Source organism: Brachycentrus maculatus, unplaced genomic scaffold (genome assembly GCF_059751285.1).
Source record: "Brachycentrus maculatus isolate JH-2025_06_01 unplaced genomic scaffold, ASM5975128v1 h1tg000194l, whole genome shotgun sequence".
Taxonomy (NCBI): domain Eukaryota; kingdom Metazoa; phylum Arthropoda; class Insecta; order Trichoptera; family Brachycentridae; genus Brachycentrus; species Brachycentrus maculatus.
The window spans coordinates 71,608-209,217 of NW_028280945.1; the positions used below are offsets into that span (position 1 = coordinate 71,608).

The 137,610-nt window shown below is 30.1% G+C and overlaps 2 protein-coding genes across 3 annotated transcripts; one reads left to right on the top strand and one right to left on the bottom strand.

Moving 5' to 3' along the window:
- The first annotated feature begins 2,027 nt into the window (after positions 1-2,027).
- LOC148307699 (uncharacterized) lies at positions 2,028-99,972 on the top strand. Its single transcript, XM_088262944.1, has 12 exons — positions 2,028-2,336; positions 42,955-43,128; positions 49,052-49,150; positions 63,778-63,876; positions 75,814-76,200; positions 77,832-78,029; positions 79,034-79,132; positions 81,943-82,041; positions 83,885-84,139; positions 93,162-93,267; positions 95,363-95,497; positions 99,668-99,972. Exons 2-12 carry the CDS (start codon positions 42,958-42,960, stop codon positions 99,874-99,876), a joined length of 1,857 nt encoding a protein of 618 aa, XP_088119070.1. The 5' UTR covers positions 2,028-2,336; positions 42,955-42,957; the 3' UTR covers positions 99,877-99,972.
- Positions 99,973-105,528: 5,556 nt separating this feature from the next.
- Hrb27C (Heterogeneous nuclear ribonucleoprotein at 27C) lies at positions 105,529-136,885 on the bottom strand. Of its 2 annotated transcripts, XM_088262945.1 has the most exons (8): positions 136,729-136,885; positions 133,036-133,239; positions 127,615-127,805; positions 125,453-125,535; positions 124,411-124,616; positions 122,640-122,815; positions 119,918-120,084; positions 116,028-118,829 (listed from the first exon to the last, which is right to left on the bottom strand). In XM_088262945.1, the coding sequence occupies exons 1-8, from the start codon at positions 136,764-136,766 to the stop codon at positions 118,665-118,667; spliced, it is 1,230 nt and encodes a 409-aa protein (XP_088119071.1). In that variant the 5' UTR covers positions 136,767-136,885; the 3' UTR covers positions 116,028-118,664. The 2 variants fall into 2 exon arrangements, with proteins under 2 accessions (XP_088119072.1, XP_088119071.1); XM_088262946.1 differs by lacking the exons at positions 116,028-118,829; positions 119,918-120,084 and adding an exon at positions 105,529-110,194.
- Between the last annotated feature and the right edge of the window lie 725 nt (positions 136,886-137,610).

Consider the following 137,610-nt stretch of genomic DNA (forward strand, 5'->3'; position numbering starts at 1 on the left):
GGGGGTGCATATAAATATTTATGATTTTTTCACTGTAATATTTATTCAATATTACCCTTGACTGGTACCTGAAGCGAAGGGCTGATCACCTTTCCTTCATGTGTTAATGATCAAGATAACATTCCGTTTATATGATGCGGTGCTCTATGCACCATTGAGGTGCGGATAATAGTTTAAATGAAAAAATCGAATCGAAAATACTTTTAAAAAAATAATTATAGAATTAACTTAGATAATGCGTTGAATTGAACAAAACAATTTTTTTTTAATCTACTTCTCTCCGTACTTAACTTGACTACCAACGGCTGACAAAAGTAACGAATGAGAGGCAAAAAATGTGAATCTCTGCAATGGAGAATCTCCCGTGTTTCATTTGTTCCTGCGGAAAGCTTCGTATTTATTTAAACACACTCTGTATTCATAAATGTGTAAACGACATCCAATGAGGTTATACTCATAAACTCGGGCAAAGTATTGTCCGCTAAAAAATAAAAATGATTCATTCATCTTTATACCACAAAGGGTAGTATAAAATAATTTAAAATACATAAATAATTATTTCGTGGAATTTTGTATAAAAATGCGAATGTACTTCTGTTTTTAATAAAAAAAAATATCATATTCGAGTAACGGATTTAAACGAAAACTGCTTTTGGAATAATGATTTAGTCGTGTTAAATCACTTTAAAATAACGATAACTCAATTATTATTTAACTAATCTTACATTTAAGATAGGGTTTTTTATAAACCTAGCACGATTAATTAAAATTTATCACTTGTTCAATTAAAATTGAAATATATTAATAAATTAAAATACACCGTAAATTTGTATGTTATAATTCATTTCAATTTCAAATATACATAAAAAATTCCAAGAATTTGAGTAGTGTGTATAGTGATCACTTACACCAGCATATGTCGTAAGCCACGTAAATGCCCAAACTTCTATTTTCTTCTTCATCTATGTTGAGATGACAAAAAATAATATGATACTTTTCAGATATTTTATCTCAAATTTGGTGTTTTTCATCTTCACACAATTTTTTCTATTACCTATGTCTTTTTTACCACTGAGACGATGTGTATATTGATGTTTTTGGGATAGGTCGCGAGGCCTGACATCTCGTTGGTATAAACTACAGCGTTACAGCCCTAACTTCTCAATGTATGGGAAAATTTATCAGGGCGGTCGACTCAGGGGGCTTAATCAAGGGACTCGTACATTGTCCTACTAACACAAGCTTTTTCGACAAATATTATGTAACCATGAGATCCCAAGGCATTGCTGTTATTCTTTTATTCCTATATATTTTTTGTCCTCCATTTTCTTAAAACATTTATTTTCTTTAACCTTAACTCTTACATGTAACTGATAAAATCATCAGGAGTACAACATTATATATATATATATATATATATATATATATATATATATATATATATATATATATATATATATATATATATATATATATATATATATATATATATTTATATGTATATATATATATATATATATATATATATATATATATATATTTATTTATATATATATATATATATATATATATATATATATATATATATATATATATATATATATATATATATATATATATATATATATATATATATATATATATATATATATTTATTTATATATATATATATATATATATATATATATATATATATATATATATATATATATATATATATATATATATATATATATATATATATATATATATATATATATATATATATATATATATATATATATATATATATAAATATATATATAAATATATAAACAACATCCAAAATGAATAATACATACATTGAAACATTTAATTATTTCGTAAATTCACCATCTTTCCCTTACAAGCATTATTTGATGTTGTTAACGACTTATAAATAAACTTTTCCGTGGTTCATATCATATTTAATACCCTCGAGGCTTTGCCACCCCTGTATGGAAGGCTCTGATAAGGCTGTACCCGACCATATTGCCGCTCTACGTTTCAGTCGCTTTCAGGTGCTGAATCCTGAAACACTCGTTCCAGCTTCGGGAGCCTCGCGATACCGAATACTTCGGAGCTTTTAAGCTTTCAAATAATAACACGGTTGGAAGTTTGCGTTTGTTTTGTCAAATAACGTAGCTTAGAAAAATACGTCTCATTAGGAGGAACTTAAGCATTTTTGTGGCTTTTGTGGTCTGAATTTTACTTATTCAACTGAAAACATCTGTGATGATTTTTTAAAAACGTTGTTTTTTTATAATGAAGCTGTTATTTTTCTGAAAGTGACGTGATCATTCATCGTATTTTGCAAGGTAAGTTATTTTGACAATTTGTAGCTAAATAAATATTAAACACAAATTTGGTAATATTTTTGTTACTTCTTTCGGTAAATCAATTTACTGAAATATTATAATAGACTAGTTTTATTTTAGTATTATTATTTCAAATAGATGAAAGTATTATTTTTTTTTAATAATGAAACTGTTATTTTTCTGAAAGTGATGCGATCATTCATCGTTATTTACAAGGTGAGTTTTTCTGATAATTTGTAACTAAACAAAATAATTAAACATAATTCTGGTAATATGTTTCGTTACTTCTTTTGTTAAATCAACTAACTGAAATATTATTATGGACTTTTTTTATTTGAGTTTTATTATTAAAATAAGTTTGGTAAATAATAATAAAATAATAGAATAAGTTTGGTTGTTCACCGGTCTATTGATCTGTCATTGGCTGGTTTACATGAACACATTATTAACTGTGTAATATTCAATATTTTACCCATGATTAATTACTTCTCAAATTTCCAAAGTTGTATTTATTATTTAATTGAAAACCTTTTTCGTTTGCCACATCTTTGACAATGTCTTTTGTTGTTGGTTTTTTATAATAGCAGAAATTACATAAAAATGATAAAAATCACTCAATAAATATAAATAATATTCTTCACAGATTAAATCTAGAGTAATCTTCATTGTAGATATAAATTTGAAATAATATAGGTTGTTCTTATCCAGCATTAGTGAATTGAAATCAAGCTACACTTAAAATTTTGTGAAAATACATTTAATTATTTTTTTCTGTTATATTTTTTCAACTTTCTAAATTCTTCATTAACGTTATCACTTAGTGACCTCTTTTAAAAATAACGCTTTGTAAGATATTTTATAAAAAAATATAAGCACAATAGAAATATTTTAAACATATTTTCGTTTCATGTTATCGTTATGTATAAAAAAATCCAAAAACATATTATTCACCATTATGAAGGTTATTTACGATAAATCGTTAAACTAAGAAGGCAAATAAGATTTTTGTTATTTTTTTAGAGCTGATGTTAGGTTTATTGGGCCCTTGGAAAACAATTGGGGTCCTTTTATTAAACGTACTTACTGTATTTTATTTTGATTCTTAAAGTGAAAAAAATTCGCTTTGATTTTTAAACCTTATTTCTCAATTGTTTATTTGAATAATAAATAATAGAAAATATTGAGAAATAAACCTTTTTCTAAAGATATTATTTTTCAATCCCGTATTGCAATGATTTTGTTAGTGAGTTTGTAAACCTATCGACAATACAATTGAGTACTAATAAGATCAAGGTTATATTAACGGAGTTACATTTGACAAATATTTTCAACTTGAATGAAATTAACTCACATCAAAAAATATTATTTTTAATGTTTTCTTTATCGATGTTTTAAAAAGCATTCAATCTCTATCAATGTGAGTTTTTAGGTTATAAAAAATAATAAATAAAAAATTGTACAACGGTTTATAATAACAACATTTTGAGTATGTCCAAATGCTTGTTAAAAAATGTGGATTTCCTCTTTATAAGTTATTTTTACATTTTGACATCTCAATGAATGAAGAAAAATATAGATTTCTGGCTATTCACAGGGCTTATAACCTGCCATACGCTGGTTCAGTCAATCCAACATATGTAGATGGCTGTTGTGAACTCATATGTACTGTGTTATAAGATTAATCAAGATATCTAGTAGTTCAAAAATGTGGGTCCCTGGTTGTCAATAATGGGTAGAATGGTGAATATTTCACGTGTTTAAAATGATCACTTAACCAACCTTTGACAAGTCATAAGCCCTGTAATACTCTGCCTTCATCTACAATTGACCTTTATAAAAGGTAATTCTTTTTCAATTCTTACCCAAGACAACTATTATTCAAAACGTTAACGTTTTTATTCAAAATTTAGGTATTTTAATCGCTTTATTTAAAACGTATTAATTGGAGAGTACTTATACAACTTGACGTCATTATTTGAAGGACCGTTCGTGCCGAGTTTACGATCTGAAGTAACCCTTAAAGCCTTTATTATGTAGCCTATTCGGAAAGATCCATATATTTGATATAATATGTATATATTATGAACCATGGAGTTGCGGTAAGTTTCTGAATGTGGTTAAGTGGTAAAGGTAATCTATAAACGAAGCAGGTTCGGCTTTGCTTTCAACTAAAATAAGGTATAGTTGAACTCGGAAAAGGGGTCCTGTAAAACTTCCTTGTAACTCCTTGTACTATTTTTATGTAGTGATAATATGTTTTTTTTATAAATATAATCTTATTAATAGTTATCAGAGGGAGAAAACTCTTTTTGTAATTTTAAATTTACTTTCACATTTTAAACATCTAACGTCAAAGTAAAAATAAATACTTATAATAAAAATATAAAGTCAATCCATGTCTGGTCGTAAGCTGAGCCGTAATCTTATGTAATGAAAGACAAGCGGCCTTTTTGTTGATGTTTTTTTTTAATTTTTATTATTCCGTAGACTTTAATATCAATGAAAATTTGTACAATAGTAGTATAATTTTTTTCACATAAGTCTTTTACTCGCTCTGGTGATCTGGTTGTTATTGCGATCATATAACCGAGTTAAACTGTAATTGTATTATCTTACATGAGTTATCTTTGCTGCTGATTTGGAAGTTTCTCAGTATTCATCAAAACAAGATTATTACCTATTACAGTATCTAATATAATATCTTTAGTGTCTATAAGTTCAAATACAGAGACCAACAAACAAAATACTCGACTTTTTCAATCCAGCAGCCGGCCCCATAGTCGGTTATAATTATTACTGTTCTACTTTTCACTACCACAAGTACATTTGACTCGATGACCTTGATCTACAACCCAAAAAAAGAGTTAAGTACTGAATCTTTATTAGATATCTTATTCATCTTCAAACCATCATTTATTACTGTATTATCTTTAAATATTCCATTTTACTAATTTAATTTTATATTTAGTCATTTTTCTTTATGGAAAATCTTGACATGTAGATCACTAGCAAAAATGAAATTTATAAAACCTGTGTGCGAACCCATTGACATATCGCTTACTAATTTCAACAACGTTATATATCAAAAATCGTCAATTTTCAGTTGTGAATGTTTTCGGAATGCCCAGAAAATGTACTATATCTCAGAAAAAGTGGCATATTTTTAACTTAATATTTACCCGCTACAAGGCAGTAAGGTTTTGAACTTAGAAAACGATCTCCTGAAAAAAAAATATTTATGATGTTTTTGAAAGGAGTGAGCGATATGGTATCGAATGTACAGTTTTGACCTATAACATAAATAATAAATATAAGACTCTAAGATCATAACTGGCGAGAGTCTACGATATAGAATAGGGAAACCAGGATAAGAGAAATACGCGAGATCGAAATGTCGTTAGGTGGGGAGCGCAATGAAGAAGACAATGGTATACCCATTTGAGGAGAATGAAACCATCTATACTCTCTCATATTGCATTGCACGGCCACCTTCAAGGTAGATGACTTCCGGTCGGACCACCAAAGAGGTGTATTGACAGCTGGGAATCGACATTGCAGGACATAATTCCCACTTAAAAACAGACCACAAGGCCTACACCAAGACAAAGAAGAAGAAGAAATAGAATTGCATTAACTGAAAGCTACGTAGATGAACACAAAGTCATAATGTGTCACAAAATTTCATATTTCCTTTATAAATTTTACAGAACGCACTTTAAACATACGAATGTACCTAAAGGTTCTATCATAACGACATAACGAGACACAAATTCAAACTAACACCTCTACATACCTCTTCGAAAATAGTTTTTGCTGATGAACGATGGTAACGGGTGTTATCACGTTATATTGATCACTAGTAACATTAGTGTAATTGGTGATCAATCTTCACTCGCCAGACGAGAGAAGCACGTCTAATTGTGAAACCTAAGGTGGAAACTACGTATGTGTGTGCTGTATGATGCAACGAGTTATCATTCGATATCTTAAGGATTTTTTTAACAGCATATTTTTCTTATTACACACTCATTCAAATAAATATAGTTCATATTATTCACATTTAAAACAATGATAAAATTCAAGAAAAACTTTTAATACGAGAAAATATTATCACCCACAAATATCACATAAAAATATTGGTATTATTTTTTGACATCTCATCAAAGATGAAGAAGAATATGGAAGTCTGGGCATTTACTGGGCTTACGACCGTCATAGGCTAGTGAAGTTTTAGTGATTCATGAACAAGGTTTCTAAATTGGTTCATATATATAGAGCTTCCAAGAATTTGAGTAGTGTGGTTGTCAATAATGGGTAGAATTGGTGAATGTTACACGTGTGTAAAGTGATCACTCAAACCAGCCTATGACGGTCGTAAGCCCCGTAAATTCCCAGACTTCCATATTCTTCTTCATCTTTGATGAGATGTCAAAAAATAATATGAAAATAACTCCTGTAATTGGAGATAATCCAGATTTTGTGAACAAGTATTTGGACACACTCAAAATGTTGTAAAAATATTGGCATTATGAGTTATTGAAAAGAAAAAAAAGAAGTGTACGAGTATATTCATATGTACATATGTTTGTAAATTGTATGTGTTTTAAAAGAAGGCATCTGAAGGTAATTTATATCTAATAACACAATATTTTCATTCAATTGAATCTGGAAATAATTGTAAAACAGTATAAAAATATATCTGTTCGTATCACTCTAGTATAAAATTATTGATATTTAACAGAGAACAAAGAAATTCTTTTTTAAAATTAACAATCACAAAAAAGCTCAGACAAATAAATGAAAAGAGTTTTTTTAATCCTTTTCCAAATGAAAAATACTCTTTTTACATGCTCAAAATTCAATCAAAAGTAAAATGTCCCTTGTTTTTAATCACGTTTTTAAATTTTAATTTAATATTTGAACCTACGTACTCTGGAAAAACAGAAAATTTCAAAACGGCTCTATAAATCATGTACTTTATTCAAATATTACTTATCTTTTATTCATATTACTTCGTTTTATTTTTCTGTGAAAAATAAAACAGTGAACAAATACTTTTTTTCCTGCGAAACCATTTAAAGATGCTTTAAGGAGTGTTTTCATTGCAATCATTCATATTTTCACTTCTAATGACTAACCACTTTCAGACAATACATTAGTTAGATTAAAGGAATTAATTTGAGTCAAATTTAATTTAATCCAATGTATTGTAGATACATAAAACCCACATATTTCAAGTCAACAGTAGCAAAAAAATATTTTGTTGTTTCAAGTTTCACTTGCAAAATATCACTATTAACAGAAAAAGTGTTATTTATTAAGTAATACTTAAATTAAAAATACAATAGATAGACATACGCAGGGCTTTTTTCCATGTAATGCGATGGAATAGCGTTCCGGCGCCTTTTTTGACGGATAAATTTAACTTATGTATTAATTTTAAATCAAACACAGATTTTTTGAGTCTACTAAGTTGTATTTTATTAACAAAAAACACATAAAAAATTGAATGTCTAAGGCATTATCAAACATTCGTTTGATAATGCCCTAACAAGGCGAAACAATTGTCACAGTATAATTTTTTATGTATTTTTTGTTAATAAAATACAACTTAGTAGACTCAAAAAATCTGTGTTTGATTTAAAATTAATACATAAATTAAAATGGAGTTCTACAAATTAAACGCCAAGTCAATAAATAAATAAAAATAGATAAATTTAACTTTTGCTTAATTTTAAGAATCATTTAGATGAAACAATGTTTGCACAAAAGTAATTACAATCTTTATCGTGAAAATTATACAATATTGTATTGTAATAAATATTTAAATGATATTTGAATCTTTATTTTTTTAGTAAAAAGCTTGACATGATGTGAGTTCCGGGGTCTTGGTCCGGGGATTGAAATAAAATTAAATAAAAAATTGGATTCAATACTACCATAAAATCACTGCCAAATCAATAAATGAAAAAACATTTTTGTATATTAGGAAAATGTGGTTATGTCAGCAATAAAAAATGCATTGTAAAAATAAAATAACATTAATTTTTAATAATATCAAAATTAAATACTATATTTTGTATTTACAACCCTTTTTTATTATCATGTTAATAAACTATGGTCTGAGAATTTTCGACATATCTATCTTTTCCTGGCAAATTATTAAGAACCATTAGAAATATATCGTATCATTAAAGTTAATCAGAACAAAATTAAATACACCATGGACAATTCAAATTCGCTCTTGAATTACTGTACACCATATGTAAACTGATTGACATTTTTTGCAGAATGCAGATTCAATTACAGAAAATGATCTTTACCCAAAAGTCTTAATATAGGTAACAAGAAAAACTTAAATTAAAAAGGCTCAGTTTCAATATTTCTGACGTGCGTTAACTGAAGTGATTTTTAATTGATTTTGTAATTCAATCACCAATGCTTGTTAATGAGAAAACATCCATTAAAAACTACTGTTTCATCCGATAGCAAGACCGATCCAATTACTAATGGAAATATCCTTGAACACGTACTTCATATTGAATTTTTACTACGCCATTTTTAAAAGTTAATCGTAATATGATAATTAAAACATTATAAAAACATAACACACTCCGTATCTTTTATCTTTCATTTTGTATATTACATATTCACTTTTTGTATCCTGATGATTGATAAGTAGTGTGTTATTTTACCATGCCACAAAGTAAACAATCCTTTTAATAAACAAAATATATAATAATTAAATATTAAAATTTGTTTTTAGGTATATATGTAAAAAAAACCTTATTCGCACCCAATGGTGCATAGGGCACTGCGTCATATAAACGCAGTGTTATCTTGATCGTTTACACATGAAGGAAAGGTGATCAGCCTTCCGCTTCAGGTACCAGTCCAGGGTAATATTGAATAAATATTACAGTGAAAAAATCACTTATATTTATTTTACCCCCCTTGGGAATCGAACCCGGGACCTCCAGAACGGTAGCCGAGCGTGCTGATCATTACACTACGGGGGCGGATATATGTAAAGTAAATAGAAACACTCCCAATAGATTTTAAGAAAATGTGGTATTTACGTAGGGTAATTTTAATTTAAAATTGAGTTATGCTGGCAGTAAATTATTAACTAAATACTTGTTTTTTACATCTTGAGTTTTATATTTTTAAACGACTAGTTTTGGAAGCTACAAATACTTCTATCTATGGATTTGAATATAAACTAAAAAAATTATTATAAAAAACAAGTGTTTTATTTATGATTTGATTCAATTTTGATTATGTCTTACCACAAAGTGAATGCCGAAACAATTAATAACAACCTGGCAGTACACAATGGAGTCCTAGTTCTAACCCCTATGCATGAAAGTGAACTATGTAGTGTTAAAAAAAGATGAGGTAGACTAAAAACAGTCGAAATGCGATCCCTAAGACGAATGTGCGCCAAAACGATTTATGATAGATGCTCTAACGGTGAAATAAGAAAAGAAAGCAAAACTGAGACAAGCATGATCCATAAAATTAAAAAAAAGGTGTGTTGAAATGGATTGGACACGTGAAATGAATAAGTGAGGAAAGAACGGTAAAACAAATTAATAATACAAATGTAATTAGAAAAAGTAACAGAGGAAGACTAAGGAAAACTTGCAATGATCAGGTATGTCAAATAGTTGATAGAGGTCAGCTCACGAGTCGAAATAATCGGCGGGTATGTGTGAGGAGATGCATGCATGTGGAAGATGCGAGTGGTGTGGCGTTCTATTATCTCTACGGCGTACTAACTAACTAACCATGCCCAGTTATGGCTCAGACAGTTAGTTGGTCAAATTAAATAATATTTATCATCACGAGTTACTGGAGTACTAAATCTCAAAAACTATTAAGAAATATTAAAAGACTAAAAATTGTGAACAAAAATTATGTAACACGTCAAACTGTTCCGACTCTTCAATTAAACTTTTACAATATACTCTTATAGAACTTATGCTTTTCCGATAAGAACCTTTATAACTTTACCCTTCGTACTCAGAGTAGTTAAGAACTCAGGTTAAATATTATATTATAATACAAATTGCATGGCTTATCTGGTTCAAACTAAGTCCTGAAGATTTGTTACGAGAAACAGTTTAATAATTTAATATGTAACCGACAAATTTATATCAGTCACATAAAAAAATTATTTCAATTTATATCTTTATTTCGGTAGTGTAAAGGCAAAGGGGTAAATCTGTCTCAGACCAAATTTTACAGGAGAGCAAAAACAAACTTGTGAAATTAAATAACTCATTTGTTTTATGTATTTTAATATGTACATATCTTAATAAAACTAAATAAGTATTGCAACTACAGCTTTATTTTTTTCCCAGATTATGGAATACACTATTTTAGACATTTTGTGGAACAAACATAGAAAATGAAAAATTTTACAGAATAACCCCTTTGGCATTACACTACCGATTTAATATTATAAGTACGAAAACATCCTGAATTAAATAGAATTTCAATGGATCTTTATTTTAATTTAAACTACAAAAAAATATTATTAAAGGTTTCATTTGCAGTATACATAATCGTTTCATAAATATTTTTACATCATAAAATCCAACAAAAAAATTACTAAAAAATCCAAAGATTGAAAGTATATGATCCAACCATTACATGTATTGTATGCAGATTTTTTTTTTGAATTTATGATTTCAATTCAAACAGTATTTAATGCAATATTTTGAGTGTATCCTTAGTCTTATAGTATGAATAATAAATCGGGAATAATCTTACATACATTTCATAAGTGTCTGTTTAAAAAAAAGCTCATTCAATACAACCATAAACGGTGCTGAAAACTTTCATGTGAAAGAACGTGTATTTTTCAAAATTTTATTTTTATACAAACGTCAAATTGTAATTTTACTGACCTGATGCTGGAATGATTTTCCGAAACCGGTAGTTACGAATAAATAAAAGTGGTATTATACAAAGTGAACATTGGATGACAAGGAGAGGGTTTCATTACCATACCACAAAGTTATCAATGCTTTTAATTTACAAAAAAAAGGATATAAAAAAGTTTAAAATTTAAAATTTAATTTTAAGTAAAAAATTTAAGTAGTGTTGTCAATCAAGGGTGTTTAAAATAACCACTTACACCAGCCTGTAACAAGTATTTACGGGGTTTACGACCGTCATAAAGTGGTTTAAGTTATCACTTTTCACACGTGTGATATTCACCAATTTTACCCATTATCGACAACCACACTACTCAAATTCTTAGAAGCTCTATATATATATGATCCAATTTCGAAACATTGTCATTGAATCACTAGAATTTCACTAGAGACATCTATTGATGAGATTCTTTTGCGTCTATGTTGAGTCGTCAAATTGAGCGTTTAATAATTTAAAGGAATCTCACAAATGCTTTCACCTCGAACTCGGTAATTAAATCGAAATTATTCATAAAGCGCTGCGTTGGTATTTTTTCAAGCTGTTTCATTTCGTTAATGACTTAATTGACCTGACAACTGACCTTCGTCACTGCTAACAAACACGTTTTAAGTAAATTGTACAAAATAAACTCGAACCGAATGTTTACAATGTACAACACTTTCAATATCTTAGTTAAAAGGTAAATATTTATCTTGTCTTAGTAAAATTATGTACTATTACCATTTAGTACAATATTTTCAATATCTTGGTTAAAAGGTAAAAAATTTTTCGTGTCTTAGTAAAATCAAATACTATTACCATTTTGACGATGGTATTTTAGTAATCCAATTTTTTTACACAAGATGGCTAAAAACCTCGTTGATTTTTCAAAAAAGTATTTGAGACGCATTGTAATGAAGTATTTCTTGTCGTTGATGAGGTGTGGGCAGAAGACAGATATCCTGGCTTCGGAATATACGAGATTTAATGGGGATCAGAACCGTCGAAGCGCCGCACTGTTCAGAGCTGTCCAAGACAAGGATAATTATTCTCAAGTTGACGTCAGGGAACCCGATACAAACATGCACAAAAGAAGTAATGAAGTATTTTCAAAGATTTTTTTCAAAACTTTTTACATATGAATGATTTATTAATAAATTTATAAATTAATTATGAAAAAAAAACATTTTCATATTTCTTTATACTGGAACTATAAGTCATGGATATTTTCTTTTTTACAAATGGCAAGCATCTTACACTAACGAAATTTGATTCACTTAATATATTGTGTAATTTATATTTCGTTGGTAAACAGTTCATTATAACATAAACATGTGACAATACTATGCTAAGAGGATTTAATGATTATTTTATGAAGCTAAAAAGTAAACAAAAGTATTGTACATAACGTCATTGATCTATTTACGTTAATTTGAAAATTATACTGAGAATTCCATGGAGTTAAAATCTTCAAAGAAAAAGTCTTTGTAGAATCCCTTTTTTCCATGACTCACAATAACAATTTATGAGAAGGTTGGAATGATTGGTTAATTAGTGTTTGTGGGAAAGATTGTAGTTTTTTATAGTGAAATAGAGATTGATAAAAGTTAAAATTTACATCGGTTAGGCTATAAAAAATAATTTCACCAATTTTAAAAGATAAAAGAAATCTGCTTATTTGTTCTTTAGTGCGTAACGATTCGTACCTAATCTGACGCAGAAGATATAAATACATACGATATTTGGTAACCGGGAACTTTAGAATGGATAGACGTTGTTTATTTATAAAACATGCAAATAGCTTTGATCTCACTTGTTCTTTGTTCTCAATTCTGATGATTTACACAATAAACTTTGCGCGAAGTGAAAATGAATTTAACAGAATTTTCCATCTTATAAATGTATTTATATTTCAGAAATTATTTATTCAGTAGCAACTTCTAATAAGCACTTAGAAACATTCTTACGATAAAAGATATACATGAAGTTTTACCAAACTAAATTTGGGTCTACTGAGGAATATTTGTGAAAGCTCTAACGATAATTGTTGTTTTACTTTTCTTACATCCTAAGTGGTGCAATGCCTTTTACAAACGAGTATATCGTCTTCATACAGGAGAAAATGACGAAATGCATTTTTTATAAAACGTGATTATTGACTAATTGACATCTCACTAGCTTAATATTGACCTGGGAAAAATCCCAAAGCGATTTTAAGCTTGGAAGTATAATTTATTGACTTATTAAAAATGACTAACTGTATTGATAACAAGAGTGTAATAACGGTTAAATGGCCCTCCTGAACATTTTACGTTTTGTTAGCTAGTCACTTTCTCTTGTACGACTACGATATGACTTAATAATATGTATTACCTACGTAATATTTTATGCAAATGGAAAGATTCCACTTCACATCTCATCTTTTGGTGAAATTTCTCTGAAAAGACATTACGAGGTTTCAATGCTTGGATGTTTCTGTAAAGACAAAAAAAAGGTCTAGGTTTGACGGTAGCTCCAAGCTAAAAGCGTTCACTTTAACTTTAACTTCACAAATTCATTAAGAGAGAATCAACTATAAATTTATGGTATTAATTCAGTCTGACTTGTTTAATTTCATCATGAACAAGGTGTGGTGACTTGGGTAGGTCCTTAAACGGACAGCGGACCTGTCAAACAGTCAAGTTGGCAACATTGATATATCGAGAACAGCGACGTAGCGGAATATATAAAAGCCCTTTTTTTCTATAAAACACCATGTGCAACCCATCTCTTTTTACCTGCCCACTCAACCAACTGCATACAGAGCCAAGACCTTCGCGCTGCAAGATTATTGTCAACTTAATTCAGGTATTTTAAAATTTATATTATTTAATATTCCTTGATTTTTAACTAAATTTTTAATTGTATTTTTAAGCAAGTAAGTACGACTATGATTGCCAAACAATCATCTGATGGATACAAAGAGCGAAGTAATCATGCATCATCATATAATACCCTTACCTCAATGGAACATCCATGTTATTGGTTGACAATCTAATATAGGAGATAATTTAATGCAAGGTAATATAATATAAAGAATATCAATAGAATTAAGAAAGGTGTATTTCGATGGTATATAATTATCAGGTAAATTCAGTTGGAAATAGAAGCAGAGGAAACCGAATAAAACTTACTATATGCTGTATATTTCTCGCACTATTATGATGAAAAAATCCAAAAGTGATCATGTTTTAAAGAACCGTGTCCGCCGATGGTTGCTGCTCGTTGGTAGGGACAAGGTGGAAACAGACTCAACTAGAGTCCAGGCGTAATACTTGTGATTATTTTACTTTGTAACTTTTTGATGTTATATATAATATGGTAATGTATAAAATCTGGTAATTAAACAAAACAAATAAAAACTCTATACTGTATTAACTATGTATATTGTAAACCCTATATTGTATTAACATGTAAGTATTTGGGCTCAACGCCGGCTACGCCTCATAAAACTTATAATTAATAAAATATTAAAAATATATCTATGTAGGTACCTAAAATAATAACAATAAAAAATTGTGAATTTATTTTTAAAATTAAAAAAATATATATTGTGTCTGAATTTCATTCACTTTAAAACTAAAAATTATTTAAGTTTTTTTTTTTAAATTGGTATCTTAAAACATGAAGGAGAATATGATAAGAAGAAAAGAACTAATTTTTGTTAATAGGAAGGTTTAGGTAGGTACCATTGAAATAATTTGATAAATAAACATTAAACAAACGAATCGCATTTGGCGTTTAAGGCTAATAAATTAAGATTCAAAAGGATTAAACAATTACGTCTGACTCAAAGCCGCGTGAAACGTTTTTGTGGTAGATTTTTATATATTTTTTTAGCTTTTAAGTTTCATTATTTAGGATTCACTCGGGTGTTGCCATTTTCCCCGCCAATTCGCTCGCTATAAATAACAGTGATGGGGCAAATTTAAGCGGAAGACTTCATTCGATTACTCCTGATTCGCTGCGATTCATCAATTATTCATATCAATTTTTTGACATTTGAATCAGTAGAGAATTTCCCATTTTAGCGGAACTTTCAGGAGGGAATTATCGTAATTGAAATCTATGAAAAAGTGATAATTAATGTTTTATTTTCTTTTCTATCCTAAAGAAAACGCCATATTTAACCACTTTTGTCACTTAAAAAACCGGCTTTCTCCAAAAATTGTATTGCAATATTTTTATATTGGAAAAAAATCTAAATAAATATGCATATCATTATTATTTTCATCAGAACCTTCCATATATGAAGGAGTGGAAAAACCACGAAGGTATTTAATGTGATGTGATATACGGTAAAGATTTTATGTATACATCGTTAAAAAATATAAATAAAACATTAAATTTTAGGGAAAGATAATGAATTTACTGTGAATTCGAAATAATTTAATGTTTGCGGCATTCGTTATACACGTAATATATATATATATATATATATATATATATATATATATATATATATATATATATATATATATATATATATATATATATATATATATATATATATATATATATATATATATATATATATATATATATATATATATATATATATATATATATATATATATATATATATATATATATATATATATATATATATATATATATATATATATATATATATATATATATATATATATATGTATATATATATATATATATAAGTATATATATATTTATATATATATATATATATATATATATATATATATATATATATATATATATATATATATATATATATATATATATATGTATATATATATATATATATATATATATATATATATATATATATATATATATATATATATATATATATATATATATATATATATATATATATATATAAATATATTTATAACTATTTATATATATATATATATATATATATATATATATATATATATATATATATATATATATATAAATATATATATACTTATATATATATATATATATATACATATATATATATATATATATATATATATATATATATATATATATATATATATATATATATATATATATATATATACATATATATATATATATATATATATATATATATATATATATATATATATATTTATTTATATAAATATACTTCCATAGTAAATTTTGCTACAATAGTAAGTAACTAGAAGGAGTTTGTATTTGATAATTTTTTTTTTCGATAATTGTGGTAGTTGTTAGACTATTTGATTGATTATTTAATAGATAATGTTATTAAAACCTATTTTGATTTAATTGAAATAAAGGCATTAAGGCTGATTGTAATATTAAAATGATTTCTACATTATTATTTTATGTAATAAGACTATTATGAGTAGAATTATATGATTACTTCCGCAATCATATCAAAGGACCACGTGATATATTCCGTATCTGCGAATGCTAAAAATCCTCTGAGATCCTTTTCTAAATCCTCTTTAAATGAGAACGTTGCGAATTATGAAAAAGAACATTAAAAGTATTCTACAGAGCGGCAAGATTTATTATTCCTCGAGTGAGTAAACATCGAGATTATTTTTAAGAATTCAACGGATCTGAAAGACGAACCGTAAGGCAAAAGGTTCCTTAAAAAATACCTGTTCCCGCATTCTTCTTTTGGAAAAACATTAATTTAAACATTACATTTTCGAGTAAGGACTCGAAAGAAATTTGAATTTACAGTAATGACAAAAAGATAATATTATTCTCATTATTATTAATATTTAAAGCATTTACTTTGTGGTTAGTCATTTTTACTTATTTATTTTTTAAAATAAATAAGTAAAAGATAATATGTTTATTTATTTTTCAAAACGTATTATAAACACAAGTCATATATATAATATTCCCCATGAGTAATTTATATTTCTCGTTTTGGGACATGGGAATAAGGTTAACAAGACTTGAACACAAATAATAATATTACAAAAAAGATTTTTTTTAAATAACCAAAACTAATACATGGCAAATTATTAAAACAATAAATAGGTATAATAAATACGTATAAGAAGCATATTTAAAGGGAATAAATAAGAAAAACATAAGGTTAGAATCATGTTTAAAATAAATAAATGAGAAAATATAACAAATGAGAAAATATAAAACACATAAGGTAAAAATTAAATAAGAAAATATGAATATATTATTAGATTAAAACCAATATTTTTAGCTTTCCCACTTTATTTTTATTTGACCAGCGACCGGATTTCGTCGTTACCGACATCATCAGGCTGGACCAGTCTGATATTGGTTTTAATCTAATAATATATTTAAATGCAATCCCATCACGAAGTGTCAGTGGATAATATAAATCTATTAAGAAAATATGACTAATCACTACATATATATCTTTCTATAATAAAGTATTTTTCCGATCATTTATTTTGGATCCCCGAATGGGTTCTATTTTATATGTCAGGCAGCTGGTTAATTTGGTTGGTATAAAAATATTGTTATTTTGATATTTTAAAATAAAGACAGGGCTTACAACCTGTCATAGGCTGGTTTAAGTTTACACGTGTAACATTCACCATTCGAACCATGATTGACAACCACACTAATTAAATATCGAAAGTAGTATTTATCCTTCATATGAATCCTACTTTTACAGGTGAATTTTCGGCACAATCTATGGTTGAGTTTAGTATTTCTTTTATTATTTTTTAGTAGAGGCCTTTAAAAAAATGCATGTAAGATCCTTCGCATTTCAAAAAGGTTACGCTTCTAGTCGAAATAATATTACTCACATGACAAAAAAAAACTCACGAAAACAAAATACTGAATGATGAACAAAATATCTGCTATTTGTTGTATAATATATTTAATCAATTAATCCGATTGGATATGATGTTTATATATTCCATTAAATATTAATGCAATTTTTTTTCTAGTTGTAATTTTATTTATAATTCAAAATAATATACAGTGTTCTTTGAGTATTTGTCCGCCTCCATGGTGTAATGGTAAGCCTGTTTATCTACCGTATTGGAGGTACTGGGTTCGATTCACAGGTGAAAATAAATATTGTTGATTTTTCACTATAATAATTATTTAATATTACCTTGGACTGGTTAGAAGCGCACAAGTGTTTACCTTGGATTCGTGTATGAAACGATCAAGAAGCACTGTGTCAATACGATGCAGTGCCATATGCACCATTGGGCTAGAAGGGTTAGAAGAAGAAAATGATCCTTAAGCTAGTAAGTACAACTTTCATTGCTAGACAAAGAACGAGGTATTCAAGCACCAAAGCGCAGATGGATGAAGGCTGGTTGAAAGAAGTTTATGTTTTAAAATATAATAATACACAACTAATTTATCCTTAAAAGGGAGCTCGCCATAAATATGCGATCTGCAGCAATAGAAGCCGGCCGTTAACTTTCTGCACGATTTAAAAAAAATACATACTTATGTATTTTTTTGTTAAGAATACATCTGAATTGTATTTTCGCATTCTTTTTTAACTCCTTACTTATCAAAATCTCTTTAGTTTTGAAACCATGTATTTATTTCAAAGAAAAACTTATTTTTTAAATACAAAAACAATGTTTAATTTTTTTTAAATAATTACGCCAAATATTAACTGGTTTTAAGGAAAATTAAGTTGCGATTTATCGTATATTGGGCCTTAATTGAAACTATGTTATAACTACGAAATTAGGACGTATAAAAAATATACTAATAAATTAAATAGAACGGTTGTGCGGAAAATTATGTGAATATAGGTTGTATATATGCATATATCATTTATCATTAACCCTAACCGCAAGATCGAACAAGCAAGTTAGCAAGTACCTACTTGTAGCTTGTCTAAACTTCAGAATCGACAAGTTTGTAACTTGCGAACATTATTTATCTCGGGTAAACTCCGAACTGTTCAGCGCTACGTTTTAAATAAATAGTGAAGGAAAGTTATTTGACACTGGTTAAAAATTTATTACACTCGTTCCTGGAAACTTTATAGTTTATTGGTTTATAGAATGGTTTTATTTTATTTTCACAGTATAGCGAATTTCACTTAACTTCCATCTTTTGAATCCCTGTTTTTGGACTGTAAATACAACTCTAATTAAAACTGTTGTTCCTTTAATTTATATATATATATAACGTGGTAATATTTTCTTGTAAAGATTTTATTTGAATTTATTTGTAAAGATTAATTAAGAATAAACTTTTACTGTCGTTTTATAACGTGATAATATTTTCCTTTTAAAAATTAAGTGTAAATAATATGTAAAGTGATGTGTATAATAATAAAATAAACAATGTGTTGCTTTGTAATTAAAGAAACGACAATAAAAGTTTATTCTTAATTAATCTTTACAATAATTTTTATATCTATCTGATTCTGACAGTTAACAATATTATCGGAAGTCTTTTGTTTTATTCTGAGCGACGCATGCGACATCTGGTGGTAGAACTGTTTTATGTAGGTACTATTTGTAAGTACTTAATAAAATGTATAGGTAGGTACCTAGGTATTTTATTACATATATTGTATGAAACTCTATAATCTATATAAAAAAAACAACTTACTAACCAGTACACCGCTTCTCCGCAGAGGCAGGCAGAGAGGATAGATCTGTCTTTGCACGCAATGTTCGCCACATGCATACATTTTCTCATACGTATTAAATGGGAAATATAGAAAATATAATAGAAAACTACTTATATACGCTGTCCGCCATGAGCAATGTTTCGTTTTACGTATATTCCTGTTATGTTTAACAGATGACTTTGCCATTAGGGCACATTTACAGTCACAGGTAAAACATCAGTTACAAGTTTTAAAACATTTAATTTTTTTATAAAATATAAAGATAAAAACATGCGAGTATCCAAATAATAAGTTCTATCTGAAATTCAATGCAACCGGTGATTAGCGTTGGGAGATTAACCAACATTTATTTATAGTTGACAGTAAAAGACTTACAATAATCGACACTTAAGGGTTTTTTTAAATTTAGTTTTTTCCATTTTTTTTTAAACAATTTCTATACATTTATACATATGGCAAACTTGTAATTTTTATTTTGCTGTGCCTCTCCAAAAAAGAGACTGATCTCTTGTGCTTGGAGAGGATCTTACACTCATGGTTTATTGTTTATTCGATCAATGGCATAATACTCTTTTTCTTTTCTTTTATTTACTTTTTTTAGATTTACATGTAATGGCATTAATTATTTCCTCAAGAATTTTTATATCTCCTAATTTTTTTTCATTTATTTAGGGAGTTTGTTGAAGTATTTATTTCCTTAATATTTGAAATTTTGTTGAAATTGTCAAGTATTACATTTTGGAGTCGCAAAATTTAGGACAATTACATTGTGATTTGTTTCACTGTACTATGCGCTGGGGGCATTCCTGTATCCAGGTTGAACATTTCAGAAATCTGGTATTTCAGAAATCTACCTATGTAGTACCTATATTATGCATTTTTTTTAAATATCTTCAAATTTAATTGAAGCTCAGATTTAACTAAATAAAAGCATGTTTTATTTTGAAATGTTAATGTGAGGAACATATTATCTAGTATCCTGCGGGTTATTTCCAGATAAATGTTATTGTTTCTACCTCGCCACAGATGGCGTAATTAGGGAAGGTCTAATTAGAGAAATATTATTACGCCAGAACGCTGACTAAAGAACGTTCTTATAAGGAACTTTATTAACATTATAAGGCGTCTTTTTAAGGACCGTGCAGAGTCGGAATATTAGGATCTTGACAAAAATAGAAAATTCGACGACGTCAGCGAATAAAAATATTTTTTATAGCGTCATCTAAAAGCAATGAGGGAAAATGTCAATTTTTTAGACCAGCATTAAATTAATAGATGCTGGTGCTGACATATACATTTAATTGGTGATACGCTAGCTAAACATTAAAACGGATTTCCAAAAAAATTCAGTTCTTAAAATATGACTGAGATCTCGAACGTTTAACAACGGACGACCGCGCTAAGGGCTGAACGTGTTTCGGCGTGCAATTTTTTTTGTATTGGTATTTGACTTTTTTAAAGAATACCCATATATTAAAAGAAAATTGAAAAATTTAACTCCTTACACATTAACATTATTATTGGCGTTTAAATAACGATATTCCTTCCCTGTATTGTGCGACTAAAGTTTTTTCTCTCATTCTTAAAGAAGACTGCACAAAGAGGTTTAAAATAAATAAGATTAGCATTTTAGAAAGGTACTGTTTGGCTCGGTGAATTGACCTTTAAACTCCATAATTTTATTTACTAACGGTTAGATTTTTTGTTCATTGTTTTTAATATTTTCAGAATCATAAACCAACTTGTCGAAATAAGAATAAAATTAATATAATGTAAAATAATATGAAAGTTAGTATTTAGATTTTACATGTAAAATATAAACCGCAAGCTATATTATATTTAAACCAAACAGTCTCCTATTAAGTAAGGTATAACGCAATATTTAAACCAAACAGTCTCCTATTAAGTAAGGTATAACGCAATATTTAAACCAAATTGTCTCCTATTTAGTAAGGTTTTACGAAATATTTAAACTAAACAGTCTCCTATTTAGTAAGGTATAACGCAATATTTAAACCAAACAGTGTCCTATTTAGTAAGGTATAGCGCAATATTTAAACCAAGCAGTCTCCTATTTAGTAAGGTATAACGCCTTGAAAAAATATTCAATTATATTAGGTACGGAGTTTTGTTTTTAATGATATAACGAGGAGATATAAATTGGTTGGTACGCGTGATTAAATAAATAAGTTCAAAAAAGAAATTTCGTTGAGAAATATATAAATTCTGAAAGCAATGTACGGAGGTCCTTTTTGGGTGCTTTACAAATGGTTGCGTAGTATGGGTGGACCTTATTAGGACGGGATGAAATAACTTTTTATCCCTCGGCTGTTGGGTTGGTTTTGCGGTCTTGTCACTTGATGCGGGTTTATGTAAAAACTTTGAAACGCGCCGTGATATATTTCAAACTTGATGCAAAACTGGTGTCGTGGGTTCAATTCCCGCAAGTCAACAAAATATATAAAATAAATGCATTTTTAATCGGTATCGTTCGTAGTTTAATTGACCGAGTTCGTAATGTAAAGATTAACTACATTTTGAGTGTGTCCAAATACTTGTTCACAAATCTGGATTATCTCCAATTATAGGAGGATTTTTCATTTTATTTTTTGACATCTCATCAAAGATTAAAAGAATATGGAAATCTGGGCATTTACGGGGCTGACGACCGTCATAGGCTGGTTTAAGTGATCACTTTACACACGTGTAACATTCACCAATTCCACCCATTATTGACAACAACACTACTCAAATTCTTGGAAGTTCTATATATATGCCCAGACTTCCAAATTCTTCTTCATCTTTGATGAGATGTCAAAAAATAATAAAGATTAACCAGTTGCCTGATATAAAATAGAACTCAGTCAGGGATCCAAAATGAATTAACTGAAAAAATACTTTATGGAAGGATATTTGTGTTAGTGACTAGTTATATTTTCTCGCTTCTTTCCTCATTTTTATGTACCTTTTTAATGTATCGTTTATTGTTTTATATTTTACAATTGCACTATAAATGTATTCCGATTTCAATCGGCTGTATAAGGTTCAAACTTTGACCTGTTTCACTGAATCATTTTTGGTTGGTTGAAAGATATTACTTCTTAGCAATAACCACACCCATTTAAATATGTTCTTTATAAAAAGTTGAATAAATTAGGAAACAAATTATACAATTTTTTTAATTATATTATTTGAATAAATCCTAGGAAAAAATATCACCAGAAGTAAACCTTGTAGTTTTTTTAAAGTATTTTTTTAATACTGTATAATGAAAAAATGCTAAATTTAATATGTATATATTTTATCCGCCTCCGTAATGTAATGGTCAGTACGCTCGGCTACCGTACTGGAGGTCCCGGGATCGATTCCCAGGGAGGGTCAAATAAATATAAGTGATTTTCTAACTTTTATCTTTATTCAATATTACCCTGGACTGGTACCGGAAGAGGAGGGCTGATCACCTTTCCTTCATGTGTTAACGATCAAAATAACAGTGCGTTTATATGATGCAGTGCCCTATTCACCATTGGAGTGCGGATAAGGGTTTGAATGAATGAATTTATTCATATGTACCTTTATTATATTATTTGTTACTATTTTTCATACATTTGATATGCAATATGCAAACTTCCCGTATAGTAGTGAGTATGAGCAAGGTAGGGCTCAGATTCCGCTCATTATACAACTTTCCCCATTTGCATGAAACTGCATACTGCATATAACATATGTAATTAAAGCCCACGTGTTACGGTGCGCAAATCGATAAAGTTTATAATGATGACATATAAGGTGAGTTTACATAGATGACTGATATGACGCATCGTTAAATTATTCAGGGGTAGTAAGTATTTCGATGGTAAATATGTATATGAAAATTTTTATGTTAATTTTAAACGTTTTATTAAATACAAAATTTTACGTTCTCTCTTCTAAAAAATCACTTATTATTCACAAGTATTTATTCAATATTACCCTGGACTGGTACCTGAAGCAGAGGGCTGATCACCTTTCCTTCACGTGTAAACCATCAAGATAACACTGCGTTTATATGACGCAGTGCCCTATGCACCATTGGGGTGCAGATAAGAGTTTTATTATTTTTATTATTACTTCTAAGAAATATATGTGATCGAATCCTGAAAGAATATCGCCTATGTCCAATGAAAGAAAGATGTGTACTTTATAAATATTATACTTATAACGACTCTTTTTTTATTTTTTGTAACTTTTACTTAAAACAACTCTTTATTTTTTGTAACTTAAATTTTTCATTGTAAAAGCCCTCTGGGCGTGTGTGTGAATAAGTAAATAAATACTTTTAAAAAATCTCAACTTTTGGCTGGTAGCACTGTTAGCCAAAAATATCCAAATCTATCGAAATTACGACTAACATCCAACAATGGTGCATATCTACATCTTTTAAAAATTGATGCCATTTGTATGTAAATCTACATCTTTTAATGGGGTATATTTACATCTTTTAAAAATAAATGCCATATGGATGTTGAATATGGTTACTTAAGTAAGTTAAGTCGATGGTTACTTAACATTGGAAGGGACAAGGTGGAAAGTGAATTAATTAAAGTCCAGGTGTAATTATCACACTAAAAAACCTTAAAACATAAATTATTTTTGTATCTCCTGTATGTTATGTTTATAATCTAATCATTAAAAAAAATATATGTATATTAAAAATTTTAAAAAAATATATATAAACTTGTATTACCATGTTAGTATTCGGCTCAACACAGGCCATGCCTAAAGAGCCGTAATACGTATAATAAATGTGTATATGAAATGAATATGTATATTGAATGTATCTATGTATTATGAAAATAAATAAATAAATAAATATATAATTTGCAGAATGGTGAACTAAAAATCAGAATGGCGAACAAAAGGAATCATAAAATGATCACATAAGCTAGCCAAATGCCAGGTCGTAAGCTCTGAAATTCGCAGATTATCACTTTTTTTCTTATAAAAACGACAGATGTCTCATATCACTTGACACACCTGTAAGATAAATTGATTTTATTGTAGATTATATTCTTCCACCGGAATAACATATATGTTCTTCTTCAAATATTATGACAGAAGAGTATGGCGTTCCATCCTCTCTGCCTACACCTGTAAGGAAATGGCGTGATGGTAGTAGTAGTAATAGTAACAGTTTGTATTTAAACCTATTGACGAGAACATCCGCAGTTCTCGAAACATCACATTTCATGTTTGGGTATTTTATTTTTTGACATCTCAGCATAGATGAAGAAGAATATGGAGGTCTGGACATTTACGGGGCTTATGACCGTCATAGGCTGGTTTAAATGATCACTCTACACACGTAAAGTGATCACTTAAACCAGCCAATGACGGTCGTAAGCCCCGTAAATGCCCAGACTTCCATATTCTTCTTCATCTATGTTGAGATGTCAAAAATAATGTGAAAAAAAACTCCTATGATCGGAGATAATCCAGATTTGTGAACAGTATTTGGACACACTCAAAATGTTATCGTGTTTACATTAATAAACTTAAAGAATAGTCATTTTTGAAATCACATTTTCATATTTTTTGGTATCGTAAGGGAAGGGTAATTATCTATAGCCTAACTATGAGTATTTCAATGTTTTAGAATTAGTACATAAACCCTGATGATGACAAGGTTCTTGTCAAAACCGGTTGGAAAAAGTGTACCAATAAAAAGTGGTTAAAACAAAGTTGTTTTATTTTATAAAGTTTAAAGAATAGTTTTTTACAATTGTTTAATATTTTATATTTAAATGACGGTAGCAAAAAAAAATTGCATTTTTTTCTCATAAATTCGAAAGCTCATAAATTCCCCCAGATGACTAACTCATAACCGTAGCATATATTTCACAATATTGAATTGTACGATTTCCCTTACATTATCTCTTACGAATTGGAAATTTATTGATGGATCATAAAAGGAACATCCCGTCTCGTAACTTTTCTCCCGCTCTGAAGAAAATAATAAAATAACGGAATAACTCAGCCAAAGGAATCAGATTGAATTCGTCTCCACCCGACGTGGGTAACTTTTACGAGTACTGCTTCCACACACATTTTATTTATACCGACTCTAACGCGTGCTGTTGAACCGGACATCAATATTAAATCCATCATAACCTTCAATTATTTTTATTTCTACTCACTGTTTTGCTGTGATTGATTTCATAAATTTTTATGTCAGATTGGATGTAATTTTTCAAAATGAGTACAAGTCGTAATATCTATCAATCCTATTTATTTTATAGCATTTTTAAGAGAATCGACTATATTCGGGAAATTTAACGGTGTTTAAGGTAATATTTAGCCCATTTTGCTTGTGTACATAAGGTCCCAAGTTCCACAGCCGGTGATATAGCGTTGAATTTATCAAGTTACTTGATTCTATTTATATTCATTAGCACTGCAATTATCCAGTTCCTCTTGAATGATTGAGTTATATATGTGTCTAAAAAAATAAGAATAATGGTATCATTTTTTTTCTATTTAACTAGTATTTTACCCGCTCATGCATTGCTGCGGCTCAGTCTACATACTAAAAAAAGCAAGAAATATGCGAGTTTAATCAATATTTTTCTCATTTATTTCTTTTAAATATGCTTCTTATGCCTTTTTATTATACCTGTTTATTGTTTTTATATTTTGCCATGTATTAGTTTTGGTTATTTTTTTAAAATCTTTTTTGTACCTTTATTATTTGTGTTCCAGTCTTGTTAACCTTAATCCCATGTCCCAAAATGAGAAATAAAAATTACTCATCGAGAATATTATATATATGACTTATGTATGTAATTTGTTTTGAAAAATAAATAAATCAATTAATAAATAAATTACCGAAGATGTAAAATTTCACAGTACTTTTGGGTATACATTATTTTTGTTTAGCATGTTTAGCATTGCGTCTGTTGCTGTAACGTTCATCGAATGGCGCAACCATTGCGAATTAAATCAAATGACCTCTCACGTGTTTATAAAAACACGTGCTTATTTGATGAAGTCAATTTTTTATTTATATAGATTCACAAAATAAAAATAGTAATCAACCTTTTTATTGTAACTGCAGACAGTTGGTAGAATTTCAAATTGAATTGTTGGGTAATATATCCAAAATTAAAAACGGTTAGTGGATTGAATTATACTTTTATTGACATATACTCGTATATGATAATATTTGACGCGTTTTGTCTTATTAAGATATTATCCAACACTCAGTGTTTGATAATGTCTTAATAAGACGAAACACGTCACATATTGTTATATATATGTAAATAAAAGTAGAATTCAATCCAATAACCGTGTTCAATTTTAGATATATCACCCATCAAGTAAACAATTTACCATGGATTTTATTCAGTTTTTTTAAAACACGAAACACCAAGTTGGTTTCTTATTTGTAATTTACTATACACAATATACTATTGCAACCAAAAATTTAAATGAAATCTTTATAAATGAAATATATCTAGTATTGATAATGAAAATAACGTTCTTGTTAGATAGAAAATGTAAAAACCATCTTACCTTAATCTAACCTGACTCTCTAATTCAGCGTAATTATAATTAATTCATCCGCATACCATACTTGCTAATATTCCTTCACAAAATAATCTTACAATCCCGAAATTAAAGAGGTAAGCCAAATGTGTCTTAGGAATTCCCCACTAAAATGTCAGGAGTTTGTCATATTATGTTCCTCAAATTCGCAGATTAGCTCTCGGGCTCGAGTCCTGATTACCCGAGGCATTATGTTAAATAAATTAGCCTTATTATGTCACTCCCTGTATTACGTTTCACGGTTAACATATAACGAATGTAACCTGAAATTAATGTCAATGAAATTCCAACATAATTAGCGGGATGATTCTGAAATTCTGCCCCCTTAAATTCTGTATAATCAAATACCGCCTGAAATTAAGATTTGCTATTTAAAGCATTTAAATATTTAATAATATCGAAGATATTTTCATTCATTCGGTGTTTGAAAATGATGTGGAATGCATCGAAACACGTATCACAGTAGATTTTAAGAAGGAGTGGTATAAAAACACTCTCCTTATCATCCATTGTTTACTTTGTGTAATATCACTTTTTTAAACACTTATTTGTGACTAAGCGGAGGGATTATGACCTCTGTTCATATGTCAATAATCAAGATTACACTGCGTTTTTATATAATGCGGTGCCCTATGCACTATCAGGTATGATTAAGGGTTTCAAAATAAAAAGCAATGCACGCGATAGCTAGAATGTACCCTTTTTATAAATTTTCTCTCCACCTTCTGATATATTTACCTCCCAGATAACCTATTTTAGGGCGTTATTATTTCATCGGCACCATCCTTTTAACCGTTATCTATTATTCAATTTTCATAATTCGCGTTATTAACGGTAATGGTTGAAAATTGAAACCTATTATTTCTACCATAATCGATTATTCGAAGTATGCTTAGCGAACCAATTAGCCTGTTATTTGTATCCGCTACATCAATGGTTTTGCTAACATCATAAACATGACAAAAATAACGAAAGGTCCAATTTATGTTACATACATGTGTGTACTCGATCGTATATCTGCTATGGCGTATCATAGGCCAGTATGTTGGTTATGATCTCTATAGAAAATGGTGGAAAATGAGGGAACTATGACACAGTGGCATGTTTATTCATCTGAGAAAAATATGTATGTGTCTTTCACAAATCTTTCAGTGGTATTTCCGAGCAGGATTTTTCAGGTCTAAAATTTTGGGGTCGAAATATTAAGGTCCCCGATTTGACCTGACATAGATTTTTAGTGCTAAATTTCGTGGACGTTCTGAATTATTAAAGACTGATTGATAACACGAAAAAAAAATATATTTATAAATATATATATATATATATATATATATATATATATATATATATATATATATATATATATATATATATATATATATATATATATATATATATATATATATATATATATATATATATATATATATTTATATAAATATATATATATATATATATATATATATATATATATATATATATATATATATATATATATATATATATATATATAATTTAAAAATATTGTTGGACGTTCATTTCCCCAGTTCAGTATGGCATGTATCAAATAAAACGTAGTATTAATTTCATGACAATAAACATATAAGTTCACACGAGCCATCTATGTTAGATTAAGAAAGCTTTTATTTAGCAAGCACCTCTTTATTTGAAAAAAAAAATCTTTGCGAAGAAGTAATTGGACACACTAAAATTTTTGTGAATTAATCCAATAATGTTAATATCCGTATTACTTTCGTTTGAAATCACCATTTATCGTGTAATGACAGCGTCGACTGGCTTCGAAGCTATCACCTTCATTCTTAAGACTAGTAATTAGTCTTGCTTCAAAACCGGTCGACGTTTCAGTTAAGTTATAATAATATTTACAGTGATTTTAATGAAAAATTATTTTTCAGAAATCAAATGGAAAACCACAAAGTCAATATAATCTTCAAGTAGCTTATTATATCAACAACAACAAAAATAATTAGATTTAAATAAGATTTTGTAAAAATAAGTACGTTTTTCACAATTTAATATGTACTCAACTCAAATCTGTTTAATTAATTACAAAATATTAGTTTATACGAGTATGCTGGTTCTGTCGCATAATATTTATAGTGAAATTAAGAGAATGAGACTCTTTCTTGTGGACAAAATTTGTTTAATTCGACTCAATTGCGATACATTTGGAATTTACTGTGTGTCTGCGTTTTCATTGAATAAAAACTACCAGACTTAAAATTTTAGAATAAAGGGGAATTCCAGTTATCTAGCAAATCCTTGATAAGGCAGTTTTTACAGCGCCTCACCGTTTCTTAGCAGGGGTAGGCTGAGAGGATGGAAAACCACACTCTTCAGTCCTAAGATATACACCTAGCCTCCTTCACATCCATACATCAAGTCATACATGCCCTCCGATTACGCAGACTTTTAACACCGCCAGATTTTAGGTTCTGATTGATCTGATTTTGCCACGTCTTTTCGTGCTCACATTCGCCAAATATACTTTCTTATTCATTTTCTCGCTATCCATTCGCTCCACATGTCTAGACCACCTAAAGAACTTTTTTTAAAGTTATTATTTTAATGTGTTTTAAAATTGTCTTACTTAAAAGTATTTTCTATTATTTTGTTGCAACAATTCTTTGATGTACTTTTTTTACTATAAACAATTGTGTCTTTAGTCAAATTTAAATAAGAAATCATTAATTTTTTAATTGAACAATTATCTTTCTTCGAATCATGATTGAGGCTGATATTATTTTAAAATAATAATGACAAAACAAAATACTTCTGAATTTTAATTAAACAACTACATTTTCATCTTCTTCTACTGTCTCGTCTAATCTTTATTTATATCACGATCATTAAATGCCTTCTCGAATCCTTTTTAATAGCCTAAATACCCCCTCCATTATCATCCTTCCATATCGTTTACTACAGTTACTATAAACATGAAAACCTATCTACGCATTTATCTTGGTGTTAAGTAGTATTAGATGTCGTTAAAATGAAAAATTATTTGTCTTAAGCTTTTAATAAAGTGACTTCTTTGACTATGAATGCCAATTTTTTTTAAAAAAGATTTTGAAAACACGTTTTATGATATGAAACAAATTGCCTTTTTTCTCTATTAATTATTATGACGCATTACTGTATTTTTCATCATTTTCGACTTAAAACTACCACCCTTAAATATATGTGAACTTTCACGTAAACTGATTAACAATGATACTGTAAGTTTTAAAAATACTTTTAATTATTGAAAAAAATACAATCGCTCACAAATAAAAATCAAGTCACTGAAAAAAAACTTCTTTCTCGAAAGAAAACAACGACTTATTCTGTTTTTTATGATTAAGGTTCTTGACGGACACGGTGAACTCCATTTTCAATGTTGAAAAATTGATAGTCACGGAAATTAAGTGATTTTTTTGTGTTTTTGAATGAAAGTGTTATGATATTTTATTTATTGTTTCGGCATTAACTTTGTGGTAAGACATGTTACAATAGTTAAAGAAAACACTTTGTTTTTTACCACTTGAGTTTTATTAAAGACTACATGTTTCAGAAGTTAAACTTCCATCATTCAGGTCTGTATAATAGTTATTATACAGACCTGAATGATGGAAGTTTAACTTCTGAAACATGTAGTCTTTAATAAAACTCAAGTGGTAAAAAACAAAGTGTTTTCTTTAATTATTGTAAAGTGTTATGATTCTTTTTTCAGACGATTTAAAGTAATTTCAAATAATTTTTTTCTCAAAATCTGTTCACATTTTAAATATAAAAAATTTAGGTTTTATAAATTGTATGCAAAATTTAAAAATCTCAAAATGAAAATTAATAATTGCAATTTATTTCATGAGCAATATTTTTACGCCTATAAAGTCATAAAAAAATAAATAAAGATAAAACGTGATAAAAAAACATATTGATAATTTTATTACCACCATTTCTTTTTAATAAATCATGTCAAAAGCACAGCTCTAGTGTACATTAAATAAGTTAAATAAATATAGTATCATCTATTGCAGTAAAAGTTATATAAAAACATAATTAAAAGATTTTTATTGATATTTCTACATAGTTAAACTAGTCAATGATAGGTCGAAAGCCTTGTAAATGCCCAGGCTTCTATATTTCCATCTCAATAGACTTCTACATTGTCGTTGAGATTTTAATAAAAACAAATGAATAACTACGTTGCGGATCAAATCCAATATTTTAAACAAGAATTTCAGATACGTTTAAAATATTGTAAAAAATAATTCATCAGACCACAGAACAGTTTGTATTGCTAGTCGAGAGAAATCACGTACATTTTTTTTAAACCCTTATTTCGATACCAAAAATCTAGTTTTTGAACGAAAATAAAATTATAAAATACTGATTTCAAATCAAGATATATACTTAATTGTAATCTACGAAAATATTAAAAACTTCGAAATATAAAATAAAATTTAAATTTTCTTATATTGTATGGAATATGAAAGTTTTTTATTACCTACCAAAAGAGGAATAAAAAGGCGAAAACGTGAAATTTATTATAAACGAGTATGTAAACAGTTCGTTTGAGGTTTAATTTCAAAACTTTAGCTAACCGAAATGCTTTTTTCAAACCTCAAACTTTCTTCCTTTTTAATAATAAGTAGGACCTTATTAAATAAGTACTCTGATTCTCTAAAAATAGCTGGTTTTTGTTTAAAAGCCTCTCCATGCTATCATATATGTACTTATAAAGGTTTATTTGTTACACGAATGGTGTTTTTATTATGCTAACGTTTTAATACTGCTTTTAACGATCAAACTTTGCCAACCCACAATTATGATTGGCTTTTTGGTTTCTTTTAGTTCAAAGACTCGTAAAAACGACATGCATTCTTGGAGTATAAAATATGTGCATATATATACGTAACATGCATACGTTTTAATAAACTATTTTAAAATGAATGTCACTTAAATTATTGTTTACTGTTTTATAAAAACAAATTTGTACGTGATAAAAATAAAACTGGTTTAAATGATACTGGTTTAAAGTATAAATCTGATTCTGCAATACAAAGTTTGTTTAAATCCTTTTTTCCGTTGAGGGAGTAAAAATTTTCCAACGAATTTTATGAAATTAGAGGGTTTATATTAAATACATATAAGTTATCGATAAACGAGCACGGAATGTAACGAAATTAGTCCGAGGTTTAATATTGCAAGTCACCTACGCAAAATGTGAACATCAGTATCAAAATTAATATCTGATGTAAAATGTTCGCGTTAATTAATCAAATATGTAGGTACATTATTTTTTCAGAAAAATCAGTACCAATCAGTTTTCTTTTTACGTATAGGTACATTTTAGCGTTATTAATGGTTTTACGATGATTTTTAAGCTAGTAAATACTAGCTAATAAATATGCAGTGTAATCAACAGTTACCTTTTTGTGAAATATACATATACTTACTATAGTCGATTATCTGCTAAAGGTAGAGGAAGCCACGGAAGAAAGATATTTTTTAATAGTTGGGGCTCCAAGTGTTAGTTATAATGTTTTAGATAAAGCTTGAAAGTCATCAGAAATGGTGTAATTTTCACATTAAGGGGTAATTTAACCCTTGTGTGGACAGAAAATTAAATAATGAAGAATGATGTGCTATGACGAGGAGCGGAAAGAGTTCTTTTACCTGCATGACTTCTTTCCATTGACTTCGATTTAAGTAATAAACTTGTTCATTTAAAAAATAAATTACACTTTAATTACACTTGAAAAAATAAGCACAGATCGAGATTTGATTGCCGGCCATAAGAAAGAGATCAAAACAGATCATAATATTCATCATACTGACTTGCCTATGGTCTTTCTCATAAAAAAATATTGTAAACTATGTGCCTTATAGAAGCCATGATTTATATCATGTTTTGCTGTACGTCATTACGTCTTAAGCTATATTACAATATTTTAATTTCGAAGAATTTTTTTGAGTATGACACCACGCTGGAAATATGATACTTTAAAAAAGACAGTTGGAATATTTTTGTATTATAAAATATAAAATACTTCTTTATTATGTATTGTATTTTTTGCAACTCTTTCAAGAGATTTGTAAAAGGTTCTGCGTAAAATATTAGCATATAAAAACAACAGTTGTATGAATACACCAACCATCTCTTATCTTTGGTAGTCACAGAAACCACCCTAAAAGGAATAGGGTGTTTATATTAAAATATATATGCTTTGTTGGAGGTCGACCTTTCATTTTCTAACAAACATTATTTAATGTGAAACATTATCAACATCTTGATATTAATATTCACATGTCGCTCACTCCTTTCAAAAACGTCATAAATCAAAATTCGTAAATTTTTTAGTTCTGCATGTTTTCGGAATGCCCAGAAAATGAACTATATCCCAGCAAAAGAGGCATGTTTTAAACTTAATATTTACCCGCTACAGTGCAGAAAATGTTGCTTTTGCATTTTTAAGAAAAGGTGTTGTGTAATTATTTTTTAAATAAACTAAATATTTTTCAAATGGAGAAAAAATCTTCAGGTTTTACTTAAAAAGATCTGTTGCACAGTAAAAAGTTCAATAAGTGCCTTGATATTTATTTTTGATATATTGTGTCATATTTTTAAACTTTGAAAACGTTCTCCTGAAAAATCAAGTTTTTTTTATTTATGACGTTCTTAAAAGGAGTGAGCGATGTGTAATATATTTCGATATTGATTTTCTTTTTTTTTTTAATTATATATCATTTTATATTCTTAATACCAAATAATATAAGACGTAAATCATAAGGGTTACAATAGTAATTTTTTAATAAACATATTTAAATAAAAAATAAATTAAATAAATAGTATATAAGACATCTTAACTCTTTTTTTTCTCACATATCATTGGCCTATCAAACTTTGGTGTAACATTCAATCGAATGGATTTTACAAGTCTTTATAACCCTGAACTATGAAGTAAACTGGAAAATACCAACGTTAGTGGTATTCGGCGTCTGGCATATACCGATTTTCAAAATAGACTCACATGTTTGTCATACATTTCGTTCAATTATTTTTAGCAACATTTAAATGTATTTAGAATTACGAAGAAGTATATGGAAATCTGGGTATTCAAAGGGCTTATGACCTGTTTTAAACTGGTAAAGTGATCACTTTACTTACGAGCAACATTCACCGTTCTACCTATGATTGGCAACTCATCTTATGCCATTTCATATGAACCATGCCTTCTATAAAGCACATAGTTAGAACATTTTTTGTGAAAAAGACAATAGGCATATCAGTGTGATAATTAAAATTAGTTTTGATCTTTTTCTTAGGGCCGGCTATCAAATCTACATCAGTGCACATAATTTTTTTATGGTGTCATTTATTTCTTATTTCTAAGGATTTTTTCTTTTTCGTTTTCTACCACTTTTTTATACGGTTGGGTAGATGATACTTGTTAGAAAAGTATTGAATTGTTGGGACGTCTATAATTTATACACATTAATAATATTATTTGCTTCTGAGACGTCAGCGAACGCTGCATACCGGTTGAGGGTTAAGATTAGAGGGTCATAATAATTCATTTAAGGGTGCGGGCGCTTTGAAGAAATCTTCTTCTTGCTTATGTCAAAGCAAGTTCCGCACATAAGCAGCCCTGTAGTGTTTAATGTCCAAGGTTGCTTTTTTATGTGGACTACAAAAAACAGTGTCAGCAACTGAACTCACCAACTTTTTCCTACGTATACCATAAGCAAAAAAAAATACTGAAATTCAGATTTTGTATCTCTAAAGCTTTGTTAACTTTGTGGTATGGTAGTTTAACAGTCAACTTATCATTCATCGTTCACTTTGTTTAATACCACTTAAAAGTAATAATACACACTTTAATGTGATATTACAGAATGTTAACGATGAATGATAAGCAGAGTATTACTAATGTTTACATTTTTAATTTTATAACACATCACGTTTCATAGAATGGTTTTATGATTAGTGCTCTGAACCACCTTGAATATCCTTGGAAAGATTTTATGTTTTTTTATGGCTTTGAAACTATAAATGTAGAATTTCTTGAGATCAACGACATTTTTTTTCTTTTTAAGTACGAGTAAATTTCTACTTGCTTTGACAGTTAGAAATATTACATAAAAGTGTGTGTGTATAAATATATTCAAACCCACATTTCATAAATTGGGAAAACTTGAAGGAAAAATAATAATTAGAATTTGTGTTATCGGGTAGTTCTGTAAATATAGTACGAATCCAAAAAAAACTGCTTTAAGGATTATTCATGAAATATTTTCCTTGATTCAGATAGGAAATGTGTTGGTTTTTCGCATTAAATCTTATCAAGAAAAACTAAAAATAGACGCTTTTCGAGTTGTTTGAAAATGATAAAATATAACGTTTGATCTTTTAAACGGATTTTGGTCGGTTTCTAGTATCAAGTTCAAGTAAAGCCTGAGGTTAGATCCCCACATCACCGCAACCTAAATTTGTTAGATTTTCATGGCCGTTTAAATGCTATTAACTCTCTTATGAAATCAGTGCCGAACAGAGTTAGAAATTATTACATAAAAAAATTATAAATAATCTTGGTGCAAGTGTTTTACACAATTAGCAGCTGGTTTGATCCAATATTGAAATAAACGTTATCAGAGATTTTTTTAGTTACATTATAACGTTAAAGATAGCTGTTCCCGCAAAAGTTTTGCTAATATTTGTTTATATTTTCAGAAGAACTTAATTCTCACTTACTTATGTTTCATCGCTCGATGTTTTCGATTATGTCTTATAAAAATAACGCTTACAATACAATTTTGTGATTTTGTATTACAAATTATTGTATAAAAAGAACGAATTGATGAATTGCGTTAATCTAGTTTATAAGTATCAAACTTAGCAGCTGTCTAAATCCGATATTAGGATAATCTATATCAGAGGTTTTTACTTACATTATAACGTAAAGGATATCTGTTTCCGCAAACATTTTGTTGAATACTTTTAAAACTCGTAACTTACTCGTAATTTATACTCTTTCTTATGTTTCACCATCCGACAATTTCAATTATGTCCTCAAAAACAACGCTTATGACAAATAACGTGTCGTAATTTTGTACTACAAATTATTAAAATAAAATATAGCATTGATGAATGTCGTTAAATATAATTTTAAATATTGCGAAAACCACTACGTATAATGACAATAATTAAACCCATGACTAAAATGCACACACATAAACATTATTATAGAATAATGTCGACATTAAAAGTGTGAAGTTAGCAAGGCAAATTTGAGCAAAAGAGGCACTGCATTCGAAGTCGTAGAATAAATAGAGTACTAGCAACATTATCATCGAAAAATTCATTAAAATTAATTTGATTGTTCATATTAACATATCTAAGCACTTACTACGTAGCTAAGCACTTTGGTGTCGACATATATGGAATGCTCGCCACTGTCTATGATAGGTTAGGTCGCGTGTGTGGAAGGCACTTCGTCAATATTCTGGGTTACATTACGGCGTCTATCATCAGGGCTGATATTACACGCCTTATTTGAAAACTTAAAATCAAGAAGAGTTACATAAAACGTGTTTCACAAAATGCCTTTATATAAAAAATCACCTCAAGAAAGGGAAGTTTTATGATCAATTATTTAATAAGTTCAATTTATTATGTTAATTTTAGCTGCGTATCCCTATTTATCGAAAAAATACATGTTCTTCAAATTATTAAAATTAACAGTTTACCTAACCCAAGTAGTCAAGCAATGTAATCTAAACAATGTGTTACAATAAATAAAAACCAAAAACAAGAAATTCTGAAGAAAATATCGTTGTGTATACGTCGCTCTTCTCTACATTCGTGGTGTCGAAAGGTAAAGCTGCCTTTCTTCTTCTCTCTACGTAATTTCTTTATTCTATATCATGTCGTCAACGAAATCTGCCTAAAAACGTGACGCGCCCTTGAATGTTTACTCTCAATTCTCTAGAAGTTGCACTCCAATATAAAACATACCGTAGTCGTACACGAGAAAGTGACTAACTTACAAAACGTAAAATGTTCAGGAGGGCCATTTAAGTCACTTTTGCTTGGCAAGAAAATAAACATCAGTGCAGTTAGTCATTTTTAGCCAGTCAATATATTATACTTCCAAGTTTACAATCGCTTTGGGATTTTTTCAGGGCAATATTAAGCTAGTAAGATATCAAATAGTCAATGTACACGTTTTTGTAAAAAATACACTTGGTCACTTTCTTCTGTATGACTACGATACTATTTTTTATCCTTAGCATATTAGAAGTTAAATTATTTCAAGTATAGAACAAAAACAATAAGGTTAAGGATTTGTATGCAAAAAACCAATATGTACTTGGGATGAGAAAATACTACATAATGTAAAGTACAGGTTACGGGAATGACTGCCTCGCACTCTGATGGCGGAAACTGGATAAAATATTTAAAATGGACTCGTTCTTGCTGCTACTAGGGACGTGCATTTCAGAACAGGAACCTATTCCGATCATTCGGACACGGGCATCACTAGATCACTATCGTTAACCTTTATTACTGTATTTTTGTTGGCAGAACAAACAACTCTAATTATTGGTATAGTGAGGACGGGGTGCGATGGGACATGAGAGTCGTGAAATAGCATTATAGTTTACTTTAAATACTTACTTTATTATATTTTAATATAAAATATAAATTTGAAAATAAATAATTGAGTTTGATTGTTTTCTAACTTTAGGTAAACATTGCCTTAGAAGGACTTTTCAAAAGCTTCATGTTTTGGAAAATTTTAAAACTTTTTCGGTTTCATATTTTTTTTTTGTTTTTAAATATTAATATACTACATTGCTGAAATGTTTATTTGGTAGATAAGCATATGAATAACTGGAGCTAATTGTGAGTCAATCATTTCTCATTAAATATGTCATTACATACTTTAACCCTCAACATTCCATAATTTTACAAAACTATGTTTTTTTGTTTGTTTTACAATATCAGACATAAATCAATTTCCTGTGCATGTATGTGTGTGTATGTGCGTTTCTGTGTGTGTATGTGTGTGTGTGTGTATGTTTGTGTGTCTGTGTGTGTCTACCTACGTGTGCGCGCGTTATTAGTATTCTTTAATCGAAATGAGACAATTATTAAATATCGAACTAATGAAGATGTATGTATACTTTGGATAGATTTAGAGTTATAAATTAAAATACTTTTTAAAAAAATGTTTTTTTGTTGTGGCTTCATAACAGGGAATCAGAATAGCACAGTTTACCTGGCAGGGAGTGTTTGATTAAAACAGGAACGTTGCTTTTATTGTTCCTACTCTCCTACTTCCATATTCCGACATGCCCTTGTTTGGATACTGTTGTACGTACTAAAATAGGACAATCGAGACATTCATTGTCGTTTTTGTGTTGAGAGCACTCTACCGTCCTTAGGACTAATAATTTATTTACAAATGCCCAGAAGCCCTAACAACTCTTTAATTACATTTTTTATGATATCTGTTTAAAATTCATTTCATGTTTAAATAGCTTGTTATACAACTATGTATGTAGGTCCTTATTGTGTAGTATATTCTTTTTATTGTTTATCAAGGAAAAAGTAGTATGGAATTAATTTTTTTAATATTTTTTTACGTTATGTGCAATCCAAAATGCAACATTTGAAACCCCTTTTATTTAATATCTAAAAAATATATATTTTTCATACATCAACGGCCCATTCCAATATATGTTCAGTATTGTAACAAAAACATTCGATTATGAATATTTTGTTAGGTAAATAGTTTTCCCCTTGGTGACACGGGTGAGAATTATTTTTTAAAAAAAATCTTCACGTATTAAAGGATAACATGAAAACTCAGTGAAAATGCAGAATTTTTCAACTATATTAAATATTTTAATAGTGTGAAAAAAAGCCGATTATTTTTTTTTTTCATTTCAGTTTCCATTTCTTTACAATGATAGAAATAGAAAAGGATTTGAATATATCTCTATTTTGGCAAATGTAATCTAGATATTTCACAATAATTACTCTATTTATTCGAAGGATAATAAAATATTTTAATTGATATTGATATTATTAATCACAGATAATACGTTATTATTTCAAGTTTATAAAAGGAGTGTAAACCAGGAAAGTTGGATTAAAACAAGTAAAATAAATAATTGATAATCCATCAATTGGATGAATGGTACGAAAAAGGTATTGATAAAACCAACAATGGGTAATTGAAGTACAGACTTCTATTGACTGAAAAGGTTTTCATTTGTATTTAGTAAATATAAATCCTGAAAACAACCCTTAATTCAATTATTCAATCTTAATAAATCTTCGTTCTCCTCCGGCCTGATATATATTATCAGTGGTTTCGATCCCATTACCAGCCGCACAGAGGAAATTTAAAGTCCAATTACCTAGAAGCCTCTATCAACTGCGGCGAACGCTTCCGTTTCTTTATCAATTAGGCGATTTATTCAATGATTTTATGTGATTTGATTGACGAATTGGAGTAATTCGTTATTCAACTAACTAGAGTTATTACTGTGGTCGACATAAAAAAATCGCGTAGAATGAATATTAAGTACTTACTCCGAAAGTAGTTCAGGCGAAATCGTTGATGAGCGTTTATTTATTTTTACGGGGTGCATTTGCCCTATCAAACAAATTATCGTAAATGTATTGTTTTTAGCCGCGGTGGGCGTTTTTATGTACAAAAAAAATCGTGATTTATTCAATGAGTTACTGTAATTTTTTTGATAGAGTCAATGCGAAACATAAAAATACCCAAAAATATTCAATATAAAATTACCAATACCCATCAATCTCGGGGACCACTAAACTCCTTGAACGGCTCGTCTGTACAGTCATTAAACCAATTTCACAACATTGTGAGTATGCCCAAGTCCTTGTTCACAAGCAACAATTCGTTGAGTACAAGGATTCGGACATTTGAATAAAATAACTGGTCAAATATAAGCTTCTCATAAATTGAAAATCATGTTTTCAAGTGTGTCTTAGTATGTGAAATAATTTGGGAAGATTATATTGCATAAAAAAGGGTCTCTGCAAATTTTATATAATTTAAACATATTACGTTCATAAGTCACATATGTAATATTTCCGAATAGTAATTTACATTACTCATTTTGGGAAACAAATGAAGAGCTTACTCAACTCAACCATAGAAGCTGCCTAGAACTCACATATACAGGGGTAGAATGGTGTGCTATGATAAGCCCTGTTAATACCCAGACTTCCTTACACTTAAAAAATGTATGGTGAGATATCAATACTAACTTAATTCATACAGTGATGGAAAGGTCTGTCTCTCACGGGGCATGCAACTAAGATAGTGGACCTTTATATTTATTTAATATATTACTTACAAAATTGTTTTTTTTTTATGTCTACCATTGACGACTAAAAAAGATTTAAAATTATATTTTTTATTGATTCGGCACTAACCTTGTGGAATGACATGATTATTTTAATAAAAATTAAGCACTTGAATAATCCACTTAATTGAGTTTTATTTTTATTTACGACTAGTTTCGAAAACGAAAATTGTTTTCATCTTCTTGTACAAATTAAAACAAACGAATAAAAATATATTTAGGTGTATATATAGGTTAATAAATATAGGTAGGGGGGTTAAGGAACAACATTTTTTGTAAAAGGAAACATTGATAATAATGGTGACGTATTTTGAAACAGTATATTATTAATTATTGTTTTATCTGAATTAAAAATTTTATGTATTTCTAAATTTTCTAAATTATTCATGAATTGACCCTTATTTGTAACAGAGTGTAATAATTTAAGTGTATGAGAGTCAAATGAGTAGTTAGTTTCCATGATACGATTTGCAAATTCCGAAAAATTATTACTTGTTAGTCCACGACGATGTTCTCTAATTCTAATTCTTAGACTTCTCGCAGTTTGGCCAGTATATTTCTTATCGCAGTCACCGCAAGAAATTTCAAAAATACCGCTTCTATCTAATATGTTTACTTTTGATTTTGAGTATCCAAGAATTTGACCCAAGTTGTTACTCGTATAATACGCAGGTTGAATATGAGAGGGTAATAGTTTAGAAACTTGTTTAGTTATGAATCCAGTATAGAGGATTTTGTACCAATATTTATTTTACTAGTCGTAAGTAAAAATAAAACTCAATTAAGTGGATTGTTCAAGTGTTTAATTTTTATTAAAATAAAGATTTAAAATTCATGCTGCGCCTCTCTAAAAACGTCTAGTTCGTTGTTCATTGATAAAGGGGAATCTCTAACTTGCGTTGCGGCCGTCATTTGTTAGGAATCACACCTTTAGGGGTATAATTAATTAATTTAATACTAGAAGGTAGATATCTGTTAACATTACCCCTGTAATACAATCTTTGGGAAATTTAAATCGAATATTCTGAATGGTTAATTCGTTTAAACAGGGCAGGTAATTTTACTAACTCTTCCGTTAACCTTCTCTTTTGGAAATATTATATGATACTGGTGACGTTATTAGGTTAAGATGTTTTAATTTTCCGAGTAATTGAACAAACATAAATGTTTATATAACACTTATAATTTTACTTCAATTTTCTATCTTTTTCAATATTTATTTCTCTCTCTACGTAATATATGTATAACGTGGTAATATTTTACTTTTGTAAATTGGGTGTAAATAATATGTAAAGTGGGTGTATAGTAATAAAATAAACAATGTGTTGCTTTGTAATTAAAGAAACGACAATAAAAGTTTATTCTCAATTAATCTTTACAATAATTTTTATATCTATCTGATTCTGACAGTTAATAATATTATATTTTTTCTATCGGATCTCTTTTGTTTAATTCTGTGCGACGCATGCGACATCTGGTGGTAGAACTGTTTTATGTAGGTACTATTTGTAAGTACTTAATAAAATGTATAGGTAGGTACCTAGGTATTTTATTACATATGTATACACATTTGTGTGTGTGTGTGTGTGTGTGTGTATTTGTAGACCTATTTCTAGATATACATTTTTTTTATCCAACAATTTGATTTCTTTATAATTATTAAAATTTAAGGACTTGTTTCTATGTTCCAACATCGTCTTTATTAAAACATGTCATAAATAAGGGCAAATCAAAAAATACCAGTTTTATTTTACGTTTTTTTAAACATATCACTTCCAGAAATTAAGCACGAAAAAGAATACGATAAAAATGGGACGCCGAAATATCGAATAAATTTATTTTAAAGAAATATATGTTTAATAAATATATAAGTTTAAATTTGAAAATAAAATACTAACGACTGTATTTTCAACCTTTAGATGAGAACATTTGTATTTCTTAAAATAAGTTGTATTTACAATTAAAGTCAAAAGTGATAATATACAAATGTTTTATTTTTTACACACAAATCATCATGTTACAAGTTAGAGCTATTTTTTTTACTAACTTTTAGAGAAGGAGATATTTATTTATTAATTATTTTGTTCACAGATCATGGCTCTCTCTCCCAGTAGACCTACTCCTTCTCCATCCCCTAAGAGTCAGGGTCTGCAAGCTAAGATCATGAAAAATGACCTCCTTCTACATGAAGCAGTTATCAAGAATGATCCTGATGAAGTCAAGAGAATCCTCACCGAGCCGTGCGACGTTAATTCAAGGAATAATGTGAGTATCCTTATTTTTAACTATCCAATAACTGTCGAGATTTTGCTAAGTAAATTCGGAAATCTTTTCCGTGGCATTTACAGGGTAAACAACTTTTCATTGTTGTTAACCCTGTAAATTTGTTTACGGCGTGTGAAGTGATAATTTTTCACCTATTAATCATTGTGGCAAGAATGAATATTCAACAACTGTTTCGATTCTGATTTTTAAATTTTACACATAGTGTTCATTGTCCGCCTCCGTAGTGTAATGTTCAGTTCGCTCGGCTACCGTTCTGGAGGTCCCGTGTTCGATTTCCAGGGGGGGGTTAAATAAATATATAATTTTATCACTCTAATATTTATTCAATATACCCTGGACTGGTACCTGAAACGGAGGGCTGATCACCTTTCTTTCGTGTGTTAACGATCAAGATAATACTGTGTTCATATGATGCAGTGCCCTATGCACCATTGGGATGCGGATAAAGGTTTGAAGAGAGATGACAAGAAACTAATTCTAACCTTCTTTTATACAAGTTTAGACCTAATAATTAAACGAGGTTAACTCTAAATTGGTCGAAATTGAGTTTTACTTGTTACCATTCTATTCAACCGTCTATTGCTTAAACTAGTAATCAGTTAGAAAAATAGGTTTCAACTGTAACATATTCTGTATTCTCACTTGATAATAAATTAAATTAGAATTTATTACTACAAGGGTGTGCTTTTAAATACACAATTTATGCAGAATGACCGGCCGCATTAGAAGCCACACGTGTTGTCAAAAAAAATTCGTCCACAAATATTTTTTAAAAATATTATAATTTTTTGAACTCCTAACCTTTAATAACTCTTTTCTCTTCAAAACCATTCACGTATTTATTTCAAAGAAAAACTTGTTTTTTCGATACAATGTTTTAAGGAAAAAAATCAATTACGTTTAATGTTACCTTTGATTTAAAGTAAGTTAAGTTGCGGGCTGTCTGGTACCGTTCTGTAGGTCCCGGGATCGATTCCCAGGGGGGTTCAAATAAATATAAGTGATTTTCCACTGTAATATTTATTCAATATTACCCTAGACTGGTACCTGAAGCGGAGGGCTGATCACCTTTCCTTCATGTGTAAAAACGATCAAGATAACACTGCGTTATATGACGCAGTGCCCTATGCACCATTTGGGTGCGGATAAGGGTTTTATTATTATAAGTTGCGGGCTAACGATTATCTCGCCCTAATACAAGTGATTTGCAAAACAACCTTTTGGAAAAGAATATTTAACATCTCACAAACTTTAATCCGTCGCTCAATAAGTAGCAGTATTTTTTTTCAGATATACAATACGTTTGCTGCGTGCCGCACAGTACGTTTGCTGCGTGACAAAATAAAAATAGACACGGTAAAGGATTCAGGAAACGTCCTTAGCGATAATTGGCAACTTGGCCAAAGTAAAGTACCAAAAGTACTTTACGGTCATAGATTGAGGTTCTTGTTACTTTTTTTGGAAGTCTCGCGTCGAATATTACAACAATTTGAAACTTATATAAAAGCCGTGAAAAAATTTGGTTTGGCTTTTACGAAAATTTTGGATGTAACTTTTTAACTCACTTTTCTGTTTTTAGAATATGATTAGGTAAATTTCATTGATAAAGGTTTTTTTTTTAAATATCCTATGAATGCAAATTTTTTACATACTAGCTGTATCCGGCAACACAAAGCTGTGGCTCAGTGTAACCAAATAGAAAAGAAAGAAAATAGAAAACACACATTTTTACGTGATTAATTTAACGTATGGAGATATTAAAAATCGAAAAAATAATTAAATCAAGATATCCATCATAAGATTTTTTTGACATTTGTGTGTTTTTGTTACATTCAACAGATGGCGCTGCCATTGCGATAAAAAAAATTGAAATCATATGTTTAACTGCCACAGGTTTTTTTAAAAACACGCGCGCTGAATCGAATGCAGTGTTGTGTCTTAATTTCGAAAAAATCTATAGTAAAATTCAGATTTAAATAAACATTTTTTTTAACATTTATAAAAATGATTTAATCGGTCAGTTTTTTTTTTAATATCTATCTATCGCCAATAATTTAACAATAAAATAAACTACAGTTAAATAACAAACAAAATTTGTTCTATTGTGTTAGCTACATTGTACATATATATGAGAAATAACAATAGATTATGGAGATAAATCGTTTTATTTGATATTAGCATGTGACGAGAGTGCCATTATTGACTATTGGACTGCTTAATGACGCTCGATTCACAATACGAATCACATCGCCATGACGTCATTACGGTAAAATCATGTGTGATGCACGTAGCGGCATTGCTGCCTTTATAGTTGCTTAGAACCAATCTGTTCGAGAGTATGTACATTTATTTGAAAGGAATTGGATAACGTTGAACATTTTTCGTCAAAATTCATCGAACTTAGAGGTAAAACAAAGAGGTAAAACAAAGATAGAAATGAAAATAAGGATGCTAAACATATCCCTACGTGACCTCACATACTATACAGTGACCTAACACACAACTATGGACACAAGAAGAAGGCTGAAGTAAGTATGTAAGTGTAAGATCACTTACATCGTATTGACGCAGTGTTACTTACAAGAAGGCAATGTGATCACTCCTGCGCTTCGGTGACCAGCCCAGGGTAATATAAAAATATTATAGTGTAATTATAAATAATAATAATAATAAACCCATATCCGCACCCCAATGGTGCATAGGGCACTGCGTCATGTAAATCGTTTACACATGAAGGAAAGGTGATCAGCTCTCCGCTTCAGGTACCAGTCCAGGGTAATAATATTGAATAAATATTACAGTGAAAAAAATTGCTTATATTTATTTTACCCCCCTTGGGAATCGAACCCGGGACCTCCAGAACGGTAGCCAAGCATGCTGACCATTACACTACGGAGGCGGACAAGTTATAGTGTAAAATTATAGTGTAAAATCACCAATATTTATTTTACCCCCCCCCTGGTAATCGAACCTGGGACCTCCAGAACGGTAGCCGAGCATGCTGACCATTACACTACGGAGGCGGACAAATTATAGTGTAAAATTATAGTGTAAAATCACCAATATTTATTTTCTACCCCCCCCCTGGTAATCGAACCCGGGACCTCCAGCACGGTAGCTAAACACGATAACCATTACACCAGGGAGGCGGACTGAATCATACTGTAGCATAAAATGTACATGTACGTGTTTAAATATAAATACCGCCAAGTGCAACAATAATAATTTCACAACATTTTAAATATGTCAATTCTTTATTCACAAATTCTCGGTTGTACCCCACCTACGAGATTTATTCCAAAATTTATTTAATATTTTCTTCTTACCCTTATTCACATCTTATGGTGTATTGGGCACTTCATTATATTTAAGTACTATTATCTTGAACGTTACATTCATAAAGGTAAAGTAATCAGCCCCGCGCTTCAGGTAGCAGTCTACGGTATTATTAAATAACATCTTAATCATTCATCGTTCACTTTGTGAAATACCACTATTTAAAAATCCAAAAATTTTTGTATTGGTACTACATATAATGAACGATGAATGACAAGGAGAGTGTTATATTACCATACCAAAAAGTTAATAATGCTTTTATACAAAATATAATATAATATAAAATAATTTTAAGGGTGAAAAATCACTTTTGTTTATTATAACTACTGCGGGAATCGAACCACCAGCACGGTAGCCAAACTCTCTGACCACTACACTACAAAGGCGGACAAATTAATTTGGTTGAACCAGGATGTAAGGAAACTTAAGGGATAGGAATGTTTTATTCTCATAAAGAAATCTAAATTATATCCATGCCTTTTTTAAAGAAGGGTAAAATTATGGGACCTTCGGCCAACTCTCTTTTTAACAGGTTTCACTAATATCTAGGTCTTTAAATGACGTGTTTATCAATCATAGGTACATTGTTCAATGTTACACGGGGTATAAAGTGATCACAGTCGTAAGTCTTGTCAATAACCATATTACCATATTACCAACTCAATACACGTCTTTACCGATGCTGAAATACAAAATTTCATGCTAATAAATCAATTAATATTGTACTCACCCTCACACCAAGCTCGAAAATTCTCAAATTCTGCTGAAGATGATCTTTAGAATAAACTCTTAGCTTCTCACTACACATGAACTTTGAAATCAACACTTTCATTAATTTATTTACTTTAAACGGCACTTTTCTTCAGTCATTAACTTTTAACACTTAATTTCACTTATTTTATTATTTTAAATAACACTTTCCTTCAATTCATCACTTTAAAACAACACTTTTATATGAGACCCTACGACAATCCAAAAAATATTGAAAATTGTATGCACTTACATATATTTCTTGAATTCTCACATTTTGCTTTGTGGAACAAATATACAAAATCACTAAAAACAAATGTATTTTTAAGCAAATAATACCACGGAAACTTATTTGAACTGAACTTAGAAGATAAAACTGTCGTATTTGATCTTTACCGATAATTATTATTACATCATTGTATGTAATTTGTCACTATCGATAATTATTATTGCGTAATAATGTTCTAAAAAATATGTTAAACGTATGGCGGACATTCACGTGCGTAATAAATGAAACGTAAATACTTACTGAGGCGTCATACTAAGGGGTAACAATAATTTAATTTCAATAAGGAATATGTATATTGCCTTTTGTGATTATTGTTCCAAATTCCAAATTCCAAAAATAATTCCTTTCCTTTTACAAGCTTAAAAAATGGGATAGGTTTTATTCTTTAAAAAAAAAACGTTTTTTATATAGTTTAATTTGTCTTTATAAATAAAAAATCTGAAATCTTTACAGTTAATCTCAGATTGCTTGAAATTTTATCACAATATTTTATTCGAATAAGCGCGTGTTTTTATATACCTACACCTGTGATAGGTAAATACATGTTTTTAACAGATTTTTTACTAAAATGGCAGCACCGTATAAGTGTACCACAAAGACGTATAGTGTAGCGTTCTTTTTCCCCTGAAGAGAAGCGGCATAATGGTATGCTAGTTTTTTTTTTACAATTAGTATGATTTTTAGTAACGAATATTTTAGGTAATACTGTGCCTATGTAAATTTTTTTGATTGTGCAATAGAATATCAGCCGTTCTCGATATTAATTCATTCGGCACAAATCACTTTGTGGTAAAATCCATTCATTTTTAATTAATGTTTTACTTGGTAAATACCAGTATGTCTTAAAATCTAATATGATACCAAGGGCAAAGTTTAGACTAAGCATCAAAAACTGTGTGAAAATGACGTGGAATACATCTACCATAAACACGTGTCACAATAGATTTTAAGAAATTGTGATATTTACCAAGTGAAACTTTTTCATATTAATTTTTTCGGCGTTCACTTTATGCTAAGACGTGATTAAATTATAAATAAAACATTTTTTTACCACTTAAGTATAATATTGGTATTTATAGATTTGTTTCATTTATAGAACTCCATTTTAATTTTATGTTTTTCACGTTAAATCAAACACAGATTGTTTGAGTGTAGTATGTTGTAATTTTGTTGTTAAAAAATTTCATGAAAACTATTTTTTGTCAATTGGTTTGCCTAGGTATGGCATTTTCAAACAAATGTCTCTGATAATTTGTTTGAAAATGCCATATCTAGGCGAAACAATTGTCACAATTTTGATTTTTTTGTTGGTTTTTAACAATAAAATATAACTTAGTAGACTAAAAAAATCTGTGTTTGATTTAACATTTAATACATAAATTATATTGTAACGTTAGTTTTGGAAACTTCAGATGCTTCTTTGTGCATGTGTTTTTATTTAAACCTGGATTTATTAAAACCTTACATGGAAGTATCTGTATGGAAGTATTTCTCAAAATTAAAAAAGGTGTTTCTCCATTTTTGCAGTACGGCAGGGCTCCGATCCACTGGGCTGCCAGCAGAGGAAACACGGACTTAATCCAGATGCTAATCAACGCCAAATGTGACATAGAAGCTAGGGACAAGGTAAGGGCTTACTAATGCCTTATTATCCGACTGTCTGACGACATCTGAGAAGCGACGTCACCAGTGGGATTATGCTTTAAATTAATTAAAATCGTTCCACTATTTTTTTACGTATATATATATATATATATATATATATATATATATATATATATATATATATATATATATATATATATATATATATATATATATATATATATATATATATATATATATATATATATATATATATATATATATATATATATATATATATATATATATATATATATATATATATATATATATATATATATATATATATATATATATATATATATATATATATATATATATATATATATATATATATATATATATATATATATATATATATATATATATATATATATATAATCCATAAGTACCATAAAGCAAATTGCGGCTTTCCTAAACCATTGTTTTAATACTTTACCACATTCATTATCAATGGTACTAATTAATATAGATAAAAAAATCGAAGTCAGATATGAGAATTAAAGTAGCAATAAAGTAGCAATATTCATACGAATTTTTCACTGTTCTACTGTATACATTATATATTTTAAACAAAGAAAATACATTTATTTTTGTATGTATATATATATATATATATATATATATATATATATATATATATATATATATATATATATATATATATATATATATATATATATATATATATATATATATATATATATATATATATATATATTATATATATATATAAATATATATATATATATATATATATATATATATATATATATATATATATATATAAAAAAATTAAATGCCCAGACTTCCATATTCTTCTTCATCTTTGATGAAATGTCAAAAAATAATATGAAAATAACTCCTGTAATTGGAGATAATCCAGATTTTGTGAACAAGTATTTGGACACACTCAAAATGTTGTAAATAAATTATCTGGTCAAATTATAAGCTTAATAATAAAAATGAAAATGGTATTTTCTGGCGTTTCTCATGTGTGTGATTATAATCCGGGATTCGGATCTCACATACTAATATAAGAGTTTCTGCTTAATAAAAAAGCTTCTTTACATCTCACCAATAGATGTCTCTAGTGAAGTTCTAGTGATTCAAGAACAAAGTTTCTAAATTGGTTCATATATATATAGAACTTCGAAGAATTTGAGTAGTGTGGTTGTCAATAATGGGTAGAATTGGTGAATGTTACACGTGTGTAAAGTGATCACTCAAACCAGCCTATGACGGTCGTAAGCCCCGTAAATGCCCAGACTTCCATATTCTTCTTCATCTTTGATGAAATGTCAAAAAATAATATGAAAATAACTCCTGTAATTGGAGATAATCCAGATTTTGTGAACAAGTATTTGGACACACTCAAAATGTTGTAAATAAATTATCTGGTCAAATTATAAGCTTAATAATAAAAATGAAAATGGTATTTTCTGGCGTTTCTCATGTGTGTGATTATAATCCGGGATTCGGATCTCACATACTAATATAAGAGTTTCTGCTTAATAAAAAAGCTTCTTTACATCTCACCAATAGATGTCTCTAGTGAAGTTCTAGTGATTCAAGAACAAAGTTTCTAAATTGGTTCATATATATATAGAACTTCGAAGAATTTGAGTAGTGTGGTTGTCAATAATGGGTAGAATTGGTGAATGTTACACGTGTGTAAAGTGATCACTCAAACCAGCCTATGACGGTCGTAAGCCCCGTAAATGCCCAGACTTCCATATTCTTCTTCATCTTTGATGAAATGTCAAAAAATATATATATATATATATATATATATATATATATATATAGTACGTAATGCTCACATTTTATGAAAGATAATATGTTTTTTAAGTTTCCAAACCAAAGTTGTTTTCTGCTTTCTCAATCCAAAGTAGATGGCACTAGTAAATTCACATGTACAGTGTCATGAAATAATTTATTTATGTAGGAATCCCAAAAATCCCAAAATACCCATGGATAGAATGGTGAATGTTGCACTTTGTAAAGTGATCGCTTAACCAGCCTATGATAGGTCATAAGCCCTGTAAATATATCTTCCATATTCTTCTTCAAATTTGACAAGATGTCAAAAATGTAAAAAATATTCCTTTGTGATTAAATCCAGATTTGTGAACAAGTATTTGGACACAGTCAAAAAGTTATGATTTTTTTACTCTTTCTGAATACTGATAGACGTAAGTTCATAGAGAAAATTCTTGTCGACAAACAAGAAACGATTTGAGGAGTTATCTCTTATCTGACAGCCTTAGAAAAAGAATAAAAAACAGTAAATTGTCTTCTTTCCTGACTTTATGATGGGTTAATCAGATCAGCTTATTATAAACGGTCAATTATGATGTATATGAGGGTTGTGAAAGATACGTAGGGATAGTAAGTGAAGTTTCAGACTGTCAAAGTCCCCAAAATCAGACCAAAAGCTAACTAAATTAGCAAGTCTGTAGGGCCTATTAAAATATCCTTTATTAAAATAACTTTCAACTCGGCAGTTAACCTGCCAACTGTTTTCATTTATGTACTTTATTTATCTCTAAACAAACTCTCCGTCCCTTATAAATCAAGACCTCGGTGAAATTTAATAATTAGACCCAAACATTAAAAATTTAACTTTTTCACTCGCTTTTCTGCTGTCTGCAAGCGGATGTTTTGGCAGAGATAAATTTTACGTAAGATAAATTTACGGATTATTTCGTGGAAGTGTTATATACTATAATACATTCTTAAATAAACGTAAATCCACCTCTCCAAAATTATTCTTCTTCTTACATATTTTTCGTCTCTTTACGCCTTAGTAATAATTATTCACGTTATTAAAATAAACTTCAGTATTAACATGAACTTTGGTATAAACAAAATTAAGTACAAACAATACAGTTGCTATTTTTTTCAAAATTAAATCAATAATTAATATTTTTTTTTTATTATATTTAAATACGTCAATCTTTTTTACTCGGATGGCCATAAGAAAAACATTCCTTTTAATCAAAAACTAAGTAAAATTTCCATATGGTCTACTTTTGATTTGACAATATTCGTTTATTAAGCAAGAATTGCCACCATCCACATAAGACCCTGCCCACTATTTTCAACCTTTATAATCATGACATTTAAAAAAATATATATATCTTTAGTATATGTTTGACTTTATCCTTAAGTGCATGTTATTCTGCAATTTTTAGTACATGTTTTTCGTAGGGTGGAACAAAAATTGCATGTCATTAATATTTAACAGTAAAATGGTAGTGACGTGCGGTATTGTTTCAATACTGGTGTAGATATTGTCCTTGTCGAAGAGACGGGTACGACTCAAAACCGGTTGACTAAATTTCAATTATACGCTCAAATTCCATACATTTGTGTAATAAAATAACCATTATTTCTTAAAATCTGTTGTGACACGTATTTTAATGCATTTATTATCAAATATTGTATAAAAACTTAACATAAATTTGAGAGAAATTGGATGAATTAGATACCACAAAGTGATTGCTGAATCAATAATGAAGAAAAAATATTTAAATATTTATATATTAATCCCAAATTTCCTACTGTCTTAAATTTTTTAAATGATGCTTAAAATATATTAATTCGAACCCTTATCCGCACCCCAATAGTGCATAGGACACTGCATCATATCAACGCGGTGTTATCTTGATCGTTAACACACGAAAGAAAGGTGATCAGCCCTCCGCTTAAGGTACCATTCCAGGGTAATATTGAATAAATATAAGAGTTAAAAAAATCATTTTATATTTATTAGACCTCCCTCTGGGAATCGAACCCGGGACCTCCAGAACGGTAGCCAAGCGCCCTGACCATTACACTACGGAGGCGGACAGAAATATTAATATATATATATTTAAGAAATTTCATAATAAAAAATATTTCATAATAAATTATATGTATTTAAGAAATTTCATTTTCTTTAGATTAAATTATGAAATTTTTCCCTGAGATAGACTTTATTGGCAAAGACTCAAAAAAAGGAAGCAAAGTTTGATTATAGTACTATCTCAATATAATTTTTAATATCCAGTATTGTGTACGTTATAATATAATAAAATATAAACATACTCAAAAGTTTGATACTAAATTTAATTAAAATTTTAGATTCAATCAAATTTTGTAGTATGAGCACGAATTAATTTACTTTCTTAAACTACACTCAAATATATCGGGTAGGTACCTAATACTGTGTAATTCGTCCGCCTCCGTGGTGTAATGGTTAGCGTGTTTAGCTACCGTGCTGGAAGTCCCGGGTTCGATTCCCAGGGGGGGTAAAAATAAATATTAGTGATTTTACACTGTTATATTTATTAAATATTACCCTGGATTGGTTTCTGAAGCGCATGAGTGATCACCTTGCCTTCGTGTAAGTAATGATCAAGATAACACTGCGTCAATTCGATGCAGTGCCCTATGCACCGTTGGGTGCTGATAAGGGTTATAAGTAAGTAAGTAAACCTAATACTTAAATTAATATAATCAAGTACCTTATTGATAAAGGAAAATCAACATCGTTTGAGTCGTATTTTAATTTTAAAAAGAAGTACTTAGAGAAAAAAAATTCAAATAAAATATTGATAATCTCAATGTATGCAGAATGAATTTTTATTTTACATCATAATTTAAATATGCGTTATTAATTTCACCGGTATCAATTAATTGCGTCGTACATTATTCGTTTTAATGTATTGTTTTCCCTATGAAACACGCAGCCATCCCATTCTTCTTATTATCAAAGATTTTTCCAAATTTATTTTTTAATCCCATTATCACCTATATGGGATTTCTACACACAAACGTGCATGATCTTAGAAAATTCGAGTAGGTGCGTGTTAAGAATTTACTTTTTCATTCCGTGTTCAAAAACCATTAATCTCCTACGATATGTTTTGTACTTAACATATACTGTCGTTCCTTCAATATCCGCCCCAAGTGCGTGAAATATTATGTATTATTATAATAACAACAGTCTTGCGTGAAATGGCATGTTTTTTATGTTGACAGTGACCTTTCCAACGTAAAGAGGCTATTATCGCCATTTACATTTCCAGGGCTTAAATATTTTCAAATCTGAAACCATTTCCATGCGAAGACAGATTTTTGTAGAACCTATTTATTATTTTTCCCATTTCTTGAGTATTTTATACACGTATGTACCGTTTAAGTTGTGTTATTTTTTTTGACACGTACATTTATATTTTTTTATTTATGTTACACTTGGTAACTTGGTACTTCCTTTGCCCTCCTTATTATCGTCTTTTGTTAGTTTATGTTTCTTTTTAAATGTCAATTTGTAATTTATGTTTTTTTAAATGTTCAAGTACTATCTGTCCACTGATTGCAAACGGCTATATATGGTATCAAACGTTTTGATCAATATCACTAGTCCGTCTTTGGTCGGTTGGAAGATATTGCTTTTTATCAATAAGCCCGCCAATGTACTTTTTATTTTCTGTACATGAAGTTTAAATAAAATAAAATAAAATAAAATAAATAAATAAATAAATACCACTATTTCTTAAAATCTATTGTAATACGTGTTCGATGCGTTCTGCATTATTTTCATATATCGTATTCGGAAAAATGATGCGGAATTTATTAAAACACGTGTCACAATTTTTTTAAGAAAAAGTGGTATTTACCAAGTAAAACTTTAAATAAAAAATTTATGAATATTACCACAAAGTGACTGCCGAATCATTTTATAAAAACCTTTTTTTATTTGTAAACTAAGGTATAAGTTACGCTTCAGTCGCGTTATGTTGTCGGAAGTTCAAACGACGTGCCTAACTCAATTGTATTTTTCCCAGTAATTGATGCACAGTTACTATATAGTAACGTTGTAATATTTGCCTGTATAATAAGAATACAAATATTTGTCTTTTTATAAATTACAAAGAACTATATAACACGGTTTAGAATTGACCTATGTGCTTACTTTAGTTACTAGCTATAGTCAGTTATCGATAAATTTTCCATCGTATTTTTTACTGAAAAATTTAAAATAACACAAAAGTAGAAATTTTTAGTGCAAATATTATCTCACATTATTTTAGATCATCTTTAATCGATCAACCTAGTAAGTGTATCTTTTTTAGTAAATTGACGTAAATATCAACACGAATTTGTTGATCACTTGGAGACTAAATCCTTAACAAAACTGTTAAAATTTTCTTGATGCAAGTAATTTTTTGTAGAAATCAATATTTAAGTTTTTCGACAGACAGAGCCGAAGAAATTTACAGTTGAATTGTATGTACACATAAACATCCCATTTTGTCCTGTTTGTCCCTTTCAATAATTCATATTTCCAGTGAGGATGTATGCTTTCACATTGAATGAATAATACACAAAAGCGCGATATCATTAAAATGTTTACGTCGACAGATACATGATATTTCTGAAAGTTCTCAGTACACCCTCGAGTATTACCCCGCACGACAAATAACAAATATTGATGTTCATCCCTCGACTGAAACCTTCCCTTCCTGAAAACTGAAAGATCTTAAGCCTTCGTAAGATATTGAAGCATCTTCTTAGTTTACACAAAACCATTTCACATCCAAGTCCGTATTTGGCGTAGAATTCTTGGAAAGTTTAACTAGAACGAGAACATCGAACCTCTGGGGAAAACTGACTGATTTCGTTATTACACTCAAGTTTACCAACTTTATTACTCAATTTGCCTACCTACAATAACATTTTCTTTTTGAATAACCACTTATGATGTTTCAGGTGATTTATTTTGATTGAGCACTTTTTTAATGATATATGTAAAAAATCTTAATAATGTGTAATATATAATATTGAAAGAAAAAAATATATTTCATTAATTTAATCGGCAGTCACTTTTTGTTAACTTCCATCGTTTTTTTAATATAAGTTTTACTAAGTTGATCCACTTTTTTCTTAAAATCTATTAAGACGCATGTTTCGATGTATTCCGCATCATTTTCAAACAGACGCGAAATGCATCAAAACACGTGTCACAATAGATTTTAAGAAATAATGGTATTTACTAAGTAAAACTTTATATGAACAAATAATATTGTATGTAACCACCCACCGAGATTTTTATATCTACCGGTTTCGAGACATACTCGTCTCTTCGTTAAACATGCACTTAAACCTCGGCTCGTAATGCATGTCTGTGCTGAACCCTTTAGTGCATGTTGGTCTTCGGGTCAACCAAAAATCGCATGTGTTAAACATTTTTTGTCGTTTTGAGTGTGTGAATGGTGCTATGGTGGTGAAGGGTGGTATTGTTTGCATGCTGTGGTAGTGATTGTCCTGACGAAGAGACGGGTACGTCTCAAAACCGGTTAGCATAAAAATCTCGGTGAACGGATATATACTAATATTATTATTGACATAAATAAAAATGACTAACCACAAAGTAAATGCTTAATATTGAGAAGAAAATTATAATGAATTAAACTAATTGCAACTTAATGCTTATAAAGAAAATTCATAAAAAACATGGATTTCAAGAATCCTTATCCCCTGTATAATACCTTTATACAGGGGATAAGGATTCAACCTTTTTTATAATCATTTATTGAAGTTAAATACTCCACTATATTGTTCTTAAACAAATATTCACACGCATCCTTATTCGTTTTGTTTATTTAAATTCCCAATTACGATAAGTACAAAATTATTTACGATAAACTCGTTTTTAATTATTTTTTAATTTGATACATCCATCCCCTCGTTTGTAAAAAATGTCAATTCTACATTTAAATACAATTAGTTCAAAACGAAAATCTATCTATTCAAGAATTATTTTTAAACTTGTTTTTATGTTCTCTTCGCAACGATATACCTATCGATATTTCAACATTTGAAATACAATGGGATTGTAATAGCTAAGTTATTTTCTTTAATAATCATTTTTCACAATACAGTTTTTTAATAAAATTTATATGTACACGTTTCTTGTTTATATTTTTGTCAAAATGTTTAGTTCAAAATATTCCAGTTCTTCAAATTGTAAAACGGAATAAAACATGACATTTTTGCACGACAAACATTGTATGTAGCCCAGAAATGTAAGAAGTATAATAAGAATTCAAATATCAATATAGTTTGTCATATTTTCAATAACCATAACAAGTAAAATTTGTTTCTTAATAATTCAAAATACTTCGTAGAAATATTTCGCCAGCATCAATAATTATTCTCACTAGTGATCAGCGAATGTTCTCATATATATTTTGTGCTTGTATATTTATATACCTTGTTAAAAGTACCTACTCTCCGATGAATTGGAAGTCAATTTAATTGCCCTGAATTGGAGTTTCATCTAAATTCGCTGTAAAGTACGCATTAATTACACTTCTTGAGAGTTGTTGGCCACCCTCGTGAAATATTCTATTTCCTGAATATGATACTATCGCTATTATTATTTGCTCTTTCAAACTTCCTCGGAGATCCTGTATTATGGAGAATTGACTTGTTGTGACATAAATACATACTAGTTATTCGTATTTAGTTATTAGACTTAATATTTAGTCATGATACATCTACAACTTTATAAACATAAATTAGCAGCTACATATCGTTCACTCCTTTCAACAACGACATATATCAAAAAACTTGATTTTTCACGAGATCGTTTTTAAAGTTTCAAAATAAAATACAATGTATTAAAAATAAATATCAAACCACTTATTGAACTTTTTACTTTGCAACAGATCTTTTTAGGTAAAACCTGAATGTTTTTTCTCAATTTGAAAAATATTTAGTTTATTTAAAAAAATAATTAAACAATACCTTTTCTTCAAAATGCAAAAACAACACTTTCTTCCCTATAGCGGGTAAATATTAGGTTAAAAATATGCCGCTTTTGCTGGGATATAGTACATTTTCTGGACATTCCGAAAACATGCACAACTGAAAATTGCCGATTTTTGATTTATGACGTTGTTGAAAAGAGTAAGCTTGCTATGCACAAGCACTGCCAATGTATATTTATTTGGTAAAAAGTGTTTCATAATTAAATAAACATAATAACATAATACAAGAAAGGAAAACTTGTTAAGAAACACGTTCGTAAGGTAAGAATTCGTAAAACTAAAACAGTATAAGACCTTCATATGTAACAGTTAATGATATGGAAAATGGAACACAGTTGTTCTTTCGTGTCCAATTAAACAAGGCTCAAAATCCCTTAACAGTAATTCACGATTATGTACATATACGCGAGGTTAATGATGTCATTAAACCACTTTTACCGACGAAACAGGGTGAACGCCCCCTTAGAGTTAGTATCTACTACTACTACTACTACTACAATCACGCCGTTTTGCTATAGGGGTAGGCTGAGAAGATGGACGCTACACTTGTCTATTCTCACATGTACTTTAAGCTCCTTCTACAAATATACATCTAGTCATTCATGCCCTCCGATTGCTTGCCACCAAAACGTAAAATGTTCAGGAGGGCCATTTAAAGTCACTTTTGCTTGGCAAGAAAATAAACACCAATGCAGTTAGTCATTTTTTTTAGTCAATATATTATACTTTTATATATATATATATATATATATATATATATATATATATATATATATATATATATATATATATATATATATATATATTTATATATATATATATATATATATATATATATATATATATATATATATATATATATATATATATATATATATATATATATATATATAAATATTATGAACATATTATGTTTTTTGTATAATACCTACCTGAATTATTTTGTATTTATGTATCAATATTGAAATACTAAGCTTGTAACTGAGTCCTTAAATAATTTCTGACGAGAATTATATCTTAATTTATTTAAATGATATACAATAGGTTAAACATCGTTATATGCGTGGGTTAGATACATACAAATAATTTATGTTAACAACAATAAGTAACTAACAACCCTTGTATTATATAATAATAATATTACTCCATCACAAAAGCTTTCCATGTACGATATTATTATATCTGGAATAATTTATAGGTTTTGTTATTTTACAAACTAGCTCCTGTTTAATTCTAGAACATCAGACAAAGGGGTAGACCTTTGTGCTTGTATATGTATAAATATTTACAGACTTCATGAACAATTCAGTTGAGAAATTCCCTCAGTTTACTTTTCTTTAACGTTAATAACGTTAATTCGCAATGAATTTAACATCCGGCTGTAATCATTCGGATGCATAAACTTTGTTCTACATTACAATAGGTCCACATTACTTTGTTTAACATAGTAATACTTAATGTATTAAATGTTAAAATCAAACACTGATTTTTTGAGTCTACAAAACTATTTTTATTATTAAAATCACATAAAAATCAATTTTTGATAATTGTTGCGCCTTGTTATGGCATTTTCAAACGAATATATCGTAAAACTTAATACCGGGATTTCTCGTGCTGAACACATGTTTTATGATAAGTTTGTAAAAAGTATATCATTTTCTTTGCTTTCAATTTTTTTAGTCAAAAATAAAGTACCAGAGGGGGATATATTTTATTAGCACCTATCTAGATTATCTATATTTTATTTAGAAAATTTAGAAATCCAAAAATCCTTATTTCTAATAATAGTTTATTAAATAATATATTATTTCAAAATTATTCACCTTTGCTTTCCATTTTTCCTTAGTTTTCAAACTCCGCCCCTTGACTAACCCCCTCCCCCTAACTTTCCCCTCTCCTTATTTATAGAATGATTTTATATTTTATATTTTAGTTATTATTCAGACCTGACTAGAAACTAGTAGTAGCCTTTAATAAAACTCAAAGTGGGATAAAAACAAGTGTTTTCTTTAATCATTATCCATATTTTCATTAAAAATATTTTTATGTCATCTTGGAGTTACTTTTTACATCTCTTTTGACCCGAAGTCAGATGGTGCATAATGTACTGCATCATATTTTGTAGGATACCCTGTTTATTATTTGCAAGAACCACAATACTCGATTTATTTTTTTTTTTAAATACGCGATCGTCACCTCTCGCTCTGAATTAAAATTGCTTCAGTTTGAGCAGCACATTAACTTACGATCTTTTATAATCCATACTCTCATATGAGTATACTTTTAGATAATTATAAGATAATGCTCTAATTCAATAAGCCCCATATGTATACACCCTTTTAAAAATAATTTAAATTAATAAAATCCTGAAATAATCATGTCGGCATTTAGAAATATAATTTTAAATGCGAATAATAATTTTATTTATTATTTCGATATTCACTTTGTGGTAAGACATGAAGTAAATGTAAAAAAAACGCTTGTTTTTTACCACTTGAATTTATTTGTTTTTAAAATATAAATAATTTTCTGCTCTACAAATAAGGAGGGGGGGTAAGTTAGGGGGAGGGGGAGTTAGTCAAGGGGTGAAGTTTAAAAATAAAAGAAAAATGGAATATTAATATTTTTAACTTACATATTTGAATGATTTTCGATCTTCTATTTTTTTCTTGCTCTATGTAATATATTTTACTAAATTATATTTCACTTAAAACCTAATATGTGTACTTGGGACATTGTTTCTGTAAGTCACGTTTATGTAGGTATATAATAATCTTTTTGGTAGGGTTCAGACCTTGCCTAAGGCGTATAACTTTGAAAATGTACGGCAAATTAAACATCTGAAATAATTAAACACGACAACTTTTAATTGTAATATTCAATATGTTAGCTTTATCCTTGTGTGAATTTATACTGGTATGATATTTAATATTTGATTAGCCTTTTAATTATTTACTTACCTTTTACCTTAACTGTTAATGTTTGCCAGAATAAATCAATATTAGAACATTCTAACTTTTGATAAAAAAATATATTAATACATAACATATAATTTGATTTATTTTACGTCCTTTACATAAGAAAATTATAAGAGAGTCAAAATATGCAGAGGAAAAAAAAGTAAGGTTTTTTTCGGTCATAATATGGATTACTGATAAGTAAAAATGCAAATTCCAAAATTATGTTTCTTGTTTCAAAAATTGTTCTGTAAGGCGTCGAAATAAAAGTATTGTATTATATACTAAAAAGAACGTCCTTTAGAATCGATATTATTCTTGTTACGAATTTTAAAACATGCATTTCTCATTCCTTCATTCAATGAACAGTCGCAGTCCTCATTTTATAAATAAACTTTGTAAAATATACATATCATTCAAGATACAAATTAACCGATTATAGATATCCCAACATACCCAAATTCTAATGACCTCTCGCGAATCTTTACGTACCATATTTTGTATTTACTAGGTGAAATTTAAATTGAAAAAATATGGATTTTACAACTAACTGACTGCGAATCAATTGATGTATTTTATTTGATTTATTCATGTTACTTATATGCAACATTTTGAGTGTATCCAAATACTTGCTTGACGATGCTAAACATCGTCAAAGCCTATGACGGTCGTCAGCCCCGTAAATGCACAGACTTCCATATTCTTCTTCATCTTTGTTGAGATGTCAAAAATAATACGAAAATAACTCCTGTAATTGGATATAATCCAGATTTGTGAAGTATTTGGACACACTCAAAATGTTGTAAATAAAATAACTGGTCAAATTATAAACTTAAAATAATAAAAATGTAAATGATATTTTCTAGCGTTTCTCATGTATGTGATTATTATCCAGTATTCGGACCTCACATACTGATAAAAGAGTTTCTGCTCAATAAAAAGCTTCTTTTCATCTCATTAATAGATGTCTGTGGTGAAGTTCTAGTGATTCAATAACAACGTTTCGAAATTGGTTCATACATATATAATATATAGAACTTCCAAGAATTTGAGTAGTGTGGTTGTCAATAATGGGTAGAATTGGTGAATGTTATACGTGGGTAAAGTGATCACTTTAAACCAGCCTATGAAGGTCGTCAGCCCGTAAATGCCCAGACTTACTTATAAAAATGTATTAACATAATTACACTTGCCTCAAATGATAGGCCATTATTTCACATTATCATGTTAGAAATTAATGGTATTTTTCATCCCTAGAATTGTAAGAAATGTACCAGGAAGTGATGGTAAAATTTTTAATTAAATTAAATCTTCGTACGAGAATATCTCAATAGCTTTCTTTGTTCGATATCTTTCGTTTAAAGTACTCAACGTCCGAGAGGTTCGTGTTGAAAAACGTAACGGCATGCTTAGGACCGTTAAGGAGTGCTTTTATTTTAGTACTCTGCCTCGAACTCAATTTCAACAAGCGAGAAATGCCTTGAACAACGAAAAGTGGTTTCAATAAGAAAAGTGGTTTCCTTGTAATGATCTTGAATCCATTTCTTGATATTATATTGTATAACAGTGTTCGGGAAACTTTAAGACATGATTTTAGTATTTTTTTCTTTTTTATGACCTTTTCGTGTTAAATTACGTGGAACAAGTCATTACGCCGAAAGCCAACCTCACTAGACACGTGTTTCTACCTGAAATTTTAATTTTGATCCCAGAGTTGAATTGGAGCTTGATTTTAAATTTCTTAAACTACCTCCAAATGTCATTTTAAAAGTATTTATAATGTTTTCAGCTTACAATATTAATCCATCCCTATTCCGATGAAAGATGCACCCTCTTTGCGGATGATACTATTATATGTACTGTACCTTTTTGATATTGTATAAATTTGTACATATAAAAATGTTTTCTGAATAAAACTATTCCAGATAGGATGGTTTCTAAATTTATACATTACATTAGAAAGAGATATTATTTAAAACATTTATTTAAATGTAAAGTTATCACAACATTTCAATGGGAAAAGGTATCAATGAGTTTCTGTGGGAAATAACGTTGAACAAGATCATCTTACACGTAAATTTTCAAATAAAACTCAAAACTGCATGATGGTGTCGTTGCGATAAAATCGTGCGTGAATTCGACGAATATCATCACCTTGTACGATTTCTATGAATCCCAATACTAACGCGTAATACTGAAACAGTCAAGTAGGGTCTATTAATTATAGTGATTTTAAAACAAATTTATGTTTAATTATAAAATGGAAACAAAATTATTGCTTCAAATATAAATTGAATAAAATTTTTGCTTCTTTAAAATTGGCTGTCTTTGAGATTTTCTATTCTTTTTTTAGAATGCCAATTATGGTATCAAAAACACAAGTTTTTTCACAATTGATTCTAGACATGGCATTTTTCCGCTCAAATAAAATAAAATTAATTAAATGTTATTTAATTAATTAATTTCATTAATTAAATTCAATTCAATTAATTAAATTAGTCATTATTTTACGTTAAAAATTTAATACCGAATAATTAAGTAACCATCTATGAGTAACATAGTAATGTGTATTATCACATTTTGACATCTCGAAATATGAAGATGAAGAAGAATATGGAAGTGTGGGTATGTACAGGGCTTATAGCCTGTCATAGGTTAGTTAAGTAATCACTGTACATACGTGTAACATTCACCATTTTACCCATGACTGACAACCACCAAACACAATAATAAAATAAAAAAACTCTTTTGGGGACTAGCCCAGATTTGTGAACAAGGTTTTGAAAATGCCAAAATTTTATGTGTTTTCATCGTCTTTGTTTGATTTCAGTACGGAATGCGGCCTTTACTAATGACAGCGTGGCATGGCCACAATGATGCGATGAAGTTACTTCTCGATTCCGGAGCCTGCGTCAATTCCATCAATAAGGTAAGTGTAAATTTCTTACGTTCTTCTACCTGGCCTTATCCATACCAAAGTGGTGCATAAGGCATCCCATCGAATCACCCCTTTTTTATATGCCTGCAATATAATATCTTCAAATTGTACTTATTTTCATTCCAATTAACGCTTTATTAAGGTTGTACTCTCAAATATACAACTCAGTACGCAGCCGGCTGTGCTAAAGACTATACGTGTTGTCAGCGCACATTTAAAAAATATATATATATTGAATAAAAAAAATTACCCTTTACCTTTAAATACATAACAATTTTTTCTTCAGTACCCAAAAAACCTCAAAAAAAAACACATAAAACCAAATATTTATTTCGAAGAAAAACTATTTTTTTTCACTACAAAGATAGTGTTATATATATTTTTTTAATAATTACGTTAAAATTACCTGCGTTTAAATAAAATTGAGTTACGGGCTATCGATTATCTCACCTTATCGAGTAATATGAAGAACTTACAAAATTATACTGTAAAATACAACAAACAAAAAAAAAACATAATCGCATTTTTAAAATTCATTCACATGCTACATTTCAAAATCTATCATTTTATGGGCATATATAACTTTTGAAAGGTTATCTACGTTTCAAAACCTATCATTTTATGTACAATAAAAAACTCAAATTTTGAAAAAGATACATTCTTGGAATGTTTTTTTATGACACTTTTTTTAATAACAGAGTATTATAGGACCTTTCAAAAGTTATGAATGGGCATATATAACTTTTGAAAGGTTATCTACGTTTCAAAACCTATCATTTTATGTACAATAAAAAACTCAAATTTTGAAAAAGACACATTCTTGGAATGTTTTTTTATGACACTTTTTTAATAACAGAGTATTATAGGACCTTTCAAAAGTTATGTATGCCCCTAAGTAGTTTTTAATACATCAGCGAGGTTCGTCTCAAAAATCAATTTTGCGAACGCATAAATTATCTTGTGATCAAAGGAACTAATTTATGCAAAAACTGTCAGCATTCTACAAATTTATGATTTGATCTAAGACCCATCATGGATGAAGGAATATTCGGAACATATTGTGAAGAATTAGAAATAAGTTGAAAATTGAACAAATCGTGTATTTTTGTTTGCATTAACTATTTAACAGATATTTAAAAACGTAAGTCTTGTTTGTTTATTTTTTAAAATAAACAAACAAGACTGTTTTATCAACAACGAAAATCTCTGCTTTATTATACCACGAAAAATTATTGAGTATTTTTACGTTTAAAATTTGTTTTTGTCATAAATTAATATCTTTTAATCAACCAAATGCAGACTAGTAATTCAAGTTAAATTTTGTACCTTATATAGTTGTTCGAATTAAATATACCCATAGTGCATGTATACTTAATTTGTGAATGGTTTAATAATTACAATATTTTTTATTCATAATACTGTACAATTATGAAAAAATATAGAAATTGGGATCAGGTAAAGAGTTAAAGAGAAAAATAGGAGAGATCCATGAAAGGTATAATTTGATGGATAATTAGAGTTCTAACGGTCGAAGTAATGTTTCAGCCGTTTCAATTGATTAATAATTAAATAACGGTTTATATTTATCTCTAATTATAAACATAATTCTAGGAGTCTCTCCTTATTTTCTTTCATCCATCTCTCTAATTTATTACGTTTACATAGTTTCGTACTCGAGGGGTGATTCTTATAAGGCTTTTAACGTACAATGTTTCTGCAAACCCTTAAACTTATGGTAGGCTATAAAAGATCTCGGTTTTAGGGCGCAGAAAATAGGGGATGAACTTACATAACTTCTTGTGATGCATGTTTTTATGAGTTTTTTAACATGCAAAAAAACATAATTTAATTAAGATTGGAAATATTTAATCAGCTATTCTCTTGAAAACTTACATTATAGGTGCATTTTTCATTGTTCAACTGCAATAATAATGATGTTACTATTGGAACTTATTTTTAAAGCTGATTTTTAAAAAAGATTAATTCGTATTTTTTCTAACCAATGCTAACAGCACAAACACTGCAGTTCTTAACTTTTTCACTGAATTTGATTTTCACGTAAAAAAATTATCTTCTGACGAAAGACCACATACTTAAAGTGATTACAAGTAGTCACTAACTTTGTCTTATCTTCATCATTTTAAAATAATGATTTTCTACTAATCTACCGTTATTCACTGCCCTGTGTGCCTAAAATCGATATGCATACAATCCAATTCGTTACGTTTTATAAAAAATCAATGATAATAAGTTGAAATATACCATAGATGAACTGTATAACTAGTGCACATTCTCCATACTCCCATCAGTTTGTAAACATCAGTATCAGTATGACTTTTATTTCATTACTTTTATTTACTTTTTTCCATTACTGATCAATATTAAAAGATTAATATCGTTTTATTATCTTAAAATATCAAACACATGCGAAGAACATGGTTTTTAAGAGAAAATAAAAATACGAAGTAATTACTTTTTTTAATTCTTATTTTTACCCTACAACGTAGAAAAAATTGATAACATCACTTTTACAATGTCGAATAATACATCCACTGTGTTACAAAACATTATAAAATTAGCTATTAACTACAAGGTTTTATACTACAGTCTTGGGCTATTCAACATTTTAACGGCAATGCAATAAAGAATTGTTGCAAGATTACACGATGGAATAAAATTGTTATCAAAATCGCTTCTAAATAGTAAATTTTCAAACATGTCGCTCACTCCTTGCAACAACGTCATATATCAAAAATCGTCAATTTTCAGTTGTGCATGCCCAGAAACTGTACTATATCCCAGCAAAAGCAGCATATTTATAACTTAATATTTACCCGCTACAGGGAAGAAAGAATTGTTTTTGCATTTTGAAGAAAAGGTATCGTTCAATTTTTTTTTAAATAGACTAAATATTTTTCAAATGGTGAATAAACATTCAGGTCATGATAATCACGTTTAGTACTAGAATTTGAGACAATGCCGTCTAGCTCGTAGACAGGCCCTAGTCGGAGCAACAATAATACTGTTAATCACATCGCTCACTCCTTTCAACAACGTCAAATATCAAAATTCGAAAATTTACAATTGTGCATGTTTTCGGAATGCCCAGAAAATGTACGGTATCCAAGTAAAAGCGGCATACTTTTAACTTAATATTTACCCGCTACAGGGCAGAAAGTTTTGTTTTTGCATTTTGTAGAAAAGGTATTGTTTAATTATTTTTTTTAAATACCAAATATTTTTCAAATAGAGAAATAACATTCAGGTTTTACCTAAAAAGATCTGTTATACAGCAAAAAGTTCAATGAGAGGCTTGATATTTATTTTTAATACATTTTATTATATTTTTAAACTTTAAAAACGATCTCCTGAAAAATCAAGTTTTTTGAAATGTGACGTTGTTGAAAGGAGTGATTGATAGTATTAACATTTTATTTTCTGTAAATCAAAATGTATGACATTTCGCTCAAAATGATACAATTGGTTTGTATATTGGACTATTTGTAAACTACGACGCAGTATACAAATGAATGTATTGGTCCATTAACAGTATTAGTCACGGTAAAATGATTTTCATGTAAGGATTATCTATTGTAACTCGAAACAATGTTCTCAATGCATGCACAATATTCATGAAATTTCAGCACCACTAGCTTTATTGAATCAATTTCGATGTTTACTTCAATTTCAATACTTAGTGGAAAATTATTATTAATATTTTGATTCAGATTAAAATCAAATGCACATCATTTTGTGTAACTTCGTTTTTGAGAATCACGTTTATATTTTTTACGTTTTCTTTATTAAATGATTTAATATGATTTTTATATATCTGAAGCCATTTTCATAAAACAATTAACATATTTTCATAAAAAATAAAAATTTATGTGAAATTGAAAGTATTTTAAGCAAAAAGCTTGACATAAAGTGAGTTCTGGGACCATATAAAAAAAACCCTGCCTATATGAATAAAATATGGAATGATGACGAGAAAAATATGTACTTAGGGGCTAAATAAATAAATGTAATAAAAGCAGACATTTTGATAAGTTCTCAAATTCGTGATTCGTAAAAATAGTATTTTTTGGTTACATAAAAAAAAAGCTTTGCATATATCGCTCACTCCTTTCAAGAACGTCATAAATCAAAAAACTTGATTTTTCGGGCGAACGTTTTTAAAGTTTAAAAATATAATACAATGTATTAATAATAAATATCAAGCCACTTATTGAAATTTTTTCTGTGCAACAGATCTTTTTAGGTAAAATCTGAAGATTTTTTCTCCATTTGAAAAATATTTAGTAAATTTTAAAAAATAATTAAACAATACCGTTTCTTCAAAATGCAAAAACAACACTTTCTGCTCTCTAGCGGGTAAATATTAAGTTTAAAATATGCCTCTTTTGCTGGGATATAGAACATTTTCTGGGCATTCTGAAAACATGCATAACTAAAAATTGTCAATTTTCAATTTATGACGTTCTAAAAAGGAGTGAGCGATATGTAGGCATATTAAACATAGTACATATATGTGGTTTAGCTCTATCTAATACCCAACATTAAAAATAAATATATTTTCATTTGTCTTCACTATTTTAAAATGATTTAGCTTTTTTTTTCTTTTTACGCCTTAACCATCATCAGTATTTTTGATTTTATCCAGCGCTAGAAAAAATATTATACTAATGTAATATACATATACAATAAAAAAAACTCAAAATATTTCCGTCAATCATAAAATTACATTTGTAGTGCATATGACAATAGTTTCTCCTTTGAAATCCTCGCAATATACAGACAAATTAAATTGAGTCACTTCACCTAGTTTAATTATAAAATATTTCCGTTAGCGAGCGCCCAACAACCGCCGCTTGTTAAATGCGACCGGAACAAATGAGTCTACAAGGAAGTACGGAAGTGTAGCCTGATGCAATTAGGCGGGTATATACTACCCACTTTGTACGGCGCGGCATATCCATTATCATCTCTACCGGAAATGCAATTCGCCCTCTCTTGCAACTCCCGCCATTTTCACCCTGTAAAGTCTTGTGCTAGTATAAAACCTTAACTAAAATAAAACTTTAATTGATTTGGCAGACACTTTGTGGTTAAATTTTTCCATTTTTAATTTGAGTTTTTTTAGAACATACCAATATTTCTTGAAATCTATTGTGACACGTGTTTTGATACAATCTGCATCATTTTCAAACACCGTAGGAGAAATTAATTCTTAATTTTGGAGTTGGGTCCTAGGGACGTTGAAGGTTGAAAAGGGGGTAGGAGTTTTTTTTTAATTCTTATCAGTGGGAACAATTATAATTGGGGGAGGTTTTAGTCATTGTCATATTGTTAATTATTGGTTTATTATTATTTATATTTTTATGATTTTCTATTGTTTCAAAATGTTGCAGTTTATCAATTTTTGTGTTTAATAAATAGTGGTATTTATTAAGTAAAACTTAAATTTAAAAAAAAACTTGCTATTGCTTGATTTTAGAATGCTGGATATATGTTTCAATAAAAATCGGAAAAATCTTATATTCAATTCATAAAGTCTCTGCTTCTCAATAAACTTGCTTAAACAAACCGTAGATGGTGCCGAAAACTATCATGTGAAAGAATGTATAACTTGATGCATAAATTGAAATATTGGTGTGAAATTGTGAAATTGAATAAGTTTGTTTTTTTTTAGATGGGAGTTGTATTTATTATTTACCTTGCTTATTAAGTACAAGATGTATAGATCATAAAATGGATTTTTGTTTCTTTTAGCTAAAAAAACATGTAACTTTGTAAAAATCACAATCCATATTGTATTATTAGTTAATTATAATGTCTACCGGTTTCAAAGCTAACCGCTTCTTTATCAAGACTGATTAATACTATTAATCAGTCTTAATTATGTCCGCCTCCGTAGTGTAATGGTCAGCACGCTCGGCTACCGTTCTGGATGTCCCGGGTTCGATTCCCAAGGGGGGTAAAATAAATATAATTGATTTTTTCACTGTAATATTTATTCAATATTACCTTGGACTGGTACCTGAAGCGGAGGGCTGATCACCTTTCCTTCATGTGTAAACGATCAAGATAACACGACGTTTATATGACGCAGTGCCCTGTGCACCATTGGGTGCGGATAAGGGTTTATTAATTATCAGTCAATCATCAAGTTATCAATTATCAATTTATCAATTAATCAAGTTTTAATTATCAAGTATTAATCAGTCTTGATAAAGAAGCGGTTAGCTTCAAAACCGGTTGACATTATAACTAAGTTATAATAAAATATTTATAGTGATTTTAAAACAATGTTACATTTTAATTTTAAAATGGAAAACCACAAAGTTAGTGCTTCAAATACAAATTATTTAAAAAAAAAAACATGTTTTATTTTAATCTGAGTTGGGAACAGGGGGGTTTAACTAACGTGGGTTAATTAGGAATTTCTCCGCCTGAATTGTTGCTGTAAGGAAACCATGTAAAACTCCTCAGGAAAAGTCAAACCGTTGATTGTTGGCAAAGGCCTTCAGGTTCTCCAGAAAAGGGTTTATGTCAGGATTAGTTTGGTTCTCAATAAAAGTTAGAATAGTAATTATAACACGTTTATAAAGTAATTACTTAAACCAACCTATAACATCTTCTTTATTTTTCTTCATGTATATTGAGAAACCGTCATACATTTATTTTGTATAAGTATATCATACGTAATTGAAAAACTGAGAAGGTCAAATGAAGTTCCATCACAATAAAAAAAATAGTAAAATTTTCCATATTTATATAGCCGAAAATATACCTGCATTCACTGTCTTTTTAAAACCATGGAAAATAATTTTCAAGTGTAAAAAATAAAATAAGCTGAAAGTCGTTCAATTGGAAAATTATTTTACCATACATCCAAGTGACTCTAGAGTTTGCTGTGCTCAATGTTATTTTCAACTGTATTTTATAACCCTAATTTATCCGTCAATGCATTTTTAATTGAATCGTCACACAAAATGCCATGTGCAATGTTTTCAGTAATGAACAGTAAATTAACGCAATTACTTATTCTATTAGTAGAAAATATTGCAACTAAAACGTTTTTCATTGTTCTCATTTATAAAGCCCTTTGCTTGCCGCGTAGCCGGGTACAGCTAGTTGAAATATAAGAATAAAACACTTGTTTTAATTGGTTTAAAGGAAGCTTGTTTCGAGAACATCTGTTGTTATCGAAACTAGTCCTGTTTATATTATTTATTATTTTTTGCAGAATAACATGTTGAATTAAATAAAATATAAAAATAAAACTCGTGTATAAGACCACTTTTTGAGTTTATTTTTATAAATACGACTAGTTTCAAGAACTACAGGTATTCTCTCATCTCAAATATCTTTTTTTGTATATTAAAAGCGATGTTAACTTTATGGTTTGCTAATATAACACTCGTCTTATTATGTATCGTTCACTTTGTTGAATATCACTTAAAAACATTCCTATGTGACCAATGGTTTCAGAATAACCATTCCATCATCAGGTCAAATATAGACTGCATTTTACCGGATGGTGAAATGGTTATTCCGAAACCGATAATCAGGAAGAAGTGTTTTTAAGTGATATTACACAAATCAAAGGATGAATGACAAGGAGTGTGTTGTATGTATCTTACACGAGTGTTTATTTTTTTTATATTTGAATAGTCACATTTACATAACAATCTAAAAAGTAGTCATACAAAGTGTTTTAATTTTTATAATTAATCTGTCTGGCAGTATGGACGTAAATGAACGTCAGTGATAATTTTCCTTAAAGGAGTATCGATGTTAATGAACGTCGAAGTCCGTCTGTCAGTTAGTATGATGAAACTTGGATAGCAATCAATGGATATCTATGGATATTTGTGTGTAATTTTATCATAATTTGAAAATATTTCGAATAGGTGTTTTTTTATTGAATTATTTAAACATAATTTCTATATTCATAATATATCGATTTCATGAAGAAAAAAATATATTTCGTGTAAAAAGAACCCACTTACCAGAGAAAGTCGGTCATCATTTTTTGTACTCAAAGAAAGGTAAAATTATTTTATTCCACAAAATTCTTGCCAAATCAATAAGCTGCATTATATAATTTGTTAAATATTTCCCATATTCTTGTATTTTGTTCTGGCAATTTGCTTACGTGTCTTCCAGTACGACATCTGTACTTTGCATATTATAAAAGAAATTCTCGTCGGTGATGCATAACTTCGTACTATTAATGTTATATGCGCCCGTCTTTTCATTACCCATAAAAAGTCCCATTACACGCGGCACGGAACCTCTACGGAGAGCATAACTGCTCTCACCGGGAAATAAATACGCTTACTTGCGCTACAGAATCAGATTACTGCAGAATGTTACTTGAAAATGTACGTAGCGTAGAGCTGAAAAATTAATTTACTTGCAACTACCAGCGAATGGAGAGTTCGCGAAAAAATTAAATATTTTTTTTATGCTCGCTACGCGTAGATTGGTAAGGTCTGAAAAGGTATTGATAAAAATGCCCGATGCGTTTCGATTTATGGGAATCGATTGTATATGGATTTTTAAAACGAAAGCTTTTATATATTACATTAATTTCGACATCTCAACATAGATGAAGAAGAATATGAAAGTCTGGGCATTTACAGGGCTTACCGTCCGTCATAGGCTTGATTAGTCATAGGTTTAAGTGATCACGTGTGTAAAGTGATCACTTTACACACGTGTAACATTCACCAATTCTACCCATGATTGACAATAATACTGCACAAATTCGTTAAACTTCTAGATATATTGATCAAACTCGAAACATAGTGTGCGAGAGTTCCTCGAGACATCTATGTAATGTTATCCTCACCTCATTTATATTATCATCTTTACCACATTTCAATTCAAAGTTAACAGTTTTTTGTGATCAATAATTCAGCACTTTATTAACAATTCAATTTTACTTAAAAAACCAAACAAAAATTATTATTTCAAGGCGTCATTCTGCTTTCATAATTCTTAATTTTCATTTTGTCATTTTGTCAACTGTTTGTCACAGTCACAATTAAAAGACATATGAAAATATTTTTGCTTAATTCGCATTTATTTTCCGTTTCCACAGTACAACCAAACTGTAGGTGTCGGGTTCAATTCCCAGACGGATCAGAAAAAAATATTTATTTACTTAATATTGCCCACTGGAACCAAAAGTGCAGTATTGATCATTTTTACTTTATTTAATTAACTATCAACTTGATATTGCATCAATTTGATTCCAGCACCCTATGCACCATTGGTAATGGATAAGGGTCAGTAGTAGTAGTAGTTACAAGTCGCATTCTTACATACGTTATTTAGTAATTACATTTAGAAACATACGAAATTCATGAAACAACCAATAAATTTTTAAAAGAAACCAACCCTGTGAGAATACGCCCTACGCGACAAAGTTATCAAATTTAATACCTACACAGGTTTTCAGTTGTGAACTTTTTTGTGCTTTAACTTTTATTGTTCCTTATTTGAGTCATTTCCCTTATTTAATTTGAATAATAAATTTAATTAACAAACCAAACAAATTAATTTCACAAGACTTTCCCAAGAAGTAATAAAACAAAAGTTTTACCCGCATAAATACACAAGCATGCCTACATACTTTGACACGGCACCAAATGATAAAATTCTTTGTATTCGTGTATCCATTTTTTAGTTCTGGAAAAAATATTCAAAATAATAAAGGTTATGATATATCTTTGCTCTCCTGACTAACGTCGCATTGGCGCTAGTAACAATTAAGCACTAGACATATTTGTTATCCCTTTATTTATACAGAAAAAAAATATTTAAAAAAATATTCGCTTTTTTTCATACTAAAAATTACAATCGTAAAATGGTCAAATACCGGTAAACTACCGTCAAAGCAATTTTTTATCTTTTACGTTTTATATAAACTTGACGTGGTTAAATGTTAAAAATAAAAGTGATAACACACATTTCTATTATGTTTAATTTCACAATACCTGTAGGATACAATATATAAGCAACTGCAAAGAAGCACACTGTCTACCATGATCAATTATCATTATCACGTATATTCCTGTTACGTTCAATAGATGGCGCTGCCATTGAGGTTAAATAAGCTGTCTTCCAAACAACCAAAAAAAAACCTGTCGCAGGTTTGATACATTTTATACTTTCAAAATTTAAAAATATATAATTTTATACATTATTTTACAAAATTGCTTCGTTTCTCATAATTACATAAGCGTCTTAGTACTGGCCTATGGAGCTTCTGTATCAGAACCGGAAGAGAGGGGGGTGGTAAAGCTTTCAATTTCCTTTGATTTTAAAACATATACATATCGCTCACTCCTTTCAAGAACGTCATAAAACAAAAAACTTGATTTTTCAGGAGAACGTTTTTAAAGTTATATATTATGAAAAATATAACACAATGTATTAAAAATAAATATCAAGCCACTTATTGAACATTTTACTGTGCAACAGATCTTTTTAAGTAAAACCTGAAGATTTTTTCTCCATTAGAAAAATATTTAGTATATTTAAAAAAATAATTCAACAACACCTTTTCTTCAAAATGCAAAAAAACACTTTCTACCTGTAGTGGGTAAATATTAAGTTAAAAATATGCTTCTTTAGCTGGGATATAGTACATTTTCTGGGCATTCCGAAAACATGCACAACTGAAAATTGACGATTTTTGTTTTATGACGTTCTTGTAAGGAGTGAGCGATATATGTACATACTACCTGTAGCCGACCACGCGTTGCTGTGGTTAAGTTTGGTTAAATGGAAAAAATAGCACTTAAAAACACAACTCAATATTTGAATACAATGCTGTGTCAAATTTTCAAAACAATCGGTGAATAACTTTAGGAGATTTATTCACTACCATCAGATTTTTTTTAGGCAATTTTTTTTTTTTATTTGTTGGGAATTGTACAGCTTTACATAAAAAAAAATATAATAAAAAACAGTTACATTAACAATAATAAACATAACATAACATAAACGAAAATAGTTAAAACAATAATAATAATAATAAACTATATCCGCTCCCTAGGTGGAGCATATGGAGTCCACAAACTGTCTCCAGGCTTTTCTGTCGGCTGCCAGCTCCCTTGCATCCTCCCATGTCAGATCCGCGTCCCGAAGTTCTGACGAGAACTGCCGACGAATTGTCAGCAGTGGTAAAAGAGGCAAGCTTGATTAAGGCTCTCAGGAGGCATGCGGAGTACATGGCCAAGCCAACTGAATCGCCTTTTCTTGACGACAGTTGTGACCAAGATTTGACGTCGACTCTTTTCGACAGTTGTGACCAAGACAGTTGTGACAGTTGTGACAGTTGTGACCAATAATAATAAAGCCAGTTAAAACGTAATTAATTCTAACATAATTTATTCTTGGCACTCGATTGTGGTCAATTTTTTAATAATTAATTTTGTCCTTAACTATGGATATGAGACAAAAATAATAAATAAAACTAAGATTGAATTTTGTTCGCCTCTGTAGTGTGATGGTCAGCACGCTTGGCTACCGTTCTGGAGGTCCCGGGTTCGATTCCTAGGGGGGGTCAAATAAATATAAGTGATTTTTACACTGTTATATTAATTCAATATTACTCTGGACTGGTACCTGAAGCGGAGGGCTGATCACCTTTCCTTCATGTGTAAACGATCAAGATACCACTGCGTTTATATGAAGCAGTGCCCTATGCACCATTGGGGTGCGGATAAGGGTTTTATTATTAAGATTGAATTATTTTCATACTTACGAAAATTGTTTTAATACTCGAAATGTGTTGATCGGTAACAGATACAGGTATGCGACATGGTAGACTTTAAGAAAAATTTCAAACATTTGATTCAACTGTTTATTCCACATTGCTAACATTGTTTTATTTTTGTGTTGTTGCAGCAACAGCAAACGCTCCTAATGTGTGCAGCAAGAAATAAGAGAGCCAAAATAGAAGTAGTTGAACTAGTTCTTAAAGTTCTAGAAGGCGGTGAACATGAACCTAAGGTAGTAAGGAGTAAACAACACAGGCCGAGTATTTGCATAACGCTGAATGATGAAACCAGTCCCCATGAAAATGATGAGGAAATTTTAAGAGAAAAGATTAAAGAAATTAAATTAGATATCTTGACGGCAAGAACAGGGGAAGGAACAAGTGAGAAGATACCAGGACTGAATGCCAAGGATGCTGAAGGACATAGCGCACTGCACCACGCAGCTCTTATCGGACATTATTGTATCGTTCAAAGGCTGGCCATAGCTGGAGCCGATGTCAATTCCACCGACAAGGTAATCTTTTTATTTTATTTTAAATCAGTACTCCACGGTTGTTCATAAACCATGATTTTTCATAATTACAAGGCGATCTTTTCAAATCTTCGTACCTACTTAGAATCACACATAGATTTAGAGAGCGAATTAAATTGTTATTCAACATTCTTTTTTTGATATCTAATCAAAGATGAAGAAGAATATGGAAGTCTGGGCATTTACGAGGCTGACGACCGTCATAGGCTGGTTTGATTGATCACTTTACACACGTGTAACATTCACCAATTCTACCCAATAATGATTGACAACCACACTACTCAAATTCTTGGAATATTTATATATATATATATATATATATATATATATATATATATATATATATATATATATATATATATATATATATATATATATATATAAATATATATATATATATATATATATATATATATATATATATATATATATATATGTATATATATATATGTATATATATATATATATATATATATATATATATATATATATATATATATATATATATATATATATATATATATATATATATATATATATAAATGAACCGATTTTTAAACATTGTTCTTGAATTACTAGAACTTCACTTAAGATTGGTGAGATGAAAAGAAGCTTTTTTAATTAGCAGAAACTGTTTTATTAGTCTCTGGCCAATATCTGTACCCGACGGATTCTCCAGTTCTTTGGACACGTTGCACGTGGCAACGAAGATAGCTTGGAACGACTAGTTGTGATCGGTAGCCTGGAGGGAAAGAGAGGGAGAGGAAGATCCCCACACGATGGACCGATCAAATTAAGGCAGCAGCAGGCACCTCAGTGGTTGGAGCGCTACGTGCAGCGCAGTCAAGGGATAACTGGAGAAGAGTCATTGCTTCTGCAAGGGTCACAGCCCTCAGCAATGAGGATTAAGACGGAGAAGAAGTTTTATTAGTATGTGGGGTCAGAATCCTGGATAATCACACACATGAGAAACGCCAGAAAATATCATTTTCATTTTTATTATTTAAGCTTATAATTTGACCAGACTTTAAAAAAAAAATTAATCAGTACTCCACGGTTGTTCGTAAACCATGCATGATTTTTCATAATTACCAGGCGATTTTTTCAAATCTCAGTACCTACTTGGAATCACACATAGATTTAGAGAGCGAATTAACTTGTTTTTTTTTAATCTGTACCTTGTGGTCGTTTACAAACCATGATTTTTACAATCACTAGGTGATCATTCTAAAACTAAATAACTACTTAGAATCATATATTTATTTTGAGAGCAAGTTAAGATTTCATTTTTATTTATACAATTACACCGTGGTTAATAAACCATGATTTTCTTAATTATTAGGCGATAATTTGAAACTTAGTACCTACTTAGAATGATATTTTGAATACCTATTGCTGAGTTAGCTTAGTTAATGCATTTGACATTATTCATGATCAATTTATCTTTTACTTGGTCAAAAAACGTAAAATGTTCATATGATACCAAAGCCAAACCAAAAAAAAACGGAGAAGAGCTTTAAGTCAAATTTCGTTGCGGTGAAGTCTCTTTTGGAGATTAGAATAAGCTCAGTTATTTACGCAAGGAAAATTTGGTTGATTTTTCTCTATTCTAGTTACAACGCACTCCTCTCCATTCAGCCTGCGCTGGAGGTCACCAAGAAACAGCGATATGCCTCCTGGAATGCGGAGCGCATTCTGGCGCTAGGGACTCGGCAGGGGATACACCACTCCACGTAGCAACTAGTTCTCAGCACAAGGATATCGTCAAGATGCTCCTGGAGTATGGCAGTGAACCGGATTGGCAGAATGATGTAAGGGCGAGTAAACTAACTGACTAACCATCATGCCGCTTCCCCGCATGAGTATGCAGAGAAAATAGGACACCACACCAAAATGTTTTTACAAACAATCTTCGCCTCTTCCGCATTCGTGCATTTCCTCAGACATACCCGCCGATTATTCCATCAAATGATCTGACCACTCTCAAGTTTGGATTTGAAAAACTTGATCACGCCAAGTTTTCCTTACTCTTTTTCCGCTCCTATTTCCCCAACTACATTCGCCTCACAAATATGTTTTACTGTTCTTTCCTCACTCATTCGTTCCACATGTCCAAACCATCGCATCGCACCTTTCTTAATTTTATCGATAATGGTTATCACAGCTTTGCATTCCTTCCTTATTTCACTATTCGAACATCTATCATACATCGTTTTGTCGCACATTCTTCTGAGAGAACTAATCTTCACTCGTTTTTTCTTTATTTTAATATTTAAACAATAATCATACATCTTTTTGACGCAAATTTGTCGCATTTTCTAGCTATGCTTCATGCTTCACTTCCATATATCAGAGTTGGTACAAGGGCTTCATTGTGTTATGCCAGTTTAGCTTTAGCTGATAGGTTTTTATTTAGCACAACTGATTTCAGTGCACCTTTTACTCTGTTCCCAGTATTCACTATCCTTTGTATATCTTTATAACTCTTTCCATCCCTAGAAAACAAACTATTCAAATAAACGAAATCATCTTCCTGCTTCGAAATTTCCCCATTTACCAAAATTTCATAACGAGTTCTATTACATATTCATCTCTTTCAAAAACCGTAATTTTGGATTTGCTGAAATTCATCACTAAATCGCTTTCCTTACACACATTATACACTTTTGTTACCAGCGTCTGCAGTGATTTGAGTTGACCATTCAATTTGTTCTCAGTATTCGTTCTTCTTTCTTTATATATATCATTCAACCCCTAGAAAACATGTTTCCCAAATGTATGAAATATACCTATTCCAATTTATTTATCATTTCAGAGAGGATGGACCCCACTTCACATAGCAAGCAGTCTAGGATGTAGGGGTACAATACAGTGTCTCCTTGGTGCTGGAGCTTCTATCAATAAACAAGATGAAGTAATAATTTTTATTCAATAATATTTAAGTTAAATAAACTAAACATTTGTATAATACCACTTAGTTTTTTCAGTTTTAATTCAATGAATGATATTATACAATTAATTTAATTTTTAAAATAATCTACATGTTATTTCACATAGTTAATGTCGAATCAATAAATAGCATTTTTTTTAACTTTTGTAATACTCTTGCAAGTATCCCTAGTTTAACAATTTACGACTAAAAAAGGATCATTTTTGACATTTCAATACAGATGAAGAAGAAAATGAAAGTCTGGTCATTTACGGGCTTACGACCGTTATACACTGGTTTAAGTGATAACTTTACACACGTGTAACATTCACCAATTCTACCCATGATTGACAACCATACTACTCTTGGTACCTAAATTCTTGGTACTTTTATACTAAACATATTGTTGAATTCGAAACAATGTGCTTGAATCACTAGAATTTTACTAGGGATATCTATGGTGAGATGAAATAATCTTTTTATTGAGTAGAAATTCTTACATTTGTATTTTGTTGAGATGTCAAAAATAATTTAAAAATAACTCCTATAATTGAAGATAATCCAGATTTGTAAAAAAGTATTTGAACATACTCAAAATGTTGTAAAAAATAATAACATTTTTTTTTTAGGTTAAGATATACCATGAATATACTATTATTGGTCCTTTGAGCCTGATTGTTGTACCTTAATTACTAAGAACATAGTAAGGATGTCTGTAGTTGAAAATTCTCTTTATGACCTGAGGGAGAAGAGGATGTTCCTAACGAAGCAAACATTGGTTTAATAAGACCTTTCGAGAACATGATAATATTGAGACATTAATAACAACTCTAGTACTGTAGAACAAATTTTCAGAAGCAAAAAGCAGCACTGGTTGTCAAAGAATTTCATCCAATGTGACTTTTAAAAGCCAACTTTATTCCTAAGAATTTGAAGAGAAAAAAAATTATGTGCTTGAATGTATAGAAGACGATGAATATACAGTTGAAACGAGGTGTGTAATGGACTTATTCGTTTCTACAAATAAATGTTCGTTTACAGTAAGAAACTAGGAAGTATTTATTAACTCATTTAAAAATGCAACAAATCTTTAAGTATACATTTGGCAAATGATCAACATGAACAATGTATATATATATATATATATACATATATATATATATATATATATATATATATATATATATATATATATATATATATATATATATATATATATATATATATATATATATATATACATACATATATATATATATATATATATATATATATATATATATATATATATATATATATATATATATATACATTGTTCATGTTGATCATTTGCCAAATGTATACTTAAAGATTTGTTGCATTTTTATATAAGTTAATAAATACTTCCTAGTTTCTTATTGTAAACGAACATTTATTTGTAGAAACGAATAAGTCCATTACACACCTCGTTTCAACTGTATATTCATCGTCTTCTATACATTCAAGCACTGTATTTTCAAACTGTATTTGAGAATCATACGGCATAAATTTATCACTAGATTGTAAAATAACTAAACTCTTGTAACTCAATGATTAGTTTCCCTTTGTCTTTTTATACAAATATGTTATTGTGCCTAATTAAAATAAATATGCGCACGCACTTAATAAATTATAAATTAGTCGTGCGTATATTTGTTAAAATGTCGTATCATTCTTTTCAATTTTGAAATGAAACTGATACCATTCAAAATATTAAAGTTTAGAATCACAGTTCAAACATTTGCTGTCGTTTTCTTGTGGAGACTCTTTGTACGTTTCTTTACATGTACAGAAAAAATTACTTCGTTTATTTAACATCTTCCATCATTTATTTCTCTTGTTTGCTTTCTTTGTTGCCCAAGAAGAAAAGAAAATAAAACTGAAAATCCAACAATGAACGGTGGCTAACATTTACCTTGCTTTTAGAAATTTTACTTTATTTATTGTATGAATTTGTTAAATGAAACAGTGTAGCCGGATAATTTGATATATTTAATTATTTTTTTACGTTTGTATCTATCAAACATACTTTTTATTCCATCACATTATAAAGTGAGGAGTAAGTATAAAATGCCATCGATTTCCATTCAAGAAAAACAAATCTTACATCTATGAAAAATAATCTGTTGTAGAAAAAAATATATATTGACCTTTATAATGTAGTTATATTGAGTAAATTTAACTGAGGTTATATTTTTTTAAACTTGCTAAGTGCTGATGAAAGAGTAGGACTTGGAAATATGCTCGTTGTGAGAGGTTCCACTGTATAATATCATAACTTACATTTTTGAATTAAATAGATATCAGAAATATTTTTCTTTTTTTAATAAGTTTTAAAAGAGATATTTATAAATCTATTTGATTAATTTTATTATATTAAAATTAAACACTTGAATATACCACTTTGTCGAGTTTTATTTTTATTTACGACTAGTTTCGAAAACGACACATGTTTTCATCTGGTACAAATTAAAAAAATATGTTGTTTTAATTTAGAAGATGAAAACATCTGTCGTTTTCGAAACTAGTCGTAAATAAAAATAAAACTCGATAAAGTGGTATATTTAAGTGTTTAATTTTAATAAAATAATCATGTCATTCCACAAAGTTAATGCCGAATCAATAAATAATATATTTGATTAATCATTTCATTGCACGTATCGCAGGCTCTATTAAGAAATGAATTTTGTTACTACTTGGTATGCATTTCAGGGATTTTCGCAGTCACAGTTAGAATCATATTCACAGACGCCAAATAATATGAAGTTTAATTTCAGGACGGGAACAGTGTGCTACATATCGCCTGCCAAACTACCAACATTGACGTGGTTGAATTATTTATCTCAAAGGGAGCGGATCTGAACTGCTTGAATGCGGTAAGCCTGAATTATTAATTGCACCCCCTAAATGCAAATCAAACGCCATTCTGACGCGCTCTGCAAAACGGAACATGAATCATGTCCTACTATTGATGAGACCATTCTATACAATCAAAACCGCTGATTATCTGCCATCTATTATTACGGTTAGATATTAAATAAAATAAATAGTGCTTTACGTAATTTGATTGCAGTTGACGATAACGGTCTGCTAAATTTTCTTTTTCCTAAATAATAACTTGTCTTCAGAAATGATCCAAAACGTCTTTTTGAGGCAATACTACTTGCGAGTAAATTTAAATTTACAGGGTCATTGTAACACAAAATCTTTTCAATACCAGAATGTTAGAATTACCAAGGAAATTTACTCGCAGGGTCATCGTAACACAAAATCGTTTCAACACCAGAATGTTAGAATTGCCAAGTAAATAACTCTCAGGGTCATTGTAACATGAAATCCTTTTAATACCAAAATGTTAGAATTACCAAGTAAATTTTCTCACAGGGTCATGCAACCCAAAATCCTTTCAATACCAGATTGTTAGAATTACAAATTTAATTTACTCGCAGGTTAATCGTTACACAAAATCCTTTAATACCGGAATGTTGGATTACCAAGTAAATTACATCGCAGGGTCATTGCTACACATAATCCTTTCAACACCAGAATGTTAGAATTATCAAGTAAATTACTCACAGGGTCATCGTAACACAAAATCTTTTTAATACCAGAATGTTAGAATTACCAAGTAAATTACTCTCAGGGTCATTGTAACACGCAATTCTTTCAATACCAGAATGTTAGAATTACAAAGTAAATTTACTCGCAGGGCCATCTTAATACAAAATCCTTCCAATACCAGAATGTTAGAATTAACAAGTATATTTACTCGCAGGGTCATCGTAACATCGATATTTATATCGTGGTGTGTCCCAATTTTAACATAATTTTTCTTGGACTTTAGCTTTGATCATCCCCTTTTCCCCTTTCCTTCATCCCGCCCCAAATATTTATATTTAACGAGATATCGCTCACTCCTTTCAAGAACGTCATAAATCGAAAAACTTGATTTTTCAGGAGAACATTTTTAAAGTTTAAAAATATAATACAATGTATTAAAAATAAATATCAAGCCACTTATTGAATTTTTTACTTGCAACAGATCTTTTAAGTATAAACCAGAAGGTTTTTTTTTACATTTGTAAAATATTTAGTATATTTAAAAAAATAATTAAACAATACCTTTTCTTTAAAATGCAAAAACAACACTTTCTGCCTTGTAGCGGGTAAATATTAAGTTAAAAATATGCCGCTTTTGCTGGGATATAGTACATTTTCTGGGCATTCCGAAAACATGCACAACTGAAAATTGACGATTTTTGATTTATGACGTTCTTGAAAGGAGTGAGCGATATGTGAAATTTTGTAAATGGAATGTTACAATTACATAGTTTTTTTTTTACTTATTATTGTGAGTGTATTTAATAATAACAATAAATTTGAATAACTTATATAGCGCAATTTTCGTAAAATACTACCTCAAGGGCGCTTCACGGTGAATGAATTGGGAAAAATACTGTGGTGGAAATAATTTAGCAAACAAATGTGTTTTTAGTGTTTTTCTAAAGATCATCTCACTCTCACTATTTCTAACCATTGGTTGAAGAGCATTCTACGCCATCGGTCCCGCAACAGCAAAGGCACGCTCGCCAAATTAAGTGCGCTGGTTGCGAGTATTTATGTAACTGTTCTGTTAAATTTCCAAATAAATAAGTAAATAAACACTTTTTTTTTTAATACCAGAATGCTAAGGTAAAATTATTAAATAAATGATCGCAGAACTCCGAGACGCCGATGCAGATCGCAGCGTCGCGCGGCGACGCCGCGACGTGCAGGGCGCTGCTAGCGGCGGGCGCCAGCAGCGGCCTGCCCGGCTGCCCGGCGGCCGGCTCCGGCTCCGGCCTGGGGGTCGGCTCGGCCGCCGGGGGCTCCTCGCCCGCGGAGGGCTCCCCGCTGCTGGCGGCCGCGAGGGGCTCCTTCACCGCCATCGTGGACATGATCATCAAGACGGCCAGGCTGGACTGCCCGATCGAGGTAGAAATAAAGTTATTTTGATCATTTTACCAAAATATGGAATTTAACTTGGAAGGGTGTTTGTTTACTACACGGAATTTTACCGTCCGGCAGTCCGGTTTTGGAAAATGAAAGCGACTACGACAGTTTAGCTTGCTCGAATTTACGCGCAACGTGTTAACGCACCGATCCGAACAAACATGGACAAAAGCACAAGCCAATCCAAGCCAATAATCGTTTTAAAACGCTAACTGACGTGCCGGACGGTAAAATTCCGCGTAATTCCGTGTAGTGCACAAACGCCCAAAGAATGACATTTTGGATTAATACAGTACAAATATGTTTTCGCAAAAAGATATATTTTCTTATGTTTCAAATTCTACTCAATCGCAAAAGCAGGGATTTTTTTTATTAAACACTTGAATATACCACTTAATGAGTTTAATTTTTATATACGACTAGTTTTGAAAACTTACAGATGTTTTCATCTACTGGTAAAAACTATCACTTTTAGCAGTAAATGAAAACATCTGTAAGTTTTTGAAATTAGTTGTATATAAAAATAAAACTCATTAAGTGGTATATTCAAGTATATAATTTTTTTTAAATAATCAACATGTCATTCTACAAAGTTAATGCCCAATCAATAAATAATTTAATTCAAGAAATCGTGTTTATATGATTTTTCTTTATTTATTATTTTTAATAAACTATAACTAAACTGGCTATAGCTAAACTGTAGCTAAACTGGCAGTGCACAACGGAGTCCTGGTTCCAACTCTAATGTATGGAAGTGAAACATGGAGTTGGCAAAAGAAGAATGAAAGTAGACTGAATGCAGTCGAAATGCGATCTCTCAGAAGAATGTGCGATAAAACGATGTATGATAGATGTGCGAATAGTGAAATAAGGAAGGAATGCAAAGCTGAGATAAGCATCATCGATAAAATTAAGAAAGGTGTGTTGAGATGGTTTGGACATGTAGAACGAATGAGTGAGGAAAGAACGGTAAAACAAATTTATGAGGCGAATGTTAGTGGGAAAAGAAGCAGAGGAAGACCGAGAAAAACATGGCACGATCAGGTATGCCAAATACTTGAAAGTGGTCAGGTTAGGAGTCGTAACAATCGGCGGGTATGTATGAGGAGATGCATGAACGTGGAAGAGGCGAAGAATGTTTGCAAGGACAGAGTAGTGTGGCGCTCTATTCTCTCTGCCTACCCCTGCGGGGAAGCGGCGTGATGGTTAGTTAGTAAGTTAGTTTTTATTATTTTTAATAAATAATGAACATTCAGATACTCCTTAAAAAACATGTACGCAAATGTCCATAGTTCAAGCTTAACTTGATGTAATATTAAACACGAAAAAAAGCCTAAATTGTCTAGCATTTAAAAATGTAACTATCACAATGAAGTAATAACTCGATTATTTTTATCAATTCATACTTATTATGCTCATATTATTTGTTCGGAAATACATACATATTATTATGCAACATTTTATTTACCTTCACAAACCAATATTTTGCGTTTGATATTGGATATTTCACAATACAAGTAATTTACGCTCAAATAATCCGGTAACGCGATTTCCAACAAAGTGAAAAACATCCAAGCGATTTCACTCCTTTTCAGTATTCAATTTTCAGCATTCATAGGTCTGAAAGAGTTTCTTCTGCAATGAGTTGCGCTTGTCAACTATTCCGACTGCGAGTGACATCTCCCTTTATGGCATAAATACATTACGCTCGTATGTGCGACAAGTTGGAAAATTTCAATATAAAGTGAGCTTCGGGTGGGGAGAGAGTTTAATATGAATAAATTTTCTAGCGTAGAAAATAATATGACGTTCTTAAAAAATTCATGAAATGTGATATGGCATAATGTCGTAGTAGAGCGAGTGCTGAATGGAAATCTTTATGAATAATCCACACACCGCATTCTTACAACGGTACATTAGAATATTATTTGTTGAGATTAAACTTATCAATAATGTCAATTAGATTTAAGTTTTGTACTGACATTTCTAGGTGGAACTGCTTTTAACATAATGAAATAACAACCAAAGAAACCCCATCAAATAAAATTTGTGTGGAATTTATTTCACACAAATAATTTATTTTAACAAATTTTAATTTTTTAAATAATAAACTGTCGATGTTTCCTAGAAAAAATATTACATTTAGTCCAATAATGGATTTCTTAAATCCGTTTTTAGAAAAAGGAAATAAATTAAATAGCACCTAGAATATATTAAAAATATTGTTCATTTCACTTTTTTAAATCTAAAAAAGAGATCATATCCTCAAAAGTACAGTAAATGGGTATGTATAGGGTATTTTAAATAGAATGAAATAAATTGTGTAATCAATATTTAAAGTGTTGAATTTGAGATTTATTTTTTTAACAAAAAAATATATTTGTTTGAAATCACTATATATCTTATTATAGCTTACTAATCGAGATAATCTCGAGAAAGAAAATGGTTGCTTCGAAACTGGTCGACATTGCACTTTTTTAATTTAATTTATAATAACATATAATGATTTCAAAAAAAGTTAAAAGTTAATGTTTAAGCATTAAAAATAATAATGACTTTGACTTCCAGACTTAATATCGATTGGTGAAATGTGGTTTACGTATTTTATATACAGACATTCCTCCGACGTTTGCTCTAACGGATTTTTGTCACAACTTTTATTTCTATCTTTTTGTCTATTTGATGCTTTTGTGTGTGTCTTAACAATATATATCTTTTTCAATGAATAGGAACTTTTGTGGTAGAGTTATGGACTTTGAGTCAAACCCTCAATTCAATCTCTATCGGCTTTTTAGGTTATAAAACGGGTTTCAAAATTCGTTAGAAAATAGTAGTTTTCGATGTCTAACATTTATATTTTAAAATATAAATTGCGTTAGCTTACCTGAAAATAGTAATATATTTTATTAAAAATAATATTTTGTGCATTGTAAGTTTTTCTTAAATGTTATACATGTATTATATGTAATAAGTTGATTATGAACCTCCTCGTTTATCACTTTGTCTGTCGTGATAATTTTTCCATCCTCACTATTTTTCTAAGGAATAAAAAAAGAAAACGTATTGATACTATGTATTTGTATCTTACTAAAAAGTTGCCTCTTTGTATTGGAAATTGTAACTGCGTTATTAACCTCACAAACCGTTACGTCGTTATAGGTTTATTCGTGTTCCTTGTTATTAACTCGCTACAATAAAGTTTATATTCCAATTTCATTTTTCTGTAGTTGCTACCGCGCACAATGGTGTAGAATTATAAACTTTTACGCCATTCTTTAGAAAACTAGAGGAACTCATTTCATGCCTTGAAATTCATGTTACTTGGAGTATCATTTTTATATCGCGTTATAGTTTAGTTTAAAGTTTTTCCTCTTTTTCATTTTCGACAAACCTTTATCAGTCACGTTATGCTGAAAGTTTAACGAAATCTAAATAATAAATTTCTTTTTTATATTATTGTATTTATACTATTTAAATTGCAGGAAATTCCATGATAAAAACAAATACTTATACAATACTGAGGAAAAATGTGTATTCATGTTTTTTTTTAATATCGTGGATCAACGTTCAGCGAAAATTAAAAATTAAAAAAATATATGTTTACTTATGAATTATTTAATTTGGTGAATAGATAAAAAAAGGAGAATGTAGTGAATTTAAATTCATTTTATTCGTTTCGAGTGAAAAAACCCCCCCAACAAGCAATTAAAAACTAAATTCTTGGAAATACAGAAATCCTATGCGTGTCAACATATAAAATAATTTGTTTTTTTTTGGTTTTATACTTTTGTCTGAATAATGAGACAACATTTTAAATCAAATTTCATACTCGTTAAATAACGAATTTCATTTTGAGTATATTTTTTTTACTTTAGTTTTGGTAATTAATATTAATAAAACGTTTTTTTAAATAAAATTACTTTGATTTACGTCCCAACTCTCCCCAAGCCAGTAAAGCTGGAATGCCAATATAAAAAGGGGAAAGAGGGACAATAGAGAAAAAATATCTGCTACCAGGAGCACAGTACAGCCGAGGAGATTCGAGGGCGAAATATAAAAACGGCAATATTTTTACGACGGGATGCAACACTGTGTGTGTATGCCGCATGCCGTCCTGATACACGCGTCGGACGAACACTAAGATCCGCCCCAACTAAATAATCGAGCGGAATATCAACCCCTACGTGGGGTAGGACACGCCAAGCAGCGGCTAAACACGACCCTTCGGTGATCTGAACTACCAGGAGCGCATGAAGTTGTACGGGGATCGAGGAGGTGAATCATTAACATAGGGGTGGCCTCACTTCCATGCAGTAACTTCGCCGTTCCCCCTCCGAACGGGCAACCCTTACAATACAATGGCACTTTACAAAATAACCCAACCATTCATAAATTACTATGACTAATCTCTCCAACTTTTTTACTTAGGGTTTTGATATTGTCAGCGAGATTATTTCGCCACGAATCCCTAGTACTTCGGGCCTCTTCGGGCGTTGCGAATTTTGTGGGCGTTTATTCGCAGGCCATTCATCCCCTCAGAATAGGAAATAATAAATTCCAACAGGGTTAGAAAATTGTTGCGCAGTAATGTATCAGGAGAACATAAATCTTATTTCTCTCTTAATCTCGCAAGGTTTCTAAAGCTTATTTTGTTTCCATACAACTGAAAGCTTCAGATGGGTTAAATGTATTATTTAATTTAAAATGTGAAGATACTTTATACATATCAAAAGTATACCATGTAATTAATTAATTAAATTAGTAAAATTGGGAAAAAATGCAGCTATCCAAACATTTTCGCATGCTAACGAATTAGTTTATCTTACCTACAATTTTCTTGAAGAATGTTTTGACAAAAAGGGTTTCAACAAATTAGTAATTTATTTTATAGAAAACATATTGTTTCATGATAAAAATAAGAACAAACACATTTCAATCCCTTTAAAGCTGAGCTGACGATCACTTAAACCAGACAATGACAGATCGTAAGCCATATAAATGCCCAAACGTCCATATTCTGACCTCAATTTACTTTTATTTGCGCTACCATAACAAAAATAATCTTGAAATTTTTACATACGCAAAAACTCCCGACTGATATATTTTTTACTGTTGATTTTGAATTGGGTGATTTTTTTTTGTATTCTTGTATACCATTCTTCGAATATCAATTTGGGAATTCTTTTTCAAACATTCAGAGCCAATTTGGTTATTAAATTTTTGCGCCTCGGGCCTGTAATATAAATTGGAAATTCACATTAAAAAATACGAACACGAGTAGCGTTCTCATATGTGCATACATATATGGTAATAGCTAAAATAAAATACAACAGAAAATTCTTTTGTATCTCACATACGTTTCTGCATATTAGTTACTCGGATGTGTGGGAGTTCAAACAGATTTTTTAATTTAAATTTCCAATTTTATTATTTTTAGAGATTCATCAAGGATAAAACCTCGATATTTTTATTTTGTAATCGAATTTGATATCGTTGTAATTATTTCCCATATTTTAATATGTTAAACGTAAAAAAAACATCGATATAGGAATAAAATAAACCACGTGTGGTAATGAAATTTTAAAAATTGTTACAAGCAGATTTTTTTTCAAAACAATACTTTTAAAATATCTTAACATTTGAAAGCACATAGGGTACTCCATCGTATAAAAGAAGTCTTGGTCGTTAAATACATGAAGAAAAGTTGATCAGCCCTTTACTTTTGCGGTAAAAATAAATAAGTATTGAGGAAATCTTTTACATTTATATTGATCCGCCTGGGAACCGAGCCCACGACTTCTAGCTTGGTAGCCAAACGTACTTACCACTGCACATCGATGGTATACTGTACACAATTACTGGATTTAAATAGGGATGGTTTTCCAGATTTCACTGACTTTTTTTTCTTTTCAGATGAAAGAATTTTTCGAGAAGAAAATATAAAGTCATGGAATTTATTGGGTTTATGATCTGTCATTGGCTGGGTTGAAAAATATTATTTAAATAGTGTAATATTCATCACTCTGTTCGTGATTAAATTTTCAAATTTCCTTTGAGTTTTCGAGACATTTTTTTATTTATATGTATACTCCATGAGACAAGGAATAAAAAATACAAGTTTTTTTTTAAATATTAGGCTTGAAACTATTTTTGTGTATGTGTAAGGCTCTTTTCAAATTATTTCGCGTACTGGAAAACACCTTAAAAGCGCTAAGATGGAGGCACTTAATACTGCACGCCAATAGAGACTTCACAGTTACCAGGAAGGCAGGATTATACAGGGAAAGGCTGTATTTTACTCGGAAATTCGCATATATAACAGTATATCGCATATATAAGTACCATCTCCAAGGTTTACTTTCAAACTGAGTTAAAAACATAATGATGCTGTAGTTTATTTCTCTATTAGTCGGATTCAACTAAGATTTTCAAAGTTTCATAATGTACGTCATTTAAGTTGGAGAAATTTCTGTTTTAATGTTGGTTATAAACCTTGTGTACAGTAAATTCTCGTAATTTTTACTTAAAATAAATAAGACGATGGATTTTTCTTAGATGATAAATGAAATATTTTCCAAATTTATATATATGTACATCCCGTAGGCTAAATTCATTTAGCTTTCGATTCGTCCTTTATATTAAAATACGACAAATTTAATCGAACAGCAAATTGTTGGTTTAAATAAAAAATTAGAATATAAGTCAATGTTAAATAAATTATATTAATAAAAAAATAATGTAATATCTGCCATCTAGTCTTTCTTCTCACCTTCACTTACATCAAGAATGTCGTTAGATGGCGCCCCAAACTGCCTCAGGAAAATGTTTTTGAAAAAAAAATTGTGATATGGATGTTTAAACGCGGGCAGAATGGTGAATGTCACACAACGGTATCATGCCATTACTTAAACCAGCCGATAGGTTGTAAACCCTGTAAATATCCAAAAACTTACCAATACAAGATTAAGAACTAAAAAAAACTTATAAATATATACATTTTATAAATATCTTTGCCTGTGTGTGATTTCAATTTCAATTAACATATTTGTTATTATTTTAAAGTAGTGTTTTAATATTTTTTAAATCAGATTGTTTAATTATATGGGTTGTATATTCTTATAATTATATTAATATTCGCTTAGTTTAATATTTGAACTGGAAATAATCTCAAAATGTTTTCAAATGAAACAATGTGAATTTTAGAGCTTTCGGGGAAATTATAAATTAATTCGGAATGAAGATAATTAAACTCCCTCAATAGAATTGAGGGCTGAACTTAAAATGGTGAAATTGACAGAAATTTCATGGAATATCTGATTTTAATCACTGGTAAATATTTTACTTTAAAATCATATTTAATAGTCTACATTTTTTAAATTACATATACATATGTACATACATAGGGGAGAAAAATAATAAAAAATGAAATAACAATCACAAATTTTAAATGATTACAATAAATTTACTTTTATTAAGAGGAAATGAATTCTAACTAACCATCACGCCGCTTCCCCGCAGGTGTAGGCAAAGAGAATGTATACATCTTCTCATACATACACTATTTTTTTTATGAAGTAAGTATCATAAAATAAAAAATGATAATTTCAGGCGTCTCCTAGTATGTAAAATCATTCGTAAATTAATTTTTTTGTATTTCATGAAGGTTTCTAATAATTAAAAAAAAATACTTTTTTCAATGAAAGAAAAGAAAAGTTTCACTCGAAAATGTAGTTGATCATTCCGATTGAAGCACAAATAAAACATTGCAGAATTTATGTTTTAAATGGAATTTCACTTTATTTTAGATATTTAAATTGACCACTTTAACCTGCCAATGACAGGTCCAGACCTCCATATTCCCACCTCAAATAAACTTCTTCATATTTACTGAGATATCAATAAAAATCGTGATATAAGTAACGCCAAAGCGAAGCAAGGCCAGCATTTGTAAACAAAAAATTATACTCACCCAAAATACTATGGATAAAATAATACTTTGTAAATTACCATAAAATAATAATTAAAATGATGTTTACATTGAAAAGGAAAGAGGGAAAGACTTTACGAATGTAGGAAGATGGGCATAATTAATATTTCCGTTATTTTGAGTCGATGTCAAAGCGAACGGGAGGAATCCTTAAAGCAAAGTAAGATAAAGTCGGTTGAGTGGCACTCCTTTTCCATTTTCAATTTTGTTGGAAAATCTGTAATTTAAGACTCTCAAAAAATTCTTTGCGAATTCGCCAGAGGGTGATTACAAAAGGCAGTTATTTTTAATCAATCCGTTCGGAAAACGTCCCGAGGATATTCCATAGTTATATAAAACGTTACACACGCACACGTTGCCTCAAAATATGGTGTCATTTACAAATTCAAGTCTAAATTTCAATGTTTTATGTCGAATCGCAAGGTTGTTAAAATAGTATTAACAGTATGTTTGATTGTAATGAAAAAATCTCTGTATGTGCTTACTCTGTATACTATGTGAGCCAACACACAAAAACTTGTTTGTATAAAAATTAAACTAAGACAGTTACATTATTATTTTGTAAAAATGTATTATTGCATTATTTTCACCAAAACTCAATCATTTTTATACATAATACACTTTCACATCAAATATATATATATATATATATATATATATATATATATATATATATATATATATATATATATATATATATATATATGTGTGTGTGTATGTGTAAATAACTCAAAGGTATTTAAAGAATTTCATTCCATTCTAAAAATTAAATTAAATACACTTTTATACTAAATTAAACTACATATGTATTTGTATGTCACACAAAATACAATGCAAGAGGTGATTCTTATAGAATTTTCACAGTTAGAGTTGTGCTTGTTAGTTACGAAATATTTATCGACCATTACCGTTAGTTTCTTAGATCTATATCTATCATACGATCGATTTGTATATAAATTTAAATTAAATTCTATTGGCGAACCGTTTGATTAATCTTAATATTATTTATTATTACAGGACCAAGATTCGGAGACTCTCAAGGGATCTGGTTCATCTATAAAGCCAATTATTGATATTCCGAAGAGAAATTGGAGGAATTCTCAGGACGACGTAGGGCAACTGAGTGAGTACATAGATTGAGATAATATTATTTCTCAGATCCCCATGTGAATTAAGGAACTTAAACAAGAGAATTAAAAACTGAATTTGAGGCTTTACACTGTATTTATATTGAGTCATTTAGCACTTTCAATCTTCATTGCAAGAATGGGGAATTATTTTATTATTATTTGAAGAGATTGTTGATATATTACATTATCTTATAACATTTACTGTATTATTGTCTACATCATTTTGAGTGGAGTTATTTTTTATATTATTTTTTGACATCTCATCAAAGATGACGAAGAATAAAAATAGAAAGAAATAAGAAAATGAGAAGCTCAATAGAAAGCTTTTTTTCATCTCATCAATAGATGTCTCTGGTGAAGTTCTAGTGATTCAAGAACAACGTTTCGAAATTGGTTCATATATTATAAATAGAATTTCCGAGAATTCGAGTAGTGTGGTTGGCAATAGTGGGTAGAATTGGTGAATGTTACACGAGTGTAAAGTGTTCACTTAAACCAGCCTGTGACAGTCGTCAGCCCCGTAAATGCTTAAACTTCCATATTCTTCTTCATCTTTGATGAGCTGTCATAAAGTAATATGAATTATTGTCGTAAATATGTAAATGTGCAAGATAAAGGGATTACGATTAAAAATAAAGGTTACTAAATCACATTAAAATGTAAACGGGTTGAGTAAAGTTTATTATATTATAAAAACCAAGATTTCTAAACGTTAGTGCGGCCATGATATTTTGGCTTCTGGTGCAACTGACCACATCATATGACCACGTAGCAATTTACTTAACTTCGTTTGTACAAAATATATGCATTTTGGCGATATTTTTGTTAAGAAGCAGTATTTTCTGACAGACGAAAAACAGACTAGTGATACTGGTCAAGGGTTGAACCTTATACAACTTTTTGAAATAACTGGACAGGTTATTATTGTATTCAAACGAAAATGAAAATTAAACACGAATTACAAAATGGTGTAGTATAAGAGACCAAATAATTACAACATTTTATAATAACAAAAATATTATTATATTATTTTTTGACTCTCATCAAAGATGAAGAAGAATATGGAAGTCTGGGCATTTACGGGGCAGACGACCGTCATAGGCTGGTTTACGTGATCACTTTATACACATTCACCAACTTCCATATTCTCCTTCATCTTTGATGAGATGTCAAAAAATAATATGAAAATAACTCCTGTAATTGGAGATAATCCAGATTTTGTGAACAAGTATTTGGACACACTCAAAATTTTGTAAATAGTATTTTTTATTAAAGGAATAACCCGCAAAGCCCCTACTTTAAGAGGCTTGTCTACAGGTAAAATAGAAAGGATAGGGAAGGTAAATGTGGGAAATACATCACAAACGCATAGAGTAATTGAAAATAAATCTTTCTTGAATTTATTTTGCAATTAGCGGGAATCGAACCCGCGACGCCGGTTTCACAGTCAAGCATCTACAAAACTACGCTAAATTTATGAGAACAACGAAGGTACAGGGAATAGAATCAGATAAGGAGTTGAGCAGAGTGGTAGGAACTAAGGATAGGATGATATAACGGACAGTTAGGGTTTTAAGGGAAAATAGTAATGTTTCAGGCTTTTCTTGAAGGTCGTGAGTGCATTTTTCACGTAAAGATGTAGTTTATTTAATCCACAGTCTATTATCTTGGATACAATAGGAATTAAATAATAGGTGGAAGATTAATCAATGACGAGGGACAGAAAAACTATTGCCATAATAATAATAAATAATAAAACCCTTACCGCACCTCAATGGTGCATAGGGCACTGCTTCATATAAACGCAGTGTTATCTCGATCGTTTACACATGAAGGAAAGGTGATCAGCCCTCCACTTCAGGTACCAGTCCAGTGTAATATTGAATAAATATTAGAGTGAAAAAATCACTTATATTTATTAAACCTCCCTGGGAATCGAACCCGGGACCTCCAGAACGGTAGCCGAGCATGCTGACCATTACACTACGGAGGCGGACAGCATAGTTGCCTTCCATTGCCATAAATTAATTATAAATAAATTCGTTACACATTCCGGTCAAAATAGTACAAGTTTAGAATGTTTTTCAGATGAAGAAGAAAAGATGAAAGAAACATTGTGGCGACTCGCATACAGACAGCTGCAGGCGGGAGAATGGAAGAAACTGGCATACCATTGGTTTTTCACAGACGAACAAATCAAATCCATTGAGCATCAGTATTCTGGTAAGTGTAATATTTTTTTTATTATTTACATGATACTTCGCAAGCACCTTTTCTAAAGATGACATGTCTTGTAGCCGTATAAGAGAATAGGAGCAATACAAGCATTATACAGGCGGCATTTGGTCTTCACAGTGTACAAATCCATCCATCAAACCATCCACTAAACTGTCCATCAAACTTCATCTCTTAGTTTTTCCCTCTTCCTCCTTTCCTAAACTGTCTTTTCCTTTACCTTCCTTTTTATCATCAATTTTTAATTTCAGTATTTTAATGTAAGTACTATCTACCCTCTGAGTGCAAACAGCTATATAAGGTATCAAACTTTTGACCAATATCACGAGTCTGTTTTTGATTGGTTTGAAGATATTGCTTCGCAATAAGCCCGCCAATGTACATATTTCTTTTCTGTAAATGAAGCTTAAATAAATAAGTAAATCTGATCTTCAGACAACCATCATACTGTTAAATGTGGTGTCAGCAAGGCCTAAACATACTCCCATTTTTTTTATGAATGCTGCCATTTTCTGTTATATACACTCCCAAAAACATGAAACTCTCGACCCTCTCGATGAGCCGGTTACATCATATTAAGGATTACTGAGCATTTGGACACGAGTTTTTGCACAACACATGAGTTTTTGAAACATTAATTGTACTTATCCTACAGTTTAAATTTGCATAGAACTAACTTACTTACCATCCCGCTTCTCCTCAGCAGGGATAGGCAGAGATTTTAGAACACCACACCACTCTGTTTTTGTATGTGAAATAATTGATTATGCCAAGTTTTCCTTGGTATTTCTCTGCTTTTATCCCAACTACAGTCTGTTCACAGTTAATTTACCTGTAGTTTTTTTTATACTGCCAAAGAAATCATTAAAAAAAACTAGAGGTAAAATAACTGTGAACAGACTATAAATATTTTTGTTATACCGTTCTTTTCTCACTCATTCGTTCCACATGTCTAAACCAACTCAACACCTGCCTTTCCAAAGATTATTATTATACATAGAATATAATATTTTGCAAAATAATTATTGGTTCAAAATAATTAAATAACCTACCTTCGGTCACTATATGACAAAAATAGACCAACCTGTACGTTATAAATTAATTACTTGTCTATATTAGGCTTTGGTAACGTTATAAGCTGGCGTCGTTCGTCATTGAACTCCCGAAGGGTTATTTGGAATCACTATTTACTCTACTAATATTTATTAACGCAAATAAATTTACCTCATATTTTCTGTCCATTTAATTTTATGTTACCATAAAGGTTGTCTACATTAACATCATAATTTCTAGCGGTAGAGAGGTCTTTGAATAAATAATAGTACACATCATGTTATCCAGGACCGGACTCACATCAGAGCGGGCCACAAAACCCATTTTCGAAGAGCCTACCAATTAAAAAGAATGAATTTTTAAAAACATATAAATGTATTATACTATCATACATATAAAGATTAATAAAAACAATAATAAAATAATCATGAGGCGAATGTGGTTGGTAATACAATCAGAGGAAGACCGAGGAAAACTTGCACAGTATATCAAATATTGGAAAGAGGTCAGTTCAGGAGACGAAATAATCACCGGGTATGTATGAGGAGATGCATGAATGTGAAAGAGGCGAAGATTGTTAGCAAAGACAAATTGGTTTGGCGTTTTATTTTCTGATATTTATTTGATGATAAGCTAGATTTTTTTTATGAAAATTAAATTTATTAAAAATTAAAAAACGTAGGTATTTGTTTGTTGAAAATCTCCTAAATTAATCCAATGATTGCTCACACAATTGATCACAGAGGGCGGGTGTTTTTATATACTTAACTGTGATAGGTTACTCAATCTGTGACAGGAAACAACTGGTTTTGAAATTCAATGGCAGTGCCATCTATTAAAATTAATAGCAACATGCGTAATACTACACATTGCTCATGGTTACTTAATTTATGTAAAAACTTTAGGTAGTCATGCGCCTCCGTAGTGTAATGTTCAGCACGCTCGGCTACCGTTCTGGAGGTCCCGTTTTCGATTCCCCGTGGGGGGGGGTCAAATAAATATAATTGATTTTTTCACTCTAATATTTATTCAATATAACCCTGGACTGGTACCTAAATCGGAGGGCTGATCACCTTTCCTTCATGTGTTAACGATGAAGATAACACTTTTTATATGATGCAGTGCCCTATGCACCATTGGGGTGCGGATAAGGGTTTGTAGAATAATTCTAGTCACAGTTAAAACATATTATTTTTTGAAATCTCATCAAAGATGAAGAAGAATATAGAAGTCTTTAATTCTTCTTCATCTTTGATGAGATGTCAAAAAATAATATGAAAATAACTCCTGTAATTGGAGATAATCCAGATTTTGTGAACAAGTATTTGGACACACTCAAAACGTTGTACAGTTATAACAGTCTTTAATGTTTTATTTTTTATTTTTAAGGGAAAAATTATGAGTAACATAATAATTTTTGGACTCCTGATATCGTCATGTTCAGTGTTGACCCATTTAGCCCTATGTTGAATGCTGCCCTGATTATAACTCATGTAGTATGTATGTATATCATCTGAAATGAGTACGACTATACCTTAACACATTATTTGGAGCAAAACGAATGTGAATAGTTTCTAATGTAAAAAGGTTTAAGACCCTGTTATAGGTATTTCCCAAAATACGAAATACGATACGATACAAAGCACATTTCTCTTCAAGAGTATTGTATTTCACCTTCATGTAAATGGGTACCAACAGATTTACCTACTATACGTGTACCACACACGTGTGGAGTGTTCAGAATAAGAGTGTAGTATGTTCGCAAAAGCCAAATCACTTTAATCGAGAACTTGAGTAAAAGAAAAAAAAATTCTAACAATGATATCACTATATAGTGTAGTATAGTCCAGTATTGTTTAGTCTAATATAGTTTAATCTAATATAGAATAGTCCAGTATACTGGAGTCCAGTATACTGTAGTATACTACATTGGATAATATAATCTAGTATAGTGTAGTCCAGATGAGCATATCTAGTATATAATCCAGTGTAAAGTAGTCTAGTATAGTATCCAGTATAGTATAACCCAGTATAGTGTAGTCCAGTATAGTACAGTTTAATAGAATCTAGTATAATCCAGTATAATATAATCCAACATAGTATAGTCAAATATAATCCACTATAGTGTAGTCCAGTGTAAGATCATGCAGTATAGTACAATATAATCCAATATAAAGTAGCCTAGTGTAGTATCCAGTATAGTATAACCCAGTATAGTGTAGTCCAATATAGTTCAGTCTAATATAATGTAATATAATCCAGTATAATATAATCCAATATAGTATAGTCCAATATAATCCACTATAGTGTAGTCCAGTGTAATATCATGCAAAATAGTACAATATAATCCAGGATAAAGTATTCTAGTGTAGTATCCAGTATAGTATAACCCAGTATAGTGTAGTCTAATAGTATAGTGTAGTCTAATATATTCTAATATAATCCAGTATAATATAATCCACTATAGTCTAGACCAGTGTAATATCATGCAGTATAGTACTATCATATAATCTATACTATAATCCAGTATAAAGTAGTCCGGTGTAGTATTATTCAGTATAGTATAGTCCAGTATTGTCTAGTATAGTATATGTAGTAAAGAGTAAAGCACAGTTTAATATAATCCAGTATAGTATAGTCCAGTTCGGCGTGGTTGGGTCAGGAGTCAGATCAGCGGGTAAATATGAGGAGATATGAAGATTGTTTGCAAAGACAAATCGTTGTGGCGTCCTATTCTCTCTGCCTACCCCTACAGAGAAGCGGCGTGATGATTATATTTTTTTCATGAATATATAAAAACAAAATAAACGAATAACGACTTATTTTAAAGTTTCTTAAACCTCATTTGTGGAGGTCCTCACCAAAAAGTTTCATTTCCAATATTGCACAAAAAATCATTTAAATGCAAATCTGTTCCGTTTACCGTATTCTATGGTAATCTTAATTAAAGTTGCAACAATCCTGTGTTAAACCCGTATGAAATCATTAAATCGCACTAAAACGTAACAATTTTACAAGCTAGAATATCTGATTACTTAAAATCATTTATAATGGAAATGTAACGTTTTGGTGAGGACCTCCACATTTATGATTTATAATTTCCAGGTCCGTCCAGCTACAAGGAGCACGGCTACCGCATGCTCCTTCTGTGGCAGCTCCAGCTTCCATCGGGAACCAACCAGATGAACGTCCTGTGCGAGGGTCTGGCGGCGATCGGGAAGAAGGGATTGGTCGAGTCGCTGAAGAAACTAGAAGAGCCAAAGGACACCAAGTCCGTTGGGATATGCAACTGCGTCAATTGCAGCATTACATGAGATCCGGACAGCGATTCACGCGCAGTGAATGTGTAATCTTTGCCAATCTTTACATTCAAAGTGAATTGAGACTTTAACTATTTGAAACTCCAAATAAAGCCAAATTCGTTTGTTTAAGTTAAGTCAGTTCGGCTGTCCAAACTTAAAACACAGTAAGGGACATTTTTTTGTGGTACGTTTTTTTTTGCATTTTTGGACTAAGTAGAATCTAATAATAATAATAAAACCCTTATCCGCACCCCAATGGTGCATAGGGCACTGCGTCATATAAACGCAGTGTTATCTTGATCGTTTACCCATGAAGGAAAGGTGATCAGCCCTCCGCTTCAGGTACCAGTCCAAGGTAATATTGAATAAATATTACAGTGAAAAAATCACTCATATTTCTTTTTACCCCCCCTGGGAATCGAACCCGGGTCCTCCAGAACGGTAGCCGAGCGTGATGACCATTATACTACGGAGGCGAAGTAGAATCTACTTAGTCCAAAAATGCAAAAAAAACGTACTAAAAGAAAATGTCCCTTACTGTGTTTTGAGTTTGAACAGCCGTGTTAATGCTAACAGAATATGAATTTAATTGTATTGAATTCGGCAGTCACTTTGTGGTAAAATTTATACATTTTTTATTTCGGTTTTATTTTGTAGATACCACTATTTATTTAAAAATACAGTAAGTCCTCTACTTACGTGAATTTGTACTTACATGATTTAAAAAAAATGTATTTTCCACTTTTTTATTTAAAAAAATCATTGTTTTAAAGAATGAACCCACAAAGCCTTTATAGGCTTGTCTGCAGGTAGGATAGTGAGGATAGGGAAGGTAAATGTGAAAAATACATCACAAACACCCAGACCGATTAAAAATAAATCTTTTTTTAAAATTTATTTTGCAATTGGCGAGAATCGAATACGCGATGCCAGTTTCGCAGTCGAGCGTCTATCCAACAGAATGTGAATTGTTTTAATTCTTTCCCTTCTGACAATTTTCACCCTACCTTAAAATTGCTTTTAATTTTAGGTGGCTGATAGCAAATGTTTATCATTAATAATTTTTAATGACGGTAAAAATGTGTTTTTTCATAAATGTCATTAAATACTTCATATTTAAGACAATTGTGCGGCAAAACGGCGTATGATAGATGTTCGAATGGTGATATAAGGAAATAATGCAAGGCTGAGATAAGCATTATCGATAAGATTTAGAAAGGTGTGTTGCATTCAACCATTGTTTAAGCTTGTAAATCGAATGGGTGAAGAAAAAACAGGAAAACAATGTTTAGGGGGGAAAAAGAAGCAGAGGAAGACTGAAAAATACCTTGGCAAGATCAAATAAAACAAATATTTTATAGTGGTCAGGTCAGAATTGGGATAATCGGCGGGTACGTTTGAAGAAACACATGAATGTGGAAGAGGCGAAGATTGCTTGAAAAGGTGAGGCATTTTATTCTCTTTGCCTACCCCTGTGGGGTAACGGCTTAATGGTTAGTTTTTTATTAAAAACCAGCCGACCTAGAATCAATAACGTATTACAATGAAAAAGCCATGTTAAAGTTAACAAAAAATAAATAAATGAATATTTGCTTTTTACCAAACAGAATTAAAGTTAAAGTTATCTACACTACGTTGTTAAAGCGTTATCTTCTCTTTAGAATCGACGCCCAGAAGCAAAGTTAAATTTTTCCATACGTTACTTATATACATAGATATTTAAGATATGATTTCTTTATTTGATCTGTTAGGGCTTTCGATCAAATAAAATATTGAAATAGATTTTTAAAACTATATTTAAAGTGAATTGGGAAAGGAAAATTGAAAATTTCAGTATGATTAATTTTAGTTTAAAATATTTTATTACGATTTTAAAATATTTTTTTAATGCATTTTTATTTCATATTATCGAGTAATATTAAGATTGTATATTAAAAAAATATCAACCTGGTGTCAATTAAAAAATTAGAATTAGTAATAAATATTCCATTACATTTATGAAAATAATTTAATGTCAATTTTTACAAACATAAATATATTTTCTTTGTTTAAAATATATAATGTATACAGTAGAACAGTAAAGAATTCGTATGAATATTGCAATTTTAATTCTCATATCTGACTACGATTTTTTTTATCTATATTAATTAGTACCATTGATAATGAATGTGGTAAAGTATTAGAACAATGGTTTAGGAAAGCCGCAATTTGCTTTATGGTACTTTTGGATTATATATATATATATATATATATATATATATATATATATATATATATATATATATATATATATATATATATATATATATATATATATATATATATATATATATATATATATATATATATATATATATATATATATATATATATATATATATATATATATATATATATATATATATATATATATATATATATATATATATATATATATATATATATATATATATATATATATATATATATATATATATATATATATATATATATATATATATATATATATATATATATATATATATATATATATATATATATATATATATATATATATATATATATATATATATATATATATATATATATATATATATATATATATATATATATATATATATATATATATATATATATATATATATATATATATATATATATATATATATATATATATATATATATATATATATATATATATATATATATATATATATATATATATATATATATATATATATATATATATATATATATATATATATATATATACATATATAACGTGGTAATATTTTCCTTTTGAAAATTAAGTGTAAATAATATGTAAAGTGGGTGTATAATAATAAAATAAACAATGTGTTGCTTTGTAATTAAAGTTTATTCTTAATTTATCTTTATAATAATTTTTATATCTATCTATCTATCTATCTATCTGATTCTGACAGTCAACAATATTATCGGAAGTCTTTTGTTTTCTTCTGAGCGACGCATGCGGCATCTGGTGGTAGAACTGTTTTATGTAGGTACTTTTTGTAAGTACTTAATAAAATGTATAAGTAGGTACCTAGTTATTTTATTACATCTCCCCCCTTGGGGATGAAAATTCATAGTAAAATTTTCACTCGTCCTCCGGATCATCTTCTTGTATAAGTTTAGTGATATAATAAAGTTTTTTTTTTTTTCGTTCTTTTTTTTTCTTTCTTTTTTTTTTCTTCTTGACCCTTTTAAAGTAGACACAGTTTTTTTTCAATCCATTTGTTTTTTTCTTTTGAATTCCTTCATTTTTATTCTGATCTCTTAAAGTATCTTCTAATTTAACCAAATTTACAACTTTTAATTGTTCATCTGCATTTTCATTCGAGTTTAATACTGAATTCCTGCTTGGACAATCTACTTCTAAATTCTTCTTTCCTGGAGAATATTTTATTTTATCTTTCGTAGAAGTTTTTTCTACTTTATTTTTATTTTCATTTTTCAAGCACTGTTTCTGTGTTATTTGTACGTCTTTATTTTTATTCTGATCTTTTAAATTATCTTGTAATTTAACCAAATTTACAACTTTTAATTGTTCATCTGCATTTTCATTCGATTTTAATACTGGATTCCTGCTTAGACAATCTACTTCTAAATTCTTCTTTCCTGGAGTATATTTTATTTTATCTTTCGTAGAAGTTTTTTCTACTTTATTTTTATTTTCATTTTTCAAGCACTGTTTCTGTGTTATTTGTATGTCTTCATTTTTATTCTGATCTTTTAAAATATCTTCTAATTTAACCAAATTTACAACTTTTAATTGTTCATTTGCATTTTCCTTCGATTCTAATACTGGATTCCTGCTCACACAATCTGCTTCGAAATTCTTCTTTTCTGGAGTATATTTTATTTTATATTTTGTAGAATTTTTTTTCACATGATTTTTATTTTTAATTTTATCACTAGTTCTTAAATTTCCACGTCTTCTTTGATTATCTTCTAATCGTTTTCTTTGATCATCTTCTGATTTTTCTCTCTCACTCCGAACATATTGTAGTAATTGTTTTAATACATCTAATGTTTCATAATCCATTTCCAATTAACAAAATTGTCGTTTTATAACGTGGTAATATTTTCCTTTTGAAAATTAAGTGTAAATAATATGTAAAGTGGGTGTATAATAATAAAATAAACAATGTGTTGCTTTGTAATTAAAGTTTATAATTAATTTATCTTTATAATAATTTTTATATCTATCTATCTATCTATCTATCTGATTCTGACAGTCAACAATATTATCGGAAGTCTTTTGTTTTCTTCTGAGCGACGCATGCGGCATCTGGTGGTAGAACTGTTTTATGTAGGTACTTTTTGTAAGTACTTAATAAAATGTATAAGTAGGTACCTAGTTATTTTATTACATATATATATATATATATATATGAATGCATTTTATAAATATGTGTATATTTATTACAATATATGATTGTAATAAAAATAAAATAATTTTATGTGGGGAATTAATGCGTTTTCGATTGATTAGAATTTTTATTCAATTAATCAGTAATTTTATAAATTCTACATATGTACTCATATATTAAATTGTTATTTAAATCTTTGATATCGTAACTTTTAAGGTTCTGAATAGTTAAAATAAGGGTGAAATTATCAGCTATTTGATATTTTGATTTCCAAAGTTGTCCTTTACTTTTCTAAATTGTATAAAAATCTGTTATCTAAAGTTTATGCTAACATATTTTGTATATCGAAAGCATTGTTAACTTTGTGGCATAGTAATATAACATTCACCTTATCATTCATCGTTAACTTTGTGCAATACAACACTACTTCATGACTACCGATTTTGGAATAGCCATTCCATCAACGTGTATGTAGTCTACATTTGACCTGGTGATGAAATGGTTATTTCGAAACCGGTAGTCATGAGTAGTGCTTATAATTGATATTACACACAATGAATGATGAATGATAAGGAGTGTTTGATGTTAACATGTACAGGTTTAGGAATTATAAATGCTACGGAATATTGCGTGTTTTTGTGTGCGTGCAACACAGTGTTGTATTGGATTTGACTCTGATGTGCATTGGATTTAATTCCACGAATGTGATGTATTCTATTTCGGACATAAAAAATAATCCGGCTTTTGGGTTTGTTTCAATTCCGGGTTTTCCCGGGTTTATTTGTTGGTTCGAAGGGAATTTCCTACTTTTTAATACTTACCGTTCACACTTCTATCAGCCTATGAGTACATTTTATTAAAGTCTAACTTGACCATTAAAACCATCACAAATGATTATGATATAGAATGTGAGAATAATATACTGTGGAGGTTTTTAATTTTATTGAAACTCTTTTTTTTGTAGAATGTGATTTTTTATTACAAGGGAATGTTCCATATGTAAGTGTTGTTTTTTCTTCTTTCAATTTTTCTTACCTTTTAAATACAGGAATAGAATTGGTCAAATTTTAATATGGATAAAACTGATTGGTTTTTTGTTTGGTTTAAAATACAAACAGCTTGTAAGAAAATTTCTGAAACATTTATTAATTATACATTGTTTACAAATAGACATTTATAACTGTTTTCGCTCAATTTGTTTTAATTTTTTGTGAGTGTATGATTTTTTAAAACTGTTTTTATCAACTAGCATAAGGGTTCCTGTTCACAACTTCCTTAAATTAAAACATTTATAATTATCAATTATTTATAATAATAAGATTTAAGTAGACAAGGAAATATGATGGATACTCTCACACGTATGAATATAAATAATAAATTGTATTTTATAACTATATAATTGTAAATTTAAAGAAGAAAGAAACGTGCAACGTCAAAAATTGTGGAATGTAAATATTATATTTAAACGATAAATCCATAGTGATCTAAAATATCCGAGTCTTTTCTGCGTCCTCAAAAATAGTAGAAAATATAAACAAACTTAGTTTTTAAAACACTTAATTGAATTTTAAACATATCACCAGCCTATTACAAACTAACCTAAACTAAATACTTTAAGGCCTAATTGAATTCGTAATACATAAAAAAATATTGTATGTAAATATCTTGTATAAAATTCAAATTTTTAAACGTCTTAATCTAATCGTAATTATTATAGCTCTTAGTAAAGATGGGATGATATTTATTTAGGGAACTGTGAAAACTATAATCTAAGCCCTTCGAGATATTTACCAGTGAACAATAGTTACTATTAAATCAAAATATGTATTTTTTATTTTTATTTTAACGATAAAAAGTCCAAACATAATATTATGCAAGAAATAACCAGTTCAGTGCAATAAGGTGTATTAATGAATTAATAATTGGTCACTCTTTTGGATGGTTTAAGATACACACATTTTATGAAAGATACTAAAATATGACGTAATATAAAAATTATCAAGATTACAGTGATCTAAATAAGGACTTTGTTTGACATGTATTGTGCATCATGCTTTAAAACTTTATATGCATTTTTTTATTAATCAAAAGGCAGCACAAACGAAACATTGTCAAGTTTTTATTACATACCTACTCGTACATTCAACAAAGTCGTAAAAAAATAAACTTTTTGTGATTTTTTTGGCCGGGACTGCTATAATAATGCCTACCGGCACTTTAAGGGTAAAATATTCAATAAAATTTTATTAAAATCCTATAATATAACATTATTTTAGGCAAAATGTGCATTTTTTATATTTCTGGTATCGTTTTCAAAATATGAAAAAATTAATTTGTCAGTCTGGAATGTCCAAATATTGGTGATATTTAAACTAAGATAAATGTGTAATTTTAAAAATTAATTTTAGTACATCAATATGCATGTTCAATTGTTATATTTAAGAAATTGACAAAATGATTTGTGTAAAATTTAAAAAATAATAATTTTGGCATACTGCTTATGCTATGCTTAAGTTATCACAAATTTTTCTGTAATTGTAATTCAATAATAATAAGACTTAAGAAGTATAAATGATGATTTATCTATCGCTCACTCCTTTCAAGAACGTCATAAATCAAAAGTCGTCAATTTTCAGTTGTGCATGTTTTCGGAATGCCCAAAAAATGTACTACATATATCCCAGCAAAAGAGGCATACTTTTAACTTAATATTTACCCGCTACAGGGCAGAAAGTGTTGTTTTTGCATTTTGAAGAAAAGGTATTGTTTAATTATTTTTTTAAATATACTAAATATTTTTCAAATGGAGAAAAAACCTCCCGGTTTCACCTAAAAGGATCTGTTGCACAGTAAAAAGTTCAATAAGTGACTTGATATTTATTTTTAATACATTGTATTATATTTTTAAACTTTAAAAACGCTCTCCTGAAAAACCAAGTTTTTTGATTTATGACGTTCTTGAAAGGAGTGAACGATATATGAAAAACTATTAGCATTTAAAATGTTACACTAAATTGATTTTGGATAAATTTTATAAGCACAGCTACCCAATTTATCTTTAAATTCACTCTCTTATAACTAAGAGTACTTTCTTTTGCATTTTAGTTAGTTAAATATTTTATTACAGATATTAAAAAATCATTTATTCAAAAAAGCTTTGTCAATTATTTACCCAAGCATTTAGTATAATTTTTTTCTTGATTTTGTATTTGGATACATTTTTGTTTATTTCCTTTAAAGCATACATTGTTTTTTACTAAATTGAATTATGATTGTGTTTCTGCCAGCACACTTTATAAAAGGCCTAATTTAAAATTCATAATTCAGTTGTAACTGTTTAAACATCAAAAATTCTCACAATCTTAGCGTTTAATTTTAAAGATCAATTAAAAAAAATAGATAATACATACTAGGTTTTTTTACACATAGATCTGAAAACATTGAATATTATAATTATAATTGTATCTTAGATTAAAATATAATTTATGAGATGGTAGATGGACTTAAACCACAACATATACCCAAAAATATATTTATCTTATTAAATTTCAATAAAAATCACAAAAGTTTTATTTGAAAATCTTAAAAGTAGAATGTGTGAGTCGTATAAAACAGTGCTCCGCAACCTTTTCTCACCTGCGACACACCAAAATTCTACCTAGAATTCCGCGGCACACCTAAAGTTGAAATATATAGACCATCGAATATTTATTTATTGATTTGGCTTTTAATTTGTAGTACTCTATTTTAATTTATGCATTAATTGTTAAATTAAACACCGATTTTTTTAGTCAACTTGTTTTTTATTGTTAAAAACACAAAAAAAATTTATATTGTGACAATTGTTTCGCCTCGCATTTGATTGAAAATGCCATAACTAAGCGAAACAATTGTCATAATATTAATTTTTATGTGTTTTTTCACAATAAAATACTAGTAGACTTAAAAATCTGTTTGATTTAACAATTAATACATAAAATACGTTGAAAAATTATGTATTTATAATTACATTATAATTTTGAAATAAAAGACAATGTTATGAAAAATAATTTGTCATTGTGTTATTAATGACCAATTATTTTTGTATTTAATTACATAATGTTAAATAAAAAATGTCAATTACATTGAATTTGGCCGCGGCACACCTGAATCCTGCTCACGGCACACCATTGTGCCACGGCACACCGGTTGCGGAGCACTGGTATAAAAGATAGCAATTTGCTACTTCTCAAAAATAACATTTTAACAATGATTTATTCAAGTTGAAGTAATATCTAAACAAACATTTGTCCAAATTCGTTTCAAAATTAAAAACCGCTATCTGAAAATTTACCCAATCAACAGCTGCCAATTTGCCACTGACAATAACTATTTATGTACTCAAAATAAACCGTAACAAAAATGACTTAAGCTTCATTTAAGTGAAAATAATGAATTTGATTTTGTTTTTGTATGACTCAAATTATGTAACAGAATAAAACCTTAATTACAAATGAGTAAACATTACAATGAGAATGAGAACAAAGAAATTGACAGGTATTTATATTTTTAAATCACGCACAAAATATATCATTTTTCACATTTTATAATTAATAATACAGTAATACAAATTAGAAAATAAACTCGGTGATTATTATTTTCAGAATACAATTTATATTTTAAGGATAAAATGTTGAATGATTGCTATTATAGTAGACATCATTTCAACAAGTCAGATCAAAGTCATTTTGGTTAAATTCTGACGAATATGACGTATATCCGGAAACAATATAACGTAAAGATCTTTGGAGCCTGATCAGACGCTAATAACATTCTTTCAGGTTTTGTCCCATGTGTCAAAAGCACTCCTTGCCATCATTCTAGATCACATTCAGTGGCGTGCATAGATTTTTTAATCAGAGTAGGCAGTAGGGTTGGGTAAGGATAAGGCACAGTAGGCACAGGTCGTGTTTCTGTATCGAATGGAAGTAATCCAGGGTAGGCACTGCTTTTCTGCCTATATAGAATGCACGCCTCTGATCACATTTGACTGTCTATCATAACTGATGTGCGATGATCTCACCTCTTATTATGGATGATGAAATGCAATTTGAAACATTGGCAAAAAGCGCTGACGACATACGGCATGATAATCCAAAAGAACACAAAAAAATTAGATTTATATAAAACTCATGACTTTTAAAATAGAAAATTAATATTGTTGGCTTTTTCAATCTCTCCATATGGGTAGACAACACATATTCGGGTTAATATGTGTAATAGAATCTTCTCACAAAGGAACGACATTTTGATATTCAAAGCACAATTTTTAGGAATTTGATTATGTTAATGCATAAAATAAAGGGTTTCTTTTATAATTTTGCAAAGGTTTAATTTTGTCGTAAAAGGGAAATGTCATTTCAACAACATCTTAACTATTCATATTTCAATCCGTTTTAGAAAATTTGTAAATACATGTGGTTAATAATGTAATTTTTCAATAATAAATATGTGTGAAACAATCCTATTGGGATATATGTATGCACATACGTATGTACAATGCATAATATATATATATTTTTAAATATGTTGGTAATTCAATATAAGTAAAATAATCCTGTTGTCCTTAAAATGATTCAAATGAAAAATATCTCACCTATATTATTGGATATCTGACATGTTACATAGAAATAATGTAAATTTACCATTTCACAATATGATTTGTCTGCAGTTGCGTAGTTGTTGGATCTGTCATACGCGTGTAACAGCATGTCTTGTGTAGTTTGTGAGGGGCGGACAGTGGGTGGTGGGTGGTGGGTGCCGGGTGGTGAATCAACGCCGGTACGGGTGGAAAGAGGCTACTTGAGCAGTTGGATTGACTTGGTATCTCTTGGCAGTTCGCTGATATGAGCCATCTCCAGACCCTCCATTGAACTCATCATCCCCAGCATCGGATTCTGAAAATCAAAGGCATCTTCTCATTTAAATATTAAATGAATATAATTTTGGGCACTACATAAATATTAAATTAACTCTCTAATATAAGTAAAATATTCCTTTAGTTTTTTTTATTTAAAAACAAATTTATGACAAAAACCAATTTCTAACTCTTGATCAGCATCCCCAAATTAACACATTGTTATCGGGTGTTTTTTTTTATCAACCCTGACCCTAATTATACTCAGTCTGCCACATGACTCTCAGTAACCTAATCACAAGTAACCGTATGTAAACCCAATTCCAATATGTACAATGTTTTTTTTGGCCTTTTGTGCTGTATCAAAAGTAAGCAAATGGAACGCTTATAAGCGTCTCTCGCTCTCTAAAAACAGTAAGGAAATTTTTTTTTTTAAATTAATATAAATAAAAAGTGTCTTTGAAAACAGTTCTTATTGGTTCAGACATTTTTTTGGAAAAAAAAATTGCTACACCTTTGAAAAATTATTCAGCTAGTGTTAATAAAATAAAGCGCAATATCTTGTTGGTACTATATAGGTTGATTTACAATTATGAAAATGCTACTCAAAATAATATCAAATTGCTTTAAAAACCTATATTTTATGTTAAAATCAAGGTTGAATCATACATAGTGCCAACACAGACTCAACACAAGTAATAATTTAATCACTTGAGATAAAATAATGACCTGGTCCATTTTACATAAACCACAAATATGTAATGATGTAGATATAGTTTATGTGAAATGAACTATTCGGAATATTTTCCTTACTTTTCAGGATGATAGGCCATCAACTCTGTATTTAATCAACAATAACAAAATGTAATTTATATTTGAAGCACTAACTTCGTGATTTTCCATTTTATAATTAAAATGTAAATTAGTTTTAAAATCACTATAAATATTTTATTATAACTTAATTATAATGTCTATCGGTTTCGAAGCTAACCGCTTCTTTATCAAGACTGTATTAATCAGTTATAAAGTTATATAACAAGTTATAATAAAATATTTACAGTAATTTTATAACAAAGTTACATTTTATTTATAAAAATAAAATGATTAGCTTGTGATATTTTTACTGCATTGGGCAGTTTAATCTAGTTTTCTGCCGTTTATACTAAATATATTACTCAACGGAAATCAACATCAATACAGCTAGAAGAGATAATCCCAGCTGCACAAATAATGAAAGTACAGTGGAACCTCTCATAAAGAGCATAAGTCGTTTCAGAATATTACTCATAAAGTGAAACATTTTTTTGTTTTGACTGACGCAGAAGTCCCGGCTCAAAGGTGAATGTTGTGAAAAAGGGACTTGCTCTTTTTCTGTAACTCATGCGAAATTTTGCTCGTTATGAGAGAAATTTTTTCACATTTTTTGCTTGCTATGCGAATTACTCGTTATGAGAGGTTCCACTGTATATTATATTTTGATTGCAGAATATATATCATACATTTTTTTATAACAACCAATGGTTTTCCTCAAAAATGAAGTCATGAAACCAAATAAGAGTATTTAACTATATAGGGTCGGCTAAAATTGTAATAAGAGACAAAAGTTTGGTTAGCAAAATCTTATTTTCATGAAGTTATAGATAGCTCCGGGCACTACTAATAAAACAAGTAAAAGTTATTTAAAAAAAAAAAAAAAAAAAAAACACCTTGTGCTGTTGAAAAAAATCGTACTAATGCATTATAATTACTGGTAATCCGAGTCGTTGAATACCTGGAATTTAAGCCTTTCCGGTCCCACAAAATAAAAATAAAAAAACTAGGTAGACAGTTACATTCCAACTGGAATCCTTTGTCCTCTGCTCCACATACTGTTGTATGGATACGAGTGACAAAAATGTAAGCTTGGAATTTAAATAAATAAATATCCTAATGATGAAAAAAATTTCGAATAACATCCAACATGGGAACTAAGAGGAAAAAAATCGATGTCGAATGAGATTCGACATTGGACCAGGAGGGGTTGATCCTTTATTTTTTCATGAATTTCAATAATACTTCAAATTGTCTAGTATTTTTTTCTTCATAATAAATAAATGAAAAAGGCATAAATTATTTATTACAGTTATCGGTAAGCATCAAACTCTAGTTGGAATTTGGTAATCAGGTCAATTAATTATACAATGTAGACATGGAACTTTACGAGAATGAACTGCAAATTTTGGAAAAAAAAAACTATGAAGCAAAGCACAAAAGATCAGTTGCCTGCTGTATAGAGATCTGCCAAATAGAATATCCTTGTCTTGCTAGACAAGTCCTAAGGATTTTATGAAGCCATCCACTCAACACTGACATAACTTACTGCGTTTTTTTATTTATATTTTTTTAATCAGAATTCCATAATCTATCAATTATTATTAATAATCAAAATTTTAAACTTTTTTAAACTTTCAAACTTTTGCTGACTAGATCAACCCTTCCAATTATTGAGATTTTTCTAACATAAAAATGCATTATGCTTTGAAAATAGAGATGTGTTAATAAAATAGGTTTCAATAATATTCACAAATTATGGAAAAAATTGAGAATGGTTGCTCTTACAAGCAAAAATCAGTTATGTGTTCTCCCAGTATTGGCGATAATATATCCCCATATATATGGCCCCAATCGAAAATAAAATGTTCATAAGTAAAGAATTTTCAACTAAATAGTCTAAGGAAATAGGTACCATAGAACGGGGCTACTTGAACTTTCATGTGTTACTTGAGCCCAGTACAACAAAAAAAAATTAGATCTGTATTTGGTCTACAATAATAAATGTATCGACATGATTCATTGTTTCCGACAGATGACACTTATTGTCATGATACATTGTAGACCAAATATAGATTCAAATCTCTTTTTTGTACTAGGCTCAAGTAACACATCAAAGTTCAAGTAGCCCCATTCTACGGCAAGTCAATATGTTTTAGTGTGCACTTTCATAGATGACTCTGTATGAAAAGTCACTGGCTTTGGATATTTGATTCGGAATCGAAGGCCAAGACAGACCTTAAATTATTGTAGAAAATTTCAAACAAAATTTGAATGTCAATCAAAACGACTATTGGTATATAATATTTGATAATACATTTTCTTTCATTTTCAATGACGAATCTCTTGCGAGTATCATATATGGTATATAGTATATTTGTAAGTGTGGAAACCTAGCTTTATGATAAAAGAAAAGAAAAAAAAGTCTGAGGATGGTTGTTTTTTGAGCATTCATAATTGTCTTCTACGTTTATATTACACAAATAGAATTAAATTAAATTTTCAGAAAGATGGAAAAGGGTTACTGAGGAATGAGAAAAGAAAAATCAAGTTCTGAAACAAGCCCAAATTTACAGACTTACCTAACTTACTTATCTCACAAACCTGTCCAAACATATTTCTAGTTGCCATGTCACTTTAGTACCTCACACGCGTGGTGCCTAGCTATTAACTGAGTAGGAAATTGTTGGGTAATGAGACATTACAATGTAAGCGAGAAGGATCGTTAATTTGAAAATCTTATTGAAAAGTGTATTGAATTCGGATAAATAATTGCTGATTTTATTATATTTAGGGAATAAAATTTCTACATCACAGCAAACAGAATATCTAAACTGATCAGTTAGAAAAAATAAGAAAAGTAGGTTTTCACACAGGGACTTCAGAAAATTCCAACATTCATACAAATTCGGGGCAAATAAAGTCTAAATTTTCCAGAAAATAAAATAACAATATTTTACATTTTAATATTGCAGTGTAAATTGAAAAATTCAATAGTGGACCATCCAGTTTGTCTGTGAGATCCGGTGGGAACGAAATCCTGTTCTAATTCATGTATTCAATGTTAAATCAAACACTGATTTTTTGAGTCTATTAAGTTGTATTTTATTGTTGAAAAAACATGTAAAAAACAATTGTCTGAAAATGGATTTTTGTGTTTTTTCAACAATAAAATACAACTTAGAAGTTTAAAAAAATAAGTGCTTGAAAATGCCATAACTAGGCGAAACAATTGCCACAAAATTTATTTGTATGTATTTTCTCAACAATAAAATACAACTTAATAGCCTCAAAAATCAGTGTTTGAAAATGCCATAACTAGGCGAAACTATTGCCACAAAATTTATTTTTATGTGTTTTCTCAACAATAAAATACAACTTAACCAATACAACTTAGCCATAACTAGGTGAAACAACCGTCACAAAATTTATTTTTATGTGTTTTCTCAACAATAAAATACAACTTAACCAATACAACTTAGCCATAACTAGGTGAAACAACCGTCACAAAATTTATTTTTATGTGTTTTCTCAACAGTAAAATACAACTTAGTAGTCTCAAAAAATCAGTGTTTGAAAATGCCATAACTAGGCGAAACAATTATCACAAAATAGATTTTTGTGTTTTTTCAACAGTAAAATACAACTCAGTAGACTCAAAAAATCAGTGTTTGATTTAATTTAGAATACACACAATTAAAATGGAGTTCTACAAATTCCTATTCCATTACGGGTCTTGCGCTGACATTGCACCAACACAATGACAACTAAACTTCCTGTACTTACAGAAATAGAAGTTTTCCACCACTGGAAATCAAAGACAAGCTAGATGACCCTCCGATTGTATTTGCAAATTAAATAGCCTAGCGTGAAATTAGCATGCTTCGTAACTCAAAATGCAAGCTACAAGAAGATGGAACAAAAACCGGCAAAATTAAGAAGAAATGGAAATGTGAAAATTTCACATTGTACCATCATTATCTTTTGGCTTAAAATGGTGAAATTCCAACGCAATAAACTTACAAACTATACCAATAATTCAAGGGATAGATTTACAAGGTTTCTGATCACCCAAAAGTAGTCGCTCCAGTGATTTAATGTTTTGCTTATATTTTCCATTAAAGGGAGAGTTTGAGAGCTCACCCAATGCAATCAATTATCAGCCTGTTCAAAAACTGTAAAACTGAGTCTAATTTGGAGCCTGCGGATAAGGAATCTCAAAGCGCATATTGAGTAGCTGTCAATGCTCAGATGAGATACCGTTTTTAGCAAACATACTGCTACTACTACCATCACGCCGTTTCTCAGCAGAGGTAAGCAGAGAGGATGGAATGCGACACTCTTCTGTCCTGACATACACTCCTAGCTTCCTTCACATCTATAAATCTAGTCATATATGCCCTCCGATTACGCAGACTTTTGACATCACCAGATTTTAGGTTCTAATTGATCTGATTGTGTCCAGTCTTTTTCGGCCGTCTTAGTATTGTTCTCCCGCTCGCATTTGCCATAAATACTTTCATAGTCATTCTCTCGCTATCCATTCGCTCCAAATGTCCATACCACCTTAAAGAACTCTTCTCAATCTTTTTAATTATCCCTAGTTCAGCCTTACATTCCTTTCTAATATCTTCGTTTTTTAATTCTGTCATACATGATTTTCCACATATTCGTCTGAGGGCGAATACGTGCAACATTTCAACGGCATTAACAAACAATGTGTCAGCATATTGGTGCACGTCCCGAAGAGGTGTCACTTCAATCGGCCAATCAAGAAACGACGGACCGATAGAATATTGTTCTCGTTTCGGATGTTGAAATATATTTTTTGTCCATTTGGAAGGGTGCAATCGGTATGTGGCGATATCCATGGAGCGGGTGATTTCCTGACATACTCACTTCTCACGCACGCCGCGAGCACGCACGCTGGACCAGAGAGAGCGTCCACCTGTGGAGAGTGGAGTGGGAAGAAAAGCGACGGGAAGCGTGTACGCCCTCCGGAGAGAGGTATACGAGTGAGAGGACGACATGGAGATGAAACAAAGGGTGCAGAATTGAAAGGCTTGTTTCCATTTAAATTTTCCTTTTATCTACTTTGAATATGTCCTTACAAATAGATATATAATCCACATATATTTGCAAGTGGTAATATTAATAATTAAACCAGTAATAAAACCATTATTAAAGAAAGCTTAATAGCTAAAGAGTCTACGGGACAAGTATCTAATATAACGACACAAGGGTCAACTACGAATGTACCCGATGTATACCTATCTCAATGCAGTATCTACTAAATATATATGTATACTTGAAATTAATTAATGTAACATGTGTACAATTATAATTATCAATACTTAAATTTCACACAACTTTAAAATTAATAATTTAAACCGTAATCAACTAATTATTTTAGGTAGGACGACTTTTTCTATCATAATTTAATATAAACATAAAGTTAACTTATACCGAGTCTGTATTTAGATTGGACATTAAGGATATACTTGTATATTTGGTTGCACAATACGCAGACACAGTTCCAAACTAACCAAGGAGGAATGTGAAGTAAGCAAACCTCCCGCAATATACGCATATTACCACACACATGACAATTAGCAATTACCGTAAGTTTAGTGACTCTGTGAACGTGTAAAACTAATATACAAATTAATTACTTTAAATTTTATCAAGTTAACCATAATTACTTTTATAACTTATTGAGTAAATATATCATGTATCCTGTACATCAGTCCAAATTTTTCCTAAAAATCGCGGGTTTGTTATGTACTCTGCATTATTTTACTATTAACAATTAAAAGATAAATAAATAACAACTTGCTCTAATTTTAAATTTACTTTTATATTTATTCGTGTGTCTCTGCGCATATAGAGAGAACATTAATGTATACTCGCCTAATAGCCACTCTGCAATGTGAGTCAGGGAACAAGTCGGCTATTTGTACGTCACATCTCCTCGTATAAACGTTACCGCTACACTACGGCTAACGGTTGTGTCAACAACAGATAATTAGTCAATTACGATAGTTAAATTCATTAATTAACATTTAGATTCTCGGTTAATATATATAGGTGTATATATATAGAAATATATATATTGTAGATATATATATATATATATACCTGGATTATTATTACATTATAAATCGCTACAAACATCTACGTCAACTCATGATTAAGGGATTCCTGGGCCGAAGCGGCAGTTCATGTCCACTATAATATAATGTATCGGTGCAATACGATAAGACTACTCGCTAAGTGCCCCTTAAAGTGGGGGCGTATTATATATATGTATATAAAGCGAAGGGGGAGGGGGAAATATCCACGTGGGACGACGACGACAGGGTATAGGGGCGCGGCACATCTCCCGCTATGAACGTGAGGACATCCAGTAACAATCTTACATATTTTTTCTACCTATGTATTTCAATTAAATCATTGGATAAATTTCTATACAATAAAACCATTTTGCACTCTTTTATATTCGTAAGATAAAATTTTCACTTTATAATTCAACAACTAGCTTTAATTCATTTTAGTTCATTATATTACTTTTGTTTCGCACGATTTCCACTGCTCGCATTATTGTACACAAAATTTGTCTATATAACGGGGGGGAGGTAATTATTTTACAGTCCCTCGTAGGGGAACGAGTGGGGATATGGCTAATACCAGAAGGCGTGCGCATGCATTAAAATAATCTTTTAAAGACTCTAAATTAAATTAAAATATCTTGGCTAAAATAATATTAACAGAAAATTATCAACAAAGTATTAAACTCAAAATAAAGTCAGTCCCTAGCACTTAGAGATCCTAATAATAGCGGTTATAAAATTTGGGTAGTAAAAATAAATTGTCTATATATATATTTAAGTAATTAGATATACAGATTCCATAGAATACACAGTTATGCAATATCACAAGAAAGTAAAGAAATAAACTATATTAGAAGGTACGGAGAGAAGAGAGGAGACGCGCGGGCCCGGAAGGCAGCCGTAGTTTTACTTAAAGTACTCGTAGCTCCTTAACCTAACTGTAAGTGTAACAACATAATTACCTAGCTCATATGAACCGAGGAACGTTCTGTCCGTACTCGCCGACCCTAGTATAGTAATACACAATAGTATAACCGTAGCTTAACCAAGCAAGCAATGTACAAAATATCAAACACTTAACTGCCAATATGTATAAGTAGGTAAGGAAGAACTATTTAACCCATTAATATAATATATTATTTCTACGCACCCGGCGCCTCTCTCTCCCTCGCTTACTTTTTTATACATTTTCCTAATTTCCTCGTGTTAAGATAGTAACCTTCTCTCTCGCTCCAATGTAGATAATGTTAAGTATAAGGTATCGTACTTTTACGCTATTTTTAAACATATTTTTCACTATCATTATGCTTACGCGACTTGAGCTTTTGAGGCTTAAAATTAGTTAACTTATGTTCGTCTGTCAGATTCGTACAAATAAAGGGGGAAAACAACCAAACGCAATCCGCAATGATAAACACACCTAGTGAATTTACAATTTAAGCGTAACGTTAATCCTAATCAGTTCTAGTCTAGGGATATATAGTGTCTAGGGAGATGTGCGTGGCGTCGTCGCGGGGTCGGCGGCTAGCGGGAGGAGGGGGGGCGCAGGAGGAGGGGGGGCGGGGTTCACTTGGCGCGGTGGTGGGGCGGTCACGACGCGGGCCACTCCTTGGTGAAGTCGAAGTGCTTCTGCGGCTGCAGCTGACCTGGCTGGGTGGAGGGCGCGTGCGAGGGGTGCGCCACGCCCGCCGAGTAGCCGCCCTCGCCGCCCGAGCCGTACGCCGAGCGCGGGGGCACGCCGCCGTACGAGGAGCCCTGCGGAACACCCTTCACTGTACTCACTTCTCCATACTCACTACACACCCATTCCCAATCCCCATTCCCTCTCCCCGACTCCACTCACTCCACTACTCAAACTGATCACTCTAAAGGGAAGGGAAATGTCTCATTACAAAAACGTTTACAGTAAACCCCCCTGTAACGTTGAAATAGGTACCGCGTTATCCGAGTGAACTTTAAATGTGGGGACTGACCTCCACATTTCGTCGTAAGGTAGCATTCACGGCGAGCATCCGACGCTGTACTGACTATACGAATGCTCGCATCGTAATGTGTTACGTCAGTCCCCACCTTAATATGTGGTTAATGTTTTTAATTGAATTTTTACATTTTAATCCAGCGGAATAGACTGAAATGAGTCAATTAAAATATAATTTAAAAACATTAGCCCATATATAAAGTTCCCTCCGATAACGCGGTACCTATCTCAACGTTATAGGGGGGTTTACTGTATTAAGCAAATTTTAAAAAACAATGCTTTCAAAAAATCCCTAACATGAGTTTATCAGTAATTTAAATCAATTTAAAAGATCTATGATTATTTCATTTTAAATAACTTAGATTAATTTTCATAAAAATTTCAAACAAAATATTTATTCAAATTCAAATTATCAAAAGTTTAAAAAAATATTTTAAGGCAAACTGGATAGGTAATTGTTTGAACTAAGGAGCTATTACTGCAGGAGTGAAGCAGTTTCAAGATAATTACTTTGAATATTACTGTTTACTATGATGTTGTTTAAAAGTGTAGAAATTTGTTTGAAAACTTTTCAATTAATTTTGTACAATTAATGACACTTAATTAGCTATTTGAAAACTATTATAACAATAATTGCATACTGAATTCAATGCAGAAAATAGCACATTACGTAAGGGAAGACCCAATACAATACATTAATTAAACAGTTTATTACTGTGGTCTCAATTTACCATTTTTATATAACCTAATTATTTCAACCAACTCAGATGCTTAATCAAGGTAGACAAGAAGTTCTCAAAACAAATTTCAACAGTCTTAAACTTAACAATCAAATTTAATTTTTGTTTTCAAATGTCCAAATTACCTGATCTTGTTGCTGGTACTGCGCCGGCGGATACTGCTGGTAGGCGCCGTAGTCCTGGCCGGGCTTGCCCGCCCCCCCGACGCCCCCTACCCCTCCTGCGCCCCCGCCCAGAGAGCCCGGAGCCCCGGAGCCGCCTCCGCCGCTGCCTCCCCGGCCGTACATCTCACCTGCAATACATCCGGCACACATCAATAATGACGAACAATTCAAATAATTATATGTATATCTATGTTTTTTCAACAATTATTTGCTTCGAACCCCGTTTCAACACAAATAGAGTGCCTTAAAAAGAACTTAAGCTTATACTATATCTCCTATAGACGAGAGTTGCAAACAAGTTGCAAAATATGGCTAGTTTTAATAGGTGCTAGTACTTAACATTAATTATAATTATTGTATATCAACCAATTCCCGGAAATACATATTAAATGTCAATAAATCTCCTCTAAATAAATATACTCACAATCCCGAAGAAATCAGATCCTTTGCAGTGATCCGAGGATCATCATGTGTATATTTATTTGGAGTAGATTTACTAATACTCAACGATCATTATCTAAGTGACCTTTACAGTGCTAGCCGGGAAAAGACCAGTTTATCGTGAAGTAAAGTAATCCTGAAGAAAATGATAATTGAAAAAGCCGGTTGAAATGGGGTTCCAGATAAACACAAAACCAGCCAAACAATGACAAAGTTATTCATTTTGTCCCAGAAAGCATACTTTTAAGATATATCACATGAAAACAATAATTGATGAAATACGTACATTAGATGCTGGTTATTGTGTTCATCGGTCAATAAAATCTGTCACTTAATCACTAATGGCAAAATTTTAGTTTATCCGCATTACGCGATTTTCTTTTCTTATGGTCGTTGGGAAAAACGAGCAAATTTAGCGATCTTGCAGAAAGGGAATTGGAAACATTCCATTAGAAGGGGAATCACGTGTAGAATTTTTAAACTTTTTACATATTTCTCGAGAATGCCACGAGCGAAACATCCATGTTCATAAACACGCAACATTTATAAACCACAACACGGAACGTCTTCAACGACATACATTTATATACTGCCTGATGTGGAATAAAAACTCAATTGGACAAACATGTAAAATAATAAATATAAAACAAAATCATACAATGTTCCTAACCTTCAAAACAGGAGAAATATTATATTTTTTGTCAGAAATTAAAGTAAATCTTTTTCCTGAATGATCTCACCATACAAAACTGATTAATGTATACCAAATTAGCTCCAACCTACTACGAATACCAAATCAATCATGGTATGAATATGGTAAGTGAACATTTAAAAGGCAACAATAACATTTACATGTTTTGATCTTATCACATCTAATCTCCGCTACAAATCATGAAAATACAGGTCAATTTCCAACCATTTTGTAATGACAATGTGCAAAACAAATAGAAGGAAAAAATACTTGAATTTTATAAAATAGAGAATGACCCTCAAAAAGGCACAAATATTTCCATTATGATAAAAATAATTTATCAAAATACTGAGCTAAATTTTGATATCAGGACAGGTGTGACCTAGCGAGCTTGCACGAGTGTATTTTATATGACAGCAAAACCTTATACATAATACAATGTTCCTCGAGCGACGCTGGCTTTTATACTGGATAGAAAATAATTATGGTACACCATACAAATCTCTATGGCAACAGTCATGTCAAGGTAAATAAAAATAAAGAAATTTTAACAGAACAGAGTAAAAAAAAAAAAGGTTCGTTGATTCGAAATTCAAGGAACCAAATAAAGAAAAATATTTCAAAGTTGCTAATTCCAAAAAACATAATACATATAAAAACTGATGCACAGCGACGTTTTCAAAGTTACTTTTTATTAGCAAAAGCTGGGATATTTCAGTGGCACTTTATAATTTTTTAAAAAAATTAAACAATTTATTGCTCTCTTTGAATTTAGAATTGATTTTTTCAAATTATCATAAGTTTTGTACCAAATATTGTCTAGGAACCACAATTTACGTATATTTTTTTGAATTGAGAGAAAATTTAAATTCTGGTGTTTCAAATTAATGAGGTTTTACTGTACCAATATAATTTTCCCGATTGTTCTTTACTAATCATTTAACATGATTGTAAGATATTTAATTTGGGCCAAAATCTATATAGTAAACTTTATCTCTTTTTCATACTCAATTAATACCTTATTATAGTAATGATGACCGTCGGCAGCACAACTAATATAAATAAAATACATATCGCTCACTCCTTTCAATAACGTCATATATCAAAAAACTTGATTTTTCAGATCATTTTTAAAGTATAAAAATAAAGTGAAATGTTTTTAAAATAAACATCAAGCCACTTATTGAACTTTTTACTGTGCAACAGATCTTTTAGGTAAGACCTGATTGTTTTTTCCCATTCGAAAAAAAATTATTAAACAAAACCTTTTCTTCAAAATGCAAAAACAACACTTTCTGCCCTGTAGCGGGCAAATATTAAGTTAAATATATGCCGCTTTCGCTGGGATATAGTACATTTTCTGGGCATTGCACAACTGAAAATTGGCGATTTTTGATATATGACGTTGTTGAAAGGAGTAAGCGATATGTCCAAAAATAGTTTAACTATTAATATGAGTCATCAATATATATCTGTTCACAAAATCTTGCTAGCTAATGTAAAAAAAGGGCCTATCCAAAGTAGAAGATGGACGAGTATGAAAGCTCTTACCATAGCTTCCGTAGCCCTGGGTCTGGGGTGGGTGCTGTTGGTAGTTAGAGCCCCACTGCGGAGGGGGTCCCTGGGGCCCGGGGGGAGCCCCCCAACCCTGGTAGGACCCGGGACCAGACGGAGTCCCGTACCCGGCGTAGGAGCCCTGCCCTGGACTGGTACCCCAACCCTGGTACCTAGTGGACAAAAAACACATTAGTTTAATGTTTCCAAACGTTCAAAAGTTTGCGGAATTGCAAAAAATAATAAATAGTGTTTACAAGACAAAATTAATAATAAAAAAAAAACATTTAAGGCCCAATATACGATAAATCGCAACTTAATTTTCTCTAAACAAAGGTAACATTTGACGTAATTGAATTTTTATCTTAAGACTGTTTTTGTAATGAAAAAAATAGTTTTTATTTGAAATAAATATGTATATGGTTTCATAAAGAAAATAGTTATTGAAAGGTAACTGAAGAGTTAAATAAATTTGTATAAAAATATTTTTTCAATATATTTTATAAAAAAAGTCAAATTCCAATAAACATTCATTAAAAAAAATGAGCGTGAACACATGGCCAACATTCAGCGCGACTGAGCGCATTATGGTTTGAACGCCCGATTTCTAGGCCTTAATGATTCCAAACGTTTTAACAGTTTGTAGCATTGCAAAATAGAATGAGCAGTGCTTACAAGACAAAATTAATAATAAAAATCAAACATTTAATTAAGGTTATAATTGGTTGAACTTAATTCAAAATTTTATCACACTCCGCAGTCGATTGTTTTACAAATAGTTTCTAGGGGTGGAATGGAATAATGGAAATATAACAATGGTTGTCACACATCTGGTGAGAGAATGAAGACCTGCTAAACATTCTCATTCATAAATGTGCAACGTGATTTACCACAACACTGAACGTCTCCAAATAACGCAAACATTTGGACACTGCCTGGATGTGGACCAAGAATTTAAAGCTAAATATGATATAGAATAAAATAAATTTTTTTAGCTTTCTATTGTTTACAAGTGATTTTAGCTCTAACAAACAAAATACATTGTAATTACAACAAATAATAGATAAATAAGGAAATAGAAGAAAAGAAAAAAATTAACTGACATTAAGGAAAATATAAAATAAGCTATTCGATCTACATTAATTAAATCATATTAAAATGTCGACAGTAGTGGGGTTATCTTTAATCGAAATATGTAACGATATTCGGTAACATAAAATACAAATAAGTGTGAATATATTTATTTTTATTTTAAGGTGTTAAGCTTTGAAACAAAAAAATGAAGAGCAAAGATACATTTTCATGAGTTTTGGGCAGTTTGCGCCTCAAACTCACATGTGAAATCATTCTCAAACATGAAATAAATCAAGTTTCTAATATCAAAGTGATGCAGATGTTAAATTATGGTAAAAATGGTGACTGTCAGTGCATAAAGTGATCACTGGCCAATGATGTAATAAGTACTACAAATAAGACACTTTGCCCATGAATTCTCCTTTGAAAATTACAAATTGGTGATAATAAGGTAGGCAAGGGAAGAAAGGAGTTTAGGGAAGGTGGTAGAGGAAAAAACTAAAGAATGAGGTTTGATGGACAGTTAGGATTCTAATGATAGTATACTTGATAAGATACAGCAGGGCTTTTTTCATGTAAAGAGAGATAGAGCAAAATCTGTGATTGAATATGATAGAGGCCAGTTATAAGAATACGTTGAGCCGTGTTACGCCAAACAGCCGCAACTTGAGTTACGGGCTAGTTGCCTACTAACCCGTGCATGATGTTGGGCCCGGCCATGGGCATGTTGAGCGGCGGCCCTCCCATCTGGCCGTTGTGGCCCTGCATGACGGAGATGGGTGCTCCGGCCGGGGGGCCCCACTGGCCCCCGTCGGCCGCGCCCCCACCACCGCCGCCCCCGCCTCCCATCTTCAGCTGCCCGCCGGAACCGTCGCGGGGCTCAGCGCGCTTGATCTCCACCTGCAAACGGGGGAAGTTAACGAATGCCAAACAGGGCAATTTCTCATTATACTTATTTTTAAATTACGATGATAATTTTAAAAAAAATTATGATTTTAATTTTTTTTAAATTATGATAATAATTTTTAAAAAATTGATTGAAAACACATTTCAGATGGGTGTTTTTTACGCCTGCGGACCGCTGGCGAATAAATTTGATAATTATGAACACATAGTTAAGACCTTTACAAAGATATTGGTATATAATATTCATAAAAAGAAACATTGGATTATTCCTTATTTTCTACCTTTGAAATGAGGCCATCGCAGAAGGTAAAAATACCCTTCCTGTCCTTAAGCATCAATCGACCGAACGGGTAGAAATACCTCTCCCATCCAAAGTGTGACTAATTTCTTATAAAGTTTTGTACTGACATTTCTTGGTGGAACTGCATTTTATTTAAGAAAATAACAACCGCATAGTTTTTTTATTTTATTATTTTATTTGACCAGTGACCAGGTTTCGCCATTATCGACATCATGACTGATGAATAAAATACAGTGGAAAAAACTATACTTTTTTATTACATATATTATGTACTATGTTTAAAGGAGAATGCTTACTCCATTTATATATTTTTATGTACGAATTTAAATTTAATATTTTACACATAATCAAATATGATTGAATTTTTAGAATACTCCTCCACTGGGAAAACATACATGTTTTTTCCTCTAACCCTTATCTGCACCCGATAGTGTGTAGGGCACCGCATTGCATTGATGCGTTATTATCTCAATTTTTTTGCATTTATGCACATGTCATCGATATAAGGAAGTTATATGAGGATCCGTACCTGCTTGCCCTTCAAGTTGATGTAGTGTTCCTGAGTCACACGCTCCACGGAAACCTCATCCTCAAACGACAGGAAGCCAAAACCTGGTGAAGAAAATAGAATGATTAAAATTTGCAGGTACATTTTATCTTACAAATTACTTATGGCTCTTAACACATTGACTACCAAAAGCCGACTTATGAGCTCTTCGCTACCAACCGTAAACGACCAAATTCCAATTAGTGGGTTTTTCACAAATTCAATTCAATTAAATCAATTAACAAATTAACAAACAAAAAAATCGACAACAAAATCCAAAACTACAATAGATGCAATCTTACGTTGGTAAATGAAGTTGGTTAATCGAGTTTAAAAAATTAGTTTAATCTTTAACAAAAAATTGTTGGTAAGTAAAGTGTTTAAAATATAAATTTTCAAGATGTCTTCTTATTACCATTAGGATATTCTGTGGCATTGAAAGGTACTATATATATACTGTTCTACAGTACGATAATATCTTTTGATACACAAATGTTCCAAATAAGTACACAAGTTCCAAATAGAATACTAAATAAAAATCAGTGCATAAAAGTAAATAAATTCGAAGTTTACAGTGCATAATCATTTTAAACCAGTTAAAATATTAAAAATATTTTGTATAATGTATTCCCCAGAGTGTAGGAAACCAAAGTTAAATAATAAAAGTCTTGTTATATAATAAAAGGTCTTGTTAAATAATAAAAGTGTATTGATCTAAAACTAATGACTTTTACTCCATTTTTGAAGCATGAATGAAATTCCAAGCATAATATATTACCAGATATTGATTAAAACTACATGACAAGACATAATTGCTGTGAAATCAATTGAATTCCGTATTACAATCTACGTTAGGGAAGATTAAGAATACACCAATATTGAAATGTCAGAGCTTTTTTTACTTTGTATTAAGATGTAATTACTGTGCATACCGGCTTAACAGAGCTTAATAAATATACTAGAAAAAACATGTTAATTTAGAACTACATATTTGAAATACTTTACTTTGGGTATCTTCTATATAATACTAAAAATTCACAAAATTATTCATATGAAAGAAAAAATATATATTTTTGAAATTTTAAATTTATGTCAATAGTTTGTTCGAATAATAAGTATTGTTTAAATTAAATTATCCCTCGACTGTAACCAAAACAAAACATGACCTTCATTTCGTGAGTAAGAACATTGGCCATACTATACCCGACATCTAAGCATACATACAGCAAAGAGTATAGTTAAAAATGTAAACTCATTCAATATTATGACTTCAAAATAAATTTAGAATTCAACGTGTTTTGTTTCATGTGTGAATTGAAACACAAACCACACAAACATATTGAATGAATATATGAAAAGATTTAATTAAAAGAAAAAAAGGTATACAACAAAATTAATTTTTTAAGTGTGTTAGCTCTCATGGAATTACATGAATCAATAAAACAATACTGTAGAAAAACATAGTTAAATTGTAGTAAAATTTGTCCAGCTGTTTGGAGTATTAATTTTATTCATTTAGGAGAGTCGAGGTAAGTAAAAATACATATTTTCATTGTTACAATATAATCATTATTATAATTTCATCAAATTAACAAAAACCTCAATAATTAGTGGTGGGACAACGAAACCAACCTTAACTGGTTTAAGTAGGTTTTCAATCATGTATGTTGCCAAAACAATTAGATATTTTAGTCAAATTGTGAAAACAGGATTGTAATTTTTTTTACAAAAACTTAAAGAAACTATGCAAAGTCCACAGATATCAGGATAACTCATTTTGTAATAAATTTAACAGCTCTTGCATGATAAGTTCAAATGGCACATTAAAGTATACACTTCTTTTGTACTAATTCATCCATTCTTTCAAGTTAACACTACTCTTAATATTAGCCTGTTGGAAAAAAATGGCACCTACGTACAAATTATTACATTCAACTTTTCATGTTAAAACTAACTAACTAACCGTCACGCCGCCTCCATGACCGCAGGGGTAGGCAGAGAAAATAGAACGCAACACCACTCTGTCTATGCAAACAATCTTCGCCTCTTCCACGTTCATGCATCTCCTCATTACGTCTCCTTGTTACAGTTTACTGTGTTTCCTCAATAAATAAATATAATTAGTTGATGATTGACAAACTCACCGCGGGACTTCTTCTTCTCCTGGTCGTACATGATGACCACCTCCATGACCTTGCCGTAGCGGCAGAAGAAGACGCGCAAGTCAGTCTCCGTGATGTTGGACGGGAGACCTCCCAGGAACACCTTGGGGTAGCCGCCGCCGCGCTTCGGTTTCTGGAGGGTGCGAGGATTGCACGGCTTCGGATCGATGGTCCTGCACAAACGCATTCAATATCGTCAAAAACAAAATAAAATCTAGTACACTAATCTCATGGCATGAAATAAAATGCATGGGGGCCGACAGAAAAGTCTGGAGACAGTTTGTGGACTCCATTTGCTCCACATAGGGATCGGATATATGGTTTAATTACACTCGTCTAGATTCTGAATATGGAACTCTATAGGGTATTTTTAATCAGGAGGAATATCGGATTTAACATTACATGCATAAGGATTTTCACAAGAATCTCTTTATATTTTTAAAAATCCAAAAATTTCAATTACTTCAATAGTCATTTTCATTTTCAAAATTTGTCATCGAAAAACAGCATTTTGGTAAATTGGAAAACATATTCGATCATCTTTAGTGTATTTTCATGTTAATATATTTGCAGTAATTTTGTTCCCACAGATAATGAAATCGAAACTGTAAACTTCAATTTTTAAACAAATAATAATGTATTTTTATAAACATAGTAAGGCCATTTTAACAACATCATGTTTGCCAATTTTATGGTCACTACCCTACTAATTACCAATACATATTTTGTAATGGGGTTTCCGCTGTATTAATTACAATTACACATCACCTTCTGAGGTTCTTAAACAATTAACTTGCCATAAACAAGAACACTTTAGCAATATCATTTTGTATGCCAACAATGTATGATTTATTTTTTAATTGCTTCCGGTACCAACTAAGATACTATTCATAGGTCATTCCTAAACTTAAACAGTAAACTAAAATAATGAAAATCTACTCGGGCGTCTCTAAGGAACAAAGTTAACGCGATTAAAAGGTTAAGTATTTTTGACGTATTGTCAGAAACATGATTATGGATAAAGTTAGAGAAATAAAATAAACTTGGGACCATCTGGGACTCATATTGAACAAAAATGCCCTATTGACTCCTGTTTCAAATATTTTAGTATTGAATATAGATTCACTAGTGTTCCTTGGGAATTGAAAATTTCAGCAATCTACCATGGAAGATAGAGGCAGATCAGTAGGCATGAAAAAGACTCTGTTAATATATGATTTTGCCAGCGCAGCCAGTGTAGGTAGATCTTCATTAGTATGTCATAAAAATAAAGGTTAATATTAATTTGTTCTATAATAAATTGATTTAATTCACACGAAGCTGCAAATAATGGAATATCATATAACAGTGGTTCTTAACATGGGTTCGATGGAACCCCAGGGGTTTGGTGAATCAGTCTCCTGGGTTCGGCGGAGGTCAAAATACACACACGACTTATTGTACGACATATTGATTTATCCAACAGATCTAGTATATTATGAAAGGAATATATCAAATATTATGAAAAATGATATGACATACGATATATATATATTTATCCAATAGATCTAGTATATTATTTAAGAGGAATATATCAATCTAACAATACATTTTTCCAATTAAGGGTTCGGTGAACGGGCATATGAAACTGGTTAGGTTCGGTACCTTCAACACGGTTAAGATCCTCTGTCATATAATATTCGCTACTGGTATTAAGTATTTTAGTCTATACAAGTAGCATACATTAAAATAGTTAAGGGCAAATAACTTTTATGTCTCACAAAGATTGTGTTATAAATAATCCCAATAATAAATCAATTACGATTCTATCCAACAAAAATAAACGAGTGCATTCTCACAATGAGCCGGAAGATCTCTTGTAACTGTTTACGGTTGGTTGACAAAGCGTGCAGTTGTAAAATTGGCCATAGAAATGAGTAAATATCTCACATCTTTTGAAAGGAACTTGGAGAGTGCAACAAGATCCTCTTTCTTAGGTGTGAAGTATGCTTTCCCACAAACATGAACGTTTCTCAATCCACAACATTGGAAACTGCCTGGATGTGGAATCTACCCGTAAATGCCCAGACTTCCATTTTCCCTTCTCAAAAAGCTTCTTCGGCTCTCTTAAGATAGCTATTTCTCACCAAAAAAGTTTGTTCATGACAGAAACTGTACTTTAAATAAGTAAAGTGCAGCAAACTCTTTTCCATTGGAAATTCTACTTCACAATGTACATAAAGACGTAAGCATAAAAATGTATACACATATCGCTCACTCCTTTCAAGAACGTCATAAATCAAAATACTTGATTTTTCAGGAGAACGTTTTTTTAAGTTTAAGAATATAATAAAATGTATTAAAAATATCAAGCCACTTACTAAACTTTTTACTGTGCAACAGATCTTTTTAGGTAAAACCTGAAGTTTTTTTCTCCATTTGAAAAATATTTAGTATATTTTAAAAAATAATTAAACATTACCTTTTTTTCAAAATGCGAAAACAACACTTTCTGCCCTGTACCGGGTAAATATTATGTTAAAAATATGCCTCTTTTGCTGTGATAAAGGACATTTTCTGGGCATTCCGAAAACATGCACAACAGAAAATTGTCAATTATTTATTTATGATGTTCTTGAAGTTGTGAGTGATATGTTCCAAATGTATAAAAAACTGATTCATAAAATAAATTAATCAAATGATGATGATCATCTGTATTTGTTAAAAACCAAGAGGCAAGAAGAAAGTCAGATTACATTGTTATTAGTTTGCGTAAGAACGCAATAAAGGGAGCTTCCCATCAGTATTGATTATGTAAGCTGAATTTGTATAAATGCAAACACAAAGGTTACTTCGGACAGCCGCTTTATTGGGCCGAATATCCCAGAACCGATGTGTCCTGATTAGATGAAAATGAGTGTAATTTTACTGTCTACAGTGTCAACCTTGGTTTTTACAGTCCAGAGTATTGTGTTATTTATAGTCTTCGCTTGTCGAATGCTAATAGAAAGAATAAACTTTACATACTGCTTATATATTTACAAGCAATCTACCACAAAATCAGATTATTGTGAAGACAACATTGTTGGTATCCCATTTTTTGTAATGTCTATGTCAGCATTTGAACATTTTGAATAAATTTGAATAATATCATCTCGGATACAATGATATACAAAATTTTAATGTAATTTTTACCAACTACTTTTTGAAGTAAAATCAGTCAGACTTCAAAGATATACCATAGTAAGTGAAAAAAAAATCAAAAACAATATAAAATAAAAAAATGACAACATTTTTTAAACCAGAAATATTGTTTTAAACCACATTTTGTGTTATGATAACCCAGCATTTTTATTGATGATTACCGAATATCACTGTTGATGTGACAAAATCATCATTTTACTTTTTTTTCATTTTTAATGTAATAATAATTTTTTCATCAATCAAATTTTTTAATATCAACGTTCAATGTAATACACTGAATTTTAGCAAATTGAATTATGTACTTCAAGAATGCCGTAAGGAAATCCAGAGGGGCCAAGGTCCACAATTTGTCAAGACAAGTAATATTTTTATCATCAGAACTTCTAAATGTTTATCTATCCTCCATACTTTTACTTCATTGATATTTCTGATAACTGGTTTAATAAAAACTGGAATAATAGAGCGCTGAGTCGAGTAATACTAATATTGCGGACATTCTGAAGTGTATCTGAAGTTTTATCAGCAATAAAAAGAAATATAAATTTATCATTTAATAATAATCGTCAGCTTAACTGGGTTACTCTGATATTAAGATTTGTAGGCAATCAATAATTGTTCCTCAAATAAATTTTTTAATCAAATATGTATTTTACATGTAAAGGTTTTTTGATAATTATGAACAAAACTTTTTTTGTTCGAAATTATTTTAGTTTTTCCTACAACTCAAAAGTTTTGTAGGAAAATACATACTAGATATTTTCCAGGATTGTAAAACAGCTGTATTCTCATCCAAAAATCTATTTTTAATACATAAGTAAGTTATGAAGGGCTTTTAGAAAAAATTCAAACAAATAAAATGAAATGTCACAAGCAGTTTTAAATCAGTTGAAAAAGTATACAAAATCATCTTGTAAATCATTTAGAAGTTTATGGCTTATTCGCCTCTTATACCACTGTAATTTGTCCAGATTTTTTTGTGGAATCAACTCATGTTTCTTGATATTTGTACAGCAACCATTAAAAATGGCAGATAAATTATGTCCACTTACAGAACTAGTATTATTTCCATTTGCAAGATCTCAAAAAATATCTGAAATGCAGTTTTTTTTTATATTTGGTAATCCATCTTTCAAACAGATATCTTGATTCACCAATTTTTAAGATGACTTCCCCTTGGATTATTGATTTATTCCCTTTTAATAATAAATAGGGGCCAACAAGTCACTACACAATCGGAAAATCAATATATGACAGCGGGGTACTAAAAGACCCCAGTTCATATTTGTATGGAAATCGTAGTACACAGCTTGCAGCACCAACTCGCCGCCAGTTGAGTTATAGAAGCCACACCCTTTTCAACGCACCGCTAAGCGATGACTGAATACCCTCATCTGATAAGCGAGGGGCCGGAAATCGGATCAAACGCAAGTAAAGTAGTCTAAATGTCTCGCGCTCTCCTTATGGTAATACCACATTAAAGAAGTATATGCCGCTAGCAGGCAAAAAAATTACCTGCTGATATATCTGTGGTGTCACGAAAGAGGGGCACAAGTCTGTAGTATATCGCTCACTCCTTTCAAGAACGTCATAAATCAAAAAACTTGATTTTTCAGGAGAACGTTTTTAATGTTTAAAAATATAACACAATGTATTAAAAATAAATATCAAGCCACTTATTGAACTTTTTACTATGCCACAGATCTTTTTAGGTAAAACCTGAAGGTTTTTTCTCCATTTGAAAAATATTTTGTTTATTTAAAAAAATAATAAAACAATACCTTTTCTTCAAAATGCAAAAACAACATTTTCTGCCCTGTAGCGGGTAAATATTAACTTTAAAAAATGCATCTTTTGCTGAGATAAAGTACATTTTCTGGGCATTCCGAAAACACGCACAACTAAAAATTGACGAATTTTGATTTATGACGTTCTTGAAAGGAGTGAGCGATATGTTACAGACTTGTGCCCCTCACCACAGATATAAGTGCGTAGATTTCGCAGTACCGACTGATTGTGCTTTTTATTCAAAACAATATATTGAAACATTAAACGATTTGAAAATCCTCAATATTATTTTTAAGATTACAAAAAATATGGAGTAAGTAGGTTATGATACAAGTTTATTGAATTAAAGTCCATGCATGGGGGATTTCAATCCCCCTATTAGATCCGGTTAAGTTAAGGTAAAGGGAGAATGGATTGATAAGGAACAGTTCTCACCTTCCGTCGAGGGTGTGCGGGCCGCTGTTGAGCACCACGTTGACGAGCGTCGGCTCCGCGTACGTGACGAACCCGAATCCGCGGGACCTCCCGGACTCGCTGTTCTTCATCACGACGCAGTCGATGACGTCCCCGAAGTGGGAGAAGTAGCGCTGCAGGTTCTCCTGGGTAGTCTCCCAGGACAGGCCTCCCACAAAAAGTTTTCTGTCGGACAGCCAATATACGACATAAATCGAAAATATACTTGTCTTTGAACATTATTTTATTTTTTGTTTTTCTTCTATCTGCCATCCGAGGTCTGGTCGCACCGTATTACTATTATATCGAGCCTTTCCCGACAATATAATCTACACCTCTAACAACTCTGCATCTCTATAAGATAAAGTGTGTTACATCACAATATTGCGAATGTGGACAAGGTATAGGGGACGCAAACCATACGTTCTTTCAGTGTCCGCTCACAACAGAGAAGGAGAACTTTCTAAATAGCTTAAAAGGCAGGAATCCAACTCCCTACCCAAGTATTCACACTTCTTTCCTAACCTAATTCTAGAATTGCAGTCATAATTTCTAAAATGATAAAGCTAAACAATTTAAACTATGATTCTTTTTTATGAATTTTTATTATTTTGTTTGTAAATAAAAATAATATTTGACACTGACAGAAAAATCCTCTCACTGGGTAACTGTCAAATAAAATATCTACGAAAAAAAATAGGTAGCTAGGACAAAAAATTATGTAATATTAATATTTATCATCAATTATGTGCAGGTGAGGTTACGATTGATCTTTACAGTTTTGTATTTGTTGGTCCAGAGCATTACATAATTATTTAAATGAAAATATACTATTTATCTAATTGACCCAGTCGGGTATAGAACCCAGGACTTCAGAAGACAACTTGAAATACCAAATAACCTAAACGGGAAAGGCTGGATACTTGGAAGCAGAACATAAAAAAGTACATTAAGTAATTATTCAAGTCTGACAAAAAAAACTTGAACATGTATCACAGTGCTTGGATATCAATTTATAGAATTAGAGAGAAAGTCCTAACCGTGGTTTAGTTATTGAATGATAATATCCCCAAAGAAGATAAGAGAAATAATTTTTTTAAACTATATCTCAACATAAATGCCAATTATTAAGTCCAGAGCTTGTCGTACATCTAACACCTCAGCACTATTTCAACTGAAGTCATCCTGGCTGCTTTATATGGAGTTTAATACAGCAATGAATGATCATCATGGAATTATCAAACTCTTGGAAATCGGAAAGACTCAATAAATTGCCTCTCCATGTAAAATAAAAAAAACACATTCTCTAACAACATCCGACAAATGTCTGCATTGGAACCATAAAGGTCCATCATATCTGTCCCCTCTTGGATCTGTTTCCATTATCCCTTAAATTACTTACCTTCTTAGCTTTTATCAATTTACAGAATCGTCAAATTGTAATTAATTAATAATTCACATTCCCAATAAATTAAGTTGATTTATTTTCACTATGTACGAGCGCTAACAAATTTTAAATAGCGGTACAAGGTTCAAACCTTGACCACTGTTACTCATCTGTTTTCGGATTGTTGAAAGATTCATCAATATAATCCAGCCAATATACATAATATTATATAAGTTTGATGCATTAATAAATATTATCAAAAAATCCTAATTTTTATTTCATAAGATAATTATTACACTTGTTATCTCATTTCATTTTTTATATATATTTAATTCATTACCTCTATCGAAATAACCTTATGAAAGATGTAAAAAGGGCTAATTCAAAACAAAATAATAATTAAGTTCCTATTTTTATTATTTTTAGAATTTTGGACTAAAGAGTAAAGTTCGTTTGGGAGTAACAAGGTATAAAAAAATTAAAAATATTACTCTAAAATATATATATGACCAATACATGAATAATAATATTTATTTCTAGTTTAAAAATATATATATTACATATAAAATTTAATACATTGGCTCTTGTATATGTAAATAAGATTCATTGTAAGTTTTAGAATCAGTAAAATAATGTTAATACTATAAATTGATGTAAATTATGTGTCGGATTGTGGTCCCGTGGTTAGTGTCGCGGACTCGCAAGTCAGAGTTTCTCGGTTCGAACCCACTCTACCACAATTTGATACCTATTTCTAATAATGAGCCGCGTAGGCTCACAGAAATAGTATGAAATTGAAATATTTGTGTAAATAATAAAAACACAAATATTTCTTTTTATAAAAATAAATAAATAAATAAAAATAGAGGTAACTTTCTTATTTGTCGAAAATACTTCAGAATAACTTCATGGAAGAAAAGGAAATAAAAGAGTTTTTATGTGAAATGCGGAATACAAATGTTTATTCAGATTACTGTGTTGGAGATGTGACAACCAATTCACTTCTGAATAATAGAAAGTTATAAGAGAGAAAGTACATCATGGCCTTTAGACCATAAATACCATCATGCAATGTTTCCCCCAAGAATAACTATAGAATTGACCCATACACATAGTAGTGCCTTATAATATCGCAAATACACTAAGTAAAAGTAGTAAACAAAATGGAGGGGGCGTGATTCTAAAAATAGATTGCTGTAGATACAATATGGTGAGGGAATTCAAAATGGAAAATTATTATGCCTAATTTTGCAGCACAAATGACAAAACTAACACGGTATTGATAAATGTGTTCTCAATTTCATGTTTTTGTTTACACAAATACCGTGCGCGTCGGACATTGAATCCGGCTAATGCAAACAAAACGTGCTTTTGATAACAAATTAATTCAATAACCACTTTTACAATATTAGCAAACGACTGATATTTCCACTAACATTGCTTAATATTGATGCAGAGCTATCTTGATCGTGAATTAGACGAAAAATGAAAAAATGACGGATCAATGTAATATTATATAAAATACTAGTAAAAAAAAACTGTACATTTTCATTAATGGAACCCAAGAACGTATGCACGATGGCTAAACATCGCAATTACTAGCTAAATCTTAATATATTTGCCGACATATTGCAAAAAAACGAAGAAAAAAGGCTTGGCTCGGATTTTTTCCGCGTATTCGTATTACGAAAACAAGAAAATTTAAAGAGATAAAACGCTTTTATTTAATCGATTCCGATATGTTATTCGACTCGGAGACTATATAAAGAGAAATCGTACCAAACAGCGATATAATTCGCTCGCGATAAATTAACATAAGGCAACATACACCTTATGCTAAAGCAGGTTTCCAGGAAAATTAAAATTCTAGTAAAAAGATTTGGCCGCAGTCCACGAAATCTCGGAGCGTTTTTGATATTCCAAGGTAATATCTCGATAATATGAATTCACATTTGACTTCGGCCATGACCGTCGACAACGCTGTAAGACTTCTGGAGAGGCTTGGGGTCGCTGGCCGCTGGCTGCTCGCCGGCATCGAACGTGACGAAGGCATATTAAACCGGCCCATATTACGAGACATTTCCCAGTCAAATCAACCCGGACACGGTGATAAACCTTCCCTTAAACATCACCGCCGCAAATAAACACGCCTAGATAACGAAATCCCGGCCTTCTCCGATAATTGAAACGTGGTTTCACTGGCAAGCCTGCTACATCTACATGACCTATTAAGATACACAATTTCTCGAAACGGTTTAACGAACGGTATTCAGAAAAATAAAACTTACCCCTTCTCATCATCATCCATTTCTTGAGTCATACGCATAACTTATTTATAGATAAAATAATAACTAAATGGTTGGCACCGGTAAAAGACACCCAAAAACCACACAAGCATAAACCTACACGATTATGGCAGAACAACTACATCCGGCTACCCAAAAAATTACTCCGCATCGGCTTTCAAATAACGCACTTTTATTTTCAAATTATATATTCTTTTTCGATATCCATATTTCGACATAAAACATGTTCTTTTAAATATAAAATTTGATTTTTCTTAATATAAATATCAACTATTAATGTGCGTTTTGTAAAAATAATATTTAAGAATGAATTTTGACTCTGATGTAAGCGTATTTTCTAATAAAAGATGGCGTTACTATCGAATATCTATTGAGTAATCACTAGATGGCGTTGATTGTCAAAATATTACGATTATGAAACTCATTGATCGCCATAATTCTAATTTAAATTATATTTTTTTAATTGCAGTACCTAATGAAAATAAATTAAAATCGATCGTTTGAATTAATTATTTTAGAACTTCAAGTCTTTACTTTGTGATTAAAATAAATTTGAAATATCAATATTTTGGTTTATTCAGGGTACATTTTTCGGGATGAGCGATACGTAAATACCATTCTATAGCTTATTGAGTTTATCCTTGAATAAAGTTTTTTCCTATGCGAGTACAATCTATGATATATGAATGAATGAGTACAATCACTGGGCACTGTTTAAAATTAAAGAAAACCGAAACATTTTATTTGACTATTTAAATATCCCTAAAAGTAATATTTAATAATATGTTAAAACGGTGAAAGCTAAACTGGCAGTGCACAATGGAGTCCTTGGCACCAACCCCAATGTATAGAAGTGAAGCATGG

Coding starts and splice junctions, on each gene's coding strand:
- Hrb27C (XM_088262945.1), bottom strand. CDS start 136,766: ATGCGTATGACTCAAGAAATGGATGATGATGAGAAGGG. Junction 127,806..133,035: donor CCGCACACCCTCGACGGAAG/GTGAGAACTGTT, acceptor GCGTTTGTGCAG/GACCATCGATCCGAAGCCGT. Junction 122,816..124,410: donor GGGCCCAACATCATGCACGG/GTTAGTAGGCAA, acceptor TTTGTCCACTAG/GTACCAGGGTTGGGGTACCA.
- LOC148307699 (XM_088262944.1), top strand. CDS start 42,958: ATGGCTCTCTCTCCCAGTAGACCTACTCCTTCTCCATCCCCTAAGAGT. Junction 84,140..93,161: donor GGCTGGACTGCCCGATCGAG/GTAGAAATAAAG, acceptor TTATTATTACAG/GACCAAGATTCGGAGACTCT. Junction 93,268..95,362: donor GGACGACGTAGGGCAACTGA/GTGAGTACATAG, acceptor AATGTTTTTCAG/ATGAAGAAGAAAAGATGAAA.